The 144179-nt window shown below is 36.4% G+C and overlaps 5 protein-coding genes across 15 annotated transcripts in view; 2 read left to right on the top strand and 3 right to left on the bottom strand.

The window, feature by feature from the left end:
- LOC112665640 (uncharacterized) overlaps positions 1 to 6390 on the top strand; it is a 17413-nt gene extending 11023 nt beyond the window's left edge. Inside the window, exons 6-7 of the mRNA XM_025455643.3 lie at positions 2226 to 2334; positions 3059 to 6390. Coding sequence (XP_025311428.3) covers positions 2226 to 2334; positions 3059 to 3072 — 123 coding nt within the window. The 3' untranslated portion in view covers positions 3073 to 6390. The remainder of the gene's footprint in view (positions 1 to 2225; positions 2335 to 3058) is intronic.
- A 21924-nt stretch (positions 6391 to 28314) lies between these two features.
- On the top strand, positions 28315 to 73211 carry LOC112665374 (C-type lectin domain family 9 member A). Of its 4 annotated transcripts, XM_035707108.2 has the most exons (14): positions 28315 to 28425; positions 28551 to 28685; positions 33519 to 33691; positions 47152 to 47451; positions 48060 to 48158; positions 49393 to 49512; positions 49666 to 49817; positions 52452 to 52558; positions 58655 to 58755; positions 60222 to 60302; positions 68160 to 68306; positions 70305 to 70456; positions 71876 to 71997; positions 72650 to 73211. In XM_035707108.2, exons 4-14 carry the CDS (start codon positions 47250 to 47252, stop codon positions 72780 to 72782), a joined length of 1416 nt encoding a protein of 471 aa, XP_035563001.1. In that variant the 5' UTR covers positions 28315 to 28425; positions 28551 to 28685; positions 33519 to 33691; positions 47152 to 47249; the 3' UTR covers positions 72783 to 73211. The 4 variants fall into 4 exon arrangements, with proteins under 4 accessions (XP_035563001.1, XP_035563000.1, XP_035563004.1 ...); XM_035707107.2 differs by having other exon boundaries at positions 28329 to 28685; XM_025455044.3 differs by lacking the exons at positions 28315 to 28425; positions 28551 to 28685; positions 33519 to 33691 and adding an exon at positions 38681 to 39043.
- On the bottom strand, positions 31105 to 38715 carry CLEC12B (C-type lectin domain family 12 member B). Of its 2 annotated transcripts, none has more exons than XM_025455047.3 (6): positions 38534 to 38715; positions 36907 to 37005; positions 34728 to 34946; positions 34042 to 34196; positions 33531 to 33646; positions 31105 to 31328 (listed from the first exon to the last, which is right to left on the bottom strand). In XM_025455047.3, exons 1-6 carry the CDS (start codon positions 38625 to 38627, stop codon positions 31265 to 31267), a joined length of 747 nt encoding a protein of 248 aa, XP_025310832.3. In that variant the 5' UTR covers positions 38628 to 38715; the 3' UTR covers positions 31105 to 31264. The 2 variants fall into 2 exon arrangements, with proteins under 2 accessions (XP_025310832.3, XP_025310831.3); XM_025455046.3 differs by having other exon boundaries at positions 31105 to 31415; positions 38534 to 38712.
- Positions 72043 to 96258, bottom strand: CLEC1A (C-type lectin domain family 1 member A). 3 transcript variants are annotated; one of them, XR_004809706.2, is made up of 8 exons: positions 95944 to 96258; positions 85607 to 85705; positions 83899 to 84075; positions 82045 to 82196; positions 79760 to 79878; positions 78184 to 78425; positions 77357 to 77523; positions 72650 to 74617 (listed from the first exon to the last, which is right to left on the bottom strand). XR_004809706.2 is itself a non-coding variant. In XM_049102662.1 (6 exons), the coding sequence occupies exons 1-6, from the start codon at positions 96056 to 96058 to the stop codon at positions 73461 to 73463; spliced, it is 789 nt and encodes a 262-aa protein (XP_048958619.1). In that variant the 5' UTR covers positions 96059 to 96258; the 3' UTR covers positions 72043 to 73460. The 3 variants fall into 3 exon arrangements, 2 of the variants coding, with proteins under 2 accessions (XP_048958619.1, XP_025310833.1); XM_049102662.1 differs by lacking the exons at positions 77357 to 77523; positions 78184 to 78425 and having other exon boundaries at positions 72043 to 73587; XM_025455048.3 differs by lacking the exon at positions 72650 to 74617 and having other exon boundaries at positions 76490 to 78425.
- Positions 96259 to 107043: 10785 nt separating this feature from the next.
- On the bottom strand, positions 107044 to 140126 carry CLEC7A (C-type lectin domain containing 7A). Of its 5 annotated transcripts, none has more exons than XM_035707115.2 (7): positions 139989 to 140126; positions 128400 to 128572; positions 126588 to 126686; positions 124563 to 124679; positions 123322 to 123473; positions 121869 to 121987; positions 107044 to 108486 (listed from the first exon to the last, which is right to left on the bottom strand). In XM_035707115.2, exons 2-7 carry the CDS (start codon positions 128500 to 128502, stop codon positions 108357 to 108359), a joined length of 720 nt encoding a protein of 239 aa, XP_035563008.1. In that variant the 5' UTR covers positions 128503 to 128572; positions 139989 to 140126; the 3' UTR covers positions 107044 to 108356. The 5 variants fall into 5 exon arrangements, with proteins under 5 accessions (XP_035563008.1, XP_048958620.1, XP_048958621.1 ...); XM_049102663.1 differs by having other exon boundaries at positions 124563 to 124700; positions 139989 to 140125; XM_049102664.1 differs by lacking the exon at positions 139989 to 140126 and adding an exon at positions 135412 to 135503 and having other exon boundaries at positions 124563 to 124700.
- Positions 140127 to 144179: the final 4053 nt, after the last annotated feature.

Raw genomic sequence — 144179 nt, 5'->3', positions numbered from 1 at the left:
ATGCCTTTCGAGTTGGAGCTGAATGGGAGATGGCTTTATGGAAGAATTTAAAAAATTGCCCACATGCAATTTTCTTAAACAGTAATTATCAACTATTTATTCATAATTACTATGTCCTTTGACTTTGTGCAAGGGGAATTTAAGCCTGGTAGCTTTTGATCAATAAAAATAAAATCTATAGGTTAGGTGATAATATCCAAAATAAATTAGTAGATGAAGAAAAGAAGACAAAGGATGGAATCCTACATATCCACACATAAATGGAGCAGGAAAATAGGAAAACTAGCACAATGGTTTAAGAATAAGCGATTCAAGAAGTAAGGGGGGAAAAGCAGGTGTGATGCCATGGAAGCTAATGGAGAGAAGAGTTTCAAGAATAATGTAATCAGCAGTGAGAATACCTCAAAGAGGCTAAATAATGTATACAAGTAATGACAAATACTATTTATTACATGCTTACTCTAAGTCACAAACCAAAAAAGATGTTTTATTTAGCACAAATCAATGTGTAATATAAGTTGCATCATACCTAAATTTCATATTAGGAAACTAGAGTTCATAGAGGATAAGCAAATTTCTTAAGGTCACCTGAATAAGTAGCCAAACAAAGACTCAAAGCCTAGTCTGCTTATCTTTAGAGCCCAATATATGTTTAAAAGTAAAAGCTAGGGATCCCTGGGTGGCGCAGCAGTTTAGCGCCTGCCTTTGGCCCAGGGCGCGATCCCGGAGATCCGGGATCGAGTCCCACGTCGGGCTCCCGGTGCGTGGAGCCTTCTTCTCCCTCTGCCTGTGTCTCTGCCTCTCTTTCTCTCTCTCTCTCTCTCTCTCTCTCTCTCTCTCTCTCTCTCTCTCTCACTGTGTACCTATCATGAATAAATAAAATAAAATAAAATAAAAAAATAAAAAATAAAAAAAATAAAAGTAAAAGCTAGTTGACAATTAAAAGATGACTCTGGCAAGAGTATTACCAATGAAGTAATATGGGGCACATATTGATAACATTTTATTATTCTTCCAAAAAAATATTTCTTTTTTTTTAATTTTTTTTTATTATTTATTTATGATAGGCACACAGTGAGAGAGAGAGGCAGAGACACAGGCAGAGGGAGAAGCAGGCTCCATGCACCGGGAGCCCGACGTGGGATTCGATCCTGGGTCTCCAGGATCACGCCCTGGGCCAAAGGCAGGCGCTAAACCACTGCGCCACCCAGGGATCCCCAAAAAAATATTTCTTAAGTGTTTACTAAGGTCTGCAGTATGGACTACATGCTGAGGATATAACAATAAGCCCTACCCATATAAATTTAAGAGATGCTATAATCTAAGGTGAATCAAAATAATACATCAGTAATTAGCAAATTATTACTTAACTATGGTTGAGATATTACATACATAGAAAAAAAAAGACAAATATAGTGCTCAAAAAGGATATTTAGAAATGGCATGAGGGGCATCTGGGCAGCTTAGTGGTTGAGCATCTGCCTTTGGCTCAGGTCATGATTCCGGGGTCCTGGGATTGATTCCCTCATCGGGCTCCCCATGGGAAACCTGCTTCTTTCTCCCTCTGCCTATGTCTCTGCCTCTTTCTCTGTCTCTCATGAATAAATAAAATCTTTTTAAAAAATAGAAATGACTTGAAATCCAAATAAAATGATATTTAAGGTTAAATTCCAGATTTTCCTTAAGCATCTTGAAGGTTAAGGAAGACAAGCTTCCTTTTTTATATTTCAAGAACAAATTGACAAAAAAAAAAAAAAAAAAAAAAAAAAGAACAAATTCACGGTACTAGGAAGAGTTTTAAAGACATATATGACTCACTTCAGGGTAGGGCTCAGCAAAGAGGGAAAGATTAAGAGAATAGGATATAGATGGGTAAATTGGAAAAGAGTGGAAGGTCTCTGAATGAATGGGAAAGCTCTCCACTGTAAATGCAGAACCTCTGCCAATGTAGGCATGGTGGCTTCTGGAGGAATGGGGACTTAGCTCATCTGATTACTTTTCTTCTTGCTTATCATCTGCCCAATGTTAAGAGTGCAGGGATGGTGCCATGAGGAAGCTTGAGAAGAATAAAGGTTTTAAAACTTCACTGAGGGAAAGGGGACAAGGAACCAAGAAATGAAATGATTATTGAGTGGAATTTTGATGATATGAATCTGATTCTGTGGCATTTGAATTAGCTCCCAGTGGTGGAAAGGAACAATACCTGACGTTTTCTTTGTTTATAGCTGTTCTTCAGATGTCTTACATCACCTATCTCCTGGATGAATCTGAATTGCACTCTCAAGAAGGCAAATCAGGCAGCAGGAAGTGTTCTAAAACTTTGCATTGTGACTTGTGAGTTAACCTGCCACTTTTTTCTTGTCAATGATAAAGGAAAGCTAATATGCTAATTTTGAGGATGTTTCTCTGACAGCCATCCATCCTCCATTTGTGGTCAAAATGTATCAAGAGAAGGTAAAAAATTTCCAGGAGCATTTGCCTGTAGCTCAGGCAATTCTTTTTCAGCAAAAAAATCTGTTCTATATTGAAGAAGCTCATGGAATTGAGAACACAGAAGGTAGAGATTCAGAAACTCTGCCATGCTTCCATACTTCCTTTTACAATCTGATTCTGTGCTTTCCTAAGGCCCTACGGAATGAAGCAGAAGTATAAAGACAAAGTCAAATCAGGGTCTAGTATATTACCCTGTGCAGGGTGACCACATGATTTATTGTCCAAACCAGAAGACTTTGAGAATACAAGGAAGCACTATTGATAATTACACAAGGCACCGGGCATAAATCAGAAGTGTCCTGGGCAACCCCGGATTTTCAGTGACCTCTTGGGTGAAATTGTTAATGAAAGGCCAAGAGATGACTTTGGGCCCTAGACAGTTGAGGGTTCTGGTGAATCCTTGAAGTAGTGTAAGAAATCACCAGAGTTGTTTTCACTTTGGTCTCTTTTAACTAATATAATCTGACAAGAAAAGAATAAGTTTCGGCAGTAATAGATTGGACTCATGAGGTAATTGTTTATTTTTCAAAATAAATCACACAATTCTTTTTTGTTTTTCGTATAGGTTTGACACCCTAATAAAGATTTCAAGTGTTGAAACCAGTGAAGCATGCAACATTCAAAGGAAATGAAATGATTGGAAAATCTAATGACTCTAATAGTTATCATATTTATAAAAATAAACTAACTATACCAAATTTTCAATTGTAGCAAAATGCAAACACTCCTAGTTTACTGTAATATTATACAAGATAAAAGTGACCATGTAAGCTGAAACCTTGAACAATTGATCTCAAAATCCAAAACAAAGAGTTTTGATTATTTGGGGACCCTTAAAACTTTTTTTGTCAAAACATTAAGAACTTCTTACTGTTGGTTATAAATGTGTAGGAAAATGACAAAAAGTAAAATTAACATTACTTAATACATTGTAACTTAAAATACTAAAAGCACTGAGGATTAAAGTGGTTTCTTTCACTTATCTGGAGCAGCAAGAAGAGTGGTACAACTCCTTTTTTGTGACACAACTTACTATACAGATTGAACATCTTTTCTATCCCTTGTCATGCTCCTTTCTAAGTTAGAATCAGCTTTTGACATTTTTTAGCCTTTGTGATGTCAAAGACATGAAAGATTTCCAACAGTTCCTTTAATGTGAAGGTTTTTTACTAACATCGCTTCTGTAGGCAGCTTCATCTCATCCAGCACATATCCTCTCCTCATCTATGCCAAGAAATTGTCTTCAGCAAGTTCCTCAGTTTTTCAGTAAGTTTGGAATCCTCTAAGTCTCTGAAATGATGGCAGTATCAATATTCTCATGGTCAGCTATTTCTTCTTTATTATTATTATTTTTTAAATATTTTAATTGAGGTACAGTTGACAGCTATTTTATCTTTAACTTTATTTTGATTTAATTCCCATTCTGCAAAGTCATTCACATGGTGTAGAAAAAGCTCTTGTCTATGATAAGGATATTCTCTTACCTCCAGCCAAGCCGTTTAAATATTTTCAGCTGCCTGCTTTCTATACTACTTCTTCTAAAACCCAGCTAGAGAAATTGCATGATCTCCAGGTGCAGTGTCAATAGTCTACAAGGTTTTAAAAGCTGAAATAACTCCTTAGATTAATGAAATTGTATTTGGTGGTAAAAAGCAAATTTTCATTTTCTCTCAAGACCTTACAAAAATCAGGTTGATCTAGTACATTATCTAGCAGTAGAAGTGTTTTAGAAGTTTAATTATCTTGCCTAAAGCATTTCTATGGCTGAGAAGCAAAGAGGGAAAACAACTATATGCCTTACCATCAATAGGTGAATGAACTAAGAGATTCTCAGTGACCAATCACAGACAGACTTTGAAAGAAGTGACAAGCGTGGTCACTTCTATCATAATGAGCATCTGTTACTTATGTAGCAGCAGTTACTCACAATATATTGTAGTAAATAGAAACTGAACTCTGTTGTTGGGGGACTGGTGTTATTTCAGTGAACCATGATCACTGAAAAATGTGTTATGGGAAATTTGCAAAGCAAGAACTATGTGTTTTTCCAATACAATCTGTTACTGTATAATTTGAGTACTTCCATTGAATCTTGAAATTATAGCAACTTTTAAATTCAATTAATATCTATCTTACTCTCACTAGTATGTTTGTATAGAATATTGGATATAGACATAATGACCTCTTCTCTCAAGCTCTCAGTGTGCACCTGTATTAGTAAAAAAATATTTACTTTTAACTCAGTATTTTACTTCTCTTTAGCCTTCCTTTTAGTAACATTCTTTGTGCTGCTGCAAACTTCCTAGAAATTTCATAAATTTATGTTCCTAGGAACTCAGGTAAACAATTCAGGACACTGAGGGCTTCTCACATTTTCTACAGAATCATACTTCTTCCTCATGTCTTACTGTATTAGCACCTATTCATTTCCTAAATGTGTCTTTCTGAATAATTATATCTGGTATGCTCATAAGTAAGGAAAAAAATTGATAGACGTAAATAACTACTCCTGATTTAAGAAGAAGCAAGAGAAGCTGGTGGAAGAAGAGAAAAAGGAGAACACTCTAAGTGAATTAGAATGGTAGAATATTTCCTTAATATGCTAATGATTGGATAATATATTAAATGATATCCATTTAAAATTAGTGCTAAAATGAAACAAAATAGTGATTATATATTTTGTAATCACCAAAATGAGTTTATCACCTTTATTTCTTAACATTGCCCCAAAAGTCTAGTAAGTGAAACAGACAATATTAAAAGATTAGTGACAACTGGGGATCCCTGGGTGGCTCAGCGGTTTAGCGCTGCCTTCGGCCCAGGGCGTGATCCTGGAGACCCAGAATCGAGTCTCATGTCGTCCTCCCTTCATGGAGCCTGCTTCTTCCTCTGCCTATGTCTCTGTCTGTGTCTCTCTATGTCTCTATGTCTCATGAATAAATAAATAAAATCTCTATGTCTCTATGTCTCATGAATAAATAAATAAAATCTTAAAAAGAAATTAGTGAAATCTGATTATCAAAGATAAAATATTAATTATGGCTTTGTAGAAAATGTGATGTTGAAAAAAATAGCTGAAAGATATGATATAAGATTATAACTTAGTAATCTTAGGCCAGTCTCATGACAAATGCCCATGACCTATTTTTTACTATATACAAGTAAAATCTGTTAGAATAGCAAATTGTTCAAATGAGAGAAAAGACATTGCCAAACATAACAACAAATATATAAAACTCATATGGAAAAATTAATAGTGAATATGAAATGATGAAGATTTAAAACTCTAGTAAAAAATACCAAGATGACTTGAACAAAAACAGTAATGTAACTCTTTTTTAGGTAGAAATTTCAAATTTCTAAAAGTATTACTCCTCTCAGATTCATCAATAAATGAAGTACAATCACAATATATATTTTGGAAAACATCCATAAAATTAACATTACTTTTCCAGTTTTTTACTGGACAAAGTACTTAAGAATCCACTAGGATGGAAAACATTTCATTCCTTTAAAAAAAGAAAAAAATTTTCTTCTTCCTGTTATTGATAGTTCTGAAGATTAGATATTTTTTTCCCATGGGGTCTAAAGGTACCTAAGTAAATGATTGCAGATGGAAATGTAGGTGACAGAAATCAAGTATTGGCAGTTTCTTCATTTTCATTTTTGTGTGAATTTTTAATATAAATGAGGAGACATAAAACATTAATGCAAGTCAAAATGCTTCTGTGAACACATTTCAGCAGTTCAACTTTATAACTAAGTTATAAATAAGCCTGTTACATAGAGGACTAGTTTTATTAACATCACATATATTTCCCACAATTTTCGAGAGTAAATGTGTTATTTCTTATATTTAAAAATAAGTTCAAATAATAAATAAAAGTTTACATCTGAGATGTGCTCTGTTTTGTGATCATGTCATTCTTTTTCTCCAGACCATTATATATTTCCATCCATGAGAAATCTATGTAGGCTTTCTCAAGATAATAAGATTGATACTTAAGGAATTTCTGATCTAGCCCTAACCCTTCTCCCTAATCCTCTCTCTTACTCTTATGGTGAAAACATCCTACTCATTCACTAAAATTAAGTTTTACATATGAGAAAATTCAGTTGCACAGCTAATAAGAAAAATGCATATAACAAATATTCTGAGTGTGACAAATATTCCCCTGGTGAGATCGTGGGGAAAACAGGAAACTCACACTTGACTGGGGGAACTGAAAGGTGATGAAATCTCCAGTGAGAATTTTGCAAATTGACATGTGCATTTACTCTTTGACCCCGAAATTCTACTTAGGAATCTGTACTCAAAGTACAGTGCCAAAAAATAAAAAATAAAAAAAGAACTGACACTTAACAGCACTGTTTGTTCTTTGCACTAAGAAAAGTAACAGTAACTCAAATGTGCATCAATAGATGACTAGTTGAATAAACTTTGTAAATTCATACAGTGAAGTAATATGCCACTTAAAAGCAATGAGGAAGAGCCCAATCCTTATGTGGTTATAGGTTAACTTCAAGAAATATTATAAATGAAAATAGCAGGAAGGAGAACAATGTTTATAGGATGCAACCTTTTGTTTAAGAAAGTGTGGGGAGGGCTACAATTTAGATACATACATACATATACAGATACATATCAGTACTTTTCTTACATATTTTTAAAAGAAATAAATATAGGATAAACCACAACTAATAAAAATGAAGGAAAGAGATAGGAGAATATCATGAAAGCTAGATTTGCATTATAGTTTTGATTTGGGGCCCATAAATATTTTTATATGAAAATTAAAAAGGCAATTCCTTAAAAAAAAGGACCTAACTGAAGTAAATAATCTTAAATATATACCAGTTTTGCTGATAAGCACCCAGACAAGAATTATTTTAAGTGATATTAAAATAGAGTATTTGAGTGTACCTCCCTGGTAAGATATAACAAAAAAATGAGAGAATTTTGAATTTACTGAATATTTGTCAATGAGAAGTAAGATAGTGAGAAAAGTCTAGTTATATTTTCATTTGTTTGGCAAATTGGAATGATTGAAATTTCTGGGTATTTTAGAGGAAAAAAGGCTTGAAAATTTAGTCAAATTATAGGAAGATATATTTTCACACATTTGATTTTTTTCATATGAAAATTTAATTCTGCTGCATTTGCAAATGCAATCCTTCAGAATCATAAAAGTTAAAGATATTGTTACCACATGTGTTTCATTCTAGTCCTGCTAGGATAATTTCTTATTAAGAAATATGTTCATAGAAATGATTCTACTACAAGACTTGTGATAGTTAAAACACTATTATCTTCAAGACTACTAAAGTGTCCTTCAGGATGATAACCACCCAAACTACAGCATATTTATTACAATTTTGCTCACCAATAATAACGTAGTGGGGTTTTTCCCCACACCAACAAGCAACTGTACAACAACTGGGTGTCCTACAATTCAACTCAATTCTTCCACTATCTGTCCTGAGATATTGTCAGGTCCCATTGGTTAAGGGCTCAGTCCCACAAGATTACTTCCACTTCAGATGCTAACTGCAGGCCCGGGTTGTTACCGATGCTTCTGATTAGCTTGCTGTAAATCAAAGGTTGCCTCAATCCCCTTCTTGGGTTCCATTAACTTGTTAGAGTGGTTCACAGAACTCAAGAAATCAGTTTATTCACTAGATTACTGGTTTATTACAAAGCATATTAAAGGATACAGGTCAACAGCTGGATGAAGAGATATGTAGGATGAGGTCCCTAACAAATGAGCTTCTGTTCCTGTGGCATTTGGTGTTTAGAACCAGGCAACAGTGGAAAATGGAAGCTTTCTGATTTACCAACCTGAAAGTTCTCGAACTCCTTCCTTTTGAGTTTTTACAGAGACCTCACTGCTTAGGCATACTTGATTAAATCATTGACCATTAAATCATTCCACCTCCAGCCTGTCACCCTGCCCAGAAATCATTTCACCAGTTGGTTCCTCTGGCAACCACCCGCGTTGGCCAGGGGATTTCCAAAAATCACCTCATTAACATAAACTGTGTCTTGCAAGTCCTGATTCTGACTTGTTATGAATGACAAGACACCCATTTCATCTTTATGGCTCTGAGGTGATTTGATTTCAGGAACTGAGGACAGGAGACCAAATGTTTTTTAAAAAGATGTTCTCATTGCATTTGTCACTTAGGAAATTCCAAGGAATTTAGGAGCTGTAAGCCAGAAACTGTAGATGGAAGACCAAAATATATATTTATTATAAACTGGAGTATCACACTTGAAAATTATATTCATGAAAAATGTACTTTAAAATTTTTTCTAAAGACATTTCCAGGTTCTAGTAATAACTGGCTATGTAGTCATAAAAATCTGAGAAATACTAAAAGCTAACTAAAAATTTTAAAATTCTTAAAAGTAAGATTAAGAGAAATTTGAAATTCAACATACTTAAGATCACCTTTGATCATAAAATTGCCAATTATTTAGGCAATTTTCAGTCCTAGAGCATTTCAAACTATAGAAATCTATAGATAACTCATATCTCTTTGAAATTCTCATCTTTAACCTCATTCATGGTGGTCATATTGCTTTACTGATGACTTTTTTTTATCTCCTTGGATCTCTCTCTCTCTCCAGTCTTTCCTTGAAGTTCTATTTTAGACTTTCTTTTTACAAATGCTATTTTCTTCAAATGCCAAATACATGAACATTTATTTAAATGTGGGTGAAGCTCACATCATTATCTCAAGCAGTTCTCTCTCCCAACAGCCAGAGCAAGTTTTTACCTACCCAATTGAACAATTGCTTCATTAATCCAAAGGAACACCAGACTAAATAAAGACAAGTTTATTATACCAGCTCCTATTTTTCAGTGTAAAAATATGAGAAGCGTTGTTTCCTACTTCAATTTTACCCTCTCCTCTAGCAATCCAGATGGTATCTAATTTAGGAACTTTACTCTATTCTTGTGTATCTTAATCACATTCCCCATTTTACTTTATTCTAGGCCCTAATCATGACTCACCACTAATAATGCAGTTTTTCATGTCTCCTCCATCCTAACTCCCATTTATTAATTTTTCTTTTAAAAATCAGAAAATCCCTAATGCATTTCATTGGATATAGGTTAATTTTTAGTATGTTTTATACAGACTTTAAAGTGTACCATGACATCAATACGTGGAAGGAACTCTGCCCAAGCATATTAAATTATGTAAATGCCCATGATCAGTACACAAGATCCTCTTACTCTTAATGTCTTTATGCTGTTGGCATAATAAACCATCAGTCTGAGCTATCTCACACCTCTGTAACTTTTTTTAGCTATTCCCTATTTTCCATTCTACATACAACTCTAGTGTAAAATAGTTTTGATTTCTGGGGTGCTTGGCTGACACATTTGAAGAGCATATGACTCTTGATCTCAGGGTGTGAATTTGAAAACCCCATTGGTTGTAGAGATTTTTAAAAAGATTTTATTTATTTATTTGAGAGAGAGAGAGCACAAATAGGGGAGGAGTAGAGGGAGAAGGAGGAGCTGCTGCTTTTTGAGCAGTCAGGCTGATGCAGAGCTCATCCCAGGACCCTGAGATTATGACCTGATCCCAAGGCAGGTGCTAAACCAACTGAGCCACCCAAGTGCCTGGGTGTAGAGATTATTAAAAAAATAAACTTAAAAAATAGTATTGTTGTCTTCCACTCTTTTGTCTCCTCTTCCAGAACATTGGGCACATATAGTATATAAAGCTCTCAATCATATGAGAAAGAAACAAATCTCCAAAGCTATTAGATACCACACTGTTTCATAAAATAAGTTCTTATTGTGCTTACTTTCCTAAAGCCCACCAAAAAGATACCTTACATCCAAGCCTTTGCCTATGCTGCTCCTTGCAACTTTAATATTGTATTTGCCTGATTAATTCCTAATCATCCTTCCACATCTAGTGAAGGTGATTTAATATTAGTGGAACATATCAAAATAATGTAGCCAATCAAAATAAACTTAAATCACATTATTAATTAATGCTTGAGAAAAGATAGAGTGATGATCTCTTACAACAGCAACAACAAAAAAACTTTACTTCACTTTTAATTTCTAAATAAAGAAAGAAGATTTTTAAATATTTTAATTTTACATATCTACCTTCCAACTATCCTAATTCAGGCAAGCTGTTTGCTGATTATAAGCAAATAGCTAGATACAACTTTGTTGCTAATAGTTGAATTCTTAAAAATGGGAAATATAGAACATGTATTTAAGTTCAGTCCAGAAAATGTTTACTATATGTTTGCCTTACTCAGATCCAGTAGAGTCCTCTAGAAATACTTGTTTCTCAAAGAACCGTTTTGAAGACAGAAGAAAGACACTTACTCAAGGTATTATGAAATTTGGGGGAATTACCACAGATGATGCCTTTGATGACTCAATCTTTTTCTCACACCAAATATCTTTAGTTTGAGGAAATTCCTTTACGGTATGCATATAATTTAGAATAAATACAGAGATAAATATTTAAGGCTACATTAAAGAAGAATATGAAAACAAATTGTTGCAAATGACTTTGTATTGCTTTCAAATACAGTAAGTGAACAAAATAAATTTTCTTTGGGATATAAAAATACAAAATTTTAATATAAGAGATTGGAAAGAACAGTTTTTCTTTTTTTCTACAAATTAGAAATCTTTATAATAAGTTTTTTATTGAGCATCTCATTCTCAATAAGAGAATTGGATGGATATATTTTACATGGATATATTTTACAGGAAACTTTTGCACAGTTTTTCTCTGAAGGCTATATCTATGACTCTCATTTCTTTCTTTCCAACTATTGCAATTCATAGAGTTTACTCTACATTTCTTAAGTAGCATCTTCTGCTTTATACTCTTCAGTCCTATATGTTAAGAGTCATGAGATATAAAATCCAAGGATTCTATCATATTCATGATTGCTTTAGCAGAGCTTGGAAAAAATTTTCAGGATAATAAAAGATATTTTTTTCTAAGGAGTTGGGTGATAATAGAATTTTTTACTGATACTAAGTTTTAATGAAGTGAGAACAAAACTGATCTCAGAGAAAGTAGAAAATGTATTTGCCGTGATTAGCTTTGATTTTAGATCTTAGTCCTTTGTTCTTAAATAAAGACTGTCCTCCCTATTTTCATAAAGAATAGACTAAAAGAAAAAGGTGGAAGGAAACAAAGTGTGAAGAACTACTGATGAGAAAGGTGATTACAAGACCAACCTGAAATTTAAATCAGAACTAAGGATGGATGCATGGAAGTGAAACTTTTTTTTTTAAGATTTTATTTATTTATTCATGAGAGATACAGAGAGAGGCAGAGACACAGGCAGAGGGAGAAGCAGGCTCTCTGCAGGGAGGTTGATGAAGGACTCAGATCCTGAGTTCACACCCTGAGCAGAAGGCAGACACTCAACCACTGAGCCACTCAGGTAGGTGTCCCAAAAGTGAAGTTTCTGAACTTTGCTGAGGACCTGCAAAGATAAATAAGATCTGAAAAAATTTTGCAGTACAATAGTAAGTTAAACAGACAAAAATCCGCACCCTCTGTATCTTTAAACATTGAACATACATTCTCCCAGTTTATCAATCATGTAGTAATTATTTTCTATGGTGTTCTTTGACATGGAATGCTTAATGTTGCATTTTCTTCTCTAATATTTTAATTTTCTCATTTAGATTTGAATCTGTCTAAAGTTTAGCTTCATGTATAATGCAAAACCAGGAACTATTAGTCTAATTTTATATCTTTTTTGCTAGAATTTTACACATGTTGTAATTTTTAAGCACTACATCAAAGGGTGGAGTAGCAGGTGACATTAATGAAAAGAATGTGACATCAAAAATGGATTTTTAGGGGATTCCTGGGTGGCTCAGTGGTTTGGCACCTGCCTTTGGTCCAGGGTGTGATCCTGGAGTCCTGGGATCGAGTCCCACGTTGGGACACAGAGCCTGCTTCTCCCTCTGCCTGTGGCTCTCTCTGCCTCTCTCTCTCTCTCTATGTCTATCATGAATGAATAAGTAAAATCTTTTAAAAAATGGATTTTTAGATATTTTCTTCTTGTCTTACATGAACCTTATGATTTGCATAGATTATCTTAATCATTCTCACAGTTAAAGGGAAGAAATTGAGTTTCACAATTTAGGTTTTATGCCTAAAATTGTATTTAAGACACAATGAAGCCAAGATGTCTTATAATTCAATGTTCTGTCTTTACCACTTTACTAATTTACAGAATGGGAGTAACTGGAGCATTTAACTATGTATCCCTCCATGATTCCATTTAATCAATAGAAATGAAGATTATTATGAAAGAGGAAAAAAAAGTCTATTAAGAAAGTATTTATTTAGAAAGTTCTAGGATTCACTCAGTTGAAATCTGTACTCAGTAAAATGATCTTGCATCTCCTGGCTTTTTGTTATTGGTTACAAAATGTCTATAGTTAGTAAAAGAATAGAGGTTGACATAGACTAAAAACCTCAGTAATAACATAAGTGTATTACATGGGGATACAAGATTAGTTGCATGGGGATACAAGATTAGTTCAGATGAAACATAGGTTTCATAGGTTACAAAATGTCTATAGTTAGTAAAAGAATAGAGGTTGACATAGACTAAAAACCTCAGTAATAACATAAGTGTATTACATGGGGATACAAGATTAGTTGCATGGGGATACAAGATTAGTTCAGATGAAACATAGGTAAAGTCTTAGAGTCAAGAATCTGGAAAGCACCTTATTGCTTTCTCTACTTCTCAAAATTATTTTACTCATTTACATACCATATTTTGTATTCAGCCTTTATCACTAGACTGAAACTGTGCTTTCAAATGCATCAATGATTTCCAGATTGGCAAATCCATGTCTACTGGTGTCAGCAGTACATTTACCTAATTTCATAAAACATCATTGATCAAACAAGCTGTGACTCTCGCCTACCTTTTTTTTTCTTTATTATCACTCTTTACTGGTTTTCATCCATTTTCTTTCATTTCAATTATTTCGGCTTTTTTACAGTATTTTCCTTTTTTAGCCTTTCAAGTGGTGGTGTGGCTCAGAGTTTTAGCATATTCTTTGCTCTTTTTATTACATATTTTCTCTTGAAGTCCTCATCTTTGTATGTGACTATAAAAACAGAATACAGGGATCCCTGGGTGGCGCAGTGGTTTGGCGCCTGCCTTTGGCCCAAGGCGGGATCCTGGAGACCTGGAATCGAATCCCATATCGGGCTTCCGATGCATGGAGCCTGCTTCTCCCTCTGCCAGTGTCTCTGCCCCTCTCTCTCTCTCTGTGTGACTATCATAAATAAAAAATTAAAAAAACAAAAACAAAAACAAAAAAACAGAATACAGAAAATATTCAAATCTTTATTTTTAGCCAAAAATAAATGGACCAGAGCAACATACCTAAATGAGGAATACATTGCTTCCAAAATCCAAAGAAGCTCACTAGGTCCCCTGCCTCTTTTTTGGCTGTAAGAAAGCCCAGAGACAATAATTAATCTTATCTCAGAGAGATATTTTAATACGCCCTGCACTAATGGGCCCCTAGAAATTTCACTGAGGAAGAAGGCCCCTGAATTTTTGTCAAATTTTTTTTCTGAAATTTGTCAAACTCTCCGACATACAAATGTCTTAGCAATAGACCTTGAGTAATTGCTACCTTTTGCTCATTAGATCCAGTCCACAGAGTGTCATTAATGTAAAAGACCATGTGGAAAGGAAAGGTAATATTTCTACAAACTAAATTATCACATGAGCCTTGAGAATTGATATGCCCCTCAGGTAAAAGAATGAAAGTATATTACTGGCTTTGCCCACTGAAAGCAGATTGCTTGTGATTGGTCGTATTGACAGAAATGGAGAAAAGGCAATTGCCAGATCAATAGCTGCATAACAGATATTAGGAGATATACTGAATTTGCTGAAGCAATGAAACCACATCTGGCATAGCAACTGCAATTGGAATAGTCAACACCAGATGGTTACAATAACCTACAGTCTTTCTCTAAGATCCATCCATCTTCTTCTCAGGCCAAATAGGAAGAATGAGATGGGAATTACCACCCCTTCCCTTCTCCATTTCTTGATGATGGGTGGCACTAATCTCTACAATTCCTCCAGGCATGTGATATTGCTTTTGGTTTACTATTTCCCAGGTACAGACACTTCTAGTCATTTCCACTTGCACTTTCCCACTGTAATAGCACTTACTCCACAAGTCTGGAGTTGCTATGTGGGGATTCTGCTAGTTGCTGAGTATATCTATTCCGATTGTACATTCTAGAAAAGGAAAATTACCACAGGATGGGTTGGGAGGCCCACCAAGCCCACTGTGAGAGGGATCTGAGCTAAAACTCCATTGATCACCTGACCTCCATTAGCCACTTCTCTGATAGGTACATGACAGTGACATCTTGGTTCTCATGGAATTAGTTCTGAGCCAGTGTCCAATAGTCTTTGAAAGTTCTGATGGTTTCCTTTTATGCAATGCACAATTACCCTAGTAAAAGACTGTAGGTCTCATTGAGGAAGGTTGGAGTAAAGATTAACAGTATAAATGTTAGTCCATGTACCAAAATCCTTCTTCATGGGGACCCAGCCTTATCATTCAGGCTCTGTAAACTCCTTAAATATGGGAATTGATTGAAGAACCATGGCTCTATGTTTCAATGGTTCATGTTAGACTTTTATTCACTTAATCTAGAAGTTTTCTGCTTATACCAGTCAAATGAGGATGTAGTAGCCTTCCTATATATTTCACTTCTGGGAACACCATCATTAATTGGTCAATGCCACAGGTCCATGTTGAGTCAGAGTATTCTGATAACTGGTTTGGCATTGCTATCCATTATAGTAACCATACTCATCTTGTCTTTGCAATTGAACACTTCCTTGACACTGCGATCTAGGATCCAATCCTCCATTGTATCTAGATTTCCCAATTCAGTGACTATAGTTCCACAGAGAAGAGTGATCTCAGAGTTCTTAAGGATGTTGGGGGCTTCCCTCACAAATTTATTTCTCATGGTGAAAAGTATGTCTCTGGAGATCCCTGGGTGGCTCAGCAGTTTAGCACCTGCCTTCGGCCCAGGGCATAGTCCTGGAGTCCTGGGATCGAGTCCCACATCAGGCTCCCTGCATGGAGCCTGCTTCTCCCTCTGCCTGTGTCTCTGCTTCTCTCTCTCTCTCTCTCTCTCTCTCTCTCTCTCGCACACACACACACACACGAATAAATAAATAAAATATTTTTTAAAAGTATGTCCCTGAACCTTCCCAATGTGGGTGAGTAGGTTTTATTTTTTATTTTTTTTTTAATTTTCATTTATTATTGATGATAGTCACACACACACAGAGAGAGAGGCAGAGACACAGGCAGAGGGAGAAGCAGGCTCCATGCACCGGGAGCCCGACGTGGGATTTGATCCCGGGTCTCCAGGATCGTGCCCTGGGCCAAAGGCAGGCGCCAAACCACTGCGCCACCCAGGGATCCCGGTGAGTAGGTTTTAAATAACAAATCCGCTCTAACATTCCAATCTCTTCCAACTTCTGAATCTCGTTCTGTTCATTAAACCAAAACAGTTCTAGTATTTCCAACTTGTTCACAATGGGTCACATTTTGGTCCATATTTTAGTCAACCAACCAAACAAATTGTTACAGCTCTTTCCTCAAGCTGCAATATTAGATGCAGAATCTCTACTTAGTGAGCTCATATTAACAAATTTAGCCCGATCCAATTTCATTCCCACACACATTCCCCAGATTTCTGTCTGTATAAATTAGAAAACTCAAGTAGTTGTTTTGAAATATTGCTCACATTCTCATGGGTCACACTTTGTCCATTTATTTTTGGGGCCTTCTGGGACTTGAATCTTATTATAAGTTTAGTTGCAGAGCAACTGTCTCAGGAAGTCCATGCAATTTCTTCAGCATTGTAGGGTTAATCCTCTCAGAAGGGGCTAAGGAGGCTACTCCCACTGGGGATAAAAGACTGTTCCCTCTGGGGATGGGGAGATCCCTTCCAGTGGCAAAGAAGACTCATCAGAATTTAAAGGCTCAATATCCCCAGCTTCATCAGGATCTTCCCACATGTCCCCCTTTCCAACTGATAGGACCCCATTCTTCCCCAATCAATGCTCTCCTTTAACAGTAAATACTCTATGACACTGAGGGTTCAATTTCTATAGTAATTCAAACAATCATAGAATGAAATTCTAGGTTTGATTTTTAACAATCCCAAACCTGTAGTTAGAGAATATAAGGGTGTTCTTCATTGTATACATAAAGTTTTTAGATTATTTAGGCAGCACCTCAGCTGAGAGTTCAAATCCCTGAGCTCACTCTTTTCTTTCCCAACTATGTCCAGTAGAAACCACCAGCCAGTCTCACTATATCTGTTAGTTAGACCAAAATGTTTGAAAGTATCATAGTCACCCAGCTTCTTGCTTTTTTTTCTTTCAAGATTTCATTTAAATTCTAGTGAATTAACATATAGTGTAATATAGATTCAGGGGCAGAATTTAGTTATTCATCACTTGCCCATAATCCACTTACCCCATGCCCCCACTCACCTCCAGTAACCCTGTTTTTTCTCTATTGTTAAGAGTCTCTTAAGGTTATTGCTTTTTTAAGTGGTTGATTATGAGTATCCAGGAGTGATGTTTTGGATATCTATTGCCGGATCACACCACGGACCATTGGAAATAGCCATTAAATCTAATCCAGTTAGAAATCCAGTTAGAAAGCCAATTTCAGAAACTCTAGAACCAATTTAGAAACTTTACCCTTAATGCTCTATTTCTCTAGAACCAGTCTCAGTATCAAAATCTATATTAGACAGGGTTCTCTAGAGAAACAGAACCAATAAGTTATAAATTTATTATAAGAAATTAGTTCATATGACTATGAAGATTGAAAAATGTCCAGATATGCAGTTGGCTAGTTGGAGACCCAGGAGAGCCAATGTTGTAAGTTCTTGTCTAAGGGTGGGAAATGTCTGGTGTTCCAGCTAAGCAATCAGGCAGAAGAAATCCCTTTACTCGGCCTTTAAAAAAAAAAAAAGTCTGGTCAACCTGAAGGATATAAGGATACAGCCTTTTTGCTTCAAGAAGTACAACTTTAGGGCAACCCCGGTGGCACAGTGGTTTAGCACTGCCTGCAGCCCAGGGCGTGATCCTGGAGACACTGGATCGAGTCCCACTTGGGCTCTCTGCATGGAGCCTGCTTCTCCCTCTGCCTGTGTCTCTGCCTCTCTCTCTCTCTCTCTCTCTCTCTGTGTCTCTATGAATAAATAAATAAAATCTTAAAAAAAAAAAAAAGAAGTACAACTTTGAAAGACAAGCCTTGCTCCACAATTCCCCACGGAATCAGCTGAGGCCTCTATTGCAACTACGTTGTGTGGATGGAGAACTTCTCCCTTTACCCAATTTTGCTTCCCTAACCCTCAATACTCTCATTCTCAAGAGACATTAAAGTTTCTAGTGACATCTGGATGGCTCAGTCAGTTAAGCAACCTGCCTTTGGCTCAGGTCCTATGATTCCAGGGTCTGGCTCTAAGTCAGCCTCCTGCTCAATGAAGAGTCTGCTTCTTGCTCTGCCCCATTCTACTCTCCCCATCCCCACTTGTGCTCTCTTTCAAATAATTAAAGAATATCTTTAAAAAAAAGTTTCTACACAGATATCTCAGAGCTTCAGAGTCTATTTCCTAGGGAATCCTATATATATTTATACACACACACAGACACACAAAGAAGTTGCTTTATTAACTCATTTTATGTTGTTTTTAGAGGAATAAAAACATTTTGTCACATCATGACTTTAGTTGCTTCCTTTTTACTTAATTCCTACTGTATTTTCTCTTTTAGTTGTGCAGTATCCAGCCATTCAATAAATGAGGATACTCTAACTGCAGAAATGATTATGAATGAGATTACACAAGAAATAATGGACATTTGGTTTTGATCTGGCAGATAAGGAGCTTGACAATTATCACTTCCATCTATACAACAACAAAGAAAGCTAAATAAACTGAAAATAAACAACTCTTCTTAAATCCATGAGGGAACTGAAATCACAGGTCACTGCATTGTAAATTGAAGTGACAGGAAAGTGGATACAGAGAATCAAAGTTTACTGAAGCAGAAGCCCAGGAATAGAAAGTTCCATAAAAACTGGCACCAACATAGGAAAACCCAAACTATAATAGACAAGTTTATAGAAAGAGGATTAAAGGAAGACTCCACAAAGACAATGACAGTTCATCTGAACAAGATTAATGAATTGAGTAGTTTCTGCCATTCAAACATTTTCCAAAACCCAATTTTGCCATTAGATATTTTTTTCACCAAATATACTATGGTTAAAAATATTCCCTATCCCTTCTGAATTCTTTGTCAAGCAGTTTGGGTGTCTCTATTTCTTTAGAGTTGGTTACTGGTATTTTATTTTGTTTCTTTGGTGATATCATGTTTCCCTGATTCTTCACAATCCATATAGCCTTGACTTGGTGTCTATACATATGAAGAAGTAGTCTTTTCTTCCAGACTTCATAGATTGGCTCTGGCCGGCAAAGGCCTTCATCCATCAGCCATGACAGAGATTCTGGGTAGGTCTGGTGCTGGAACCAGGGGCAGGCAGGCCTGGAACCTGGGTCCTTGAGTGGGTTGACTTAATGCCTGGGTCCACAGACACTGGCCTGATACTAGTGTGGACCTGGAACCAGGATCTGTAAAGGTGGGCCTGGAGCCTATGTCCATAGTGGTTGATCAGAAGACTGGGTCTGGAGAGACTGACTTGATGCTAAAATGGGCTTGGAGCCTGAGGCTGTATGAGTAGGTTGGGAGTCTGCATCCATGAAGGCTGCACTGGAATGGAACCAGCCTGACACCAAAGCTCTTTTGTCTCCTTCCCCATGTGAGAGCTCCCAAGTGGAGAAGGTCTCTCTGGGTACTGCACTTCCTGAGCATCAGGAGGACTGATGTGTACAAAGTGAGACTATCCTTACTCCCATCGGTGCATTTCTTATTTCCATGCTTCCTCTAATTGCTATAATCTCTCACCTGGATTCTATAACTCTTGTGAGGATGTGTTGTTGCTGTTGGTGGTGGTGGTGAAGATGTTTTTACATGTGGATGGTTGTTAAATTAGTGTTTCTGTGAAGCGACAAAAAAACCTCTTATTCTGCCATCCTGCTGATGTCTCTTCCTCAATTAAACTCTTTTTGTCTTAGATTTATGTATTTATTTTGTGGGGGAGGAACAGGGGAAGAGAATCTTCAAGCAAACTCTGCTGCACTGAGCAAGAAGCCTGACACAAGGCTCGATCCCATCACCCATGAATTATGACCTGAGCCAAAACTAAGACTCACATGCTCAATCAACTGAGCCATTCAAGTGTCCTCTCAGCTAAATTCCTAAAGAAAGATTTTTTTTCTAAAATATTTTAAGCTCACAGGTCTGGTGGTTTAAGCAACACATTATATACATTAACCAGTACTGACATGAAGCTGAAACTAAAAGTTGCCTCCTATCTTGTTTCTCTTCCTTTTGTTCCTTATCTCAAATAAGGAAGTTGGTTAGGTGCCAAATGGGTTTAAAATGAAAGGTTCATGAGTTCTGAGGAAATCTTTTTCTTTTTCTGGAAATTCAAGTGTATAATGACTTTCTGATTGAATCACAAGCTGCTGTAGTGATATTTTATAAATGTACTGGTATTCTCTGGTGATGGATACATTTTGTCAGTATCCTGTTTCCTTTCTTAGTAGAAGGCCCACTTTTCAGCTGTTGAAGATTGATCGTATGTTCTAAATGCTAACCCTTCCCTCTAGTTGAATCAGGGTATAATAAAAATGTAAATGAAGATATTTTTGCAGCTTTTTGGATACTGTGGTGTTTACATAGGTCTGTGGGTTTGTTTTGATAGAGAAAGGAAGTTGATACTAAAATATGGTGTATCATCATATAATAAGTCATTACTGAAATGAGTTGAATCAAAATCTCATCTTCCTAACCATAATCCAAATAACTCTTTACGAATAAGTAAATTTCTCCATTTTAGTAACTTTAAGTGAGGGGAAGTCAGAAAGGCACAGATAATTTTGAAAGTGTGTGTGTTTGTGTGTTAATTCTAAGGGGAATAGAAATTTTCTGTTTTTATAGCTAATTTGTGGAAAAGTCAAAAAAGGCTATTCTACTAAACACGCAATGTTTTGACCTTGCTTGAATGATTTGCAAACATGTGTAATACATGTATGCCCTACTCTTGGGCCTATATTATGATCAAACCCAGAATATCCCGCTGTAGCAGTATTTTTCTGTTGCTTAACAATGTCTGGGAATGTGATCTACACAAGATTGAGGTTCTATAAATCAATCAAGTTTTATACTATGCAAAAAGGTGACATTATCTGTAGAAAAAGTAAGAACAATTGGTAGTGGAAGAGGGGCTATGGAAACAAAAGAGATTTTGATGAACAGGTGACTTGGGTCTAACTCCTAAGAAGACCATTGACTAGGTGATTAGGAGAGAAACTGGAAAAAGGAATCCTGAACTGGGGAGATTCTAAGCAAATCTAGAGTGATAGGAAAGTACAAGATGACATAGGCAACGAGGAGTGATGTAGTATGTGCAGAGAGACAGGACAGGGAGGAGCAAGTGGAGATGATGACAGGAGCTCTTGGAATGCAGGGAAGATAAACAATGTGAAAGACATGAAATTACTCTAAGGCTTGGTGCTGGGCCAGTGGATAGCCTCTGTAAATCATGCCATCATCCTTACTCTTCTCCATGTTGGCCTCTCAGTCCATAATGCTCTTCTACATGTTCTCTGATGGGTGGAGAGAGAAAAACAGAGTCAAAAAATAACCTTCAAGAGGCCCTCTTAGCCATTTCTTACTTCTCTGTTCATTTCCTGTCCCCTCTGAAATGTCCTTCACCTTGTAGGGTGTGACTGCCTTCTCTGTTGACACTGCCTGGTGCTACTCATTGTGTCAATTGCTCTGAGGATCCCCCAGGGGTAAGTGCTAGACATTTAGGGCAGGATTAATCTATACAACTAAAACTTCCCTAAGGGGCGCTTACCTGGCTCAGTGGCTCAGTCGGTTAAGCATCTGCCTTCAGTCAGATCACTGATCTTGGGGTCCTGGAATCAAGCCCCACATCAGGCACCCTGCTCAGTGGGGAGTATGCTTCTCCCTCTAACCTTTTACCCACCCCCCACCTCACTTATGCTCTCTCTCTCCCTCTCTCAAATAAATAAAATCTTTTAAAAAATTAAACATCCCTAGGAAATAAAATATTGTAATTTTGTTCAAAAATTTATTATTGCTGGCTGTTAACAGCCCTGGTCCAAAGAGATTGAAGACAGGAACTATATTTTGTAGTTTGAAATAAAGATTTCCAGTAATCAAAAGTTTACCCCCAAAAAACAAATATTACCACAACTTCAATAACTTTTCAGTGCATGCCCAAGAACTTATCCCAGCAGCTAGAAATCAACAGATACATTCATCAGAATTGGAAATTTGATATAAAGGATACCCCAGCCAGGACCCCAGCCCTTCTCTGGCCAAGCAGTTCTGTATTCTCCAGTACTGCTTTCATGGGGAATATGCACATTTTTGTAGGTTAAGGCTTGGAATTAGGTAGATGCCTTCGTCCCAAGCCTTTTGTGGCCAGACTTCTCTAGACCTTTGCCCTGTTACAGGTCCCTGGCTAAGCTAAAGTTTCCAGCCTGTGTGTGCATTAAGCACCCCTTTAGTAGTCCTTGAGCAGCCCAGCAGTGTTAGGTCAATAGAGCTAGTCCCCAGCACCAAAGGTACAGCCCCTAGGGCCCCTGACCCTCCACCATCACCACCCCTGCCCTGCGCCTTGAATATTGCTCCAGGCAGCAGCTGCAAATTGGCAACAGACTCAATTTGGTCTTACTGCCTGAAGGGGCTCCTGGGATTCTCCAGCAACGGCCCGGATATCTCTTTTTCTTGTTCTTGTTTATTTGTTTTGTTTTGTTTTTTGAAAGGTGACATAAAATGAAGTCGTTTGCATCCAGGTGTTTTAAAATTGAAGTGGCCCTGAAAGAGGTGGGCCTTATGCACATACTCTTCTCCTCAAGTGGAACCATGAACCTTTGAAATGGGCCATGCCGCCTGCCTTCAGCCCAAGGCATGATCCTGGAGTCCTGGGATCAAGTCCCACGTCAGGTTCCCGGCATGGAGCCTGCTTCTCCCTCTGCCTGTGTCTCTGCCTCTCTTTGTGTGTGTGTGTGTGTGTGTGTGTGTGTGTGTGTCTTTCATGAATAAAGAAATAAAACCTTTAAAAAAATGACAAATTTAAAAATGATTAAATGGGCCATGTGACAAATACTCCAAGAACTCTGCAAGAACTTGCTACAATAGTGGACTTTAGCTCAGTGAAAGCCTTAGCTACCAATTATGTTTAGTCAAGGTTAGTTTTCTGCTGCCAATACCAATCAAAATTCTTTGTGAACAATGTAAACAAGCATTACTTTTTTGACTTTAGAACCCCTGACTTTTGCTTCTTAGTGGACACTATTTGGGTTACTACCCAAACCTGTGTACCCTGAATTGCAATTCTTTGATCCTAAATAAATACTTTTGCTTCAATATTGCCTTCTGAAAATTTTAGATTGATAGGTGGTTATACCAGCCATCTCACCTGGCCCCTCTTTGACAAAAGAGTGGGGTAAGCTGGAGCTCTGCTTTCAGGGGGAACATTCACCATTGGGTAGATTAGGGTTTGGACTAGGTATGCACCTCATCTCTCAATAGCCCTCTCCTGCAATCCAGTCTTTCCTGACCATTGTCCTATTCCAGATCCCTGGCTACACTGACTAGCATTATACATAAGGCATAGGGGAGCATTGGCACTCCTTCAGTAGGCCTTGGATAGCAGAAGCCTCCTAGACCTGTGTAACTAGAGTTCAACCACAACCACTTGCATAGACTCCAGGGTAGAGGGAGCCTATCCCCTATCATTTTCAGGAGGCAACTGCAAATTGGCACCAATCTGCCCCTATCTGTACTTGCCACCTGATGGGATCTTATACTTCTCCAGCAACCAGGGCTCTTAGGTGTTCCTTATTGGAGACTATCCCAGGCCACTCCAACCTCTACTCTGGCAGACTGTCCAGCATCTCTGGCTCTGCCTGCAGAGATGTATGCCCATTTGTGTAGGATAGAGCTTGGAATAAAGCAGATGCCTGTTCTCCCAAGATCCTGCCTCTTCTGATACTTGCCCTGTTGAGAGTCCCTGGAGAAAGAAGAGGAGGAGAGAGAGAGAGAGAGGGAGAGAAATAATGCCCCTTTAAAATGGAAATATTTTAAAGGGACACAAGCTTCTTGGGAACTTCCAGCTGCACAAAATATTCTTCTCTAAATGAAAAAAGAACTTATACACATAATTGGGGGGGAGCTAAATATATAAATACTATTCTCAACTATGTATATATGTGTGGGAGTGTGTGAATGGCAAGTTCTGAGCCAATTGTATCACATATACATGTGTGTCATATATATATAATCATACACACAATTAGAATCTAAAGTATCTCCTAAAAGGTAGAAATTCTTCTAGACTGGGTAGCAAATACACTGTTCATTAAACTATTTTGTCAAAGTAGAACAAGTATATACTATTGATGCTTTGAAGCAAAACGTATAAATGTCTATCATACACCTTTGAAGTATTTATCCACATGCCAAATTATGATAAAATTTTACTTTAGAAAAAATATATAATTGTATTTCAAGAACATCCTATTTCACACTGTTGTATTAAAATTGATAATATTTAAAATCGTTTGACAGCTGTTTTAAAGTAGACAAATAATGCAAAATGCCAGTGTTTACATTGATTAGGAAACCTAACTTTATCCATTCAGCAAACTTCTATTTTGTCCAGAATGTCCAATGACACTCATTCCTATTGCATAATAGTGATGTATGCTAGCCACTTTTCCTAAAGATTATTTTATATTAACTTGTTTAATTTTAAAAACAAGCTTGTAAAATAAAGACTATTATCATCTCTGCTTTGGATATGAAAACAAATTAGTCAAACAGATGTTAAGTATCTTTCTCAAGATCACAGAGCTAGTAAGCCATGGAGCTGGGATTTAAACTAGAGTCTCTGCTCTAACCATTATGGTTTGTTGCCATAAAATAGATTTGCCATTCAGTACTCTGAATAAATAGAAGTTACCTTGTACAGAGTATATTTTATGAAAATATTGGGAATACTAAGATTATTTTGGCCATGATTAGTATGACACTAGTTTACATCTCTTCTTATAAAGTACCTAAGACTGAGTTTTTAAAGTTCTGATCTATTCAATTTCAAATACTGGGAAAACACAGAATGTGAAGTATGCTTTACTGTAAACATTTTTGGAGATGAAATTGGGGCTGTTAGAATTCCTATAACTAAGAGATTTACACATCCCTGAGAAGACTTTTTTTTGTGATCTGTTTCATTCATTTCATGATTAAGCATGTAATGTCATGATTATTCTGATATATAATTATCTCCTAAGGCCTGCTTTCTCTTCTAGCATGGAAACCAGAAGAAAAGCTATATTCATACTTTACTTGATATCAAATTGCCAAAGTCAGAGCACAGACTTAAGATCTACAGTATGCTGGATTTCTGCCGATTGAATTACAACCCTATTGTCATCTAACAGGAATACAGGACAGAAAGCTACATATATCTTAACACTGTAATATAACCATGTTATATAACCAAAATAATTTTTCCTAGGCTTTAGAATGTAGTAAAATATTTGAAGGACAATAATGTTTAAATATCTCTGAAGGATAATGTAGATTTGGACTAAACGTTGCTTCAATAGGATTCAGAAAACAGTTTTGAATTAGTCACTTCTCTTTAGTTATGGTTAATAGAAATTTGAGTCCGTTTAAATGGCTTAGACTAATGAAGGTGTTTATTATGTTACAGAGGGGAAGCTGAATAGGGTGGTACACAAAATTGAAGAAAAAGCTACCAAATTCAGGGCACCATGGATGAAATTGCATTGTGCTAGTCTCTGCTTCTCTTTAAATTGATAAGGCAACAAGTATCTTAGCAAACCCAACTGAAAAATCCAACTTAAAAAAAAAATCTATCTCTGAGCTTCCATTCATCAATTCATGAACTCAGATTTGTCTTGCTTGGGTCACAGATCTGCTCCTACAGACCTTAAACCATAGGTCTACCCCTTAAACTACCCCTTTGTGTTTTACCAAAACAGAAAGTTCAGATCCGGATCTGTGGTTGTCTCTTTTGCTATGAGGAAAGGGATTCAGGGTGCCTGGAAAATAGAGTAGAGTCTTTCAAAGAAAAGAGAACATAATTTCCAAAAAAAAAAAAAAAAAAAAAAAGTGACAAGAAGGAACTTAAACCTAGATATTGAGAGGATATAATCAATACTTGTCCATTAGGTTGATTCTGTATTCAAACACAAACCATACTAAAAGATGAAAAAAATAATGCAGCAAACCACATTTATATGTAAAATTTAGGTATTTTCTTTTAAGGCTGAGAAAAAATTCTGAGGTATAGATGTCAAAATTTGCCTCCAGTTTTCCTTCAATACAAAGAATTTTAAAAATTTATTTTCTTTCAAAAAGATCTTTTATTTTAGTATAGTTTCAGTTTTTGCTACATTTGTTGCAGGGTTACTGGTTCTTGTCTCAAGGAATTGAAGAATGAATCTCATGGACACAAAAGCGTGAAATGAAATGAAAGCTTATTAAGGGAAGGTGAAAGCAGAAAGGAATGAAAAAAAGCTTTCTAGAGAGAGGAAGTTCCCAAATAGTTTGACACTGAGGGCTATTGGCAGTCTTTTATTGAGAACTGACTGGGAAGCTTGTGGTTTTGAGATTCTTGTGCCATCTTGGTTTAAGCAAAGATGATTGATAACATCTTTCATGGCTCACTTTTCTGAGGTCTGGTCATTTTCTGTGATTACAACGTAGCTGCCAAAAAAAAAAAAAAAATACTCCCTAACATCCAGGGCAGGTGGTCTAGTTTGTTCCCTTATCTCTGGTTTTGTCGGCCTCAGCATTTCTCCACATTTGGGATTTCTATGAGCCTGGTCACATAGGCCCCTGTGTGAGCCTAGTCAGGGGAGTCAGGGGCCTCCTATCTCACCCTACCTATACCGTAACCCTTTCCATACCCACAGTTATTACTTAGAAATGAACAAAATAAAACATTGTGACATTTCCAAATTATCAACCAAGTTTATAAAATGAGTTCATGAATTCAAGTATTTAAATTCTATTTTCTGAATTAAAATTACAAAATATCATGCAAGAATGAAGTCAAAGTCATGTCCCTATGTTTTCAAAGGAGCTATTGGTCTCCTTTGAAACTACCTAAATTTGGGGTGGGGGGAACACCTGGATGGCTCAGCAGTTAAGTGTCTGCCTTTGGCCCAGGGCATGATCCTAGAGTCCTGGGATTAAGTCCCACATTGAGCTCCCTGCATAGAGCTTATGTCTCTGCCACCCCCCATCTCTCTCATGAATAAATAAATAAAATATTTTTTAAAAAAGTATCTACATTTTTTGTATATATGGAGAATTATCTGATTTAATGAAGATAGGTTATTTTGATTATTCCACTATAAACTATTTGACTGAATGATAAAGCCAATCTTTTAAGGAAAAATCAAACTTGGAATATTACTCCTCTAATAAAAACAAATATAAAAGACTTGAGAATCTTGGAAATAGACCAGAAACTTATGACTTGTCATCATTACCAAATTAATGCAATTGTTTAGATGTTCTTTCTATCTACCAATATAATTTGCCTTTGCTCAGTACTGTAAAAATTCGAGGACTGAGATTAAAAGCAGTGAATAGTGTCTACAGGTTTCTCCCTTGGCTGTTAGTTTAATAGTCCAGAGATGGTTATTTTTGCTATAACCTTGGCTTACGCTGGAGATAAAAATCTCACAATCTCTTCCTTTCTCTCATTATGAGGTAATTCATTAAAAGTAGAGCAAACAACCAAAATATAGAACAACAAAATTTCAAATTCCTTATTTCAATTTCCTAGTCTACTGCCTCCTGCTGGTGCAGCCTACAAGCCTCCTCCGGTCTTTCAGGATTTGTATTTCTTCCCCTAAAAACCAAGTACCAGCAGCTGCAATGCATAATCATAGAGGTTCTGGATGGAAAGCCACCGAGACATCTATCTCCCCAAGCTAGAAACAGAAGACATTCTCTCCAGGCATAGTTTTTAAAAAATAGGTGTTTGGCCTTCAAGAAACGACTTGGCCCTTAAGATGGAGATTTACCTTGTCAGCTCACTGCTTTATTAAGGGACCCTTTCCAGTTCCCAGGAACTGGGGCAGAGAAGCTGTGAGCTTATGTCCACCAGTGCTGTGGACTGTTCTACCCTCCAGCACTGTGCCCAAAACTACTGGGACATTAAACTCAATCCTCTCGTCCTCTCTTAGAATGTGTCCCCTGAATTTACAGATGGCCTTTTCCTTAGAGTAACTTGAATTTTTAAATTTATTATTAAAGTTAATTATGTCCTCTTCCTGTCCAATTTTACTACCATCATACCTGCCCAGAGGAAAATAGCATTAATAATAAGTCCTTCACCTCTTTATCTATACATAAGCAAATGTGTACAAGCATGATTACATAAACTGGTCAGTATACAGCCTCGATTACAACCTTGACCTTAGCTTTGGGTAACAGTCATAATGCCCATTGTCCCAACACCATGGAATCCTCAGCAGTGGAACTAACTCACTTGCTCTTTTAATATATGATGGAAGGTTGGCTGTTTTACCAACGCAGTAGCCCCACACCAACGTTAATAGTCTCTAGAATGATTTCAGTGCAGTTGTTTTCAACCTTAGCTGAAAATTAGAATTGTAAGAGTAGCTTAAATTTTTTTTCAATAACCTAACCACACCTTTGATCTATTAACTCAGAGTCTTAAGAGGTGAGATAATCTCAGGCCTCAGCATTTCTTCAAAGCTCCTCTGTATAATTTCAGTGTCCAGCTGATTTGAGAACTATTTCCACAAGGCCAGAGAGATCACATTGTGTGACACCTGTCTACCCTGACCACCCCAACCAATCTCCGCATTAAGGACTTGTTGGACAAGGTTACAAAAATGAAATAGCTGAGGTTTGTAATTACCTTTGTCCGAATTTGGCCTACACGAACCGAACTAATTTTGCTAACATTGCAGAAAGAGCCATCCACTGAGGTGATGGATGTGTTAACTAAACTGATAGCGGACATCAGTTCACTCTACAGACATACATCAAATCATTGGGTTGTACATCTTAAACTTATACGGTGTTACATGTCAGTTATAACTCAAGGAAGCTGGAAAAAATAAAATAAAAAATATATAAATGTTTTTAAGACAGAAATGAAAGAGCCTTCAATGCTCAAGGATGATTCCACTACCTTTGCCTCTGAACATACTTACTCAAGGAAGGTAGTATTGAAGTCATTTATCCAAACATTGTCAAATACCCAGGCTGAGTTAAGCATCAGCAGTGGACTTTGTGAAACTTACAGTTTCTGCAGTCCTGCCTTCCAGTCATTGAGTCTATAGCTGTAAGAAGTGGCCCAGGAATCTGTCCTTTTATGGGGGATTATCTGTATAAATCTTACATGAAGACAAGTTTGGAAATCATGTAACTCTTCAATGAAGGAAGGACAGTTACCCAAAATAAGTACAAAACGTGGCCTTTCCCCAGGAATTATGACAGTACATGTGTGTGAGTGTGTGTGTGCGTGTGTGTGTATGTGTGTGTGTGATATCTCCTAGGTATTTTGCATAAGAGGGAGAGAGATAGAGAGACATTTTTGTCATATGCCATGTCTCATAAACCAAGGCACCAGAAAGCAATGAGGGCTAAATTACTCTGACGAAGAGGTTAGTGAATCCTCAAGAAGAGCTTTAGGTTTACTCATCCATTGTAAAGGCTGTCAGAGATGACATCATGGTGGCAGAAAAGCAGGGAGATATTTATGAGCAGTAGGATCTAATTGAACTCCAGAGCCCCTCTGAAGTCAGAGACAGAAATGTTCTCTTTTAGTCAGTGTGAAAGCCAGAGTATGCATGAGAGAAGAATGAAGAGATAAAAGATACCAGGGGGAAAAAAAAAAAAAAATGTAACCTCTTTATAGGAACAAAATAACCAACAAAGATATTTTAACTATTAATAGCAGATCTTTTTATGGTTAGAAATAGAAGAATAAAGAAGAAATTATCTTTCCCATGGGAATAAAGAAAAACCCAAATGTGTGGGAGTCAAGTACAGTTGTTGACCTTTAATGAATAATTTTATCTTTGTGAGAATGACAATGACAGTAAGCTACTAAAGAAATGAAAGAGTAAAGTTGCTTTTTAAAAATATCTGTGTTTATGTAAGTTGTATTTTGGTCCTATATGATAATTAGTAAAGCCTGTTCGCTGGAACTATGATGAAATATTTATCTAGGTTTTAATATTTGTACTTAAATATATTTTGCTTATAATTTTCACATTAAACTTTAATTCTTTTGTTCCAGAGTTTCTCTTAGTGCATATGTAAAATGTCCATGAGTTCACAATTTTAAAAGTTTAAGAGTAACACACTACCAGATGTCCATATGATGATGTTCTTTTAAAGAAGTGTCAAAATATTCTGAAATGCACCTCACTTAGAACTCAGATAATACCAGTTTTTCCAAATTCTAGATCTCTGATTTAAACAAATCAGTACTGCAGGTTGGTTTACTGTTTCCTTTGGCCTATACATAGCTATGCAATTATATGATAAGCAAAAGAAAACTACCTCCTTCACTGATATTCTTAAATCAGCAATTTTGTCCCAGAAAAACTCGCAAGCTCTAGATTTACAAGGCTTGACATCTTAAGTTCAGGGATGCTGACCAACTATGTTAAAAAAAAAAAGTTCTTTAAAATAAAATATAATGGTCCTACTATCTTCAAGCAATTTTTAGGACTTTTCTTAAGGCAATAACATTTCAATGGAAAGATTATAAACTTCTGTTAATAATATCCAGATTACCAAAATAATAACTTCAACATGACTTTATCTAAATAAATGAGGATATAAATACTAAATGGTGTAATACTTCACCTATATTACAAAGCTGGTACACTTGGTACACTTATATTACAAAGCTGGTACACTAGGTACACACACATACACTTGGTACTGGTACACTTGGTACACACTTGGTACCATTTGCTAAGATGTTAAGATATTTCTGAAATATTTGGCATAGTGCTGCTGCTCTAGTCATCAGGACCCCTACCCAGGAATCCCTCAGACCACTATCACAGCAGGGTCTCCTGAATGCCCTTCCAGTGCTGTGGCTTGTGTCAGTACTGGCTGCTAAATATATACATGTCACCCCTGCGCACTTGTGCATATGTAATAACAAAGCAGGAAAAGAATCCTTTATTCGAGAAAAGGAATTCTGTGAAATGATGCTGAGATAGAATAATAGAGCCATAGAGGAGTTTTTCCCCAGGGTCTCCAGCAATAACCAGAACACCATACCAGAAGGCATCAGACAATGAAGTGGAAAATGTTCTGTGAAGTTTATTTGCCTGGTAGTTTAAATACACAGTCATTTTTTTTTTCATTTGTTTTTGGCTCTAGTAGAGTAGCTTTCTCTTTCTTCACATGAATTTAACCACAAGTCCCTTACATCTTGGTGAATTTGGAAGAAGTATATTAATCCAAATCTTCAATTTTCACTAACGCAGCCATCTTTTCACAAATCCAAGATATCTCAGCACTGCAGCGAGAAATATAAATATTTCCTTTTTGAAAATAGGCACAACCTTTGGATCCATTGATCTGGGCATACTCTTTAGTGCTGAATCTGAAAATTAATCCACTTAAAATTAATTACAAATTTCATATTTGAAATTTAATCACAATTCAGTGTTCTCAGTTTCCAAAGACTATCTATCTGAACTTTGAGAGACTTCTATATCCATAACATATCAAAGTTCTTAAAACTGGCAAATCTGAATGCTTCATTTCAAGTCAATGTCATTATAGACTGCTGGGTGATTTAGCCAGTTAAGCATCTGACTCTTGATTTCGGCTCAGGTCATGATCTCAGGGTGATGGGATCAAACCTATGTCTGACTCCCTTGGCTCCATGCTCAGCAGGGAGTCTGCTTGAGATTCTCTCTCTCTCTCTCAAATAAAGAAATCTTTAAAAAAATCATTATAAAATTACACTTATCAGGTGTAAATACCCTATGTGCCTTTTTATTCAACTGATCTGCAATATTCTTTTCTTACTTCATAGCTGGGCCTATTAAATCTTCCTCTTGGAGTATGCACTTGCCAGAAGCAGCCTTAATCAGTAGGGAACATGATTCTTTTTGGGGAGGGTGCCGGGGGGGAACATGATTCTAAAGCTTAGTCCCACCACCCTGAGTGTGACACCCATAGCCTCAGGGTGTCAGTATCCACAGATTCCTAACCTTGATGCAGGGGGCCACCTCCTCCATATTTTCACTAGGAGTGAGTGGAGGGATGATGAAAACTCCTTTGGGAGAGGGGATCCATCTTCTTAAAGCCCAAAGTGGAAACAATTGCACTTACAGGTATCTCAGTCCTGTTCTGTAAATCTGCAGTCCAGCAGAACACCTCAGATTAGTTTTTAATCATCTCATGCCCAGTGTTGCTCCATTTACAAAGAAGCAACTGTCATTTTTGATTGTGTGTTTATGACTTTGGACATGTTTGTCACCATGATTTTTTGCGTGAAACTAGACTCATCAATTTAACATGACTAGTAGTGGTGGTAGTTAGAGAGTGAGAAATTGGTGTGAGTAGAAAAAGCCATGACAAAATTGTGGGAAATGGGTGAAGATAAAATATATCTAGGGAGAAAAGTCTAGACATATCATTGTTATTCAGGGAATTTGAAGAGTCACAGCTGTAGCCCAGAATCCTTGAAGTAAATGAATGGTTATAACTCAATTTAAGGAAACTTTGACAGCATGCACTGAGTAAATCAGGAGGGATGTGTATGGGGGAATAACTTGATGGGAAGGGAGATGGAGAAAAACTTAACACACCCAGAAAGATGACAATGCTCTTGTATTTCATGTGATAGGCAAATACTATATATTATATTATATTATATTATATTATATTATATTATATTATATTATATTATATTATTATATTATATTAAAAATACAAATATAATTGAATCATTTTAATATAGTTGTGATGAACTGTGTTCCTCAAGATATGTAGTTTGTAGTTGCTTGGAGAATATTATAAACTATGTGTTCCTTTCCATATTTTTAAGATGGTATCTATTTTTTTTATAACTTTAGTCACAAAAACTGTAATTTTCAAAGTTTCATATATTCTATATGTACTTTAAATATTTCTTAAAATTATTCTATCAATTCAGACTTACTTGCTACTAGAAAATGGCTGACAATTATTGAATTTAAATAAACATGTTAATGTATGTTCTTAGGATAAACGTCACCCTTGTGACCATAGTATTGGAGAGCCAGGATAGCTAAGAGCCCAAACTTATGGTCATAAAAGCATTCAAGTTCTGATTTGGCCACTGGAGTTTAGTGACCTTGGGCATGTTATTTAATCTCTCTATGACAACTGTTTCATCCATAAAATAGGAATATAACAGTGTTTTTACCATAGGGCTAATATTTATATACTACTTTGAGCAAAGTAAGTGTATTTTTTTTTGTTAAATAAAAAAGTAAATTTAATCTAATTGATAAGCTTCAGTGTCTTGCCATGAGTTTGTCACATACACGAAATTAGGTACTCTTGCTTTCATGATTTCTTACTGAAGCACTCTTTTCTTTGTATGTTGTGGTCTTTTTTTGTATCTAGATTTATATTTCTTACAATTAACATTGATTTTCTTAGTATTCCAATTTTTAGTATTCTTAGCTTCTTTTGTTTCTCCCCCTAACAGTTACAGACTTACAAGGATGGAGAGGGGACAGAGCCATCCTCCCATAGCCAGTTCCTTCCAGATGGATCCCATGATAAGCCCAACCAGAAGAAAGAGAGTGTGGGTAATGGCTGTGACTTCAGAAAATCCTGAGAGAGACAACAGGAACAGTGTTATGTGAGAGCCACATTCGGGTATGCAGTTGTAAGATGTTAATTCTCACTCAAAAAGCACTGAATGCCTACTATGTGAGTCTGAAATTCCACCTATTTTACTTTCTATGCTAGGAATAATTTTCATAACCAGGAAATGGGCGCCCGGGTGGCGCAGTCAGTTAAGCATCTGACTCTTGGTTCTCAGGGTCCGGAGATCGAGTCCCACCTTCTACTCCATGCTCAGTGAGGAGTCTGCTTGGGGTTCTTTCTCTCCCTCTGCCCTTCCTGCTCATCCTCTCTCTCTCTCTCTCTCTCTCTTTCTAATAAATAAGAAAATCTTAAAAAAAAAAAAAGAATATCTATAACCAATGAAGGAGATTCAACCAGACCTTTTCCTCCAAACTATCTATCTTCATCAAGGTGGAGTTCTTGTCCATGCAGTATTTTCTACTGTTAGTCCAGGTATTCTCCTCATTTGTTGCAAAATAATAGCAGCTGTGTTGGTACCATTGCCACATTTTAGGACAAGGATTACATTTGTGGTCTGAAAAAGAAATGACACCCATTAGTACAAGTTAAATAACACTGGAGTGCCTGGGAGCGTTTTAAAAACGAAATAACTAAAAAAAAAACAAAAAACGAAATAACTGAACCTGAGGAGGGATCTGAGACCCAGCATTCTGGAACCATACTGCTTTAGGAGACTGTGAGAATGAAATCACTTCCAATCCTGGGTTGGGACAACAGTGATTGAAATTCTCACTCCAGGGCTCGGTCTCCTGGGTCAGAATTACCAGCTCTAGTTTTAGCTTCTTAAAACTTAAGGTCACCTAAAAATAGCCCACAAAATAAGAAGCCGAAGTATCCAGGTTGGTAACATTCCAAGACACTTCCCAAATTCACCTCTGTGTTTTTAAAAATATGAAATAAATTGATATATTCTCTTGTCTTCTGTAGATTTAGTGTGATATCATTAGAGGTCATTGGAGAACACAATTTCTCATGCTACGAGGTAACTCACATGATCAATGCAAACTGGGGCAACAGATTTGACTGGCAAGTAGGTGCTAAATACCTGAAGTGTGAATGATCAGCTCTTGGCAGAGTTTGATGGCCATTTGTTCCTGTCTCCTCAATAGACTGGAAATCTGTGATTTGAGAAATTTCTCCTCTGTGGGAAAGCTTCTATAGTTGCTCAGCTGCTGGGATAAGTTATTCTGCTGGTAGTGGATGATTTTTTGAAGTTGACTTAATTTCTCTGAATCTGAGTTAATTTCATTAGATGTCTGCAAAACTCCAAGACATAACAGGAGACAACTTCGTATATCCTCCCATTCTCATTATAGCCACAGCTAATTCTCTTTACACAGAAATATTTCTCACATTATTTAATATTCATGAGTAGCTCTCAATAATTGAAGTATTGGGAGAAACACACCAGATGCCTTTTGACTGCAAACTGGAGCTCATCCTTATAATTTTTAATATTTTAAATATGATTATACTTGTATTAAAATAATGAATTATAATCCTATATCTTTGACATTTAACCTAAGGCAGTGCCAGGCATTTTGCCATTCTTTTAGTGGAAATATTTTCCTTTTATCTATTTAGATTTGGTTCATGTAATTGTTATTTTAATAGGAACAGAATCCTTTAAGGAAATGGGTATCTCAAAATATGGTGTGCAGACTACTTTTATCTGAATCACACACATATTTGGTTTTGTTTTAAATATAGGTTTTGATGCCATACTAGAATGTTTCTAGTTCTGGAGCCATAAAATCTGTCTTTTTTAAAAATTATATTTATTTATTGGAAAGAGAGAGTAAGCAGAGGTAGGGGCAGAGGGAGAAAGAGAGAGAGAGAGAGAGAGAGAATCTCAGGCAGACTCCACACTAAGCATGGAGCCTGACGTGGGGCTCGATATAATAACCGTGAGATCATGACCTGAGCTAAAATCTACAGTTGGACACAACCAACTGAGCCACCCAGGCACCCCAAAATCTGCCTTTTTAATTAGCACTTTGGGTAATTCATCATCGCGGTAAATATAAGAGTCATTGCACTAAAAGCACTGCACTTCATAAAAGTCTTCACCTTTCCATGGTGAACCAATGACTATGTATCATTGTATCTTCATTTTTTTTCTTTTTAAGATTTTTGGACACTAGGGTGACTCAGTCGGTTAAGTGTCTGCCTCTGGCTTATGTCATGATCCCAGGGTCCTGGGATCAAGCCCTGCATTGGGCTCTCTACTCAGGAAGGAGCCTGCTTCTCCTCCTTCCCTGCCCCTCCCCCACTCGTGCTCTCTTTCTCTGTCAAATTAAATAAATTAAATCTTTTTTTAAAAAGAGAAAGCATGAGCAGGGTGAAGGGGCAAAGGGTGAAGCAGACTCTACATCATTAGCCCCTATTTATACATCCAAATTGGTATGTCTAAATTCTAATTATTCATGAAATCCTACATATGTAAAATAAATGAAAGTAGCATGGAAAATGCCAGTATCATTCAGTAAATAAACTTTCTTAACTGCACATCCCCTCAAAGGGAAAATTGCACCAACTCACTACTCTGACCATCATATACTTAACAATATCCTACAGAGTATGGATTCTCAGGACGTTCTTCCATTTATTGTTAGTTCAGGGCTCCCTATCCTGTCCAACCCTGATGTCTCAATGATGGGTCTAAAGCAAGGGAATACCCTTTTTTGGCTACTGTGCTTGGGAGTGGAGTTTCCATTGTTACATGGAAGTGGTTCCACTTTCTGTATAGAGGGTGAGGTATCTCAAGCACTATTCCTCCTTGCTTGTATCTCTTATTCATTTATAGCAAGTAATATATTTCTATACTAGAACAATCTTGAGTGAGTAAATTAAGCCAGTCTTGTGCTAAGTCTTCAGGGTGAATAAAACAGCATGCTCTTCCTTGAGTCCACCTCTCTTGGTTCCCTGTTTCTTACCATTGGGGTAATAAGTGGATGTGTGTCTATGCAGAATAGAAGCTCCTTATTCCAACCAATAAAAAAAAATTAAAGTTGTCTTCATGACCCAGTCTAGTTTATAAAGAAAAAACAATAGATCTAGGGCAAAATCCTCATAATAATAAAATCAGTCCTCTGCTTGTTTATCTTAGAGCCTTGGGAGAATGCAGGAGAACATGATCACATAGTATAATCAAACTCAAATTTACGTAGTTTACAAATGTGTTCCCTAATCACTTTTCTTGGGTTTGATGAAAATGTACTTACACATAATACCTAAGGTCACTAGCCCAATCAGCAGCAGCAGACAAAGAGTAAGCAGACTCAGGGCAGCCTGACGCCATATGGGGGAAGGAGCTGGATACTCTGAAGAAAGCCAACAGAGAAACTGTGGTTACAGATGAGTTGTTGATTTTTCTCTTACTTCTTCAATGTTCCATCTAGAAAATACCTAAGATGATATGCAATAAGGGCCCCATCATCAGTTCTCCTCCATTTCTCTTCCCACATTCTCCTATCCTTTAAGAGTGGCTCTTAATTTTTAGGTTTTTGTTTTACATCATCACACACCCTTCTTTAAATTCACTAAATGCATGTATGAGATGTTGTGGAAATTGCTTCTCTGGATGATCCTGACAATAGAAGAGATCTCATGCTTTTGAGATTACAAACCTCCATAAGGCAAGTATTACTGTGTATTCTACTTTTATCTATTATCCAGTCTATTTATCATCTAGCAGATAATAAATGAGTAGAGAATGAAAGACGAAATGAATGTGCAGTCTAATCTACAATATTTCTTAATTCAGGATCTAATGGCATCTAGCCCAGTATTTCAGACAGATTGATTGCAAATCTCCAGGTGTGCTATCACATACATCACACCCACAACTTTTTTCTCTCAAGGATTACAGCTATAATTTAAACGAACAAAGAATAATGTATAACCACTGTTATTAGACCCATGACAAGCCTATTCTCATTCCCTTTGTATATACAATCTTGAGTGAGTAAATTAAGCCCACAAACCACACTTGTAAAAAATAAATCCAAGAGAAGGAGAAAGTAGTTCCAATATTTTAGATGACTTGGGGAAACAGCCTGAACTGTCAACAGATTCTTGAAAATAAGGGATATAGTCTGGTATATCAAATTTGATTCTTGACCATAGAGATCAATATTTCTTCCAATAGGGTATAAAGGAACAAGCTAAAAGACTAGCACTGAGTTTGGACTTTTACCAGTTGTAGGAATTTGATTACATCATTTGATTTTTTTTCAGACTCAATTTTGCTAATATTATTCCATCCACTTCACAATTATATTTTGATAAAAATATATATAATGCATATAAAGTACTACATGGATATTGTTATTATTGATTCAACACTACTAATTATACTAGGAATTTCCACTCACTAAAAGTTTTTTTTTTTTAAACAGAAACTGTCTCTTGTCTAATTCTGAGTCTCTCATCCTCCCATTTCTCTCTTCAGCTGTTTGTACCTCTAAAAGAAAAATTCCCTCTACATTCTCTATTTTAGAAACCTCCAACCTGGCTACTAAAAGAATATTCACCTGACATCTCAGAAATTATAAATACCAACGACTTAATTTGTAAAAAGAATTCTATTAACTCCAATTCAATTTCTCCTACATCCAACGTTTCACAATAACACAGAACTTTAGGAAATATAGCAACATCACACAATTTCAAGTGGTCTTGGAAGTCGCATGTTTTCTCACCAAAATTGGGAACATTCATTCTACTATATATTCCACAACTCTGCTCTATTTTGGAGATTCCACAGCATATCACTTTCTAGCATTGGAACTGAAACTTTACCACCTTTCATTCCCCCAAGGTCACATCTTGCTGTCTCTGAACTCCTACCTCTATTCCTTAGGTAATTTCTATCGCGGTTATTTCTCTCTCCAACAGAATCCTGAAACATGAGTGTCGCGTAAGTCACTTCTTCAGACATCATAGAAGAAAGCACTACTATAAATTATGTAATTAATGTTTCAAAAATCTTCAGGCCCAGGAACAGAGTGCTCTTCTCAAGGCTGGGAGCTTTTATAAACATACTCTACTGACCCAAGACACTCCCCACTGCCCCTTTGTTAGGACAGAATGACAATCAGCCTTTTTGCAGAGAAAGTTAGAGAAGTCAAATATTCTCTTTAAAAATCAGAATATCATAGATCTCAGTCTGTTCTTTCAGCATTGTTTCTTGTGAAGACTCTTAAAGGACTGCATTTACTTCTAATCCCAGCATCACTTCTTGCAAAATTTACTAATTTCTATAAGAAAATTCATCGTTGTTGAGAACCTGCAGAAGGCAGAATAACAGCTCCCTCACCAAAATTGTGCGTGTTCTAATCCCCAGAACCTCTCAATATGGTAAGTTTACATGGCAAGGGGGTTTGCAGAAGTGAAAAAGACTGCAGACCTTGAGATGAAGAAATTATCCTGCGTTATCTGATGGGCCCAATTGAATCCTTTAAAAATGGAAACCTTTCCTAGATTCGGTCAGAGAGATACAGTTTTGCTGGCTGAAGGTGGAGGAAGATGGCCTAGAACCAAGAAATGTGGGCCAGAAGGTAGGGGAATGCGGGCTCCCATAGAGCGCTCAGAAAGGAACACAAGCCCCGCCCACAGCCTTGATTGAGCCCCCCCTCCCCCGCATCGTGTCAGACTTCTAACCCACAGCCCTGTGAAACCATAGATTTGTGTCGTTTAAGCTGCTGTATTTGTGGATTTGGCTAATGGAGCAATAGCAAACTAACAGAACTCAGAAAATATTTGAGGGCCATACCTGAACAAGAGAATGAATGAATCTTTCCTAAAGTTTCCTTTGGGGGAAGAAGAAGATTACATGCCTATTCTGGGGATGATTTGGTGCAGGTTTTTATTTTCAGATGGCTGGAGGACTGATCCCAAACCTCCCAAGATCCACCTCTGTATGAAGATTATCTTAGCCAAGGGTGCCTGAGTGGCTTGATGGGTTAAGCATCTGCCTTTGGACCCTAGGATCCAGCCCTCATCTGGCTCCCTGCTCAGAATAATAAACAATCTCAAAAAAAAAAAAAAAAAAAAAAGATTATCTTGCTCAAGATGGAATGAATTGTGCTCTTTCTCTCTGCCAAATAAATAAATAAATAAATGATCTTTTAAAAAAGATTATCTTGGTTAAAGTAGAATAAATTGCACCTATTTCAGGAGTGTGAATGAATATCCAATAGGTTGTAGAAAGAAAATGTAAAAATAATAATTCTTTACTAACATTTATGTATAATCTCTATATACATAATTATGCATGTATTTCTCTTTCCTATTCTTTTTTCTCCCAAACTGATGCATCAAAAAAATGTCTGGAGGCTCTGAGTCATAATCAGTTAAACTCCACTGCCAAAGATGTGGAATTAATTAAATCTATGTTTATATTTTCTATTCTACATAACCTGAGTAAACACAGAGACCATCAACATGAGGAAAATTAAATTGAATATGTGATTATGAAAATGAGAATACAGGATGTTTTTCTATCTTCTCTTTCACTTTCACCAAATTTGCAAAGACTGAGTTTTCATTTTCATTGCCCTGATTCTTTCTTACTTTCAAGTTCCCTAAGAAAACATTTAACCTCTTACAATCTTATACGAAATCATATTTGGGTGAAACAGTGATGAAGAATCTCACCTCATTGCTAATAATTTCTATAAGAGAAAGGATTGGTCATACTTTCTACATACTTACTGTTATTATGGTTCTAAAAGACTTTATTATCTATTATTAGCTTATAATTTTATTAATTTAGAAATCACCGCTTATCCTTGTCTCCCTATAAAACTTCCATCATATCTTAGCTCATTCTATCAGATTACACTAGCAAATATCACACTTTGTTGCAGTCATCTACCAAATTCTAGGACATTTCTCCTAAATCACATTAACCTTCACATTGACACATCCCATGGCTCTTTCTCCAGATTCATTTTACTCAGCCTATAAGCAGGATCTGATATAATTATTTCCTTTAACTTTAAATTCTTTTCCAAAATATACTATTCTTTTTTTAAATATTTTATTTATGTATTCATGAGACACACATGGAGAGAAGCAGAGACATAGGCAGAAGGAGAAGCAGGCTACCTGTGGAGAACCTGATGTGGGACTCAATCCAGAGACCCCAGCCCCAGGATCAGGATCACGCCCTGAGCCGAAGGCAGACACTCAACTGCTGAGCCACTCAGGTGTCTTCCAAAATACACTGTTCTACAAAACACCATTATCTTCTTCTTTCCGTTTCATTACCTAATCCTCCCTCAGATTTGCTGTTTCCCCTTTATCTGACTTCAAAATACTGTTGTGGTCCAGAGTTCAGTTCCTGGCCCTCTGTCCCATTTCTGCTCATCTATGGATGAGATGTTCCAGATCCATGGCTTGGAGTGACAGCCATACATAGGAGATCTCCAAATGTATATCTTCATGCCAGGGTTTGATCACTAGGCCCAAATATCTGCTGAAGACTTGGCATATTATTTACATATGCTATAGGATTTTTTAGGATTTTTATGTAACACATCCAAAAAATAAAATAAAATATAAAATAAAATAAAAAAAATAAAAAACAACTCTTTCCTAGTGGTTTCTCTTTTTCTCCATTTTAGTAAATGAAAACTTTACACAGTTCCTAAGCCCAAAACTCAGAATCAGCTTTGACTTTCATGCTGCTCTCATATGAATTAAATCCACCTGAAAATACTGTTTATTGTGGAAAACAAGGGAATTCAGGTATTAAATATGGAAGTATTGTTGATTTGGGGTACATTAAAAGTAATACTGAGTTTATACAATAAGAAATTATACTCTAACTCCATTCTTCCATGATCATTCCATTCTCACGTATTATAGGACTATTTCAGAGAACACCTTTAAAGAGGAGTCTCTATTGGATAGAGATTTGGCAGAATGGAAGTTAATTCAAAACTATTTACAACAAAGAATGGAGAAAATAAAGATTAAATCCAGAGGGATCAAAGCCCTAAAGATAAAAGCAGAACAACAACAAAAAATGACCACAAGGAGGAGCTAGAGGATAAATACAAGATAGAATTTATTTGTGGGATTCTTTTTTAAAATTTATGTTGAAATATATATTCATCCAATCAGGATAATCAAATATCCTGGTTAAAATAAAGGGCTATACAGGCAGATTGATTACCTTAAATATCAGATCAACATTTATGTGTCCAGTGAAATGAACACAACCAGGGCCTCCCCCAAGTTTCACTAATAAAGAGCTATTATATGATTTTTTCATAACACTTATCATGATCTGAAATTATCTTGCTGTTTTATTTCTTTGTTTCTTTGCTATTTATGTTCACCACCCTCCACTAGAATATAAGTTCAATAAGAACACAACTTTTATGTTTTGTTTACCATGTTATATCAGAAAATAGAATAGTGCTTGAGACACACACAAAGTGATCAATAAATGTGTGTTCAAATAATAGATCAATTAATGATCCCTGCAGTGTATGTTTTATACTGACTTTAGCGGGGTATCTTATATCCCAATATTGTGACATGAATCCTCAGTTCACTATACTTGATCACTTTGCTTTCCTTGATTGCACCATACTCACTCATACTTCCACAACTTTGGATGTGTGCCCTGCCTGATAAAATAAAAAAGTACTCCTTTCCTCTCTCTTTTTATGTAACCTTTGCCTTTCCTTCAAATCTTAACTCAAGGCTTATATATTCCATTTGATTACTATTTAACTTTACAGATATTGTGTGCATATAAACTTCTCAGTGTGGTAGATGCTATCTGGCACATTTTTCCCTTTTCTCAACTCTGTAACAAAATGCTCTGCCACAGTTGTTATCTGATAGCTATTCATTGCTTAGCTCATTAACTTTTTTTTTCTTTTAGGTTTTATTTATTTACTTGAGAGAGAGTGAGAGCCAGAGAGATAACAGATGGAAAAGGAGAAGCAGATTCCCTGCTGAGCAGAGGGCCCAATGTGGGGCTTGATCCTAGGACCTTGAGATCACGACCTTAGCTGAAGGCAGACACTTCACTGACTGAGCCACCTGGGGCCCCTAGCTCATTAACTTTTAGTAAAACATTCCACTTTTCAGCCCATATGTTTAAGCTTTCTGAAAATGAAAGAGAAAATATTAATTTTGCTTTTTTTTCCTGACAGGAAATTCTAGCTTTTTTCAAAGATAAACAGTACTTGGTATGTATGTAGAAAGCTAGTAAGTCAAATGTGAACTAACAATTTTAATGCAGAGGACTGAGAGGCAACAGGAAATCACTGATAAATGCACCTAAGGGTTAGTATAAAGGTGATGTGCCTTAAAACGCTGAAACTCTTAACTCTAGGAAACAGAGGGTTACTGGAGGGGAGGTGGGTGGGGGGATGGGGTAACTGAATGATAAGCCCTAAGGAGAGTACGTGATGTAATGAGCACTGGGTGTTGTATGCAACTGATGAATCATCAAATTCTGTCTCTGAAACAAACAAAAAATTGAAAAAGATTATCACCAGCTGCAAAATTCTCCCTTCCTTTATATATTTTTTTTCAGTTTAGAGACATATCATAGCATTCATAATAGTCAACATCATTTTTCTTTGGTCTTTCTCTTTTGTACATCCACTAGTCCTCATTATATATTGAACAATCTTACCACAATATTATGAATTCCACTAATTTCTCATTGAGTCTATACATTGTCATTGTGATTCTAGTATCTTTTACTCATTCTTCAGCTATAAACATAGATAATGGAGTCTGGGCAATACTTATATTTGAAAGACTTTATAATGTAGTGGAAAGAACTTGGAAACTAGGTATATGGTACTGCTTTTTACAAGAAATATGATCATAGAAATGTCCCCACATTCCTTAACATTCCCTTTCTACCTGGTATTATCAGGATGGCAATGCACTTTGTACATATGTTCATTCATTTGCCAAATATGTACTGGATGGTAACTGTATGCCAGCCACTATCTTAAAGCATAGAATACATTCTTTGGGGATACATGACAAAAATACCTCTATGTGTGTGTGTGTGTGTGTGTGTGTGTGTGTGTGTGTGTGTGTGTGACAGAGAGAGAGAAAGAGAGAGAGAGAGAGAGGTAATGGAAAAGAGTGAAACAAGTAAAAGAGACAGGAGAGGCACCTGGGTCGCTCAGTTGATTAAGCATTGGCCTCTTGATTTGGCTCAGGTCATGATCTCAGGGTCATGATATTGAGCCCTGCATTAGGCTCTGCACTCAGGGCAGAGTCTGCTTGGGATTCTTGCTCCTTCTCCCTCCCTTTTTACCTCCTCCCTCCTCCTTGCCCTACTTCTGTTCAAGGCTCCCTCTCTCTGAAAAAAAGAAAGAAAGAAAAAGGAAAGAGAAAGATGAAAGAAAGAAAGAGAAAGAAGAAAGAAAAAGAAAGAAAAAGAAAAAGAAAGAAAGAAAGAAAGAAAGAGAAAGAAAGAAAGAAGAAAGAAAGAAAGAAAGAAAGAAAGAAAGAAAGAGAAAGAAAGAAAGAAAGAAAGAAAGAAAGAAAGAAAGAAAGAAAGAAAGAAAGAAGAAAGGAAAGAAAGAAAGAAAAGAAAGAAAGAAAGAAAGAAAGAAAGAAAGAAAGAAAGAAAGAAAGAAAGAAAGAAAGAAAGAGAGATAGGAATGTAGGCTGGCATATGGTGGGGTTAAGGAAGTTAATCTAAACACTAAATAAAAAAAAGATTAGATTGCTAAAATCTAAGACTGCTCCATAAAGACTAGTACCATGACTTTCTCCATGAATATTCAATGCCAATTTCAGTGTCTGAAATAGTTAAATTAATAGAATATTTGCTTTAAAATTAAAGAGATAACTTATGTAAAAAAGCCTATTAATCTCTAAAATATTAAACAAAGATTTTTTATTCCAAATTAAAACTTATCAGAATATTTTCAATAAAGGACTTTTTTAGTTATACTTTACTAAGCCAAGAAAAGAGGGGCAATAAAATATATAAACAGAAATAACATACCGATGACAGACTTTGTAGGGTGTTTAAAGACTTTGTAGGGAGATAACTAACAAAGGGAAACCTGGCTGGCTTAGTTGGTAGAGTATGCAACTCTTGATCTTGAGGTTGTGAGTTTGAGCCCCCACTGGGGGTAAAGCTTTCTTTTAAAAAAATGATATCTAGCAAAGCTTCTGGATTTTAGAAAAGGAAAAAGAATAGTTGGTAATCTTTATCTCTTTTTCCTGCAGTTCTCTGCTTAATTTTTGCTGAGTAATTCAGCTTGTATTTATAGAATGTGTAGAAGAAGAAAATAGATTGAAGACTAATGTTATGAGGGGCTGCTTTGACCCTGAGAGACTCAGTATTCACCCAGCATATTTCCTAACAACTCCAAGCCATGTTTGGAAGATACAAATAAGAGCAAATATATTTTTATGGAACATAGATCTGGACATAAGAACCTCAACCTGTGCCTAGTGTTATCAAAGATCCAAAAACCAATGATGCACTGTAATCATTAAAAGGGGAAAAAACAAAAAGAAGAAAGTCCAGAGGCTGAACTATAGGAAGAATATCATCTAAGTCTTAGGTTTCAGCTTTACCTACATCTGGTATTAAACATATAGTTTTAAGCATTCATGAATCAAGTAAGCCCGGTATATTTCTGGTGATTTGCAAGAATAAATGGGATTACTTTTTATAACTCAACCAATTAGCCAAGACCTAGAGAATGTGGAAACCACAACAAAGCAAGCTGTTATGTTTCATACTTCCTGAGAGTTTCTGTAAAGTTTCATGTAAACATGAAAATGTTTACAATAGCTGTAAAAGCTTCCAAATGTCCATGGATCTTGAATTTACATATTTGATTTAATTCAACTATAAATTTTCAGAAGTTACATATTTGGTTACTAAGAGAACAGAGTAAAGGTTTATTGAAAAAGTATCGCTTGAACTAAACCCTCCACATTCTTTCCTGTCACTAAGTCACATTTTTTCAGGATTTCTGTATATTTTAGGGGGGAAAAACTGGTGTAAGACAGAATATGGAACAGAGGAATAAAGGTGGAAGGGAAGCCTCAGAATTTGGAGTCTGAATAAAAGTGGACAGAGAGGAGAAGGAGGGTTAGAATAGTTCCCAGGCTGTGCTAGGAGATAGAAGTTAGCATGTACTGCTAGGAGGAGCGAACAATCCACCTTGATTGAATCAGAAATGACATGGACAGAAGCATAAATAAATTAATGGTAGAAAAACTATCTGAATTTACCCTTCTTATGTTTGAGAATCACCAACTAGTCTACCTGAAATATAAAACCCAGTGACAAAAAAAAAAAAAAAAAAAAAAATGGGTGTGGAGTTTAAGTTTGGTTATTTGATTTTTAGTACTTTTATGAGATTTGACAAATATATATCTATATATATAGATATCGATATATATAGATATATCTATCTAGATATATATATAGATATATATGCTATAAAACTATATAAAAGCTATCCTAATAACAAAATAGACAAAACATCCTCACTAATATTATTACATTAGTACAGAAGTTAGACTTCTCTGGCTATTATTATAACTCTTTTCAATGTGAGCTACAATAACAATTTGAAAACCCATTTTATAGTTAAATGTGTGGAATACATACTACATTCTGATGTGAAGGGCACTAGGAACCTATCCCTTCCACAAATAGCTCTTCATCAAAGCACCACTATACCTGAAATTACACAATTTCACTTAATGAAGATTTTTCCCTTCCTGGAAATTCACTTTATTTTTCTTTTAAGATTTTATTTATTTATGTATTTATTCATGAGAGACACAGAGAGAAGCTGAGACATAGGCAGAAGGAGAAGCAGACTCCCTGTGGGGTGCACAATGTGGGACTCGATCCCAGGACCCTGGGATCACGACCTGAGCTGAAGGTAGATGCTTAACCACTGAGCCATCCAGGCATTGCTGGAAATTCACTTTAAAGTGAAAATATTACTAAAAGGCAATAATCAATAACTCCCTATTATTTCACTTTATTAGATTGTTTTTCTCTCATGCCTAAGCCCAAGCAATATGAAACCTGTCTCCTGTGGAGTCCTCCAATTTTTGAAAAATATAATTTGTGAAAGATGCAAAAATTTGAACTAATTCTATGTCATAATTAGGAATGGCACCTTTTAACAAAACCCTGAAACACCTACTCTAGCTCATATCAGATCAAATTATATTAGACTTGCTCCTCACAATGGAATAGACTATGTATCTGCCCATGTTTTATCCATGAATTTTCATCAGAAAGCAGTTCATTGAAACAATATGCTTTACACTCCACTAAGGTTAAGATGAAGAATGAACTTTTGTTCTTCGAAAGGACATAATAAAGAGATATTCCTTTATTCAGAGTTGAAGATAAGAAAACAGGAAACAAATACCATATTTACTCCTTTACTGCAAGTTATTATTTTTATGTTTTTATGTTCAAGGTCCATGTATCTCACAACAGTTATGAAAGGGCTTCCTGGAAGAGCAAAAATCCAAAAAACAAAAACAAAAACAAACAAAATGAAACAAAACAAAAAACATGTGCCCCAACTCACACGGCCCCACCTTACCAGAGAGAGAGGATCACAGACTGACAGACACTAACATCTATAAAAGTGGACACCACAATTTTGCAAAGTCATTGAACCCTGAGCTCACTTACAGTCCAAAGGAAGCCATGCTGGACGAAGATGGATACATCACTTTAAATATTAAAACCCGAAAATCAGCTCTCACCTCAGGTAAGAATATCCAGAGCCAGCAATTTGGAAGTTAATTATTGAAATAAGTCAACTCTACTTCCCTTTCTCTACTAGCAATAGCACGTATAGTTTTATTTTATTTTCCTGATGACCATCCTGCACTACAGAATTTGAGTAACAGCTGCATTGGCTTAGGCAGACTTATTTAGAATATCAGCACAAAAGATAAAAACAGGGTACGTTACATTAAGGCTTATACAGTTTACTCCTAGAAGGGTTAGAAACCAACAGCAGAAGAGGAAAGAATGTTTTATAACCTCATTTTCTAAGCTGTCAGCAAATGGATATGATTCTTCAATCTTGCTTATAAGAGCAAGTATTTTGTCAGGGTTGGCACAAAACAAAGCAAAGACATACAAAGCCTTAACAGTTGTATTTTGACTCAGGGATTAGTCCATTAGAAAAGGATGGATGTGTGGAATGGGAATGGGTTATACTTGATGATCACCAAAGGAACATCAGCAAGATCTGGCAATGAGGCAGTTTATATCACTCAGAAAGTCTTGAGAGGGCAGGGGTAAGGGTGATGCTGCCCCATAGCTGTGCCGTACTGCCTGCCCCTTAACATCTTTATTGTATGCCTACAGTTGACTCTGATAACTCATCTCTGTGGCGTGTGATGGCTTTGATTCTGCTGATCTTGTGCGTGGGGTTAATTGTTGGGCTGGTGACTCTGGGGATAATGTGTAAGTATTGACTCACTGCAAAAGATTTGTTCTGAGGAAAGAAATACCTGAGGATCCTGGTGTATACCACTAAGCTTAATTGTCCTTACATATCTATTTGTTGCTACTTCAATCACCTTATACATGGCTGCCAAGACATTCCCAATAAAGGAGAACTCTGACTTTTCCCTTCTGATTCAAATCACTTTTTTGATGTATCAATTTAAATTATTTTCAAGAATTTTAAACTGGTCTTCAAGATTCCCCTCAGCCTAGATCCACACAATCTTTTCAAATTTTTTTCTCCCTATCCTGTGTATCTTCAGTTCCAGCCAATGTGGACTTTTCTATTTCACAAACACATCCTCTTTCCTGTCTTAAATTTCGCTCATTCTATTCCCTCTTCCCACAATGTCCTCCTTCCCACTTTATTTAATGAATGCATTTACTTTCACTCAGAAGCAGTTTATATCCCACCTACTGTATCTATTTTTTTCTTTGTATAAATCTAAAAGCCCTCCAATGTCACATTACCATCTATGTAGCTGTTGCTTGTGTGCTTGCTTATTTTCTCACAAGATATTGTAGAATCTTTTGTTTGCCATCTTTTTTATTCTTCTGAATATCACAGTATTTTGAGTGCAACAAGAAATCAATATGTATTTTTAAAATAAATGGATATTTTCATATTATGTGAAAAAATTGGGACACCTGGGTGGCTCAGCGGTTGAGCATCTGCCTTTGGCTCAGGTCATAATCCTGGAGTTGGCAGATCGAGTCCCACGTTGGGGGTCCCCACAGGGAGCCTGTTTCTTCCTCTGCCTCTATCTCTGCTTCTCTCTGTGTCTCTCATAAATAAATAAATAAATAAATAAATAAATAAATAAATAATAAATAAGTAAGTAAATCTTAAAAACAATAACAGAGGTCATTCACTTCTGAAATATCAAAACAAAGATATATCAAAACATCTGCTTTGGGCATGTAATTTGATCATGGCATTTTCTTATTTGTGATTGTCTCCTTCACATAGTTTACCTCTTCTTTTGGATTACCATCAGGTGTCAGTTTTGCACAGTTCTTAATTTGTTCTTTATACCGCCCACTACCCAGACCCCTTTGCAGTACTCATTTACTTGTGTGTATCTAGGAAACACTTCACAGATTGACAATTCTACAATTAAAGTTCATTGAAAAGTCTGCACATCACCATTATTATCCGGATTATAAATTATTATCTAACTTTTTCGTCTAGCTGTTACAGAGCAAAACTACCAACAAGTGGAGAATAAAAATGTCTCAGGAACACTGAACCAATTAGCAAAGCAATTCTGCCAATATTTAATAAAACAATCGGAACAAAAGAGCAATGTCCGTAAGTATGGTTTTGTAACCTTTTCATCTCCCCTCCCCCTGGAGTATTTCTGTGATATTATCTGTAGGGAACCTGGAAATCTACAGGAAACACCGACATGTGGGAAAAGCAAAAGTAAAAAGTATGGACTCCTATGCTTGGTTTCATCTTAAGGCCATAAATGCAGCCCATGTGACAGAAACTGGAGATACTATGGAGATAGTTGCTATGGATTCTTCAAGCACAACTTGACATGGGAGGAGAGTAAGCAGTACTGTATTAACGTGAATGCTACTTTGCTGAAGATCACCAGCCAGAAGGTTCTGGTAAGGAGATTCCTGTGTCAAATATTTTGGAGTCATAAGGAGAAGAATCTTAAGTGAAACATTTGACTTTAAAATATATGCATACTTTTTTCCCTCATTTCTTCCAGTCTCTGCTAATCTGAGAACCTCATCAAGCCCAGTAGAAATGACCACATTTAAGAGTAAAAAAGAGTAAAATGAACTAATGAGACTTAGAGTTCTGGTGTTATCTCTGTGACAAGCCATTTCACTTTTCTCCACTCCTTTAATTGCATTTACTAACTCATAAAAGAATCTGAAAGTATAAAGAAATTCAATACCATTGTAAAATATAAATAGAAATGTCATCCAAATATCACGTGAGTCCTCAGTTTCTGCTAAATTGTTCAACAGTTGAACTTGAACAAACCATGACTCAGACTCCACCTTTTCATAGGCTTTTCCATAGTTTTGGGAACAATTTTATTTGTTAAATACACAGGATTTCGGTTGAAATTTTTCTACTAAATATGTCTCTTTTTCCACATTTTTCCTCTTGGACAGCTCTAACAAAGGTTCTGTTTTGAAGTGAAATATGTTCACATTCACTCATGCATTCTCCCTTTATTATTTAAGGTAGCTTTTCTCTTTTTTGTGAATCCTGGAGCAAATCAGAAACCAAGCCTTGGAGTCTCCCTCCTGCCAAATAATAGATTTATTAAAACATTTTTTGAAAGGCAGAAATTGTTTATAGTACTTAACCGATAGCTTCCAATGTGGTAATTATTCACATTCTGTATATTAAAAATGAAAGCAAGTAGAAGATCTGAATTTGGGTTGTGTGCAGAGATTAAAATGAACTCAAATAGTCAAGCCAGTCATATTCTTCAGAACTGCTGTAATTGATCAACAAAATTGACTTATACGGGGATCCCTGGGTGGCTCAGCAGTTTAGTGCCACCCTTCGGCCCAGGGCATGATCCTGGAGTCCCAGGATTGAGACCCACATCAGGCTCCCTGCATGGAGCCTGCTTCTCCCTCTGTCTGTGTCTCTGCCCCCCGCCCCTCTCTCATGAATAAATAAATAAAATCTTTTTTTAAAAAATTGACTTATACATTCCTGAGCCAAAGTAATGGACCAGACATGAGGAGATCATTCCAGTGACACTCATGATCATTTGTGCTCCTTGTTAGTCTAACTGCTGTACCACCCACTAACTCTTTTTGTGAACTCAAATTCATAGAGAAGATATTCAGGTAAATAAATTGACTTTCTTCCTGATCAAGCAAAATGAGAGTACCCTAAAATCTCAACTTCAATAAGAGATTAATTGAAGACGTACAAACAAGTCTTGAATCTTGCTGTTCTAAGCTGATGGCAGGTTGGAAGTTTATAAATGAAAGAGGAAGTGATGTCATTTTTGAGAAACAATAGGTGAATTTCAAGTAGAATATACTTCTTATGGTGAAGTATATAATGTGGGTATATTTTAAAGAAAGAACAAGAGTTAATAGAAAGATGAGGGGTAGCTCAACCTTTAAAAAATAAGCAGTCAGGGTCCCTAGGTGGGTTAGTTAGTTAAGCATCTGACTCTTGGTTTTGGCTTATGTCATGATTTCAGGGTCATGGGATCGAAACCCATGAAAAGGGAGACTGCTTGAGATTCTTTCCTTCTTCCTCTACCCCTTCCTCTGCTGTCTCTCTCTCTAAAACAGATAGATAAATCTCTTAAAAATAAGCAAATAAATAAAAATCAAGCAGTCAAAAGTGACTTTCTTATGGAATGCCATTCTGTGCCTCACTTTTGTCAAGAAGCTCAAGTCATTTTTTACTTGCTAAGAATGCATTCTCACCTACCTGTTTTTCTAGGAGGTTTGAGAGTACATTTGACTCTTTCTAATTTTGTTACCCATAGATTGATTGATTGACTAATTGATTGGTTTATTTATTAATTCAACAAATATGCACTGGAACTATTCCAGTAGCTGAACCAATGCACTTCATAAAACATACAGAAGTCTCTAGATTCAGGGAACTTATAGTCTAGTTGAAGCAATAGGCAATGAATAGAGAAGTAAGTACAGTGTACCCTATAGTAGGTAGTGATAATTCCTAAGTAGAAAAAGGTATAAATTAGAAAAAGCAAATGCTGTTTGTAATCCTTTTGAGAAAGACATCATATAATTTCTTTTATTCAATCAACTAAAACAAATTAATACTTCCAATGTAAATATTGTAGGCTACTACAAACTGAACTAAGCAATGAAATCAAAGTAAGTAGAACTTAAATCTAGGGAATAATAAAGTTTCACCAACAATATATTTCTTTTTTCATTTTCCTTCTCTAGTTGTTTACTACTATGTTATTTAAGAGCGATATTTGGCACACTATTTGAAACTCTTGTCTTCAATTGATGGAAGATAAGCGTGTAGAAAGGTTAGAATATCTGCTTTCTGTGAACATTTTTTCTGTATTCAACAAGCAATTTTTTATTCTAAAACAAATAAACTTGGCACAATTCTAAATATCAAATATAATTAATGAGCATTAACATAGACATATAATCTAACTTGTTTCTGTTGTTCAGGATCTTATCACAAAGTTTTGTTTTTACACCGTTACAAGAACTGTGGAAGCAGGCTGACCATTATATATATATCTGTGTTTGCAATAGAAATACATAAAGTCCAGGACTGGATTTATTCGTTGGGTTGGATTATCCCGCAAGAACCCTAATGAGATCTGGATGTGGGAAGATGGCTCTGTGCCCTCCAAAGATGTGTAAGTCACTGGACATTCAGAATTCAAGGCACAACTAGAAAACTTTATTCTTGAGATCCTCTACCCTCTTGAGGACAAGTTACTTAAAAGTTAGTAGGTGGCTCTCTGCCCTACTGTGTGCTATATATGCAGCAGGACACTCACTGGCATGGTACTTCTAATAAGACAGTTCTACTTAACTTACTCTCCCATTCCTCTACTCTTAATCTAAGTTACAATCCATTTCTATTCCTGATGTTTTCCCCATTCATTTCTACCCTCAAATTTACCATTGAAACATTTGTGTGTGTGTGTGTGTGTGTGTGTGTTTAGGTTTATCTGATTCTCTTCACATATTTTTCAAACAAAATGATCATTTTTGTTTTTGATGGTTGAAAGTGATTACTTCTAGGATTCTTTTGACTTTCCAGTATCATTTTGCATACTCTTCCACCCCAGAGGTCTCCACAAATCAGGCAACCACCGTTCACAAGGTGGTTCTAATGTTCATATCATAAGGCTCCATCCTTCTACAGACAGTCCAAGCAAAGGAGGCATTTACACTGAGTATTTAATATGCTTTCCAATATCCAATCTCAAGACCTTTGCTCATCATGTATATCAAAACTGTAATGTCTCTTCAGTTAAAATTTACACTGATAACCACAACTTGTACAATCTGATCATTACTTAAATTTTCAATTAATTTATTCAACAGATATTAAGTATTTACTATGGGTAGGAGCAAAGGATAATGCAACTATAAGCAAACATCTTAGATCTTGAGCTTTATTTCCTATCATTTGCTGACTCATTCACCATATTGAAGGCAAACTGGTGAACCCTCTGTGCTTTCAATGAACTAAACTTGTTTCGCTGTCTTAGGGCTTTTGTACTTACTGTTTTCCTCCTGAATGCTCCACTTCCAGAACTCCATGATGAGCTAGCTCCTCCTTGTGATTTATGTGTCTGTTTAAATATCACTTCTTCAATGAGGTCAACTTAAATTGCACAAACTGAATTAACCTCCTTCCACCTACATCCACTTGAGTCCGTAATCACAACCATTTCATTTCTCTTGCCATTCTCTGAAATTTTCCATTTGTTGGCTTCTTACCAATATCCTCTTACCATGATGTAACTTCCCTAGTAGAACTGGCTGTGTCCTTGTTTACTCTATCAATATCAGCACACACACACAAACTTAGGCACATACTAGGTATCCCATAGGTATTTGGTGAATAAATTAAATATATACATTTTTTTTTGTTCTCTTGTTATAATCAGCACAGCAGAGAACATAGACAAGTTAACAGGCAACTACAATAGAGTGTGCTGCCTTATCTCTGCTACCTTGTAGCATAAATCCTCATTTCAAAAGTATTTAATCAACTTACTTTTCCTTAAGCGCAGTCCCACTTGGTGCAGCTACTTGACCTATAGGGTCTCTCACCTCTTCTCTGTTGATCTAAATCCTACCCTTCCTTCAAGGCAGAACTAAAGCATTATCTTCCATGAAAAGATGAAAAAGTAAAGCTTTTCCTATCATTTCACATCCCATCCATCTCTTTCTCTGGACACCTATTTGCCTACTGCTCACTTGTTGCTTAATCACTGCTATAGTAAATTGCTATTGAGTTACTCAGATGTACATACTTTATACTCCGAAGCAGATTGAAAATTCATCAATGATCTGAATGTGTCTTTTTGCTTTAATCCCCCTACTTTTTGTTTCCACTTTGTGCAACAAAATACTTTCACACAGAGTTTAATTGTTGACTGTTTATATAGCTTTCGAAGGAACTCATTCTATCTTTTCCATTCACAGGTTTGAGCTTTCTGGAAACGAAAGAGAAAATATGAATTGTGCTTATTTTTATAATGGGAAAATTTACCCTACCGTCTGTAAGAACAAACATTATTTAATATGTGAGAGAAAGGCAGGCATGGTGAATGTGGACGCACTACTTTAATGCAAAGAGATTTCATAGACAAGTGCTCAATTTTACAATGAAAGATCTGGATGCAGAACTCGCTAGCCATAAAATTTTCCCTTTATTTCCCTTGGAGTCACCTTTGCATTATCTTTTCTAACAATACCACTTCAATATATATATATCCCTTTATAACAAGGGATAAGATAACTTTGTTTCTTCTTTATACATCCAGAAGCCTATGATCATTGGTTCTCAATTGTTCTGTTTCCATGGATTTTCTTTCTTCTTCTCTTCCATTCCTAATCATCTCAACATGGTATGATTTGGCGCATTTTCAGACATAAACATATACATTTTAAATTGAAATAAGAAAAGTTAGAACTTAATTGGCTTAAGCTGTGCAAAATACCTAAATCTGAAAGACAGCATAAGGTAATGGAAAGGATACTAAACTTGGAGTAAGTAGAATAATCTAGATTGTATGATTACTTAATGTACAACCGTGGACCAATTAGTCATGTAGTCACTTTAACGTTCATTTTCTCACATTTCAGATAGAATCGCACCCATTATTTTACAGTTGTACAATCTAATAAAACATCAGAGTCCCATGAAGGCCAACACCATGACTTTCCCATTTGCTGTTGTATGCCTGGCACCAAACACGGTTCCCGGCTCAGCAAAAACAGAAAGACAGCTGCTTCCAATTGTGTGAGATGATTGATCTGTAAAACATTACACAATTGTGATTTGGAATCCACCTTCAGTCAGATTCAACAGCACAGAAAATAAAGTTTCCTTCTGCACAAGGAAAACAAAATTTCTATGCAAAAAACTTGATGGTGCTTAAAAATAAGAAAAATACTTCTTAACAAGGTCTATAGGCAAGTTAACAAAACAGCAAGTACAAATGTTTTATCTTTTCCTGACAGTTCTATGCTTGGTTTTTGCTGAGTAATTCATGAAGAATTTATAGATATGTGGAGAGGCACTCTTTCATAGGATAATAGGCAAAAATTGCATTTCTTTCCCACAGCTTCCCTGAAGTACTCTTTCTTCTTACATTGGTGGTAACAAAATTTATAAATAAGATTCTGAAACATCTCACTTGAGATGTTTGTTAAAGCATACAGATGTTCAAATACAAATGCATAAGGTTCTCAGTGGAAGGCTGAGACAAAGCTACAAATTGGTTTTAATATATTTTGAGAAAAATTACATTAGAACTTGCTCCCTGTGCGGCTTTTGCTAAATTACTCTGTTTCCTCACTTATGAAATGGGCTTGATATTATTACTTTACTCACAGGTAATAGTGAGGATCATTTAGTACAATATATAAAATATTAAATACAGTACCAAGCATGTAATATATATTCAATAAGTCTGTATTACTTACCTTCGTGCTCTAACACTCAAAGACACTTGAATCTTTATCTTGATGTAGATTATCAATATCAACAAGCAGATTTTGGGGGGACTAAGGAAAAATAATGCAAATGCTTCAGATTCTGTTTCTACTTCAAATGTCTTGAGATCTTGGCTTTTGAGGTATAGTATCATTATTTTACTGTTTTTACTTATTGACTTAGAGAAATGGAATAGGAACTAATAATTCAGAAAACCATCCAAAAACAACCAACCGTATCTCTGGACTTTAGTGTTTTATTGCCCACAAACGGAAAAACATGTTTATATGTTACTATGGCACCAGTAAATTTCAAAGAATAATATCTTCATTCGTGGCAAAAAAACATAATTAAAAAATGTAAACCTTAGGGATGCCTGGGTGGCTCAGCGATTGAGCGTCTACCTTCAGCTCAGGGCATGATCCCAGGATCCACGATCGAGTCCCACATTGGACTCTCTGCATTGGAGTCTGCTTCTCCTTCTGCCTGTGTCTCTGCCTCTCTCTGTGTGTGTCTTTCATGAATAAATAAACAAAATCTTTAAAAAATATATAAACCAATCAAACCATGCCTACAAAAATTCTTTTCTCTGGTACTCAGATCAAAAGCATCTTATACATGAAATTGGAATAGTACAGATTTTAATAGCACAGGTTCTGTGATAAGACCACCTAGTTTCAAATATTAACTCTTCCACTTACTACCCAAGTGAACTTCAGTAAATAATTTGATCTATCTGTGCTTCAATTTACAATTAAGTTACAATGTACTAATAATAGTGTTTCTATCAGAGAGCTATTTTGAGAATCAAAATAATTCACATAAAAGCCCATTGAAACAATGCTTGGAATGTAATAAATAATAGCAAGTAGTTCAATTAAAAACAAGAGCAATACAAGTAACATATTAATCCTTTATTGGGAGAGCCCAATGTTTCCCCCAAAGAAACTTATCAGAGAATGTATTGTATTAGAGAAAACTAGATCTTCCTGAGCTTTATATTTGGTACTGATAAAATTTGAGAGCACCTGGGAGTTAATGACAATTCACTGAATTTCCTTTCCTGTACTCCCAACATTAGTCTTATGCATGTTTGGTATACTTATGGTTTCTTCCTCTTTTTCTCCTCAGGATAGAAATCATTACATGATAAAGGCTACAGAGAGTTAAGTCACATTATTTTTCAGGTTAGAATCTCAGGTCGCAGGAAAATCATTTGAAATGTATGGAGAATTTGCTTGGGTTTACCTCCTAAGATCCTCTCAGGCCCACCCTGTGCCTTGGGAGGTAGAGCTCAAATGAACAACACTTTTTGGAGCAACTTTCCTCTGGCTTACAGTTAATTTAGCTATTGGGAGGCACTCACAGTAATCAAAGGGTGAAAGGAGAGCAAGGTCAGGGTATTCATTCCCTTGGCTTTCTCCCTACCATGCCACATTTGACAAAGGCTGTGTGTTCTGTATCTTAGGCCATGGCCCCCATCAGACAGTCACAAGGTTCAAAGACCCTCCTCTTAACTCCTCAGGCCTAGGGGTGATAACATCATCCCAATGCATATTTCAGCACCTCTTTTTGTTCCCATTACCCCTTCCCCAAACTTTATAAACAATGTCTTTATCCAATGCCCTTAGATTACTCTTTGAGTATGCCATTTGTTTTGCTTTGTTATAGAGATCAATGATTGATCCAGGGAGATAGTGAAACAAAAAAGAACATTGCAATTTTGCAGATTGTTGAGATTTGCAAACTATAAATTATCAAGATATGATCCTTGGTCATAAGGACAAATGGCCAATATGTGAATGATGATTAAAATATCAAGTTTCTTAATACCAAGGCTATAATCACAAGATGTGGCAGAAATAGCCATCTATCCACTAAATAATTCATGCTTCTCATTTAGAGCAAAGTAGTCATCAAAAGTTTGCCAGCCAGGCAAAAATTACATTTATCAGACCCAGCCTTTTAGAGCTAAAACAGGCATTGCATTAGTTGATGTGGGTATGCTATATGTTACTTCTTGATTATGGCTTTCAAGAAGTAGACACGGATTTGCCATCTTCTCTTTTCCTTTCTAAGGGACTCCAAAGTCTCACAAGATAGAAGCCTGGGTCCCATTTGGAGGAAATCTTCCCACTAACCAGGATTACTGGAGCTAAATTGTCATGAGAGCAAGAAATAATCTTTATTGTGTTAAACAACTGATTTTTTTGAGATTTACTTGTCACAGAAACTGCATTACCCTAACTAATACAGTGGGTAAATTTATTTTAGGGGAGAAATTCCTTCCTAGCTTTTTTTTTTTAAGGATAAGGATACACAATGATCTATAGCTCCTTATACCCTGGTTTGTCCAATGTGAGCTAACCTCGGATCTTTGCTGTCTATGTCATCCACATTCTTCATGTTTTGTACCAAATAGAAGTGCATTTTTTTTTGCACCTCTATTCTTTTCATCTTGGTAATAATCCAGTGGTATAATCCACTTCAACAACTGCTGCACTTCAGAACCCAGAGCAATAACTTACTCTACCTTAGGCCCTTTCAATTCGGTTTCTTTTCTCACTTCCTACTTTAGCAAGTTATACTTTGGCTTAAACTTCATAAACTTCTGCTTTCCAGATGAAAATGCATCTATTCTATATATTAAACCCAAACATAGTTTCCCACTACTGTGAGAAGTAGCCAATTTCAGTTCTTTCACGAGCCTGTTCCTTCCGTAAGAGGAGTTATTTGTCTTAGCTTCTCATGTGGACTGCTTTACCTATCACAGCATCTCAGACATGCAGGAGGAAGAAACATACACCTCTCTTCGTTGGGATAGTCCAACACCAAGCTTTTACCAGAAACACCTATCTTCCACCAAATATTCAGGTAACCAGTTCTAATTATTCAATCCAAGACTTTGCAGTTTATGTTTTGTTTCCTGTTCTATGATGAGCCCAAGGTGATTTTTCTAATGAAATAACCCACATATGTATGCATATGATAATGTGCATGATATGCTAATATTAAAAAATGAAGTGATGTGGAAGAGTAACTAAAGGTGCAAAAGGAAGAGATCAATGGATTTGACAAATATATGGTAACTTTTTCCCCTGTCTCTTGCTGGAAGGACAAAGAATTCCTGGATTTGGAAGATAAATGAAAAAAATCATATATTTTTATTATTTTAGTTCCTGTATAAAATGCCCTGAAAATTACCTGACAAACACTAGGAAATAAAGAGAAAAAAAGAGGTTGAAAAACTGAAAATCCTACCAGCCTGAAGCTGTATGCTATGGTGATCAGTCCTGGTGTTCTGTAACATTTGTATTCGATTCCTATCATGTTGATAATTAATTACCACAGACCAAGAGGGTTAATACAACATAAATTTAGTATCTTAACAGTTCTAAAGATCAGAATTCCAGAATAGGTTTCATTGGGCAAAATGTTGACAGGGCTGCATTCCTTCGAGAGGCTCTAGCTAGGGGAGGTTCCATTTATTTGTGTTTTCCAGTTTCTAGAGCTGCATTTCTTGCTCCGCTTGGCTCATGGCCCCTTCCTCCATTTTCAAAGCCTGCAATTACGCCTTCAAATTTCTTTCTGCTTCCATCATCATGTAGCACCCTGACCACTAACCTCTCACTTATAAAGGCCCAGATAAAAAGGATAATGTCCCCATCTCAAGATCCTTAACTTAATACAGTGTAAAGTCTTTTTTTGCCACAAAAGGTAACATTTACAAGTTCTAGAGAGTAGGACATGGGCTTTTGGGACAGGGGCATTATTCAGCCTACCACATAATCCAAAGGTAAGTTTTATTTTTTCTCTGATTTGTGTTAAGAATATAACAAACCACACATTCTTCATTTTTCTTTCCTGGATAGATGCAAGATTACTTGGGGTGGAGGGGAGGTATTCCTCATCCAAAATTGTATGTTTAAAAGAAATATCTCAGAAATAGTCATGTTCAAGTGGCACTGAAAAGGGATGATGTGCCACAGCATTTCTACTTTCAAATATGAAAGCCTGCTACCTGGTTTGCTATAATCTCTAAAAGATTGTCAGAATAGAATATAGGTAACTAGTTAGTAAGATTGTAGCACCATAAGAGGTAAGAGGAGTATGTTACTTAACCTCTTGGATTTGACATCTTTCTAAATCAAAGGTGTTCTGAGTTTTAACTTGCATTTCAAAAAGTTGGAGTTCTTTTTTCCTGTTATCACAGTTCCCATGGCCTCAAGGATTCTCGAGTAAGAACACTAATTCTTTCTTTCATTCAGTCTAGTTTTAACCCAACCCATTTCTCTCATCTACTTTCTCTAACTCACTGTCATTGCCCCATCCTACTCCAGGAGCATGGTGTCTGGTGACGGTGATTACATGTATTCTCTGCGTGGGCTCAATAGCAACCTCTGTTTTCTTGGGCCTCAAGTGTAAGTACACAAGGATATCTTCAAAATAATCTATATACATATATTTCATATACTTTATACACAATTATACATTACAAACCTACATATATGCTGAATAAAGCTTTTTTTTTAAGGATTTAATTTATTTATTCATGAGAGACAGAGAGAGAGGCAGAAACACAGGCAAAGGGAGAAGTGGGCTCCACGCAGGGAGCCCAATGTGGGATTCGATCCTGGATCCCAGAATCACGCCCTGAGGTTAAGGCAGACTCTCAACTGCTGAGCCACCCAGGCATCCCTGCATATACCTTTATATACAATTTTATTTATGTATATCATTATAAATAAAATGTTATAATTTATAAATAGAGAAACAATTAGAAACATGTAAATGCATATAAGTGATCTAAAATAATGACTTACTAATTTTTTTAAGATTTTTTTTTTTTTATTCAAGAGAGAGAACATGAGAGTGGGGAGGGACAGAGGAAAAGGGAAAGGGAGAAGCAGACTCCCTGCTAAGCAGGGAGGCTGATAAGGGGTGTAATACCAGGACCATGAGATGATGACCTGAGCTGAAGTCAGATGCTTAACCGACTGAGCCACCCAGACCCCCCAAGTGTTCCTAATTTAAATTATGGGACATTTATATAACTCACAAAGCACTAGTATGTCACTTTTAATAACATTTAATGTTCATTTGCATGTTTTTTAGCCCAATTCTAATGCTGTAGGTCTCTTTGGGGAAAATAATGCAAATAATTACCTATTGTTATGATTCAATTTGTGAATCATATTAGTATGCTAAAGGAGGCAATTTGCAGGATTAAGTATAAAGCTTTCTTTTCTAAAACTGTATGTATTCTAAACTTATTTTTATGCAGATTATTTTAGTAAGTCTTTCACTTTACATTAGGCAAAGTACAAATTAATAAGTTTAATGCAAACCTAAGCATTTTATGTGGGCCATATTTAATCACATTTATTTCCTTTAGTCTAAATTTAAGACATGTTTTCATATCTGGCAAGTGAAACTTCTATAAAATATAATTACAGGGCTATGATTCTAAAAAATAAACAAAAAAAACAACTAATAACTGCATTATCACTCATGCTACTACTAAGAAGGTTAGAAAGACAGAGATAAAAATTATAGTTCAGATAATTCTTCCTTTTCATATGCTCTGGCAAAGCATTTCTTTATGTAGAAGACTTTAGCAATGAGGGAGAATTATGAGTTCTACAATGAGAAAGAGATGGGTTCAGGTTTACTTTCACAAAATACAAGAAACCTAATCTTGTTCATATTAGCTGTGAGTTTATTTTCCTGATTCTTCTTAGAAAATTGATTTAAGAATTACTAGAAGCTCAATAAAGAATTGTTACCCTGTCTATCATCTCAAAAGAAATTGTACTGCTCACAGCAAATGTTAGCACTTCCAGAAAGCTTTCCTTATCTCACCCTACTCTCTCTTTGTGCTTCATATAAAAATGCATTATTTAAACCAAATCCAAGTCTTTTTTTTTTTAAGGAACTCACATTTAAATATATATTTATCAAACAGACACACTGGAAATAGATTCCAGAGTTGAAAGAGAACTAACTGATAAATCAATTAACATCTAATGATTCAGTTTCTTTTCTAAAACCTGGACACTTTGAACAGAATATTGTTGAACTTCATTCTAATGACAGTACAAGAATTCATATTTTTTAAAAGATTTTATTTATTCATTTATGATAGACATAGAAAGAGGGGGTGGGGGCAGAGACGCAGGCAGAAGGAGAAGCAGGCTCCATGCTGGGAACCCTACGTGGGACTCGATCCTGGGGCTCCAGGATCAGGACCCCCTGCCAAAGGCAGGCACTAAACCACTGAGCCACCCAGGGATCCCCCAAGAATTCATATTTAACTGGCATTGCAAATATCAAAAGATATGGTTTAAATATCACACCGATATAATAAATTTCAATGCTGCTTTATAAATATGAACTACCTGGGGTTAGAAGATAAAACAAATGAAGTTTATAAAGAACATTTTCAATTAAAAACAAGATTATCTAAAGATGCAATACTTCAAGTAATATTATTAAGTAATTGGGATATAGAATTTGTCTTTATATAAAAATGAACCTATAGTCTCCAATCACCAATTATTACATAGCCAAAAAACACACATAGTACATACTAAGGGTGTTTGTAAAAGCATACTCTACATTTTCCATGTCCTCAAGAAACTTGCTGTCAATATAATTTTAATTTTGTTTTTCTCTCTGTATAGTTCATGAAATCTGTTTAGATAAATCATGACAATCATGTTCCTGACAAACTCTGGGTTATTTTAAACTATACTAATTATTTTTGACCCAGAAATCCCACTTTTGGAAACTTTTCCTATAGATAAACCTACACATATAGCAACGGGATATAAAAAAAAATTGTAAGAACTTCAATGCCTATCATTTAAGGGATCATTTAAATTAACAATAGTACAATATTACATCCACACCATGGAATACCATGAAACAAAGAGGAGAAAAAGAAGGAAAAGAAAGAGAAACAGAAGGAGGAAAAGAAAAGAAAGGAGGAGAAGAGAAAGAAGAGGAAATAGAGAAGGAGGAGGAAGAAGGGGAGAGAAGAGGGGAGGGGAGAAGGAGGGAGAGGAGAGAGATGGGTTTTAAAGGGGGGAGGGTGGAAAAGCAACAGCAGTAAAAAGCAGGTGCTCTCTATGGACTGATACATAAATGTCTTCCCGATACATCCTTAAGTGAAAAAAGCAACTTCTAAAGTCATGTATGCAGTACACCACAATTTGATTGAGAACCAATATTTTCTTCATATGCCAGTTAATACCAGAAGGATATATAAGAAGTAACTAAAAATGGGATCAGGAGAAGGAGATATATGGTGACAATATCAGTGTTTACTTTTTGTTGTTTTTTAATGTCGTAATCCCATGGAATGTATTAAACAATATTTTTAACTTCCAGAACAAAAGTTGGGTGAAGAAAATATTTCAATGAAGATAAAGAAAAGCTAGCCAGAAAATAAAGTATTTAAAACTTGGGACGCCTGGGTGGCTCAGTGGTTGAGCATCTGCCTTTGGCTCAGGACATGAACCCGGGGTCCTGGGATCAAGTCCCATTCAGGTTCCCCTCGAGGAACTGCTTCTCCCTCTGCCTATGTCTCTGCCTCTCTCTGTATCTCTCATGAATAAATAAGTAAAATCTTTTTTAAAAATAAAACTTTCAGTTATTTCTGGGACATACTTACAAATAAAAGTTTTGGCTTTCTTTTGTTGTGTGTTAATAAGCATAAATACTTTTTAAACTTTTATTTTTTTTATTTTTTTTATTATTTATTTATGATAGTCACAGAGAGAGAGAGAGAGGCAGAGACACAGGCAGAGGGAGAAGCAGGCTCCATGCACCGGGAGCCCGACGTGGGATTCGATCCTGGGTCTCCAGGATCGCGCCCTGGGCCAAAGGCAGGCGCCAAACCGCTGCGCCATCCAGGGATCCCTCAAACTTTTAAATATCACTATACCAATGTAAAATACTTTTACCATTGGCTTTTGTTCAAGTATAGTGACTTTCATTTTTGTGCTATCGATACTGTCATTTTTTTTTTAAAGATTTCATTTATTTATCTGAGAGAGTGGAGAGAATGAGCAGAGAGAAGGCAGTGAGGTAGAGACAAGCAAACTTCCCACTGGGAAGGGAGCTCGTGGTGGGTTCCCCCCAAAAATTGTCATTTACCAAGGTCATCTTATACATTCTCAAAATATTCTTAGGACTTTTGTTAAATAAAACTAGTTATAGAAACAAAAAGGTTGTGTTAAACAAGAAACAATTTGTGTACTTCAAACATTCCTAACTGCTTGTCCTTCCTAGTTATAGATTATGTTATAGCCAGTAGATTTTGAGCTATAAAAATCATGTTTAATTTTTAATAATTATTTTATCTTAATCATCATTCCATTTTAACAAAGAATGTGAAATGTTTTTTCCATGAAAATTTTCACTGTAAAAGTCAATACTAATATTTAAATTATATATATAATAATGTACTATATACATTATAACACATATAATGTATGTAATTTAATATGCATAGTAGAAAAGAGGACATGTTTCTCACAAAGAGCAATGAATGGAAATCTATATCCTGTTTAAAGTATCATGGTAATAAAGTAATGAATGAATTAATTATAAATTATTCCTATATACCATCAAAAGTGCATACATAGATATCTGAAAATAAAATAACTGGTAAAAATTAATCATGTTACATTGATATAAAAGGATACACTGCAGTAATTTAAAGAAGTCTTTTAGAACTATTGTTATTAACATGGAGATATGGTTATGCAATATTTTGCCATGAAATAAGATGATTAATAAGTCAGAAATGAAATACAGTTTCATAAACATTATATGTAAAATAGATGTGTTTTTTACATACACATATGGAAAAAGTTTCAATAGATATAAACTATTAGCAACTGTTATTTGAATGGTAGGTTTCAATGTAAGTAGGAGTAATTTCTTATTTTCTTCCTACTATTTTATATTTTCTATTTGTCCTACCATATGACTTATACTAATTACTTTCTATTTTAAAAACTCTATTGTGCAAAATATTTTCTAAAAAGTCATATTTTTCCATTTATTTTTACTGTTCTTTTTCATTTTCTTAATTCATCAATTAGATATATCATATAACATGATATAAAAAATACTCTTATTTTGAGGGCTTTAAAAACATTTGTTTTATATTCTCCTAAGTAAATACACTGTTGAATCTTTGTTCTTCATTTGTTGCAAATTGATTACAAGCAGAACACCAGTAAAGATACAATACCTTGCTTCCCATTTAGGGGGAATCTAAAGAGAAGTCTCCTTTCCCTTTCTCCAATTTTATTACAGCTTTATGTAGTACAACCTTTTCAGGTAGTAATAAACAAAACAGAAATAGACTCAAGAATATAATTAATCTAGAAAACATCAAAATTCAAAATTTTGGAACAATACTTCAAATTCCTAAAAGGGAATTTCCAAACATACCAGATTATAAATAGAATAAATAAATAACATCACCCTCTTACTCCCCACTCTGGTTACATTCAACCTTTCGCTAAGAAGAAGGAACATAATCCAAGCCACTAGCAACCAGGATTACTGATAGATAAGGCATATTCATCCATTGTCCATAGCTCTTGAGCAAAACATAGAAGAGGATGAGAGTCCTAGAGTATATTGAGAAATATTAGCATATGTGTAATAGTAGACCCAAGTGTAGAAGACAGAGAGAGTTAGACAAAAGTAATATTATTTTAAGACTTATTACATGAATATTTTCCCACACTGATTAAAAATATAAAGCAACAGATTCAAGGAATTCTATAAAAGCCAAACAGCATAAAGAAAGTTAATATCTATGTTAAAAAATATTTAATAAAATAGGAATTGATACTTTATAATATGATTTTTAAAAAGAACTGATTTGGGGTGCCTGGATGACTCAGTCGGTTAAGTGTCTGTCTTCAGCTCAGGTCATGATCCCTGGGTCCTGGGATCCAGCCCTGCATTGGGTTTCCTGTGTAACAAGGAGTCTGCTTCTCCTTCTCCCTTTGTCCCTCTCCCTGCTTGTATTCCTGTTCTCTCTCTTTGCCAAATAAATAATTTTAAAAAAAATATTAAAAAAAAAGAACTGACTTAAAAAGCTATTCAGATTTATAGGTAAAGAACTACAAAAAAATGTAAAAATAATATGAAAACGAGAGGACTGCCCTTGCCAAATATAGAAATAAATTATAAATCTAAAATAATGAAGCCTATGTGGTATTGACATATGAGTAGATAAGCAAGTAGATTGAATATAATTAAAATAATATAAATATATCAAAGTAGTTTATTGAAAATTACAGTAAGCTAAAGATGGCAGTTAAAAGAGGATGAGGAGAGGGTTGTTCAGTAAATGATATGAGAGCACAATTTAGCCATCTAGGGAAATAATTTGGAAGTCATATCTTATGCATTCCAATAAAATAAATTGCAGCTACATCAAAATACAAAAGTGAAATATATTTATAAAAATATAATCTCAGGTGTAAGACTTTTGCTAAAAATGACTCAAAAAGCATCTGATGTATGTGGGGTGAACTACCAAAAAGCAAAATCAAAAGACACTGGGAGATTCATGGCTCATATCATGCATTACCAACATGTTAAGTGCGGTAACAGAATCAGTTAAATAGGAATGGAGAAGATTCACAGGACTTGAAATGACAGTGTTGACAAATCTACATTTTATTACAAGAAAAGGATACAGTTTAAGAACCACATTAAGGTAAGGATATGGTCTGAAGAGCCCGGGTGCAAATAAGCACTTTGTCTTCCCTCTGTAACTGTCCTCTCAGGATGTGAATTCTCTCTTGAGTCAGGAACACAGAGCACTTTGGTAGCAGGGAACCCAAGATGAGTCTTGCTTGGGTATTTTTATATTATGCTGACCACATAGCCATATTTCTGCCAGGTAATCAGCTTCAACAGCAGAGCCTACTCAGAATCTCCTTGTGACCAGGGGCAAATCATCATTCATATGGCATCAGTAAACAATGCTGACAAGCCAGGATCATCTGACCAAAAAATCCTCAGACTGATGATTACAAAGTTATATACTATTATTCAGTATGTCTCATACTTTGTCCAGACGACAGTGCCAGGCAGGAACTTTAGAAACACTGTTCAAGCTGATCCCGGACCTGTGTGGAATGAATTCTCATAGCACAATAAGGACCTCATATAAAACAATAACGAAAAGACTAGAAACCCAATGAAAAAAATTACAGCATGTGATTATATAAGCCATATATAATTATACACTTCATAGAAAAAGAAATGTAACTACCCTTATATGTATGAAATAAAGTTTCAACACCAAGAGTAAAAATGGAAATGCAAATTCAAATGATATTGAAATACCACTTGCAACAACCTACACGAAGGTAATTTGAAAATATCTATATACAATTTAAATGCACATAAACTTTGACCTAGCAACTTCTCTTAAAAATATACTTGCATATGTGTGAAATTATGTATGATTAAGGTCCTTTATTACAGTATTTATTTCCAGAATACCAAAAGATTACAAATAGTCTAAAAGTTAGTAGAGAATGACTAACATAAATCATGATTTACCCTTATAATGGAATCTGATAATGTTAAAATAAAAGAACGAGAAAGCTCTTTGTATACTGATACAGAATTATGCCCAAAATATATTTTAAGTGGTAAGATAAAAGATGAAAAACCATATAAGTAGATTGTTACTATTTGTTTAAAGAGAAGAGGAAGCATTTTATATTCATTGGTTGATAAAATTCGAAATATGTATGGAAGAATAAAAAAGAAATTCATAAGCCTGACTGCTCTGGGGAGTGGAGTTGGGTACATCCATCCATGTGGCAAAGGGGATTTTTCCTCTGTATCCTTTGAAGTTTTTGATTCTTGAACAGTGTCAACTTTATTTTTTTATATTTTTTAAAAGATTTTTATTTATTTATTCATAAGAGACACAGAGAGAGAGAGAGGCAGAGACATAGGCAGAGGGAGAAACAGGCTTCAATGCAGGAAGCCTGATGCAGGACTCGATCCTGGGACTCCAGGATCACACCCTGGGCCAAAGGCAGGCGCTAAACCGCTGAGCCACCCAGGGATCCCTGAACAGTGTAAACTTTAAACAAAAACTTGGTGCAAACTAAAGTCACAAAATAATCAGTAATCTATAGTTGTCCTTACTCTGTATGGAAGAACCATTGTGTTGTAATTTGTCAGTATTTTTAATTAAGAATTATTGTTATTGTCTGAAGTGTTCCAGGTATCTACCATTGCAATGAAACAGCGAGAAAAGCTCATCCTTCAGGACAGAGCACTGTTGAATTTCACACAATGGGAGAGAAACCATAACCTTCAGATGAAATATTGCCAAACCTTGATGCAAAACTCTTTCAGTTCAGGTAATTGATACAAAATCAGTTTCCATGGTGCAGATACAAATATGGGCACCAATTCCTCAAAAGAAACAGTGGCACTCATCTTACTGTCTACAAAATTGCAGACAGAATTTTAAATTAGGAGAGTCATCTTTTCATCCACACTCCAGTTCAATGTTATTTATATGTTTATATACTTCAATAGTATGTGGAGAATACTGAGATCTCAAGAAATGCAGATTTAAAAAACATACAGTTAAATTGCAAAGGGAAATGTGTAGCATTAGTAGATCAGATTTTTTTAAAGTAGCATTTTGTTTTATCCAATCATTCAAATTTAGAAGTATATCTTTACAGCTTTAAATTCTTCAATATATTTAGTTTAAACAATGCTTTAGATTCAAATTTAGATATCTCTTTCAGCAGAAAAATAATTTTAAAAATCAGAGTATCTATCATGAAATTATAACAAAGCAGAGTTTAACTCTTTTTAAAAATTCTATGAAATTACTTCAAATTTATCTTTTACATTTTTTACTAGAATTTTAAACCTAAAACAGCCTTATTTCTATGTGTTGCATAGAAATACTTTGTCAAGTATTTTATGGTTGCTTAATTGATATTAATCATCCCTGTAGGATACCATTTAAATAATTACCAATGAAAGAGGTTGAAAACCTACCTTCTAGTTGAAATTTAGCCAAAAAAAAAAAAAAAAAAAAAGTTTACAGAATCAATGTGTGCCCAACAGTGTTTTTAAATATAATAGATTTTTGCAAGCATAAGTTAGGCCCACCTCTGAGCCATTAACCTTGAGACACTGGCAATAATCCATTTTGGAGATCTACAAATAATATATCTCCAATCTTTCAGCTGCTTTTGTCAACACCACTCTTGCTATAATTTTAACAATAGTTAAGACACTAATTAGCATAGATTCCAAACAAAATAAATTGAAAAGCTTTGGAAAAGGACAAACATTATATGGTCTCATTCATTTGGGGGAATATAAAAATCAGTGAAAGGGAATAAAGGGAAAGGAGAGAAAATGAGCGAAAATATCAGTGAGGGTGAAGTGGGCAGGGGGTTGGGGTGACTGGGTGATGGGCATTGAGGGAGGCACTTGGTGGGATGAGCACTGGGTGTTATGCTATATGTTGGCAAATTGAACTCCAATAAAAAAAAAAAGTTTAAAAAAAAGAAATTGAAGAGCTTTAAATAACTCAACAGCCAACCCTGAACACCGATAATGAACTATTTGTGACCTTAGATAGAAGGCCTCTCTCTAGAAATTAGGATTCTGGAAATTTCATTGTCTTTCCCTCTGTGCAAGAAACACTTGGTCAAATTCTTGCTTTTTGGTTCCCCTTTTATACTCTTGAGCACAATTCTTTTGTGAATACATTCTTTCTTAAGACAGATTTCATAGAACTGATTAAACAATATGGCTTACAAATAAGTTATACCTGAGTCCTGAAATAAGCTTATTGGTCACTTATGTTTTTCTTCAGTTTTCTTCATCCACATATTTCAAATCACTTCTCAAAGTGCACTGTTTGTTCTATGCATCCTATAGGAAACATTTTCATATTTAACTCTCAGAATGTATACATCAACTTGAAACTTATTATTATCTTGCCTGATGGCCCAGTATATATTCCAACTAAAGTGGGCCAGTAAGATTTACAGATATGGAACAATAAGCTAACAATAAAGACTATATGTGTTGTAAACTTAAAAAGATGAAGAGTTATAAAAATAGAGTAATCAGTTCCACTATTATAGAAAAGGAACAGTTTGGGGAAAATATTCTGAAATTAATTCTGTCTTAAACTAATTCTTACAGACCTAGTGCATTTGGAAATAATTATATAATTCTTATTGTGGTAAGTATTGCCTCATCTGAACCATTTGGTTGCAATGTTCAGCTTCGCTGGGGGTGAGACAAGGGTTTCTTTTGAGGAAATGTGCTGCTGATATTATTATAATAACTTTAACAAAGTAAAATGTTTATATTCAAAGCCCACAACTGCAGCCCTTGTCCTGACAACTGGATTCAGAATGGAGAAAGTTGTTACCATGTCTTTGAAAACTGGAAAATTTGGCACACCAGTAAGGAGGACTGTTTGAAGGAGGGCTCTAATCTTCTACAAATAGACAGCAAAGAAGAAATGGTAAACACCATCTCATAGTTTCATATCATTCTGAAAATACCCTGATACCGATTAAAAGAAAGGACTGATTCTAATTAGATAGGATTTCTTAATATTTTATAACAGTAGTATATTTATTGTATATAATAAGGGTTTAAAAGAGACAAAGTAGGAATGACCGAGGTTTGTTTTCCTTTTAATTGAACAAACAATAACAACAAGAAAACCAAGACGTGATCCAGAAATCCAGGGGAATATGTTAGTGATATGTCCTTTGTTTATCAGAAAGGAGAGGGAATAAAGGAAATATCCTTTTGTCACTTGTTAATCCATCCCTAGATATACATCCATTATAATTGTATATTTGTTACAAATTTGTTATTTTCAATGATGTAAGGAAGTAAACTGCCAATAGCAATTTTGTAATTAAAAGAGAAAGCAGTATAAAAAGGGAGATGGTGTAATGAAATGGCGAGGTCTATAAAAATAAGCATTTGCTAAATGAAATGTTTAGTTGACATTAAGCTTAGTTTACTAATATCCTAACAAACGGTGCTTTCCTGAAATCATTTTTACCCATAAATATGTATGAAGTAGAATACAGTTACACATTTCTGACCTTATTAAAATGTACACTTGTTATACTCAATAATTAGTTAAAGTTCATTTTTCCAAAAATAATGAGAGAACAATTTAAGGATATGTTAAAGATATGGAGTAAATAAACTAAGGCAACTTGGACTTATAGCAATGATAGGTTTACACTATTCTGTGCAAATTTGGTGACAAAAGTTAAATGTTTTTTTCTGACAAAATATGCCTGTAGTTAAGTTGCCTCTGGAATCTCCCAAACTATTTCTCATATTGAAGACTACTGGGAAAGAGTGATCTACATGGTCTATGATGTCAAGGATATTTTTATTTTTCCTGGTAATGAAGGTTCAGTATAACATCCTGTTTTGACATATATTATCTGCCCAACTCTGGATCTGTTAGGTTTATTTTAATACCAGACACCTATTTTCCCCATAGTCCTTAACACACCATCTATCATATGGCAATAAAAAAAATATATAAGATATATTCCTTCTTTAAAACCCTCCCTCTTGAGACACCTGGGTGGCTCGGTGGTTGAGCATTTGCCTTTGGCTCAGGGCATGATCCCTGGGGTCCTGGGATCGAGTCCTGCATTGGGCTCCCTGCAGGGAGCCTGCTTCTCCCTCTGCTTGTGTCTCTACCTCTCACTCTGTGTCTCTCATAAATAAATAAATAAATTTAAATAAATAAAATCTTTAAGAAATAAATAAATAAAACCCTTTCTCCTATTCTTTAGCTCTCAAGTCCCCATTAATGTCTGTCTAGGCAAAATGCCAAACTTTGTATTTCATGATAGTTTATTGTTTTCCCCTCAGCTCACTGTTGAGGTCTTGTTTCTTCTAGGACTTTATCACTGGCAGCCTGAAGAAGGTCAAAAGTGGCTTTGATTACTGGGTGGGACTGTCTCAAGACGGACTCAGCAAACCTTGGCTTTGGCAAGATGGTTCCTCTCCCTCCCCTGACCTGTAAGTGTCTGAGGGAAATGTGACAAGAAAAATTAGGAACATGAGGGGATTCCAAAGTTCATTTTATTTTACACCTCAAATATTCTCCAGAAGACATAGCCAGCATGATCATTCCACAGGCTTTTGATTGGAATCAAAACTGAGGTAATTTAAGAGTAGCTTCATGGTTTCCAAATCTTCCTCCTTTCGGTCCTGCTGCCATGATGCTCTAGCACATTCACAACAAAATTTGAGATGCTGAATGAACAATATAATTTTCACGTATATCATTTAATGGCTAGAGAATGCTAGGAGAAAAAAGTTATAGGAACTATTAAGAGATTTCCCTGTTAAACTTTTTACTTTGATTTATTTTTCCCTATTAATTTTTTTAGATAGAACTAGGAAGATTGGTGAACAGGATTAGGTGCTTTAGTATTCTGAGAATTAAGAGTCAGGAAAGAGATCCTACATTACAGCTTATTTTTGTGTATTTGTTTTTATAAGGTTTTTTGATATTATGTTAACATATTTTTTATTGAGAGAAAACAGTTCTATTACTGAAGAAAGAGAGTGCTACAGGAGGGTACCATATTAAAACAAAGCAAAACATAAAAGCTACCCACCTCTCACCAGTTACCCTAACGTCAAATCCACTGACTTGCTTCTCCAGGTCGCCAGTACAGACATTGCAATCAACTAACCAGCTCTGTGGATATCTAAAGGACAAGTTCCTTTCTTCTGCTAACTGCAGCATTTGGAAATATTTTATCTGTGAGAAGTATGCATTGAGATCCTCTAACTGAAAAAAAATTGTACTTGAAGAGATCTATTATGATAGTATGTTGAATAGGCCATTGGAAAACCTGCCACAAAATTCTAAGAGCAAGTGCAGAAGTAAACTTATGTGTGGGCTACTAAACTCACTACCTGGGACTCAAAACCTATCTCTACATTTACACTTGGTAGTTTTCTTCAATACTTTCCAGGCCTTTATTTGATATTGTTTAATTTGCCAAGAATAAAATCAATTTATAGCCTATAGAGGACAAAATCCTGAAAGGGGAGAACAAAATGAAGAAAAATAATTTCTTTGTACTTTTTAAATTTTATAGCCTATAGTGACTATAAACTCCACTCAAAAATCTATAAGCCACTGGGGAGATGATACATTTCTAGCCATTTTTTTAAACAAATAAACAAATAAATAAATGTGGCCTTTTATTTAAAGTCTCTACCTGCCAGATTTCTATGCATTTTCTCTTTTAAACCAGTAGGATGGTAGGACAGAGAGATGGATTTTCAAATTAAAAGGAAGACAGGCAGCTATACTGTTTTCCACATGGCTGCACTAGTGTGCCTTTCCAACAATAATACACACAGGGATTCCTTTTTCTCCACATCCTCACTAATGCTTGTTGTTTCTTGAGTTTTTTATTTTAGCCATTCTGACAGGTATGAGAGGATATCTCACTGTGGTTCGGTTACATTTCCCTGACGATAAGTGGTGTTGAGCATCCTTTCAGGTGTCTGTTGGCCATCTGGATGCCTTTTTTGAAGAAGTAACACTCAGGCACTTTCAAGTGCATCTCCTGTTCTCCAATTTCTTCACTGTAAAATAATTATAGGACTTATGTCAAATTATTATTTGAAGATTAAATTATGAATGTATGTTAGTGCCTTTCCTAGAGTTTGACACTTTATCAATACCATTATCTGGAGTAAATCACCAGTCATCTCTAGGCATCAACCTTATTTGTGTAATCCAGATAAAAATGACTCTTTTCCCTACTCATATTATAGGAATATTGAGAAGATAAAGTTTATATGTGAAATGTTAGCAGCTGTCAGGACAGAGTATCTGTTTTAAAGTTAATGAATCTCCTCAGACAAATCCATAGATGATCTATATCCTAGGTCAGCAGGCTCCTTGGACATAGATTAGCTTGCTCCCAAGAGATAGGAGATACGAAAGTGTCTTGCAATTTATAGGAAGGAAAAAATCACTAATTATTACTGTATTACTTTTCTACCACTTACCATCCTTAGAATAACTTACTACACAGTAAATTCTCATCAAATAGCAGCTAAATTCAATATAATTTTAAGTAATCTCATTTTTCACAAGGAGTAGTTAAGCTACATTAGATTCTCATCTTTCTTTACAATAAGGATACTGTTAAAATAAAGTAAAACAAAACCTAATTCACTGAGGCAGTGGAAATCATTTAAATGAACCTAGAAGTCTATTGTAAAGGGTGACCTCTAAAGGCTAAGGTCCTTTATGGAAGGGAAAGGCATGATTTTTTTTCTTTTTCTTTTTAAATTCTTTTTTTTTTTTTCGGGATCCCTGGGTGGCGCAGTGGTTTAGCGCCTGCCTTTGGCCCAGGGCGCGATCCTGGAGACCTGGGATCGAATCCCACGTCAGGCTCCTGGTGTATGGAGCCTGCTTCTCTCTCTGCCTATGTCTCTGCCTCTCTCTCTCTCTCTCTCTCTGTGTGTGTGTGTGTGTGACTATCATAAATTTTTAAAAAAAAATTCTTTTTTTCTTTTCTTTTTTCTTTTTTAATTCATCCTTGACCTGGAGTTGAAATGGTGGACCTTTCAGTAAAAGGGATTCTTCTCTAATTTTCTGCTGAACCTAGGAAAAGAAAATAGCACAGAAAACACAGTATAAGTTGAGTCTTGTGTTTGGCTTTCACAGCTGACAGCTGGCAGCTGAATATAATAACTTGGAATGAAGGAGAAACAATAAAAATTTTTAGTAGTAGAAACTGTTTGTCTTCAAGATCCTTCAGAGCATTGTCATGGGAGTATGTTTAGAGAAAGGATAGGAAGCATTTAATAACTCTTTTAAGAAAAAGTACAATGAAGCAAAAGGCAAACATCCTTTGGCTGATGTCATCCCAGCAATATATGATGCAGTATTCTCAAGTCAGAATCTTATCAACAGCGCAGCTGGCATAAACTCCTACAAATTTCCTCAGTGGCAATGCTGCTTTTCATATAGCGAATATGGATGGAAGATTTTTTTCTTACAAGTTACTTGGGTCCAAACTATCAGGTTCTTTTTCCAGGCGCTGGTAAGAGTTTGGGCCTTGGCACTGGGCTAACATGTTTTAGATCTTGGTCTCACTAAGAATTAATTGGATATCTTTGATCCATCTCATTGAGATCAAAGTTAACTTTTAAAAAAGGGGGTGGGAAGGAAACAGAAAAATCTATTCTACAAATGTAAAGAAGCTGTGTTATATGCTATGGCCAAAGTGCATTAAGTGTGTAAAAAAGAAAACAAATTAGAATAGTATTATTGATAGAATAATAAAATTACTAGATCCTAAAAATTTATTCATCCAATGAACCTTGTAAAAATGTATGCTTTAAATCAGATTATGATTTTTTTGTATTCTTCAAAAAGGACAAGAATTCCTTTGCAAAGTATTTGACCCCCTCAATATTAAGGCCAAAACTGAGGCAATCTGCTAGACTCTTCCACTTATTTCATAATTGCTTCTGTCCCCAAAGAAAAAGCTCCCCTTATTCTTCACACTCTTCCTGCTATTAAAGAACTCATGACCTGTTTCCTGTTGATAAGTTTTAAGAGCTGGTTCAGTATCCTCAGGAAAAGAAATAGCTCACTGTGTACCGTAGGGAACTCCGATCTACCAGGAAAGCCTCATTTGACTTTTCCTGAAATTTCTTCAGAATTACCTAAACACACAAGAGCCTGGAAGAGAAAAATTCTTCTCAAGCCAAAAATTAATTCATGGGACACTACTCTCTGATTCTCCATGGAAAAATATTCTCAGCAAATCACGTCATGATTATTTCCTATTCTTAAATTTAAAAAAGTTTGTGGAGAAAATGTGCCATACTATTCTTCTGCACCTTGAGATATTTGCTCATATTGTAATTAGTGTTGTGAGTTTTGTTATACAGATGATGGGATTGAGGGTAAAGATGGAGAGAAATAAGGTCAAGAATAGCAAAAATGTCAAATAAATGCTATTTTTTTCCTCTTCACTATCTAAAGTGACACTTCCTCAGGTGGCAGATTTGTGGGAATACTTTAAATACTATACAACATCCACTCTCCTGGCACCTAGACTCTTTAAAGCAATGGCATTTAAAGAGAAACTTGTCATCCAAACCTGAACTAGACTGCAGTTATGTAGGTTGCCAGGAGTCAACAAATGTGCCTTGTCCCTATTTACAACTTAGTCCACAAAGTCATTTGACTTTGCTTATGTGAACCACATTTTCTTCCTGTAGTAACAAGACTTAAATTACACTTAATTTCTTAGCTGAAGTCCTAATCCACCTTTCTTGTTACATGCTTATTATATAAACTGCATTCATTAAATATCTGCTCTCATCATAGAAAATATTTGACAATATCCACAGCTTCCCAATGTAAGTGACTTTCTATAATTAACTGAAGAATACAGGTCTCCAAAAAGGGTTATTTATGTTTGTGTGTGCTCCTCTATATAAAAAAAAAATTACTAAATCCTTTATTTTACGTATTTTTAATATTTTTACATTATATATTTCAATTTGGATTATAAAACTAATTTCATATTTGCTTCATTTCAGCTAACAATAGCACCATGAGAAAATTATAAACATTTCCACTATTTTATACTTAATGAAATAAGCTTCATGAAGTAAAGTGATTTGCCCAATAATAGATCAGATTATGGGACCTAAAACTCTCATTTTATGACCACAATTCTTTTTTGCATGACACAATAAATCAATACAAAATTTGTTCAACACTGAAGAAATTTCATAATTAATCAACAGAAAATTGAAAGGAAAATTCATAAGGAAGAAATCCACAAGCAGTGATTGCTACATAATGCAGTCTTATGAAAATGAATACAGAAATGTTCTCTTTATCATGTTTGCTAATTTAATGTCATTTCACCATGTGATGGATGTTTTCTGAAAATAAAACTGAAGCACCCTAGTTTTCATTGCTGAAAAATAAAGGTTTATGGTAGATTATCATCACTAGCATTAAACCTCTAAAATTGATTTCTCTATAAATCAACAAAGTCACTGGTTGTGATGGTGTTATTTGCAGTGAGTGCCCCCTGTGATGACTGTGCATATGGGTATCCTGAGAAAGGAGGTACCTATAAAAAGGAGCCAGTGATGTGCGCAGGTATCACAGTCTCTCTTCCACTTTCCATGACCTGATTGGATAACTCATCCTATTAAAATTTTATTTACTCATCTTTCGGTATGTGCTGATGACAAACTTGCCTTTTGAAGAACATCTCTACACAGAAATTTTCCCAGAATCTATTCTCAAATCACACACATTTCACATTATTTACATTTATTATTATTATTATTATTAAATCTTTAGTACCTGGAAGGCATAAACATGAATCAGATGGAATAGGAGCTGAAACTTATTATAGACCTTCATGAAGAGACTGACTTTTGCTCTCGTCTTCAGTCTTTCTGAAGGAGCATCGAGGACAGTAATTTGGATATGGAACTGAGCTGAGAATATTTCTTTCCTGGAAGAAATTCCTAGAGAGAGGACACAATCATTGGAGTTTCTTTGAGAGAAAGAGAGAGAGAGATTGAGGTTGTGAGTTGGAGGAAGGTGGATAGAGGAGGGGATAGATAGAATCTTAAGCAGGCTCCACTCAGCAGAAAGCTCAATGCAGGGCTCAATTCCAGGACCCTAAGATCATGACCTGAGCTGAAATCAAGAGTCAGATGCTAAACTGACTGAGCCACAAAGGATGTCACACACATTTATTTCCTCTATTTCAGTAAGTTTCTCACTTCCTTCAATATGAAGGAAGACATGGAAATAGGGAGATGATATTAGATGCTAAGAAGGAAAAACACTGGAAAGTTATCTCTGAGTCAAGAAGGTGGATGACAACTTTATGAGATTCTGGGACTGGTTGGTACATAGATAGGACTTCTCTGTGACTGGTAAATATATGCATGAAGCTCAGAAATGCTGGTGATCCTGAACAAGAAACATGAAAATCCTTCCTCCACCAGTCAGAAAAATTGCCTTTCCTATTTTTCTCCCATCTTCCAATGGCTTAAATATCCTTTGCATTGACTTTGCTTGGCTCAACCTTTTTGCTCAATTTTTGTATAAACATGGATCATATGAGAGAAGATAGGAACTGAAACCAAACTAGTACAGGTACACATAAATAGACTAACTTCTGTTCTGATCTTCAATCTCCCTGAAGAGAGCTTGATATTGTAATTATGATGGGAGAGTCAATCACTTCCATGTAATGGTGCAGGGAAACTAATGGAGGCTCTCAGGCTTCACTGTGGCCGCCCTTCTTTCACATGCACACCGCCTCAACTCTTTGCAGTCCTTTGAGAAAGCTTTTCCATTGAGGATGGTCACACAGTCCCTGTTTCTCAGACTGGTAAAATCTATTATAATCTCAAACCTTAAGGAAAAAAAAAAAAAGAAAGTTTAATCAGATCACTGGTAACTTCTAAAATGAAATGTTAAATATCCAGAAAGTACATTGGGAGTACTCCTAGATTGATAAAATTATAGAATAGATATGCAGAATGAATTTACTGGAGAGATGGGGTCACCACGCTCTTCCTTTTCAACCCCTTAATGTCCATACTTTTCCCTAGAAGCAAGCATCAGTTCATCTAAAACAACAAAAATTGTTTCTAAATAAAACTAAGATGCATGCTATAATATAAATTTATCATATGATTTGCCATCATTTGAAAGGTCATCTACTTTCTCTGTGATTCAGTTTAATTAAATATAAAATAAAAAGGATTACATTAAGAATGTCGCATCTGCTGGGATAATAAATCCCGTATGATATATAGGGAAGAAAGGTATCTGGCCAAACATGGCTTCAAATTGTAATATATTTAAGTATACATTTAGCTATTTGAAAAGATATCACACACAATCTTATCTAGTGCTCAGATAAGTAAACGCTCACATAAGTTGGATGCTTAACTGCCTACACCACCCCAGGGTCCCTCAGAAACTATATTCTGAAAAATGTGTGCCCTATCATACTGCTCAGAAAGCCAAGAAATCTGAGGTTTGTTTTTGTTTTTTGTTTTTAGATTTTATCTATTGATTCATGGGAGACACACAGAGAGAGGCAGAGACATAGGCAGCGGGAGAATCCGGCTCCCTGTGGGAAGCCTGATATAAACTCAATCCCAGGACCCCGGGATCACTCCCTGAGCCAAAAGCAGATGCTCAACCACTGAGCCACCCAGGTGTCTTGAAATCTGAGGTCTTATATTACCTCTGGGTATTGATAAGTTGTGAAGTTATGTGGTCTTAGGTCAGTTACCATCCCGATCTAGGTTTCAGTTTATTCATCCATAAAACATCTCTTCCCTCATCTTTCTCCTCCTCCTCTTCCTCTTCCTTCTTCTTCTCTCTCTCTCTTTATCTCTGTCTCTGTCATCCTCCCTCAGCAGAGCCCAGACACTTAATTACTAATGCTCTAAAGGACTTCAGACCCTGAAATAAAAACTCTGAAAGCACCCAGACAGAGAACTGCCCCTACTATTTTACTAACATTTTGTATGTCTCCTTCACTGGTTCACAAGCCATTCAAAAGCAAGCACTGTGTTTTATTTTTATACACCTTTGTACATCCTCTTATAAACACAGTATCCAATACAAAGCAGATGTTTGATTAATGCTTATTGAAGCAAATTGCTGAACTCAGTCCCTCAAGTGAAAGCTCTCTGTTAAATGCCTTTCTCATCAAATGTTCTGAAGGCTTACAGTTCAGAGGAGTAAGGGGCTCCATCCATCCACAGCCAGGCCTTGCCACTGCCGTTGCGGGATAGCCCTGTCCAATAAGAGTAGAAAAACTCAGAGTAGCTCTGAGGCATGGCAAAGTCCTGTGAAAGGCACACAAGAAGATCTTTAGCTTTAGAGATGTTATACTATATATACACAGAGATGTGTAGGGCCAGCCAGCACTTTTACTTTGAGAACAACACATGAGTCCTGCCCCATATAGGTCATAGTACACTTGAGAGAAAAAGTGTGTGTGCGGAGGTCAGTTTGTCCAAGTTAAAGAATTTATCTTGTAAGTATGGAAGATATACTGATATTCTAAAACCAAAATCACATCAATCAAAATATATAAATAACCCATTATTTTCAAGTCACAGAGTAAACACTAAGATTTATATTAAAAACATGGGGGCAGATTTACTCATGGGGTGAATGGAAGAATATGGAAAGAAGAGGGTAAAAATGGGGAAAGTATTCTTTATAAACATATGCAAAAGGGACTGGCCAGAAAGGGGGAAAGAATAATGAATTATACTTTAATGTAAAAAGAGGTAAGAGAAAATTTGGAAAGATGATTTATGTCTCAGAAAAGGAAAGGGAGAAAGGGAAATTTTTCATATATATATATGTGTGTGTGCATTTATATTTTTGTATAGTATTCATATATACATTTATACTCATATATATCTATCCTGAATTTTTTAAAAGATTTTATTTATTTATTCGATGTGAGGGGAGCAACAGAGGGAGAGGGACAAGCAGACTCCATGCTCAGGGGAGTGCCTGACTTGGGTCTTGATCTCATGACCCTGAGATCATGACCTGAGCTGAAATCAAGAGTCGAATGCTTAACAGACTGAGCCATCCAAGCACCCCTCTATATTGAATATTTTTTAAGTTACCTTCTTCCTTCTATCCAGCCTTACCCTTTAACATAGAAATTATTTAAATTTATTATAATTATCAATTTTAATGTCCTTCCTTTCCATTATACTATGAGTTCCTTAAGGATACATACTTTGTTTTATGTCCTCAACCCTTTAGATAATTAATGACATATGACATATGGTTCAATAAAAGATTATTGGAAATAGATATGAAACTATCACTTAGCAACAGTCATCTAGTAGGTATATCAAAAAAAAGTATAGTTGAAAATATTTCCAATTGTATGGTAGACACTTCAAATTAAAAGTTTTTAAAAATAAATCATATGAAAATTACTTAAATATATACAAATCTTTGAAGTGCATGAGACAAAACCACTGTATAACTTTCACAATATTTCCTACCATTATATGTAATACAATTCAGTTATATATCTGAGTCCTCTTTTACGCTAAAAGTGGAGGAAACAAAGAGAATAAGAAAAACTAGGTGGGCTTATGGTAGGGACACATTGTCTTAAATAAATTACCTCCTTTTCTGCCTAAATTGAGCCATTAAGAAAGTATAAAGAATGTTATTTTAGTAGATGAGAAATATTGCAGAGTTGCATTCATCACAGATTTCAGAAAAGTGGGTAGGAATTAAGAGTAACTAGAAGGATGTTAAGAATTTACATAGTGAGTTGGGCACTTACTTCGATTAAATAATCCCTTATTGATAAACTACTTTGTGCCAAGACTTCTGCTAAAACAATGATAAATAAATAACAGTTACACTGCTTAAGAGATTAAATTCAAAGGAATAATAAATATTTTTTAAAAGGGTGAGAACAATGACATGATTTTAGAAGTTTATCTTAATTACGTATACTTAATACATGCCAATTTATAATTTTACTTTCACATTTGCCTCGACTAGTCTATGTTAGGTTTAAACTTCTGAAGGACAATATGTTTATTTGCAGGTTATAGTAATGATTTAATTAAATTTTTTTCAATTAAAAACTTGTCCTTTTATAATGGAAGAATAGGAAATGTTATTTTCATCTTTCTGACATTACCTCAGTATTGGGCCCTTCTTTCCCAAACTAAAAGAGGTAAGAAATTAGGGAATTTTTTTTTTTTTTTCATTTCTGACTGATGGGGATTTTGGAGAGTTTCCTCTCATGTTTCTAAGGTATGGAGAGAACGCCTTTTGTAGTGAGGAGAACTCCTTTTACGTACGTACCTCAGGGAATCACTCAAAACAATAAGAATAAGGCTTAGGTCTTGATTGCAGTAAGTACAAAAGTCTAGGGACATTGACTCCTTTGACTCTTTTGTACAGGTCTTTTAAGAATCTCTTTTTGAGAAAAATTCAAACACTGATCAGCATCTTACCAACACTTCTTGTGTGTTTATCTTCAGCATGGTCGCGTTCTCAGCAATGCAGAAATATTCACAGCCTTGCCAACTCTTGCTTTCTCTATAGAACCGGTAGCATTTGTCCCCATGCCACTTCCATTCTTCTGGACAAGGGCTGCATCTGTTTTCTTGGAAAGAAACCAATTTTAGTGTTATTTTTTATCCAGGTGTGCGATCTTTCCTCTCCTGAAATTATATGGTACTTGATGACTCAAAAAAGAATCAATTTCCTTTCTCTTAGATATTTAATTGCCCACAAATGATAACTACAAATGTTTACTAAACACTCTATATGCCAGAAACTAATTGGTACTGAGTATATGGTGAAAGTTAAAGCAGACACTACAGCTTTCATGGAATTTGGAATCTAGCAATGAATGATTGGAACTTCCTTGTTTCTTGCCCTATATAATTCAGCACACAGAGCATATTCAATTTCATAAAGAACTTTCATATGTTCAAAAACTCATTATGTCTTTTCTTTAAAAAACAATTGAAGCTTCCACAATTTTCTTCATCAAAATCTTCTTATATAATTGCAAAGGATTTTTAAAATGCAGTATATGTATACCAATAAGATATGGACTCTTTTCTCATTCTAAAGACAAGTAAATAAAATTTGAGAAAAAAAGACATAAATGCTAAGTAAAGTATGATTTAGAATGGTAAATTTCCATGTGTCAGAAATTAAGATGGGCACCAAAGTCAGAGAAGTAAGTGCACAGGTGAAGGGTGAGGTAGACTACATGAATAGAGGCTGTAAGTATAGGAACTAGTCCCTGAGAGCCATGGTCTTTACACTGATGAGGATACACAGCATTGGGCCTTTGAGATTTGTGACTTGTTATCAAGTCCCTTATGGTCAGATGGGAACTCAATCATTTCATAAAAATGTCTATATTTTAAAAACAATCCAGTGTATAATCACTGTATAATGTATGGGTATATCAAATCATCGTGTTGTACACTTTAAATATATACAACTCCATGCGTCAATTATTCCTCAATAAATTAAAAAAAAAGAAAAGAAAGAAAATTGTAACAAGTGAGATCACTAGTCATGTGGAAAAGAATCACTTAGAGAAGTGGAAGTGTGCCTGCGGGTGTTATTTTACTGGGTAACCACACAATCTGGCTGTCTGGTTAGTGTGGGAAGTGGAAGAGGAAGACTTTATCCTAATTTAAAGTCCTGGAAAGAAAAATAAAAAGTGGCAACTTAGAATGAATGTTGCTTCCTCTCCATGCAAGATGACCAGAACAGAAGAGAAAGGCTAACTTGAATAGAGTTAGACATTATGAAACCCAAAACCGACGGGAGGAAAAGGCACAGGAATGAGATGATGTTTTCAGCCTTGTCCAGCTGTGGTTACCAAAGCATGGTTCATCTCCCCCTGGAGCATTTTTAACCTGATCCCTGTATGATTCTTAAAATGTGAGAACTATAGTTATGAGCTCATTAACTTCTTAAGGGGAAAAGATTTATGAACACATTATGAAATGTATACTACTGTTAGGTCTTTATGTGCCAAGATAAATTGAGAAATAACCCTGTATTTTATTCACTTGCGGTGTTATTTTGGTTATTTGCAGTTAGTTGTTTTTATTATTTAAAATGTCTGAATTTGAAGAATCCTTTTATGTATTACAACACAGACATATCCGAACTAAACAGTTCCAATAACTGGGGATGACCTAAGTGTCCAAATTCTTCATGAAGTTTGCCAGACAACTAACTAAATGACATGTGATGCCCAGGCACACAGATGGGAAAGTCAGCTCTACAATGACAGCTAGCCAGAGGGCAGAAAGAGGTGATCACACACGACTCACCTCCACTTTTGTTATAGAGTTCACGACACAGTTTTTCAGCCACACGCTGCAGGATTTCTGCAAGCTTCCTGTTCTTGGTTTGGAGGGATTGCAGCTGTCGGGAGAGATTCCCCAATCTTTCTTCCTTGTGAGAAATGCTGTCTTGCTGAGTATTGGAAAGCTGGTAGATCTGAAAAACTAACCCAGGTTACCAAGTCAGACTGGACAGCTGATTTCTTCATTTGTCTTTCTACTTTTCACATATAGAGAAGACAAAACCTCATATTGTTTAAGATCTCATACTCTGAGATTTCATATTGTCTGTGTTCAAGTTTCAACTGTAGCACATAGTAAATTGCATTGTCTCAGGCAAATTAATGTTTTACATCTGTCTTTTTATCGGAATATGTAGAATCATAGTAATGCTTTCTAACTTCAGGACTAAATTCCTTAACCATATTTACTGCTCAATAAATATTTTGTGTGCGCTCTTAAACTGCTGCTTAACCTAAAACCACAAATCCATTGATCTATTAACATATTATTGACAATGTACTATATATTGTTATTCATTCATTAAAATAGTCATATTATCATTTCCATGGTTTTATAGCTTCCAATTTGGCTCAGTGAGAACAAGCAATTTCCTTAATATCACTTGACTGGAAAATTTCAACATTTAGGTTTAAATTCCAGATTTCTAAATCTAAGTTGAGAAATCCTTTATGAAAGTTGCTTTATAGTTGCTTTATGTACCATAAAAATGGTGGTTATAAAACAATTTATATCAAAATGAAGTAAAAATTGGGGGGCCATGGTAGAAACACTAAGAAATATATTTTTTAATTAAAAAATTATAATAACAAAGGAAAATTTCTAACATTTCCTAGAGAAAACAAATGACCTGCTCTTCAATGTAACCTTTTACCTTAAGCCACCTTTTTCACCTGCTCAGGCAATATTACTGTAGTGTCAATGCCATGAGGCAAATCCACCCACTTCCTTTTTTAGTTTTTGAACTTGTCTTTACTGGTGTGAAATTTAAAGACTTTTTCACATGCATTTTTCCTTGTTTGGTTTTCACAAGATTTTGCAAAATGATTCTATTATTTCCTGGACTTTTTGGAAAAATACTGTAGAAATTAAGGACCTAATCTGTTCTTATATTGAGGGAGTAGATATAAATGAAATCTCTTCCCTTTGTATGAGCTGCTGGGTCATGCATACTAAGAGCAAAAACCATTTCCTGTACTCTTTTGTAGAATGAAAGAGGGCTAAATTCATAAAAATTGCTGATTTTAGGGTCTCAGTCCTTTGAGCATCTGACTCTTGATTTCAGCTTAGGTCAGGAATCTCAGAGTTTTCAGATGGACAACCTAGTGCGATTAACATGGAACTTGCTTAAGATTCTCTCCCACACCCCATGCCACTCCCTCACCATAGACCTTCCCTCTGCCCTCCTCAAAAAAATTGCTGATTTTAAATACCAACATGTAAACAAACAGACAAAACCTGCCTATCTCAAACACAATGTAAAAGTCTAGCTGGCAAGTGATTGCTGTATTTTAATGCTTCTTTCACTACTCATTTCAATGAGTGCTTTAGAATAAGGTACATTGAATTATTCACAGGCTCCAGAATTAAAGTTTAAAAAATCCGTAACAAATATTCTTCATCCTAGATACAACTTAGAACCAGAATTCTCCCCCAAGTCAGAGTGCAGACTTACACACAAGCCCCAGGGCTAACAGGCCAATCAGCAGCACCAAACACAAAGACAGCAAGGTCAGGGCCACTGGACGCCACACTGAAGAGGGAGACCGGTGCCCTGCAGGGAACAAAGGAAACGGCAAGATTTCACTTTTTTTCTTTCTCTTGGATCTATGCCACCAGTAAGCCAGAAGACCTGGTTCTGGGAAAGAACAACAGCAACCAGGGGCTAGATAACACTCCCTCTGGCCTCAGAAGCACTATCAAAAGGTCCAATGGCCATCCTCACTTCCACAGCCGTATTCCCTCACAAGCCCTGCCCATTGCCGGAGCCCCACAAGCCTCAGTTCTACTTCACATGGAATCAAGTTATGCATTGCGCTTATCTTTATAAAGTTGCTTGCATAACCATCTTTTTGTCAAAATTTAAGTTATAAAAGACGTGGAAATCCCTGAACGGGGAACAATTTTTCACATCATCAAAGAGATGAAATGAGTTCGTTGTTAGTTTTGCAAAACACCTCCCCAATGAGTTCCGTATGTGCTGTCAGTAAGAAAATTGCATGTCAGTAAAGAGAAATGATCATTTTACTGTTTCCTTTTTTTGGGATTTCTTTGTTGAAAGTTCCTCTTTTGTGAGGATTTTATTCACTCATTTGATTTATATCTCAGCAAAAATGGATTATAGAGAGACATGATCATCAATTTCTCAAGGGTGGAATTAAGCTATCTCAATTTTGAAGTTAAATAATAAATGCCACACCCCCACGAGTTTGCCTTGTGCTAATTGCGGAGGCTCTACTGAGTCAACAATGAACCCATCACCTAGTGCGTTTAGCTGTCAATCTAAATGACAATGAGGAAAGGGAGAACCTTCCACCCTCATCCTCTCAGGTACTTGTTGCATCTAGCATTGTGATTAAAATGAAACAAAGGAGAGCAACACCCTAAAAAAAATTTTGATGTCTCCAAGACCTGCGTTTTACTTCCTTGGGAATTGAAGTCATGTTCTAAAACAAAAAGATTAAAAACATATAAATTCATCTCCTCTTTAGCAAAGTCCTCTACATAATGTATTCTAGGTATAGAGATTTGTGTTACATATTATTTCCCAATGGGGAATGATAAGTGGGAAAGGTAGTATGGAAACGGAGAATGTGATTACTATCCTTTGGAATTTACAATCCAGCAGGAAAATAAGGAAAAATCATGGAGACATTGAGATTGATAAATTTTAAAATTTGAATCTTAATTTCTCTTAATAATCATCACCGTTAAAAACTTTCAGTGGATTGCATTAAAGATAGAATAAAATTCAAACCACTTTTCATGGAGACTCAGATTTCTCTCTTTAACAAAATTAAAATTTGATTATTTCTCAATTTAAAAACTTCAAATAGCTTTTTTTGCACTTAAAATTCTATGAGTCTTTTTCTTCTGGACCCTACCTAGTTCTTTCATCCTTTTTTTGAACTATTCTCCCCTCACTCAAATGCTCTACACACAGTGGCCTCTGTTTATCCTTGAAACAAACAAGCTTGTCCCAGTCCTAGTACCTTTCCATTAGCTCTGCCTCTGCCCTGCATTAATTAATCCTCAGAGCAGCTGTTGGTAGGTTACACTCTGCTACTCAGTTTTCCATTTAAATGTCCATCCTTGGGAGTGCTCCATGAGTTCATTTCTAATATATAAGCCACTACATATGTTTTGTAAAAATAAGATTATTAATATTTTCATGGCTTTCATTTGTTTCTTTCATCTCTATCCTCCCCCTCCTTGAAGGTACATTCCATGAAAACAGTGATCTTGTCTGTCTTGTTCACCAGTATATTTCCAGTACGGAAAGTAGTGCCTGGCACATGAGGGCCAAATACATATTTGAATGCAGATATGAATGAAGAATGAAATTGTGAAAAGTTAATATTACTTAAATTATATAATTTTTACAGAGGCACAGAGGATTATCTAAACTGTTGATTTTTATAAAAATCTTTTGATCTTTCAGCAGTATTTCCGACAGCAGAAGGGGGACTCAACTAAATTCATCTTCTAACCATACTGGTCTCTATTCACTGACTTGTGTAAGATTCTGAACCATGAACAGATATTGGAGAGATTTGCTTTCTCCCTTCAATTAGCTGACCTATATGGTTTGGTCTAAATTTTTCCTGGAAACTGTTGGTTTCTCAAGGATACTTAAGAGTATCTCAAATCAGAAGCACAGAAAAGAACAAGAATATAGCTTAAGCTGAACATCCCTTCTAAATCCCCAGTCTCCTGAGAGTTCTGTATAGCCCAAGAAACTTAAGTAGGTGGATGGCTCTAGATTCCAGAAGTACAAGTGCATATGTGGACCAACCACCAAGATGGCTTTATTTTTCTCCATATATCTTATTACTATCAAATATATTATATATCTTATTCATTTCTTTTGGTTTATAGCTGTCTTAATTATTATAGTCTGCTTAGTCACTAGAAGAATATCAATTCTAGCACCTAGAACATCAGATGAAAAAAACTCAATTAATGTTGAATGAATGTGTTGCCTATATATAAATATCTGTTATATGCCTATCTACTCCTGCGCAAACCTATTTATATTATTACACATCTGAAAGGCATAAACTATTTTTTAAGATTTTATTTATTTATTTATTTATTTATTTATTTATTTATTTATTTATTTGAAAGAGAGAACAAATCCTCTCTTTAGGGCAGAGGGGAGAGAAAAATCTCTAGCAGACTCTGTGCTGAGCAGAGCTGGAAACAGGGCATGATTTCATGACTCTGAGATCATGACCTGAGCAGAAACCAAGAGTTGGGCACTTACCCAACTAAGCCACCCAGGTGCCCCAGGCATAAACTATTTTTAAAATATTGTTCGTTTTTATAATTGATATTTCCCTTCCCAAAGTTATAAATAATAAGAGGAAAAAGAAAAAGAACAGCTGTAGAAATCAACCAAATTATCCCTTAAGAAACCTGCTTTTCCTTGTGTAATACTGGGGCAAGAGAAGTGCTGATCTTCTGCCCAGAGAATCAAAAAGAATAATCGTAAAACCTTACTGTGAAGTGAGGGTACAGATTTAAGGAATTAGAATATTATTTAATAATAATTCTATCCATGTAAAGAATAAATACATTATCCTTCCTAAGGTTATCTCTAGGACAGGAGATGAAAAAAGTATACGATATCTTCTGCTAAGAAACAAAGTTTTAAAAATTCCATTCTAGTGAATCATCTTTCCCTGGTCATTTGGAAATTTTTCTATTTTGACTCTCTTCTCTCTCTCCCTTCCTCCCTTCTTCCTTTTTTTCCCTCCCTGCCTCCCTCTCTCAATATTCACAATCTCTTTCTATCTCAAAACCCAGAAAAACACAACCCTAAGGAATTTCTATAGCAGATATGGTCATTTCCTAGGAAATCCAGCTTCTATGTTGGAAAGACTATGAAGTTGAAAGTTTCATTTAAAAAAAAAAAAAAGAAGAAGAAAGAAAAAAACAGAGAACAAATTGAGGATTGCTCTAGGAGAGGTAGGAGGGGGAATGGGTTAAGTAGGTGTTAGGGATTAAGGAGGGCACTTGAAATAATGAGCATTGTGTGGTGTTGTATGGCAGTGATGAATCACTAAATTCTATATCTGAAGCTACAAAACCCCCCAAAAATGTTTCACGTCTTTTTTTTTTTTTTGATGATGATACTATTTTTTAACTATAGATTTAATATCCCTAAGCTTTATTCCAAGTGCCTTGATCATAATGAGGTCTCTCTCTAGGGACCATCCCCACCCTAAAATAAGAAAAAATAAGCTGCCTGGGAGGTGCTTCAGTTTGGCTTGGCTTTATTGTGGTTTTAGTGTTTAGAAGAGAACCCCTATGCTGTCTCCTGAGGCATGTTTAGAAAAAGGTGTGGACAGGGCAAGGAATGATATAAACATCCTTAGGAATAATAAGATATATATAGAAAAAAAATTCCTGTATCCTTTTACTATAACTATTCTATAAAAGGCTACAGTGCTAAGGTTAAGTTTTGAACACAAATTCCTTTGTAAGAATAAGAAACTTTGTAGATGAAGAGTTGTCATACACGAGCAGTTAGTCTTCATCAGGCATCAGAGAGAGGAAATTTTATAGACTTCCATTCCCAGGGCCTATGAGAAATGAAGCATGTATTACCAGACGTGGTCTGTTAGTATGACTTTGAAATAGAAAGCATAATAAAAGCTGGAAAAGCAAGAAAATTTAAATAATTTGCAGAAAGCCACATCAAAAACTAGGGGCAGAACCAGGATTAAACTGTCATGCTTAACACCACACTTTGTATTTTTCCTCTTGACCAGAACTCACAGACAAATCAGGACTAGACTGGTGATGAAGTTCATAATATTTCGGAAATTACTTTTAATATTTTTTAATCATGAGATATTGCAGATTGCATATCTGACTTTGGGATATATTTTAAATTTTTAAATGTTGTCTGTTTAGCAACTTCTCTTTATTTCCGTGATCCTCACTTATGGCACATAATAAATCTCATGGGAGAATATTCAAGGTTCCATGAGTTGAGGGTATTTTCTGGTGTTCGTGAAAATATAGGTATGTAGTCAAATATATATGTAGAGAGAGAGAAAAAGAGTAAAATTTAGGTGAGTCAATTTTATATTCCAATTAAGGAGTTTCATTTATGAAAGATTCAAAAATAACATGACTATTAATAACAATTGCTAACACTCCTTGAGTTACTAAGATAAATGATTTATATGCATTATCTCATATCTTACAACACCCCATGAATAGATACCACTATGATCACCATTTTACAGGTAGTTAACCAAGTCTTAGGGGGCTGAGCTTACCCAAGGACACACAGATCCTGATAACAACTCCTGAGTGTTATGGATGCAGTAGTGTTTCATTGGGTTCATCCAAAAAATATTTAAGAGAGCCCTATTTTTCACTTTTGTTTGGATTTTTGAAAACTACTGTACCTAGGAGTTGCTTAGTCTCCTTTGGTTTGCACACCTGGTAAATGATGGAGCCAGAAGTACTAATTCTGTCCTTCCAGATCTGAATATTTTAAATAATTTTCCCATCCTCCCAACAAATCCCACATTAATATTTGCCCTTACATGCCAGTTCCTTATGAAATTGTAGAAAGACTCTGGTGTTTTAACTGCTTACTACTTTTCACTTCTTTATTGTGAAATATCTCAGGAATAGCCACCTACAATTATACATTCTCCACTCTATCCCCAAGGTGAACTTTCTAGGGTGTAAATTTAATTTCTTCCTTAAGGAAAAAATGTTTCTTAGCATGCTATAAAAGAGCCTGCATAGTAGGATTAAGTCCCACTTTTTAGCCTCATCTGCCCACATGCCCCCTCGTATACCCCTTCCTTTGATGGCTAACCATTCTTTCTGCCAATAATCTACCTTGCCATTGTGTTTGAATCATCTGCTAATGATTCACCAAATGATCTTATCCTGTTCTAAATTCGCACCTCATTTTTTCCCTCTGAACTCTTGTCTTTCTTAATTTTACCAATAAATACATTGCACCAAGCTAGCTCCTACCTATCTACCTTTATCTCTGTACATATAGGCCTGATAACTAGTGCCCATCTTGCTCTGCCTGAAAAACTTGGACTCAGGCTTACCGACAAGAGCGAATGTCATTTCATTCAAAGATACCCACATGAGTAAAACACAGTCGGTAACTTATTCATCTCTACTTGCTTCTTGGTCTCCTACATATATTCAATAACATTAAATGCATTTTCTTAGAACTAATTCAAATTATTCCTTCCATTTCTCCAAACACCTAAAAGTAGGATCTTCCCATAAATACAGAAGGCAAATGGATGATTGCAAGAGAGGGAGCAGGTGGGAGGATGGACAAAATGAATGAAGGGTAGTAGGAGGTATAGGTTTCAAGCCATGGAATGAATAAGTCAGGGATAGAAGGTACAGCATAGGAAATATAATGGATGGTATTGTAATAGCGCTGTATGGTGATAGATGGTAGCTACACCTGTGGTGTCAAATCACTATGTTGCACGTCTGAAACTAATTTAACATCTCGTGTCAACTATACTTCAATAAAAGAGAAGGATCTCCTATGCCTGCAGTACCACTTGATATTAAGTAGGCATACATTAAAGATTTGTTGAATCAATTAGATGTGATTTATGCCATGACACTTCAAAGAAGAGTTAATGCTTTAGTTGGGGAAATGAAGCTAGAAAAATTTGAGAATATTATAATTAATATAGGTAGAGAAAAATAGAACTTGAATTTATCATTAAAAGGTTTTAATTTTTTTTGTAAACCCAAATAGATTTTCATATTCTTTTGATAGGTCTATATTTAGTCTTCAGTAGAAATTTTAGCCTATCAGTGATTTTATTCTCTGTCTCCCTAGTACATTATTACTGTGACATGCTCTTGCTGCACTTCTTTTCAATTGAGTTAGAATCTCACATCTTAAAAAATAATTTGGGCAGCCCCGGTGGCTCAGCAGTTTAGTGCTGCCTTCGGCCCAGGGTGTGATCCTGGAGACCTGGGGTCAAGTCCCACATTGGGCTCCCTGCATGGAGACTGTGTCTCTGCCTCTCTCTCTCTCTCTCTCTCTCTCTCTCTCTGTGACTTTCATGAATAAATAAATAAAATCTTTAAAAATAATAATAATAATAATTTTAGGTACACCTGGGTGGCTCAGTTGGTTAAGCATCTGCCTTCGGCTCAGGTCATGATCCCAAGGTCCTAGGATTGAGTCTCATATTAGGCTCTCTGCTCCGCAGGAAGCCTGCTTCTCCCTCTCCCTCTCTTATGCTCTAGCTCTCTCTGTGTCAAATAAAGAAAGAAATAATCTAAAATGCGCTCACAAAAACTCATTCTACCTCAGATTTAACACTTTATATTTTCTTTTTATAGCTGGTTCCTCAAAGAGAGATTTTTTTAAAAAAGAAAATGACAAATTATTTATTTTCCTATTTGACTATGTTCCTTTCAAACCCTTGCTATTAAGAATTACCAATAATCCATTTTCTCCTTATTGCTAAAACAAAAAATTGTTTTTAGCCTTTCTTTTACTTGAAATTTCTGCAGTATTTACTGTTTATTATTTTTAAAATTCACCATTTATTATCATTGACTTTTCTGTTTCTCATGAAGTTATTATTTCTTGGCTTCCTTAATGTCTCTCTCTCCTGGTCGGCTTCTATCACTACCAATCATTCTTTGTAGCTTTTCTTGGAATCTCTCACTCATCCTTCCCTTCATTTGGTAGATTCTCTCCTAGGTACTCTATTCCTTTGGGGTTTTTTGTCTTTTTGTTTTACACTGTCATCTTCAGTGATCTTGCTCATTCTCAGAAAGTGTAATTCTTACCAAAATATCAACTCCACCTCCTTGGCATCTGATTCCTCCTCTTCATTCCTATACTACTTCAGTTCAGATTCCTCTAATCTCATGCTTAGACTAATGTAAAATACCTAGCTATTAGCTCATCCAGTTTCCTACTCCTTCAACTCATCCTCCTCATTACAGCCTAGATGGTCTTCTAAAAACACAAAAGTCATTATGTTACTCCCTGCTTAAATCCCTACATGAGTTAATTTTACTGAATTAGAATCAAAATACCTGAGTATAACATAATAGGCCCTTCATAACTTCCCATACTTCCTTCTTGCCAGCTTCCTCTCTCTCCAATTCTACACCCCCGCCAAAACACATTGCTTATAGTTCTCCAAAAATACAGAATTAGGTATGAGGACATTGTCATTCACTTTTCCTTTTATCTTCTAAATTGTTTAGCATTTTTAAAGATGAACATAACTTTTATATTTAAAAAATGAAAATCTAGAAGACAAATGAGTGTACATAATTTGTTTTTACTAATTCTAAAGAAAAAAAAATTTCCATTCATGAGGTTATTATAAGTTATTCAACAATATTATGTTGAATTTAAATCCTATGCATTGCCAAAATATTCCTGCAGTGATTTTTGCTCAGTTATTTTAAACAGCAAAATTATATCAAATCATTTTCCTAAAAAATAATTAAACTTCTGTGGCATTCCTCTACATATTTGCATTATTACAAGATAAAAACAAGGTATCATACGTGTAAGGGAAGATAACTATTTTCAGAGGCTGGCCTTCAAGACACTTCTTTGTAACCTCTACTCCTACTGTTTCTTCAGTTTTGACTTCTTATGGAAAGATTGCCAGATCTTTCAGCAAGTGTTTTATCCTGCCCCACCTACTTCTTCACCCTTGAGCTCAGTAGAACTTATTTGTACACCCTGTTCCTTATTATGCTAATCACCAATCCTTGTGAGAGTTCCTGGCTCTAGTCAAAGGTGAAATATGAAGTTATACACAAGCCACTTAAAACCACAGCCCTGAGAGCTGATTCTTCACAGGATTTGCTGGAGGAAAACATATCTTATTACACGTATCTGGTGCCTACAGAAACTGATATCCCAAAATTGTCATTTTGCTTCACATCAAGGAAGCTGGAAATCTCCAGTATCTTCTTACAACTGAGTACATAGTTTAGGAAAAAGCAAAAAATAAAATAAAATCATATCAGTGAGTCTCAGGTGGTGATCATTCAATGAATAGAATGGGAATGGAAAGGTTTAACAGGGGAAAATGAAGAAAACCTAAAAGCTATGTGATAAAGAAGTGGAAGAGAACAATGAAAAGATATGTGCCCAGATTTATACAGGTGAAGAACACCTGAATGTGGTCAAAAGAGAAAGGACATACAGTCACTGAACAGGCATCTCTATGATGCCAACTGACACAGAACACTTAAGAATTCACGAGGAATGAAATATTGAAAGGTAATGCACATTTCTGGTGTGTCTGCAATATGCCAAGGACTTATCAACCTTTTACTCTAACCACCTTATAAGAGAGATATTTGAATTGAATTATAAAAATATTTAATTTGTGGACGGCCTGAGTGACTCAGTTGATTAAGCATCTGCTTTTGGCTCAGGTCATGATCTCAGAGTCGTGGGATGGAGCCTCATGTTGAACTCTCTGCTTGGCGAGATGTCTGCTTCTCCCTCTGCCTCTCCCCCAGCTTGTGCTCTCTTTCTCTTTCTCATAAATAAATAGATAAGTAAATAAAATATTTTAAAAATATATTCAATTTGTTACTTAGCTTGCAACTTATACTTTTATTTCTAGGAATTCACCTCTGACATAGTACTAAAAATATATTTTTCAGTCCCTAGACGAGAGAATTCATATACATGGAGAAGGATCTTATTTCCTGGGCAACTCAGTCAATGTAAGGCAGAAATGTCACTTGAGTTTTAATGTTATTATTATTTTTTTTAGATTTATTTATTTATGATAGACATAGGGGGAGAGAGAGAGAGAGAGAGGCAGAGACACAGGCAGAGGGAAAAGCAGGCTCCATGCCGGGAGCCCGACGCGGGACTCGATCCCGGGACTCCAGGATCGGGCCCTGGGCCAAAGGCAGCCGAGCCACCCAGGGATCCCCTGTCACTTGAGTTTTAATGGAAAAACCTCACAGTGGAACACAGACAGGACTAGGTTCTAATACCAGGTGTGCCGCTTACAAACTGATATCGGACTAGTTACTCAAGTATTTTGGGGCCTCGGTTTCTTTACTTATAAAATATAACTGATAGTAAACATGTATATACCGAGAATTATGTACCTGGAATTATTCTAAACACATATATATCAAACACTTTTCTTATAAATGGTTGGAGTATAAGGTTAATAAGTTATGTTTTACATATATATGCTGAGTTTCCCAGGAAATAAGATCTTTCTCTATATATGGGAATTCTCTCTTCTATGGACTGAAAAATAATAAAAGGGAGTGGGGTGGGATATAATTGCAGCTGAGACCACTATTTAGATCATCAAATCACAGAATTTTAGAGCTAAAGGGACACTTAAAAAGTGTTTACTTTAATCCTTCCCTCATTTCACAGATGATAAAGCCTAATATGACTCTCCTAAGGCCTTGCAACTTTAAGATGCAGAATTCTGACAACAAAATACCAGAGCTGATGTGTCTGCTTAGAAACCTTCCTCCAAAGCTATAAATTCAAAGCTAGTGAAAAGAAAACCACTGTGCCAGCAATTGAATCTTAGAAAAAACAAACATCTGTGTATATACTGAGTTTAAATTTTCAGATGTTCATACACAGGCACATGAGTTGTGCGAAGTCCACAGCTACACATAAATGTAAGTCATGAAAACACTTTCTCTTTCCCTCACTTCGCACATTCTTCAGAAAGATAGTTTATCTCACAGATTGCTCAAGAGTCCGACCAATTTGGACTCCCAGAGACAGAGTACCTGTGTGCCTGAGCTCTGGCTGCTGGGTTGTAGAAGAGGCTCGAGATTGCACACTCATGATGGTGTCCCCATCAGCATCCAGCATATCCCTCGTGCTGCTGTACTTGGCCTGCATCTGGATTCCTGCTGAGGTGAGGCTAAGCAGCAGTTTGATTGTCCCCAAGCTGCGTGGCTACTGTGAGACAGTACAGGAACTATGGCGTTGAAAGTCATTCCTAATGTTCTTCGCTCCCAGCGAGTAGCAGGGGGAGCCTCTGATTCCAGTTCCTGCCTGGAGAGGCCCAGCCCCTCTCCTGGGAACTTGTACTCTGAAGGCCAAATTGGTCAGGCAGAGGGGAAATAGCATGTGTTTTCTATTTGGGCGGTCTCTGTCTGAACAATTATTGAAGGGTTGCCCTTCTCAAATCTCCTTTGTTCATTTATTTGTAATTCCTGTGTAAGTACAGTGTAAAAAAGGCAAGCTCATATAATCACACAGAGATTCCTTGAGGCTCTGCAGAGCAATAATCAGACAAAATATATATATATCACCTAGTCTCTTATCTACCAGATATTCCTTCAGTCAAGTAGATGAGGTTTAACTTCTGTGCCTTCATGAAAAAAAGAAGAGATCATAGAACCAGTCTCTTCCTTTCTCCAAAGGCATAGTATAAAGCATCATATACATGGAATGTCAGCACATTCTTTTTGGGAATATCTATTGATTGTACTTTTTCTCATTTTACATAAAAAGGAGATTGAAATCCAGTTAGATGAAGAGGTTGTTTTAAAGTCACATAGCTGGTCAGTGGCAGTATTAGCTTTAAAAGTGTTCTCCTGTTGGACTTCCCCAGGAACAGAGTAGCTGGCAGGTGCCATTTTCCCTCAGCATAAAGAATGACCACCAGCAGGAACCAGTGTGGTGCCTAATTTGCTAATACACATACCCCTAACCCACAGCAATCCACCCATCCACACTGCTTCAGAAGATTTGCCCTTTCCAGGTAATCTTGTCTCAGTCTCAGCACCACAGGTGGCATCTCTGAGAAGACCAACACAAACCTGGCCAACATTCAGTCTTTTGCTCCCACACACTTTTAGGACCCTGGGCCAGCTTTGGTGGTGGCAGTGGGTCCCATAAAGACCAACACACACTTTGTTAAAATTTTGTGCCCTGCCCATATATGCTTTACAGATATGCCTTAGTTAAGACAGATCATTTTGCAAGGAGGCCAGTATGCACATTGCTAAAACTTTGGACTCCACTCTGGCCAGTGCCAGAACCAGTGGCATGTCTGCTCCAATACACTCTTGGGCAGAGTCCATTCAAACTGCAGCCACAAGGCTGGCAGTGTGCAAACAGCCCCAAATATAGGCCAATATCACTCTAAAATGATACCTGCCCTGGAATAAAAGGAGACAAGCACATATATCAGTCAGAGAGCTGCCCCAGCAGTGGCTGGGGGCAGACTGTGGGTTTGATTGTAGGCCCTTCTCACGAATGAAAACTTCTCAGGGGATAATACAGAGAAAGTACCCTGCAATTTTCTGCTATTGAATCTTGGCAAATGCCTGGTTTGACTCAAGTCAAACCCAAGGTGGACCCCTAATAACACCTCAAAGGCCAAACACTGTCCACAACAAAGAAAAAGAGCCAAATGACTGGACTGAAGGAAAAGCAGTCAAAACTCAAAAGCAAGGCCCACACAACACACATAGGAGACACCTCTGAAGCACTAGGCCATACTTTTAAGAGCAAGAGATGTAGCTGACTTCCTTAACACTGAGAAACAGACACGGAGAGTTAGAAAAAATGAGGAGACAGAGGAATATGTCCCAAAAATAAAGAACAGAACAAAACCATAACAAGAAACCTAGCCAAAACAGATATAAATAATATATCTTATAGAGAATTTAAAGTATTTATCATAACTTTACTCACAGAACTTGAGAAAAGAGTGGAAAACATCAGCAAGACCCTTAATAATGAGTTTAAAAAGAACCAATCAGAGATGAAGAACACAACAAATGAGATTAAGAATACACTAGATGGAATAAATAGCAGGCTAGAGGAAACAGAAAGATGAATTAGAGACCTAGAGTACTGAACAATGGAAAGTAATCAAGCTGAGCAGATGAGAGAGAAAAAAATATGCAAAATGAGAACAGACTTATGGAACTCAGCAATTCCATCAAATGTGATAACACTCACATTATAGGGAAAAAGAAAGAAAAGAAGAGAAAATTCAGTTGAAAACTTAATAGCTGAAAACTTTCTAAACCCGGGGAAGGAAAAAATATTCAGATCCAGGATACAGAGAGAACCTACAACAAAATCAACCCAAGGATGCATAGTAATTAAAATGGCAAAAAGTAGTGGAAAAGAGAATTTTAAGAACAGAAAGAGAAAAGAAGACACTTACATAAAGGGGAAACCCCATAAGGCTATAAGTGAAATTTTCATCAGAAACTTTGCAGGCCAGAAGAGAATGGCAAGATATATTCAAAGTGCTGAAAGGAAAGAAAAAATCTGCAGCCAAGAATATTCTATCCAGCAAGGCTATATTTCAGAACAGAAAGAGAGATAAAGAATTTCCCAAACAAAAAGCTAAAGGAGTCCATGACCACTAAATCAGCCCTATAGGGAATATTGATGAGGACTCTGAGTGGAAAAAACACCATAAGTAAGAGCAAGAAAAGTAGGAAGCACAGAGGTAGTAAAAATAAGTATATCTGTAAAACGCAGTCAAGGGACTCATAAAATAAAAGGACATAAAATATGACAATATATACCTAAAACGCAGGGAGGAGAGAAGTAAAGCATGGGTTCAAGGTCAATTGATCATCAATTTTATATAGACTGCCATAAAGCAGGAAGATGCTTTATACAAGCCTAATGACAACCACAAATTTAAAAACCAGCAATAGATCAGCAAAAAATAAAGGGAAAGGAATCTAAGTATATCACTGAGGTAAATGAGCAAACTGTGTGAGAAGAGAGCAAGAGTAGAAAAATAATTAGAAAAAAGCTACAAAAATAACCACAAAATGAGTAACAAAATTGCAATAAATCCCTGCTTATAATAATTGCTTTGAATGTAAATGGACTAAGTGCTCCAATCAAGAGACAAAGAGTGATGAAATGGATAAAAAACAAGACTTATCTATATGCTGCCTATAAGAGATTCATTTCAGACGTAAAGACAACATGCAGATTGAAAATGAGGGAATGGAGAAACATTGATCATGTAAATGGATGTATAAAGAAAGCTAGCAATATTTTTATCAGACAAAATAGACTTTAAAACAGAGACTGGGGCAGCCTGGTAGCTCAGCTGTTTAGCCCAGCCTTCCGCCCAGGGCATGATCCTGCAGACCCGGGATCAAGTCCCACGTCAGGCTCCCTACATGGAGCCTGCTTCTCCCTCTGCCTACGTCTCTGCCTCTCTCTCTCTCTCATGAATAAATAAATAAAATCTAAAAATAAAAATAAAACAGAGACTATAGCAAGAGATAAAGAAGAACACCAAATAATCATTGAGGCGGCAATCCAACAAGAAGAGATAACAACGGGATCCCTGGGTGGCGCAGCGGTTTGGCGCCTGCCTTTGGCCCAGGGCACGATCCTGGAGACCCGGGATCGAATCCCACGTCGGGCTCCTGGTGCATGGAGTCTGCTTCTCCCTCTGCCTGCTTCTCCCTCTGCCTGTGTCTCTGCCTCTCTCTCTCTCTGTGTGACTATCATAAAAAAAAAAAGAAGAGATAACAACTATAAATATTTATGCATCCAACATGGGAGCACCCAAACACATAAAACAGGTAATAAGAAACATAAAGCAATACAATAATACAATACAATAATAGTAGGAGACTTTAAGACCCCACTTACATCAATGGACAGATGTTTTAACAGAAAATCAACAGGAAACCTTGGATTTAAATAACGTACTGTACCAGATGGATTTAACTGATATATTCATAAGCATTCCATCATAAAACAGGAGAATACACATTCTTTGCAAGTGCACATAGAATATTCTCAGAATAGATCACATATTAGGCCACAAAACAAATCTCAGAAAATTCAAAAAGATCAAAGTCATACCATACATCTTTTCTTATCAGAAGGCAATGAAGCTAGAGATCAATCACCAGAAAAAATATGGAAAACCTACAAATACATGGAGGTTAAATAGTATGCTACTAAAAAATGAATAAGTCAATTTGGAAAAAAGAAATAGAAAATTACATGGAAAGAAACAACTGAAAACACAGCAATCCAAACTCTTTGGGGTGCAGCAAACATGATTTGAAGAGGGAAGTTTATAGTAATACAGGCCTTACCACAAGAAACAATAAAAATTTCAAACAACCTAAGATAAACTTATGCCTAAAGGAGCTAGAGAAGGAAGAACAAACAAAACCCCCAAACCAGTGGAAAGAAGAAAATAATAAAGATTAGACCAGAAATAAATGATATGGAAACTAAAAAACCACAATAGAATGGATCAATGAAACCAGGTGCTGGTTCTTTGAAAAGATAGACAAAATTGATAAACCTCTAGCCAGACTCAAAAAAAAAAAGAAAAAAGAAAAAAGAAAGGATAGAGAGATAGAAAGAGGCCTTGAATAAAATCAGAAATGAAGGAAGAGAAATAACAACTGACACCACAGAAATACAAAAGATTATAAGAGAACATTATGATAAATTGTGTGCCAACAGATTTGACAACCTAGAAGAAGTGGATAAATTCCTAGAAACATATAACCTTCCAAAACTGAAGCAGGAAGAAATACAGAATTTGAACAGACCAATTACCATCATTAAAATTGAATCAGTAATCAAAAAATACCCAACAAACAAAAGTCCAGGACTAGCTATCTTCACAGGTGAATTCTACTGAGCATTTTTTTTTATAGATTTTATTTATTTATTCATGAGACATAGAAAAAGAGAGAGAGAGAGAGAGAGGCAGAGACATAGGCAGAGGGAGAAGCAGGCTGCCACTGGGGAGCCTGATGTGGGACTGGACCCAGGACTCCAGGATCGTGCCCTAAGCTGAAGGCAGACACTCAGCCACTGAGCTCCCCGGGCATCCCTCTACTAAATATTTAAAGAATAGTTAATATCTATTCTTCTCAAACTTTTCCTAAAAATAGAAGAGGAATGAAAACTCCCAAATTCATTCTGCAAGGCCAGCATTCCCTGATACCAAAATCAGATGAAGACATCACTAAAAAAGAGAACTACAGGTCATTTTCTCTGATAAATATAAATACAAACATCTTCAACAAAATATTAGCAAACCAAATCCAACAATACATTTAAAAAATCATTCACCATGATAAAGTGGATTTATTCCTGGGATGCAAGGGTGGCTCTATATTTGCAAATTAATCAGCATTATACATCACCCCAATAAGAGAAAGGATAAAAAGCATACTATTTTTTTTTTGATAGATGTAGAAAAAGCATTTGACAAAGTACAGAATCCATTCATGATAAAAACCCTCAACAAGGGCACCTTAGTGGCTCAGTTGGCTAAGTGTCCAACTCTTGGTTTCATCTCCGGTCCAGATCTCATGGGTCATGGGATAGAGCTCTGCATCGGGCCCCATGCTCAGTGGGGAGTCAGCTTGAAAGATTCTTTCCCTGCCCAACTTCTGACTCTCTCTCTCTCTCTCTCTCTCTCTCTCTCATAGTTTCTCTCTATTTCAAAATAAATCTTAAAAAACAAAACAAACAAACAAAATACTCAACAAAGTTTAGAGGGAACATACATCAACATTATAAAGGTCTTATATGAAAAACCCATAGCAAACATCATAATCAGTGGTAAAAAACAGAATTTTTCTCCTAAGGTCAGGAACAAGACAAGGATGTTCGTTCTCTCTACTTTTATTCAACATAGTACTGGAAGTCCTAGCCACAGCAATCAAACAACAGAAAAAAATAAAAGGCATCAAAATAGGTGAGGAAGAAATAAAACTTTCACTATTTATACATGACATGATACTGTATATAGAAAACCCTGGGTTGCCTGGGTGGCTCAGTGGTTGAGCAACTGCCTTCAGCTCAGGTTGTGATCCCCGGGTCCTGGGATTGAGTCCCACCTTGGACTGCCCACAGGGAGCCTGCTTCTCCCTCTGCCTATGTCTCTGCTTCTCTCTCTCTCTCTCTCTCTCCCTCTCTCATGAATAAATAAATAAAATCTTTAAAAAACTTAAACTTAAAGTTTTTTAAAACTTAAAAAAAAGAAAATTCTAAAGACTCCACCAACATACTACTAGAACTGATAAATGAATTCAAGAGGTGCAAGATACAAAATGTACAGAAATTTTTTGCATTTCTATATAATAAATGAAGAAGTAGAAAGATAAATATTTTTTCAAAGATTTTATTTATTTGACAGAGAGAGACTGAGAACACAAGCAGGAGGAGCAGCAGGAAGAGGGAGAGGGAGAAGCAGGCTCCCTGCTGATCAGAGAGCCCAATGTGGGTTCAATCCCAGGACCCTGGGATCATGACCTGAGCTGAAGGCAGATGCTTAACCAACTAAGACACCTCGGCACCCCCAGAAAGATAATTAAAAAGAAATTCCATTTACAATTGCACCAAAAATAATAAAATACCTAGGAATAAAATTAACCAAAGAGGTGAAAGATATGTACTCTGAAAACTATAAACAAAAACAAATGGAAAGACATTCCATGTTCATGGATTAGAAGAACAAATATTGTTAAAATCTCTATACTATTCAAAGCAATCTATAGCTTTAATACAATCCCTATCAAAATCCCAATACCATTTTTCATAGAACTAGAAAAAACAATCTTAAAATTTGTATGGAACCACAAAAGCCCCTGAATAGTCAATGTAATATTGAAAAAGAACAACAAAACTAGAGGCATCACAATCCCAGACTTCAAGTTGCATTATAAAGCTGTGATCAAAACAGTATGATACTGGCACAAAAATACACATTGATCAATAGATTAGAATAGAAAACCCCAATGAACCCACAATGATATGATCAATTAATCTTTGACAAAGGAAGCAAGTATACACAATGGGAAAATGACAGTCTCTTCAATAAATGGTGCTGGGAAAACTAGACAGCTACATGCAAAAGAATGAAACTGGACCACTTTCTTACACCATACGCAAAAATAAACTCAAAATGGATGAAGGACCTAAATGTGAAACCTGGAACCACAAAAAGTCTAGAAAATATTATAGGCAGTAATTTCTCTGACACTGGCCATAACAATGTCTTTCTAAATACTTCTCTTTAGGGAAAAGAAACAAAAGTAAAAATAAACTATTGAGACTACATCAAAATAAAAAGCTTCTGCACAGAAAAGAAAAGAAACAATCAACAAAACTAAAAGACAACCTACTACATGGGAAAATATATCTGCAAATGACATATCCAACAAAGAGTTGTATCCAAAATATAGATCGAAATGATACACCTCAACAAACAACAACAAAAAAATAAGTAATCCAATTAAAAATTTGGCAGAAGACATAAACAGTCATTTATCCAAAGAAAACATTCAGAGGGCCAATAGATACATGAAAAAAATGCTCAATAACAATCATCGTCAGGGAAATGCAAATCAAAACAGCAATGAGATATCACCTCACACCTATCAAAATAGCTAAAATCAAAAACTCCAGAAACAAGTGTTGGCAAAGATGTGGAGAAAAAGGAACCTTCTTGCACTGTTAGTGGGAATGGAACTGTTGCAGCCACTATGGAAGACAATATGAAGCTTCTTCAAAAAATTAAAAATGAAACTAAATGAAAATGTCCTAGGATCCTGTAATCACACTACTAGGTATTTACCCAAAGAATACACAAACATGGGCAGCCCAAGTGGCTCAGCGGTTTAGCGCCGCCTTCAGCCCAGGGCCTGATCCTGGAGACCCAGGATCGAGTCCCACATCTGGCTCCCTGCTTGGGGCCTGCTTCTCCCTCTACCTGTGTCTCTGCCTCTCTATCTGTGTTTCTCATGAATGAATAAATAAAATCTTAAAAAAAAAAAAAGAATACAAAACTAATTCAAGGGGATACATGCACCCTTATATTTATTGTAGCTTTATTTACAATAGGCAAATTATGAAAGCAACCCAAGTACCCACCAAAAGATGAATCAATAAAGAAGTTAGGTGATTAGATATAGATAGATATAAGAATATTATTCAGCAATTCAAAAAGAATGAAATCTTGCATTTACAATGACATGAATAGAGCTAGAGAGTATAATGCTAAGTGAAATAAGCCAGTCAGAGAAAGACAAATACAAATAGGATTTCATTCATATGTGGAATTTAATGGGGAAAAAATGAACAGAGGAAAAAAGAGACAAACCAGAAACAGACTCTCAACTACAGAGAACAGATAAATGATTACCAGAGGGGGTGGGAGGGAAGATGGGGTATGGGTGAAGGAGATAAAGAGTACGCGGTTTGATAAGCCCTGAGTAATATATGGAAGTGTAGAATCACTGTATTGTAATCCTGAAAGTAATGTAATACTGTATGTTAACTACACTGATTTTATTAAAGTGTTCTCCTGTTGTCAATTCAATTATCTTTCTTCTTACAGTATATGAACTCAATTTAACATTTTATAGCACATTTGGTAGACCATAATCATGAACAATTACACATTTAACTGGAAGTCAGGACTTCTAGAATTATTGCTAACTGAGTGTGAAATTATTGCTCACTACTCCAGAAAGCCAGGTAATAATTTTACCTAAATTTCTAAGCTGAGAAGCAAATGGAAAGACTGTTTTAGTTAAAGTCCAAAAATTCTTCTTGAATCAATACAATTGTATTATTCTACCAATATTTTTCTATGTTTCAGTTATCAGCTTAGCTAAATCAAGCATACCAAATATAAAGGAATAGAGAAGATGCTTGGGTGGGAGCAGGCAGGCCCTACCTCCTGAGGGGTGGATTAGGAAGCACATATTGTAGATTTATTAGTGTCTCAAACTATGTATTGTTCATCAGCTTATTCTACATAAAACAAACTTAAAGAGACCTTTCTTTTGCATCATGCCTTGTAAAAAGTAGTAAATCAAAAAGTACTTAGTTATTTGCATTGGATTAATGTATTAGAAAATGTTACACGGGATAAGGCAGCAAAAAAACTGGAAGGAAGAAAGAAGTAAAACACATAGGAGAAAGGAGTATGAAGATCAAATATTAGAGATTGCAACAGTGGGGCCTGAAAAAAATACATTTAGAAGGTACTAATAATTTTGATTCTCATGAAATAGCAATTAAAACAATTTTCCAAATTTCACTGATTGAAATAGATCTTTGATGCTTTTCACCAAACAACCTATGTTAACATTTTTCCTACTTGTCCTTAAATACTTATTTTTTCAAAAATGACAAAAATATTTTTTGAATACCGGTATTCAAATAGCACGGTATTTCAGGTGCTATTCTCAGATTCTAGGATGCATCAGTGTAAACTCTATCCTTTAGAGCCTACGTTCTACAGAGGGAGGCAGATAATACAAAAGAAAGACAGTAAATATAGACTATGACAAAGCTTATGAAACTATGTGAAAGGTAAGGGAGTTTAAGAATATACAAAAAGGAAGACTGGGTGGCTCAGTCATTTTGGCAACCAACTCTTGATTTAGGCTTGGGTTCTGATCTCAGGGTTGTGAGATCAAGCCCCCCATGGGGCTACACATTCAAAGGGACGTTTGCTTGAGATTCTCTCTCCCTCTGCCCCTTCCTCCTCCCACCCTGTCACTCCTTAAAAATCAATCAATCATGGGATCCCTGGGTGACGCAGCGGTTTAGCGCCTGCCTTTGGCCCGGGGCGGGATCCCAGAGACCGGGATGGAGTCCCACGTCGGGCTCCTGGTGCATGGAGCCTGCTTCTCCCTCTGCCTGTGTCTCTGCCTCTCTCTCTCTCTCTCTCTCTCTGTGACTATCATAAATAAATAAAAATAAAAAAAAAAATCAATCAATCAGTCTTTAAAACAAAACAAACAAAAATAAGAGTATAGAAAAAGGAGGGTTGATAATTTTAAATATCAGAGTTAGCCTCATTTAGAAAGTGATGTTTGTGTAAAGACTTTAAGGAAGTGCAATAGTAGGTCCTGTAATATCTAGGCTAAGAATCATTCAGGTAAAGAGAACAGAAAGCTCAAAGGCCCTGAGGTAGGAGTATGACAGTTATTATGAAACAAGAGAAAAACCAGTGTCCTAAATGGAAATAGTGAAGAGGTGAAAAGTAGATTAGGTCAAAGAAGTAAAGTGGCCCACAGACAATTGAAAAGATCTTTTCTTTTTCATTTTGATTTATTTATATTTATTTTTACTCTGAGATACATAGGAAGTCAAGGGGATTTTTTAGTAGAGGGTTGACATGATTTGTTTTAAATTTAAAAGAATCACTCTGCTATGTTTGAAAAAGGAGCTTAGAAGGACAAATGTGGACACTGAGAGATTACCTTGAAAATTACTACAGTGACTCAGGTCAGAGAAAATGGTAGTCCTCCAGTAGGTAAGTGTTTCCTCTAGCATGATCATTACTCATCTCAAATTTACCCACTAGACAGAAGTGCAGGTAGTAGCTATTTTCCTTTTTCTGTCTCTTGGAAAATGGATGTTTCCTGTTCATTCCCACACACATGCCCATGTAAAGTGTGGTATAAACATGTATTAACAAGTTAGGCATAGTATGCTTGGACCACCTAGAGCATCTTACTTTATACCATCATTTTGTTATAGTCACACATTTATCTTTAAACCATAAATATTTAAACAATACATATTGTTGTCTGCTTTAAGTACAGATGGACATTCCACATCCAGAATTACTTTTGATTATTATTATTATTATTATTTTTTAATTTTTATTTATTTATGATAGGCACACAGTGAGAGAGAGAGAGGCAGAGACACAGGCAGAGGGAGAAGCAGGCTCCATGCACCGGGAGCCCGACGTGGGATTCGATCCCGGGTCTCCAGGATCGTGCCCTGGGCCAAAGGCAGGCGCCAAACCGCTGGGTCACCCAGGGATCCCGAGAGGGCATATTGTGATAACGTTTACAACACACAGCATTTAGAAGCCAAAGTTTCTTTGATCAGCGTTTTTTTTATTATTATTACAATAAAATTCAGATAACATATAGTTAACTATTTTAAAGTGAAAAATCCAGTAAACTTGACACAATTTCTGTCCACGTGTTAATAACCATGAGAAGACTGTAACTACCTCTCCAGTAATATGGAAGTCCCATTTGGAAATAAAAATAGCAGAAGGGAGGGAAATTTAAGAGGAACTGAGAAAGATACAAATCATCATATGAGGAAACAATGTTCCAATAACCTTTTAACAATAATTATTGAAAAATTGCTAAAAACTGCAAAACCTTAATCATAAAAAATAGCAAGTCATGGTTTGCCTTCCAGAATGTTAATACCTCAGTGATAAGAATGGGTTTTTTAAGATTTTATTTATTCATTTAGAGAGAGCAGATGTGAGCAGGGGGAGGGGCAGAGGGAGAGAGAAAGAGAGAGAGAAAGAATCCCAAGCAAACTCTGCACTGAGCATGGAGGCTCAATCTCAGGACCCTGAGATCACCACTCCAGCTGAAATCAAAAGTTGGATGCTCAACTGAGCCATCCAGGCCCCCCAGATTACTTTTTTTTTCTATATTCATTAGCAAATCTTTTTTGATTGACAGTATTTTAAAAGGACAACATTTTATTATAAGAGCAGCTACCATACAATTTCACATTATACAAGATCCTATTAGAGATGTGGTAGACATATTTTCTGCGCTATTTCACTTAGGTGGGAATAAAAAAGATGGAGTTGCTGCTTTTTCATGATGTTTTCTATTATAACCACATTGATGAACAAAATAATAAAATATCTCTGTAGTGAGGATATTTTTTCATTTCCTCATTTTGCTATTAGGAATACACTTTGCCTTCTACTTTTGTCTGATACACTGCTGGAAGTGGAAGAACACATCACGGAAACACATCTTGTGTACTTCAGGGGCACTTTTTAAGGACAAAAAAAAAAATCTCTAGTAGACCCAAAAATAAAGATCTTCTTGCAACACCAAGGATTTGTGGCTAATTCCACGTTAATATTAAGTTAGTGGTAGAATGAAGATTCAAGTTCAGCTGACCTGACTCCATTCCTAGGGCTCTATTAACCAGAACCTAATACTGGCCTGCTAATTCAGTTGGTAAGTGCAGAACCATAGCCTCTCCATACTGTCGTTTCTCATTTAAGATTAAAATTGGATGAGGTCTCTTGATATTTTCAGCAGTTGTCTTGACCTTAAATATCTCTCTTTTCTGTTTTGTTTTCTGCCCTTCTTACTGTTTTTACATACTTCTTTCTGCTCTTTCACACCGACACTTCATCATTTCATGACATTTTCTTCTCACAAATACTATATGAGGGCACACTACAAAGTTGGTCATAAATTATTGACAGGTGGATCCACACACAATTGTGAGATGAGTTTTCTTGGGTGTCTGTGCTTCTGATTTGAAATCTGTTAAAATACAATGAGGTAATTGGAACAAATGTAAGAAATACTGTCTACCATCTACACAATGCTGAAATAAACTGGCAAGAACATTGGTGAAAAGAGTTTCTGAAGTGGTTATGTTATGGAAAAGGAACCTTGAATTTCGATTGCATTAGTTCTCAGGTGGTAACAGAATAGCCTCCATTATTAGGGCATAAACATGACTCAAAGTTTTTTTTTAAGAAAAATACTACTGGTCTCATAAAACTAAACTCTTGAAAAATTAAAAAAATCATTTAGTATTCCATAGACCTTTCTTTACTTATCTTTCAACCTCTAACCTAGGAGTATAGTTATCAAATAAAACAACAGGCTAGTGAAATTACCTTTGGTGAGTAGGTCAAGCAGAGAGTTATTACTGAGAAGTATTAGAACTAAATAAGAATCATGGATATCAAGACCATTTAAAGGCAGGGAAAACAACATCATATATTTTAATGCATTCCAAAGGCAGAATTATATCACAATACAGTGATAGACAATTATGATCACTATCATGGGTAAGTTGGGAGTATGGGTCTGTTCTATTTGCTCTTTAGTCTGCTGAAGGAGCAGTATTAATTAGTCAACTTTAAAAGGCATCACTGAGCCTCATTGTAAAAGCTATGGACTGATACTCTTCATTTTGTGTATCTATCTCTTCTTGGCCCTGAGGCTGGATGATTGAGAGAATAGTTTCGTAGAAATGACTAGGTGAAAAGCATGAAACAACTTTGATTCAGGCCTCAGGGAGAATTCTGACTGGTGTTCTCCAAAAATTTTCCTTGATGTTCAAGAGTTTGGTTGTTTTTGTTTTTGTTTTTGTTTTTGTTTTTGTTTTTGAGGGGGGGTGGGGGATAGACAGACCTGCATTAAGTTACTGCCACCCAGGAAACCAAGGCATAGTAACATATCAAAATGTCAATTTGGGTCCACCATTGTGATTTTAGAAAGAGTTATATGTTTAAATAGCAAAAGAAAACTCAAGACATGGGGAATATAAGAAATAGGGAAAGGGATTATAAGGGAAAGGAGGGAAAATGAGTGGGAAAAATTAGAGAGGGTGACAAAACATGAGAGACTCCTAACTCTAGGAAATAAACAAGGGGTAGTGAAAGGGGAGGTGGGCAGAGGGATGGGGTAAATGGGGGACAGGCACTGAGGAGGGCACTTGATGGGATGACATATATAGTGTTATACTATTTGTTGGCCAATCAAACTTCAATAAAAAAATAAAAAAGAAAGCTCAAGACAAACAAGTGCTATAAAAAAGTAGGACATATATTTTGTCAAGATTGTTAACAAATTCACTGTGCTTGGGCTGGTGAAGTGAAATAGTTAAGTGATGTTAAAATCAAAATGTGATCATACTCAGCAGTTTGTATTGTTCATACCCAACAATGCCTGCCAGAAGCAAATAAAAAGCCATTCTGTAAATTTCAAATTAATTCTACGAACATTTAAGATGTAATGCTAAGCACACTATCAAAAATAATCAAGCATAAAAAAACAAAGAGTCCAATTAAAAGTTAGTCAGAAGACATGAACAGACATTTCTCCAAAGACAACATTCAGATGGCCAACAGATACATGAAAAAATGCTCAGTAACACTAATCATCATGGAAATGCAAATCAAAACCACAAGAGACATCCTCTCACACGTGTCAGAATGGATAAAATAAAAAAACTCAAGAAACAAGAATTAAAGATGTGGAGAGGGGATCCCTGGGTGGCTCAGCGGTTTGGCGCCTGCCTTTGGCCCAGGGCACGATCCTGGAGTCCCAGGATCGAGTCCCACGTCGGGCTCCCGTCATGGAGCCTGCTTCTCCCTCCGCCTGTGTCTCTGCCTCACTCTCTCTCTGTGTCTATCATAAATAAAAAATCTTAAAAAAATGATAAAGATGTGGAGAAAAAGATACCTTCTTGCACTGTTACTAGGAATGCAACTGGTGTGGCCACTGTGGAAAATAATATAAAAGTTCCTTAAAAAATTAAAAATAGAACTTCCCTAGGATCCGGTAATTGCACACTGGGTATTTACCCAAAGAATATGAAAGCACTAATTCAAAGGGACACATGCACTCCTATTTATTGCAGTTTTACTTATAGTAGCCATATTACAGAAGCAGCCTACATGGCAACTGACAAATGAATGGATAAAGAAGAGAGGGTATATGTTACAATAGAATATTATTCAGCCACAAAGAAAAATGAAATCTTGCCATTTGCAAAAACATGAATGGATCTAGAGGGTATAATGCTAAGAGAAATAAGCCAGTCAGAGAAAGACAAATATATGATTTCACTCATATGTGAAATTTAAGAGTAAGAAATGAACAAAGGAATAGAGAGACAAACCAAGAAACAGACTCTTAATTATAGAGAACAAACAAATGCTTACCAAAAAGACGTGGTGGAGGAATGGGTAAAATAGGTGATGGGGATTAAAGAGTACACTTATCATAAAGACCACTGAGTAATGCACTAAATTGATGAATATCACATTATCACTGAAACTGATATAATACTATATGTTCATTATAGTGAAATTAAAATTTTAAAACTGAATAACAAAATAATCAGACCAATAAGAAAAGTAAACATGAATGAAAAATAGGAGAAAAACATAATAGAAACAGACATATATGAATATAAAACACTGGAATTATCAAGCACAAATGTTAAAACACCTATATTCAGTGTATACTATGAGTTGAAAGATAAATTTGAGAATGTTGGAAGAAAGCTAGGAATTATAGTGACTGAGTAGATTTGACAAAGAACTGAAAAATTCACTAAAGAAAATTAAAAACTTAATGGAGGCTTTTAACTCCAGATTAGCCAGAGATGAGAAAAAAATAGTGAAGTGGAAGATATATTAGAAGTAAATTTATAAAGAAAAAAGGATGAAGGATAAAGCAAACAAGACATACAGAATGTGGGGGATCCCTGGGTGGCGCAGTGGTTTGGCGCCTGCCTTTGGCCCAGGGCGCGATCCTGGAGACCCGGGATCGAATCCCACATCGGGCTCCCGGTGCATGGAGCCTGCTTCTCCCTCTGCCTGTGTCTCTGCCTCTCTCTCTCTCTGTAACTATCATGAATAAATAAAAATTAAAAAAAAAAAAAAAAAAAAGACATACAGAATGTTTTGACTGGGTCCATAATGCATATAACTGAAATCCCAGAAGAAGGGAAGAAAGATAGGGTGGAAGCAACATTTGAAGCAAGTTCGATGAGAATTTTCCAAAGCTATATACAAAGATATTAGATTTAAAACATATATTACCTTCAAAGAGCTGACCATTCAAAAACAATAATAAAAAAATAGAAAAACATTATAACAATATCTTTGAATGGCTGAGGGAAACAAAGTACACATTTCTAGGTTTATACTAGTTGGTTTTATACCCAAAGGAAATATTTTTTAGAAAAGTTGGAATAAAAACAGTTTTAGACAAACACAGAGAATTAAACTCTAAAATTTCCACCCTACTGGGAATAGTAGAGAGTATTCTTCAGCTTTAAGTAAATGGTTGAAACGGAAGGTAGAAGAAGCAGAAATAAATAACAAGCAATGCAAACCACAAATATGTGGGAAAATCTAGATGAACTGTGTATAAATCTATACACCTAATGTTTTCTAGGGCTGTATTTTTCTTCTTTTTCTGTTTTAAAGATTTTACTTATTTATTCATGAGAGACACAGACAGAGAGAGAGGCAGAGACACAGGCAGAGGGAGAAGCAGGGTCCATGCAGGGAGCCTGATGCGGGACTCCATCTCGGGTCTCCAGGATCACGCCCTAGACTGAAGGCAGGCACTAAATCACTGAGCCACCCGGGGACCCCCTGTATTTTTTTTCTTTACTAAATGTGAGATGCCATCAATTGTTGAGAGACCATTTAATTTAACTAATACTGTGAAATAAATCCACGCAAGATGGGAATGTAGTAGAAAACCCAGCAGAAGCTGGAGAACAAAGGACTAGTCTGGTGTAGGAGTAAATGAAAACTAAAACTACAACCAGAAGAGTAACAGTGAGCAGTGCATGTCTCAATCTTGCCACCAAGTGGAAGATGGTAGGAAAAAATTATATTCCCTGAGAAGTTGAACCACAATGTGGTACTTAACACAGTTCTTCTATTTGAATCCATAATACTAGTGTATTTAGAAAAACAAAACAGGGATACGTGGGTGGCTCAGGTGATTCAGCAGCTGCCTTCAGGGCTCAGGTCGTGATCTCAGGGTCCTGGGATCATGACCTGCATCGGGCTCCCTGCTCAGTGGGGAGTCTGCTTCTCCCTCTCCCTCTGCCTCTCCCCCACCACACACACACACACACACACACACACACACACACACACACGCAATGGTATGCTATCTATCTCAAATGAATGAATAAAATCTTTTAAAAATAAAAATAACAAAACAAAAAACTAAGCAGAGTGTTTAAGTAATCTCAGATTTACGGTGCCTCACTTTGACCAGCAGAAATGAACATTCATCCTTCTTGACAGAGCTCAACTTCAGTTCAGACCTACAGTGATTATAAAAGGCCAGTAGTTGTAAGACAGGTGCCAGTTGTAGAGATTTAAAATGTCGGAAAAGAAAAGGGGCAGGATGGCGGAAGAGCAGGGACCCCAAATCACCTGTCTTGACCAAATTACCTAGACAACCTTCAAATCATCCTGAAAATCTACGAATTTGGCCTGAGATTTAAAGGGAGACCAGCTGGAACTCCACAGTGAGAAGAGTTCGTGCTTCTATCGAGGTAGGAAGACGGAAAAAAGAAATAAAGACACAAAAGGCCTCCAAGGGGGAGGGACCCCGCGAGGAGCCGGGCTGAGGCCGGGGCGAGTGTCCCCAGGACAGGAGAGCCCCGTCCCGGAGACGCAGGAGCTGCACCGACCTTCCCCGGGCGGAAAGGGGCTCGCAGGGAGGTGGAGCAGGACCCAGGAGGGCGGGGATGCGCTCGGGCTCCCGGGGACACTAACAGGCACCTGCGCCCCGGGAGAGTGCGCCGAGCTCCCTAAGGGCTGCAGCGCGCACGGCGGGGCCCGGAGCAGCTCAGGGTGCTCGGGGGCGGCTCCGCGGAGGGGGCTGCGGGGTGGGAGCAGCTCGGGGGGGCTCGGGGGCGGCTCCGCGGAGGGGGCTGCGGGGCGGGAGCAGCTGGGGGGGGCTCGGGGGCGGCTCCGGGGAGGGGGCTGCGGGGTGGGAGCAGCTCGGAGGGGCTCGGGGGGCTCGGGGGGCTCGGGGGCGGCTCCGCGGAGGGGGCTGCAGCGCGGGAGCAGCTCGAGGGGCTCGGGGGCGGCTCCGGGGAGGGGGCTGCGGGGCGGGAGCAGCTCGGAGGGGCTCGGGGGGCTCGGGGGCGACTCCACGGAGGGGGCTGCAGGCCGGGAGCGCGAATCCAATAGCGCAGGCCCCGGCAGGGCGCCGGGACACAGCCAGGATCTGGCCTCCCCCGGGACAGGCAGAGGCCGGGAGGGCCCAGGACAGCGAGGACGCTCCTGCCCCGAGCTGAGCAGATCAGCGGCCCTGCCCGGAGCCTCCAGGCCCTGCAGAGGGAGAGCTCTGGAGCTACTGCAGGAGCTGACTCCACGGCTCCAGAGCTGGCCTCGCCACTGCGGTTGTTCCTCGTGGGGCCTCACGGGGTAAACAACCCCCACTGAGCCCTGCACCAGGCAGGGAGCACAGCAGCTCCCCCAAGTGCTAACACCTGAAAATCAGCACAACAGGCCCCTCCCCCAGAAGACCAGCTAGACGGACAAGTTCCAGGGGAAGCCAAGAGACTTTAAGTACACAGAATCAGAAGATACTCCCCCGTGTTTTTTTGTTTGTTTTGTTTTGCTTTTTGATTTGTTTCCTTCCCCCACCCTTTATTTTCCTTTCTTTTTCTTTCTTTTCTTTTTCTCTTCCTTTTTTTTTCCTTTTCTCTTTCTTTCTCTCCTCTCTTTTTCCCAATACAACTTGCTTTTGGCCACTCTGCACTGAGCAAAATGACTAGAAGGAAAACCTCACCTCAAAACAGAGAATCAGAAACAGTCCTCTCTCCCACAGAGTTACAAAATCTGGATTACAATTCAATGTCAAAAAGCCAATTCAGAAGCACTATTATACAGCTACTGGTGGCTCTAGAAAAAAGTATAAAGGACTCAAGAGACTTCATGACTGCAGAATTTAGAGCTAATCAGGCAGAAATTAAAAATCAATTGAATGAGATGCAATCCAAACTAGAAGTCCTAACGACGAGGGTTAACGAGGTGGAAGAACGAGTGAGTGACATAGAAGACAAGTTGATGGCAAAGAGGAAAACTGAGGAAAAAAGAGACAATTAAAAGACCATGAAGATAGATTAAGGGAAATAAACGACAGCCTGAGGAAGAAAAACCTACATTTAAGTGGTGTTCCCAAGGGTGCCGAAAGGGACAGAGGGCCACAATATGTATTTGAACAAATCATAGCTGAAAACTTTCCTAATCTGGGAAGGGAAACAGGCATTCAGATCCAGGAAATAGAAAGATCCCCCCCTAAAATCAATAAAAACCGTTCAACACCTCGACATCTAATAGTGAAGCTTGCAAATTCCAAAGACAAAGAGAAGATCCTTAAAGCAGCAAGAGACAAGAAATCCCTGACTTTTATGGGGAGGAGTATTAGGGTAACAGCAGACCTCTCCCCAGAGACCTGGCAGGCCAGAAAGTGCTGGCAGGATATATTCAGGGTCCTAAATGAGAAGAACATGCAACCAAGAATACTTTATCCAACAAGGCTCTCATTCAAAATGGAAGGAGAGATAAAGAGCTTCCAAAACAGGCAGGAACTGAAAGAATATGTGACCTCCAAACCAGCTCTGCAAGAAATTTTAAGGGAGACTCTTAAAATTCACCTTTAAAAAGAAGTTCAGTGGAACAATCCACAAAAACAAGGACTGAATAGATATCATGATGACACTAAACTCAAATCTCTCAATAGTAACTCTGAACGTGAACGGGCTTAATGACCCCATCAAAAGGCGCAGGGTATCAGACTGAATAAAAAAGCAGGACCCATCTATTTGCTGTCTACAAAAGACTCATTTTAGACAGAAGGACACCTACAGCCTGAAAATAAAAGGTTGAAGAACCATTTACCATTCGAATGGTCCTCAAAAGAAAGCAGGGGTAGCCATCCTTATATCAGATAAACTAAAATTTACCCCGAAGACTGTAGTGAGAGATGAAGAGGGACACTATATCATACTTAAAGGATCTATCCAACAAGAGGACTTAACAATCCTCAATATATATGCCCCGAATGTGGGAGCTGCCAAATATATAAATCAATTAATAACCAAAGTGAAGAAATAGTTAGATAATAATACACTTATACTTGGTGACTTCACTCTAGCTTTTTTTTTTTTTTTTTTTACTCTAGCTCTTTCTACCCTCGATAGGTCTTCTAAGCACAACATCTCCAAGGAAACGAGAGCTTTAAATGATACACTGGACCAGATGGATTTCACAAATATCTACAGAACTTTACATCCAAACAACTGAATACACATACTTCTAAAGTGCACATGGAACTTTCTCCAGAATAGACCACATACTGGGTCACAAATTGGGTGTGAACCGATACCAAAAGATTGGGATCGTCCCCTGCATATTCTCAGACCATAATACCTTGAAATTAGAACTAAATCACAACAAGTAGTTTGGAAGGACCTCAAACACGTGGAGGTTAAGGACCATCCTGCTAAAAGATGAAAGGGTCAACCAGGAAATTAAGGAAGAATTAAAAACATTCATGGAAACTAATGAGAATGAAGATACAGCCATTCAAAATCTTTGGGACGCAGCAAAAGCAGTCCTAAGGGGGAAATACATCGCAATACAAGCATCCATTCAAAAACTGGAAAGAACTCAAATACAAAAGCTAACCTTACACATAAAGGAGCTAGAGAAAAAACAGCAGATAGATCCTACACCCAGGAGAAGACGAGAGTTAATAAAGATTCAAGCAGAACTCAACAAAATCGAGACCAGAAGAACTGTGGAACAGATCAACAGAACCAGGAGTTGGTTCTTTGAAAGAATTGATAAGATAGATAAACCATTAGCCAGCCTTATTAAGAAGAAGAGAGAGAAGACTCAAATTAATAAAATCATGAATGAGAAAGGAGAGATCACTACCAACACCAAGGAAATACAAACGATTTTAAAAACATATTATGAACAACTATACGCCAATAAATTAGGCAATCTAGAAGAAATGGACGCATTCCTGGAAAGCCACAAACTACCAAAACTGGAACAGGAAGAAATAGAAAACCTGAACAGGCCAATAACCAGGGAGGAAATTGAAGCAGTCATCAAAAACCTCCCAAGACACAAGAGTCCAAGGCCAGATGGCTTCCCAGGGGAATTCTATCAAACGTTTAAAGAATAAACCATACCTATTCTCCTAAAGCTGTTTGGAAAGATAGAAAGAGATGGAGTACTTCCAAATTCGTTCTATGAGGTCAACATCACCTTAATTCCAAAACCAGACAAAGACCCCACCAAAAAGGAGAATTACAGACCAATATCCCTGATGAACATGGATGCAAAAATTCTCAACAAGATACTGGCCAATAGGATCCAACAGTACATTAAGAAAATTATTCACCATGACCAAGTAGGATTTATCCCCGGGACACAAGGCTGGTTCAACACTCGTAAAACAATCAGTGTGATTCATCATATCAGCAAGAGAAAAAACAAGAACCATATGATCCTCTCATTAGATGCAGAGAAAGCATTTGACAAAATACAGCATCCATTCCTGATCAAAACTCTTCAGAGTGTAGGGATAGAGGGAACTTTCCTCGACATCTTAAAAGCCATCCACGAAAAGCCCACAGCAAATATCATTCTCAATGGGGAAGCACTGGGAGCCTTTCCCCTAAGATCAGGAACAAGACAGGGATGTCCACTCTCACCACAGCTATTCAACATAGTATTGGAAGTCCTAGCCTCAGCAATCAGACAACAAAAAGACATTAAAGGCATTCAAATTGGCAAAGAAGAAGTCAAATTCTCCCTCTTCACCGATGACATGATACTCTACATAGAAAACCCAAAAGCTTCCACCCCAAGATTGCTAGAACTCATACAGCAATTTGGTAGCGTGGCAGGATACAAAATCAATGCCCAGAAATCAATGGCATTTCTATACACTAACAATGAGACTGAAGAAAGAGAAATTAAGGAATCAATCCCATTTACAATTGCACCCAAAAGCATAAGATACCTAAGAATAAACCTAACTAAAGAGGTAAAGGATCTATACCCTAAAAACTATAGAACACTTCTGAAAGAAATTGAAGAAGACACGAAGAGATGGAAAAATATTCTATGCTCATGGATTGGCAGAATTAATATTGTGAAAATGTCAATGTTACCCAGGGCAATTTACACGTTTAATGCAATCGCTATCAAAATACCATGGACTTTCTTCAGAGAGTTAGAGCAAATTATTTTAAGATTTGTGTGGAAGCAGAAAAGACCCCGAATAGCCAGGGGAATTTTAAAAAAGAAAACCATAGCTGGGAGCATCACAATGCCAGATTTCAGGTTGTACTACAAAGCTGTGGTCATCAAGACAGTGTGGTACTGGCACAAAAACAGACACATAGATCAATGGAACAGAATAGAGAACCCAGAAGTGGACCCTTAACTTTATGGTCAACTAATATTCGATAAAGGAGGAAAGACTATCCATTGGAAGAAAGACAGTCTCTTCAATAGATGGTGCTGGGAAAATTGGACATCCACATGCAGAAGAATGAAACTAGACCACTCTCTTGCACCATACACAAAGATAAACTCAAAATGGATGAAAGATCTAAATGTGAGACAAGATTCCATCAAAATCCTAGAGGAGAACACAGGCAACACCCTTTTTGAACTCAGCCACAGTAACTTCTTGCAAGATACATCCACGAAGGCAAAAGAAACAAAAGCAAAAATGAACTATTGGGACTTCATCAAGATAAGAAGCTTTTGCACAGCAAGGAATACAGTCAACAAAACTAAAAGACAACCTACAGAATGGGAGAAGATATTTGCAAATGACGTATCAGTTAAAGGGCTAGTTTTCAAAATCTATAAAGAACTTCTTAAACTCAACACCAAAGAAACAAACAATCCAATCATGAAATGGGCAAAAGACATGAAGAGAAATCTCACAGAGGAAGACATAGACATGGCCAACATGCACATGAGAAAACGCTCTGCATCACTTGCCATCAGGGAAATACAAATCAAAACCACAATGAGATACCACCTCACACCAGTGAGAATGGGGAAAATTAACAAGGCAGGAAACAACAATTTTGGAGAGGATGCGGAGAAAAGGGAACCCTCTTACACTGTTGGTGGGAATGTGAACTCGTGCAGCCACTCTGGAAAACTGTGTGGAGGTTCCTCAAAGAGTTAAAAATAGACCTGCCCTATGACCCAGCAATTGCACTGTTGGGGATTTACCCCAAAGATACAGATGCAATGAAACGCCAGGACACCTGCACCCCGATGTTTCTAGCAGCAATTGCCACAATAGCCAAACTGTGGAAGGAGCCTCGGTGTCCATCGAAAGATGCATGGATAAAGAAGATGTGGTTTATGTATACAATGGAATATTACTCAGCCATTAGAAATGACAAACACCCACCATTTGCTTCAACGCGGATGGAACTGGAGGGTATTATGCTGAGTGAAGTAAGTCAATCGGAGAAGGACAAACAGTGTATGTTCTCATTCATTTGGGGAATATAAATAATAGTGAAAGGGAATATAAGGGAAGGGAGAAGAAATGTGTGGGAAATATCAGAAAGGGAGACAGAACATAAAGACTCCTAACTCTGGGAAACGAACTAGGGGTGGTGGGAGGGGAGGAGGGCGGGCGGTGGGGGTGAATGGCTGACGGGCACTGAGGGGGACACTTGTCGGGATGAGCACTGGGTGTTATTCTGTATGTTGGTAAATTGAACACCAATAAAACATTAATTTATAAAAAAATAAAATAAAATAAAATGTGGGAAAAGATGTGAGATCCTTAAAGTACACAAAAATAATAGCATATAAATCGAGGAGGGAGAGCACAGATTAAAGGAATATTCTAATGTGTTTATATTGCCCAGGAAGAACATTAAAAATTAATTACTATTGGACTTTGATAAGTGAAGAATAGGTGTTGTAATCTTTAGAGCAAGTACAAAAAAATTAGTAAAGAATAAATTTTAAATATAAGAAAAAATGGAGTAATAAAATCACTAACCAGTTCAAAAAGAAGAAAGACAGAAAAGAAAAAGTACTTTGAATGGGCTATACATCTGTAGATCATATAAATTCTAAATCTATATGTGCCTAATATGGCATCAGCACATCAAAATAGTTAGAATTGTTTTTTTTTTAAAGATTTTATTTATTTATTCATGAGAGACAAAGAGAGAAAGAGAGAGAGAGAAAGAGAGAGAGGCAGAGATACAGGCAGAGGCAGAAGCAGGCTCCATGCAGGAAGTCTGATGTGGGACTTGATCCCGGGACTCCAGGATCACGCCCTGGACCGAAGGCAGGCGCTAAACTGCTGAGCCACCCAGGGATCCCCTAGTTACAGAATTGTAACTAGAATCATATACTTCTTTCAGTAGGGGAAGAAGAAGCAGATAAATGTCAAAGAATTGCAATCACATGGAAGTATATTCTCCAACCACAATGGAATTAAGCTGAAACCTAAAGCAAAGGGATAAACATATAGATATTTATAAATTAAGAAATGCATTTCTAAATAACTCAGGTCAAAGAACAGCTCCCAATGGTAATTAAAAATATTTTGAACAGAATGACAATAAAAATACATTAAAGTTATAGTCTTAAATGAACATACTTGAGAAAAAGAAAGGGAGATTTCAAGAGTCAAGCATCCATACAAGAAATTAGAGAGAGAATAGCAAATTCAAAACAAAGAAATTGAAAGGAAAGAAGTAATAAAGATGAGAACTGGAATAAATAAAAGAGTTTTTTAAAGAAAAAAAAGACACAGAGGAAAGAGAATCAACAAAGCCAGAAATTGAATTGGAAAGCACACCTACTGAGAATAATGGGAAAACAATCCAACAAAAAAGAGGCACTTGCACGGATACACACACATTCATAATAGAAATTTTTTAAAAGAATTTAATTTCATATTCTTCAGATATAAAGAAGAAAATAAATGACAACTACAATGAGGAAAATCTCAATACTTTGTGACGGTTAATTTTATGTGTTAGCTTGACTAGCCATACCCAGATTAAACTTTATTACTAATTACGTCTGGAGGGTGTTTCTGGGTGAAACTAACATTTGAGTCAGTGGACACAGGAAACTAGATTGCTCAGCCCAACGTGGGTGAAGGCTTAAATAGAACAAAAAGGTCTCAGAAGGAAGAATTTGCCTTTTCCTGCCTCACTTTGTGAACTGAGACATCTCAGTGTAGTTCATCTTCTACCTGAACTCTGGGTTTTACATCATTAGCTCTCCTGATTCCCAGCCCTTCATATTTGAAGGCTTTCCTTGGGTCACCAGTTTGCAGATGGTAGATTGTGGGACCCCTTAGCCTCCATAATCATGCTAGCCAATTCCTCATAATAAATCTCCATGTGTCAATTATTCCTCATTGTGTATGGATCAGTCAGTGTCCTTTAGAACCAATAGGAGATCTATATATATCTTCTCTAACCCTAACTGATCCACATACAATAAGGGAGAATCTATAATTATGCAAATGAGAAATATGTTTAAAAGAACCTTATAAAATGTGAAATGTGGTTGCTTCCAAAATTAATAATAGCATGTATCACTTATGCTAAGGACACTATGCTAAGTGATTTGACTTTTATCTCCTTTATATCTTAAAATCCAAACAGATAAGTACTATTTTTATTCTCACTTACAAATGAAGGAAGAGGGGCTCAGATAAACAGTGTAACTTATCCAATTTCACACAGAGTAGACCAATCGTTGTCTCAAGCTGAGAACTGACTCCAAAGTCATTCTCCTCATCACAGTTTTATACTTACAGTGATGGCTCCCAACTGGACTACTTCAAATAGGTGCCAGATGCCCTCCTTGTAAGAAAGCTGAAGAACATTTGTGATGACAGCACTAGATCATCACTCAACTCGTTTTGACTATAAAGTTCTCCTCTACCTTCTTTTCTTCGCCACCCCCCCCCCATTCACTCTTTTTCTCTGTCACCATTTCTTTCTTCCTTTCTCATAAATGGCCCACAAATAAGATTCTTAACTTCTTGGCATTCTCTTAGCTTTCTGAGAAAGGGGATGAAGCTTTGTCTTCCCAGATACTTACAAGTTCGATGAGAACACTGAGCCATCCTCCCACAGCAATGGTCCTTCGGTCTGATGGCGAGAAAGTCCTATCCAGAATGAATTATCAGGTTGAGAAGACACTTGTCTTACTATAAATTCCTGTAGGAAAGCATAAATACAAATGCATGTCAAAGAGTGGCAGAGACAATGAGACAGACAGAGATGATAGAGATAAAAAGATAGAGATAAGAATTCTTACAGACATTGAGAAAGAAACAACAGGTTGAATTACCCTGGTGAAGAATGCATACATACCCTGGCATCAACCTAGGGAGAAGTGCCAATTATTGAATCCATTGAGTGTGTCAGAGTATATTTTATTTCTTCAGAATCACTATTGTTTAAATTTCCAATGAAGAATAGATCCATAATGTCAAAATTTTAATGCCTCCATGTAACCTGCCTGACAAGATCTAAGAGTAACAGAGTCCCTAAGCAATTTTCATGGACAACAGGCCACTATATTCTCAAATTGAATATATGAATTTATAACACTTTTGTCAAGGAATGCTTTGCAGTTAGATAAAAATATGAAAATAACTTAGTTCCAGTGCACGTTTTATAAATAAGTAGCCTGAGATTTAATGATGACATTTAAATTGCTGACAAATAACAGGAACACTGAAAAGCCAGACATACTTCTGATGTCATTCTCTTTCTTTGTCATAATCTACTTCCATTCATTTTCTTGCAAGCTACAACTGTTGGGTAACACATGACAGAAATACAAAATTTGAGAGGAAGCGAAAGTAAATATAGGAGTTTAGGTTTATAGTGTAGAGTGTTTCCTGACTATTAATCCCTTCTTATAGACCAACTGAGTTATACCCTTCATTTACAATGCGTGATAAGTCCCACTTTTTATGTAAAACTTTATATACCCACGGATCTTTCTCTGAATTCTTGTCATTATTGCCAATACCAGTTGTTAACTTTAGGCAACTGTTGAGTTGTTTCTTCCTACAAACTATATAAGCATTGAAATAGCAAGGTTCCTTTTTAAACCTCTTTGTCTTTCCCAGTATCTTAGAAGGAGTAAATGATTTATAAATGTATATGATTGTTGTTGCTATTTTCCCTGATAATAATGATGACAAGGAAGAGAATTTTCTATTTTCCTCCACAAATTTAAGAATTGAAATTCAAACCCACAAAAATGAGTAGTGGCCTGATTGTTATAGTCCTGAAAATTTGGAGTGTGTTTGAATAGATTTGTTTTAAAGTGAAACATATGGGGGCCCCTGGGTGGCACAATTGCTCAAGTATCTGCCTCTTGATTTTGGCTCAGATTGTGATCTCAGGGTCTTGAGATCGAGCCTTGCATCAGGCTCTGCACTCAGTGCAGAGTCTTCTTGAGATTCCATCTCTCCCTCTACCTCTATTTTTCTGCTTAACATAGATCACAGGTAATTATAACTGAAGGATACACTTACCAGTTCTTCTGCAGTGTCTATCTTCAGGAGATTAGAGTGCAGTTGAGAGCAGTGTCTTTTACTTCTATTCCAGGAAGCTAATGATGTGCTAAATAGGTAACAGTTGTTCTTATGTGTGATCCAATTAGGAGGACAAGAGCTGGAAAAAGCTCCTGGAAATCAAAAGTAAACAATGAGGTTCATATCATACCAATTTGCTCCTTCAGTTCAAGCACATTCATCCTGAGGATACTTAGTAATCAATGAATTGCCAGTAATACTTTCCATTTTCAGTTCAAATTATAGGGATATGATTTTTACAGAAGAGATCACATTGAAATGCCCTCATTCATTTAAAATATGAAAATAGAGTATATAAACACTGTTTAAGACCATCAACCCTCTTTCCTTCTTGGCCTGTCTTCCATTCTTTCACATTCAGTCCAGAATTCCCTTTCTTCATGATAATTCTTAAAATAAATCAATTCAAAATCAATCTTCAAGATAAACAGTAATTTCATGTTATTTTAGAGGTACGAGATCCATTTAAGAATGTAATTTTTCAAAAAAGAAATAAGAGCAGTTATTCACATGATAGAGTATCTCTGTTTTGTATCTTTAGCTACTTGATACAAATAGTGAGGACGTATGGGTTCAGAGATGAAAAACTGAAGTTAAAATATTGTCATAGTTATGATGCAATTAGGAATAAAGGTCAACTGTGTATAAAATTGAAATCAATTAATGAAATTATATAATTAAAGAAAAACAAATATAACCAGAGTTTTCAGGAATGTGTCTATTAGGTCTATATCTTTTGTATGTGTATAATTAACATACAATTCTTAATTCTTAGCACATTTCCCTTCTTTCCTTTTCTCTCCCTTTCTTCCTTTTTGACATCTAATTTCCTATCCTATCTGTGTTACTTTAAAATATCAGTTCTCAAAGGAGAGAGTACATTTCCTTTGCATCAAATTATACAATTTCCTATAGATCTAAAAAGGTGGAGAATGATAAATTAGTTACTGATTTGAAGAAAAAAATCCAATTTAGAAATGGCTGCCCAATGCCTGGGATATTTATATCACTTTATTGTATATATGACAGGGGCATACACATAATACTGATATGTGCTTTCCTTGAATGCACAATCCTTACATGTAAAAGCACTACCTGTACCCACCCTAACTCAGGCCTTCGCCCCAGTAATTGACCATCCTAGATCAAGGATTACATTCAGCTTTTAATCCTGCCCTTGCCTGTGGTTGTGAGAGCCTTGGTAGGAGCCACATGGTCTTCTAAAGATGACTGTGTGGGTTGACTGTGGTTCTCTTTATTTCTTGATGGAAAGTTGTCATTCTTCAATGGGTTGCTGCCTGAATTGAATCTCCAAAAAGCTTCATTTATCAACAACAATTATAGTGACAAAAAAAAAAAGTCATTCTACTATATTTGAAATGATAATTCCAAAATCCATATTTTTGTTGGAATACAGAGGGGTATACTTTTTTTTTTTTTTAATCTTCAAATTTTTTTTTTTTTTTTTTTTTATTTATGATAGTCACACAGAGAGAGAGAGAGAGAGGCGGAGACACAGGCAGAGGGAGAAGCAGGCTCCATGCACCAGGAGCCCAATGTGGGATTCGATCCCGGGTCTCCAGGATCGCGCCCTGGGCCAAAGGCAGGCACCAAACCGCTGCGCCACCCAGGGATCCCAGGGGTATACTTTTGATTATTGATAAATAGATAACAGTGCTGATTGAGAGGTAAAAATAGATGATATATAGATAAATGGATGGATGATAGAATAAATAATAGATAGATGGAAAGAAAAAATTACTTCCATGATGGTGAGTAAAAAAGAGAAAAATAAAGCAGATAGAGAAGAATGAGTATGAAAGAGAAAGTAAGAGGCATCAATTGGAGCCAAGATAGATTTGAAATAGTAATAAATCATTTATCTTTCTTCTGTTATTTAAAAATGAGAGCTCCTTGGGAAACCTGGGTGGCTTACTGGTTAAGCGTCTGCTTTCAGCCCAGGGCGTGATCCTAGAGACCCGGGATCAAGTCCCACATCAGGCTCCCTTCATGGAGTCTGCTTCTCCCTCTGCCTCTGCCTGTGTCTCTGCCTCTCTCTCTCTCTCTTTCTCTCTCATGAATAAATAAATAAATAAATAAATAAATAAATAAATAAATAAATAAATCTAAAAAAAAAACAAAAAGAAAGAGAGAGAGAGAGGGAGAGGTCCTTGAGAAGACTCCAAAGACACAATAATACTTTATTGACAATAGAATGTGTGATATAGAAAATCTAAAGGAGGGACGCCTGGGTGGCTCAGCAGTTGAGCACCTGCCTTCAGCCCAGGGTGTGATCCTGGAGTCCCAGGATCGAGTCCTACAACGGGCTCCCTTCATGGAGGCTGCTTCTCTCTCTGCCTATGTCTCTGCCTCTCTCTCCCTGTGTCTTTCATGAATAAATAAATAAAAATCTAAGAAAAAAAAAATCTAAAGGAATTCATTCACCCATCAAAAAATATCTATTTAGTAAGTACCTCAGGTAATTCCTGATATTATTTAGAGGAGTTTAGATTAAAGATCAAGTATAAAACTCTCTAAATCATAAGATTTATAAAAATAATTCATAGTCCCTTTAAAGAATTTATTTAATTAGGAAGATAAGCACTATAGTGTACTTCCTTCTTCACCTCCAATGGTTTCCTTCCATTAGTATATTTAGGAATTTCACAACTTTGAAACAACTGTTCAGGGAAGATAGTAAAGAAATATAGTTAAGAATGTGCATTTTTTTAGGGGCTCCTGAGTGGCTCAATTGGTTAAGCCTCCAAGTCTTGATTTTGGCTCAGACCGTAATCTCAGGGCCCTGAGACTGAGTCCGATTGTCAGGCTCTGTGCTGATGGTGGAGCAGGTTTGATTCTCTCTCTCTCACCCCTCCCGCATTGCATGCTGGCTCTCTCTCTCTCTCTCCTTTAAAATAAAAAAAAAAAAAAAGGAGCATGCATTTTTTTAGTCATATTGCCTAAATTTCTAGTTATGGTCTTACCATTAACTAGTTTATGACCCTAGAAAAGTAAAAGTAAAATACACCATACCCACTTCTACTTCTCTTACAAATAAAATGAGAATTAATAACACTGATTCAAACTTAACATAGATTCAATCAGATTATGACTGTTCAAGCTCTTAAATGAGTGCCTGGCACATAATAAATACTTACAAATATCTGTTGGTGGTAGTGGTGTTGTTGTTGAGTATCAATACTCACCTGTGGTACCCAGTATCACAGCTATCACTAGCATTAGCAAGCATAGAATTCCCAAAGTCACAGCAATGGGACGCCAACGAGGAGAGGTAGCACAAGTTACTAGGAAGCCAGAGGGAACAGAAATTAAAATGAAGAAATATGATAAATCACAAAGCACTTCAGTTCTCCAGTTTATCAAAATCTAGAAAATTCTAAAGTGAAATACTAATCACTGATAAACAGATAATCTAGTCATCTAGGATTATCTGAATTTTCCCTCATGTTTAGTATATCTCTTCAGATTCTGGAACTATAATTTCAGCACAGTGCCCTGATACCTGCACACTCCTAATTTCAGGTTCACATTGATGTCTAGAGGTCCTGACAGTACCAGAGTTTCTGAAATCCCACTCATTTTTATAAAAGGCAGCTTTATTTAGGAGAAATAGCACTGGACACTAAGGACAACCTTCTCTTTTCACTTATTTGTTGTATAACCTTGGGTGAGTTACTCTGTTTATTTCTTTTTGTAAAAAAAACTGAGGTAATAATACCTCAGAGGATCATTGTAGGAACTAAATGAGCTAACACATAAAGCACCTAGTCTGGAGACTACTAGTACATTATACTTAACTCATTGTTGGTCAACAAATATGCAGAAACATACATCTGCCTCCCTACCTCTTGCATCACCCAGTTTTTCTAGTCCTCCTCAGCTGGTTGAGCAAGAAAAGAATTGCATAAGTGGTAAAGGGCAAATAATTGTGCAATGCAGGTTACCATAAAGCAGAAGAAAGTAAATTCTCATGTCAAATCTTGTGAATAATCTTTCTCTTGATAACCAGAAACTCACTTTATGTTAATTCCGTGGTATCAAGGATACAGTTCTGTCTTTGAGAATAAGCAGTACAAGTATATCAGAGAATTGTCAAATAGGAGAACCATAGAGGAAACTACATGACTCATTCAATGAAGAGAGACATCTTGTAATGCCTTTCTCCATACTTTACTCTTTTTTTTTCAAACATTTTATTTATTTATTCATGAGAGACACACAGAGAGGCAGAGACACAGACAGGGGAGAAGTAGGTTCCTCACAAAGAGCCCGATGTGGGACCCAGAATCACGCCCTGAGCTGAAGGCGGACAGACTCTCAACCGCCGAGCTACCCAGGCATCCCTATTTTACTCCTTTTCTATTGTGTTTAAGAGTCATGTTCTACAAATGAATCTTGTCATTTAGCACATATGTTTTCCTTCACTAGTATACAAAGGATTCCCATTTGATTAAAAAAAAAATCCAAATCAACATCTTATGCCAAAGAACACATCAGATTCATGATTCCAAACCCTATGACTTCTGAAGTCTCTTTACTACAAAATCACCATTTTTTTCCCTCACTTATCTTCTTTCTTTTCATTCTTCTCTTTCTTATCTCACATATCCTGATGTTGTTCATATATATTTCTTTAAGTTTCCATGACTTCCATTCTATGATTTACTCCTTTCTAACAAACAAGTAACAAGTCATTCCTGTTGAAATTCTTTCATCTTTGCATTTCATCAAACTTATTTATAGTTCCTTACTGCTGAGGGGTCTATTCCTATGGGACAGAGAAATTGTATTTTCTGCCATCTTAATAATTAATTTAAATTCTAATAATTAGTCACCAAATGCTTGCCATGAGGAAAGATATTTCAAAATATCTTCAGTGACTTCTGAAAATCTTTTAAAAGGGTTTCAGCCTACAAGTCATAAGTGTCTCAAATTTCCTCCAGATAAGTATTTTAGTTAATGAGAACAAGAATGTTGAAGGCAGAAAGAAAAGATACCTTTTTCTAAGACCACAGGTCGCCCAGTGATGCCTTGAGAGTGGAAGTTTAATTGAGTATAACCATCTTCATCCAAATTTTCTACCCCAGAATGGTATTCCATTGTTCTACTGAGTTCCTGAATTGACACAGCATTTGAGAACTCTTCCCTCTCTTTTTTTTAAGACAACTGCCTGTGGACAAAAGAGGATGTATGAGTCAAATCATGTGGAGTAGTCATTTACTGAGTTTTAACAGGTTGAGCTTAAGTAAGCAGTCCAATCAGATATAGCCAAAGGCAGGAAATGAAAACTATGCTATAAGTTCCCATTTGTATCTTTAGATCCTGTTTCTAAGACGGATGATTCTTAAGAAAATTGTAAGACGGCACAACACATAAATCTTTGTTTCAGACCAAACATAAGAAAAATGAAGCATGAATTCACACATGCATTAATTTATTCATGTACTCATTCATTCACCAAACATTTATCAAAAGCCCATCCTTTCAACTGGCAGGAGCCGGTGATATAAGGATAACATATCTATAAAGAATCTCATTGCCTAAGAGAGGAAACCTACAGATAGGTATTGAAGGATGCTATAAGGAGACATTGTAACAACAGAGAGGAGAAACAAATCTCTTTAGGATTTGCCAGGGATTGATAATTCAAAGTAGTAATTACTTATTGAACAATTACTATGAGCCAGATAGTACACATTGCACATGTTTTTTTCATTCAGTCTCAATTTTCCAACAAGTCTAATGGTATATATATATTTTTATTTTCAAATGAAGAAAATAAGATGTAGAAATTTTAGTCCCTTACCCAGTGTTGAGACACTAATAAAAATATTGAAGCAAAGAATCAAACCAAGGCATATTCTGGCTGCAAAATACGTGATCTTTTCATACATTCATATAACAAATACATACCCCCCCTCCTTTATCTGCGGTTTTGCTTTCCATGATTTCAGTTATCCCCAGGCAACTGCTGTCAGGAAGCTGATGATCCTCCTGATGTATTGTCAGAAAGTCGAATAGTAGCCTAACCCTATGTCACAAGGCCTATTTCATAGGTATGTATGTATAGAAAAAGAAAAGAAAACAAAACAGTATATATAAGGTTCAGTACTATCTGTGGACAGGCATCCACTGGGATCTTGGAAGATAACTCCCAAAGACAAAAAGAAACTAGTGTGTCAGCTTATGAAGAATTCTGGGACAGAAATACTATGCAAAATAACCAAATTAATCGATATGGAAAACATCATTACTGGAAACTAGAAAGGTACCCAACCCACTTACAAGACTATAAAGCAAGCAGAATGAAGGAGGTATCTGAAATGAAGCCAGACACTTATTAAAGCAACAAGGACAGATTTCAACCAGTGATAATGTTACAATAGAAAAGTATTTCATGATAGCGTTACAGGTACCATCATGAAATACTATTATAATAGAAAAGAGAGACCACTTCCCCAAAACAAAATACTAAAAACTTTTAAAAGGTATGGTAAGGGAAAGACACTGAGTGGTATTAAGGGGTGTTAATCCATGTGAAGATTTGTTAGTTTGTACTTATCTAGGAGAGAAATAAATTTCTCCTATATTTATGACCGCGGCAATGACCATGGCAGAGGTGTATATTGAAACCAGGAGATGCCCCACTGAAGTTAGAGCCTCATCCCCTCACAGGGACTGGGATAGTGAGAGTTATCTCAACTTCCTGAATGTTTGCATTTCAGAGATATGGCTCTGAGGTTCTTGAAGAAATAGTTTCAGGTGGTAGATTTACTTTTCAAAGGTCAGAGAAAGGGCTTATAATTGCAAGTTTTCTAAGGTAACTGCTCTTGGAGGGGATTTAGAGACCTGTCTAGCACCAAGTTTTGATTGGAATAAACAGTAAATTTTCCTGGCAGCACTGAGCTTTCTCAGGCAGGCATTTCACAGAGTTCAATATCATTCTAGGGACACTAAAGTGCTAGAAGCCATGGTAGATGATGTCATCTCTTTGTGCAGAAGTTTGGATGGAGATGTTATAGACCAAGAGCTCTGCAGTTCTTACTAACACATACCAAAATAAAAAGGTTCAATGGAGAGTAAATGAGTTTCTCCCCCTTACTTGGGCCTGTCACGAAAGTTTTGCTAACTTTTTATAAACATATTGCAAAGTAGTCACGTGGATTGTAATCTCAATTGTCCATCAGCCTCTTGGTTCTCTAATGAAGTTTTTGGAAAACTAGGGATTTTTCACAGATTACATATCTGGTTTAAGGAAGAAAGGTCAGCCTACTAACAGAACAGTAATGAGGTGAGCACCTTCCAGGCAGTAAGAAGAAGCTGGCTTTATAGTGTCAATCCAGGCCCCCCACTGGGAGAATTATGTGTAACAAGTTTTATTTTCTATGCACCTCTTCCTTTATTTAATCACAATTGTACAAAAAGAATTGGCTCACTATGTTGTCAAAGAGATGTTCAATAAATACAAACCTTAGTCTTCTCTTTTTTTTCTGGGATTAAAACAATTGAAGAGTAATTACACAAATCATTGATGAACTAGAAAAAAAAATCAGTATTTCAAGGGACAGGAGGCAGTGGGGAGAGCAATCTATACATTCAGAAAAATACCTGTTGTTAAATATTAATGTAAGAAAAAGGTGGAAAACAAATCAATCTAACCCAAACAAACAAATAACAGCAAAAACAAAAAACAACAAATATCTAATTCATATTGTCAGTGAAATTAAATTTGATGAAAAATTGCATTGATACAGCAAGTTTTTCTTGAAAGAAAAATGAAGAATCTGGGCAGCCCTGGTGGTGTGGCGGTTTAGCGCCGCCTGCCGCCTGGGGTGCAATGCTGGAGACCCTGGATGGAGTCCCACGTCCGGCTTCCTGTATGGAGTCTGCTCCTCCCTCTGCCTGTGTCTCTGTCCCCCTCTCTCTCTGTCTCTATGAATAAATAAAAAATCTTTTTAAAAAAAAAGGAAAAAAAAGAAAAATGAAGAATCTGAAAAGAATTCTTAAAAATGAAAAACATTTTATAAACTAAAATTATAATTAGTTGAATCAAGAGTCAGATTAAATGTTACATCAATAAGGCACCACATTCAGAATAGCTGAATCAGCCTGGTCATCTTTTCATTTCTACATATATTTAGCTGTTGTCAAAAGTAGTGTTTGATCCCAGAATTAAAGCTCAAAAACAATATCTTTCCTAAACAAATATCTATTTTGTTAGGTTTACTAGAATGACTGTTAAACCAGCAAAATGAAACACAGGAGAGCCTGAGACATATGTTTAGTGTGACTTTTTGGAAAATTTATATAAATAAGTGAATAAAAATAGACATAAATAGATGAATAAATGAATTAAACAGAAAACAAGATTATTAAAAACAAATTAGCATTCACTTAAAACTGTTGTAGAAAAAAAATATTGTCTTTAGGAAATAACAGTATCTCAAAGTACCTTCCCCATAATGTTCACAATGTAAAAAAAAAAAAAAAATTCCTCAAATTTCATCTCTAATTTGAATGCTAACTTGGGTCTCCTTCTTCCTACCCTCTTTTCCTCCCTCTTTCTATCCTTCTGCCACTCCCTCCCTTTCTATCCATTAAGCAATTAAACATCTATTAAACATTTACCATATTCTCAGAAGCCTAGATACAAAGAAGCATGAGACCCAATCCCATTCTACTCAATTTCACATTATATTTGGAGAACAAGGAGACAAAAAATTACTTAAATTGTTTAATTACCTCTGGCTTGGGTGGACCATAAAAATTCCTTTGCTTTATTCACACTACTCTTTCCAGTTTTAATGCTTATTATAAGTGAGGTACAAAGCTCTCCTTACAATCAGTAAATCTTTCAGGTTAAAATGTGCCTTCAACTCTTTTTCCCAATCCACTTTCTCTTTTCTGAATCTATGCTCTCGCTACCCTTCTGCTCCAGTAGCTTCATGGTTTCAGTATATATACATCACTCTCTTATGACACATGTATTTGAAATGTCCAATTTCCCTAAGAAAGAGATGAATTTATGTGTCATTTTCTTATTGTTAGATCCTTGTAAGTGTTTTCCTCACTAATTCTTGAGTTCTTGAGCAGCAGTGTACCTAACATATTTAAGACCCAGACTGTTATTTTTGTTTTGTTTTATTTTTGTTTTTTACTTTCCTCTCCTTTACACAACAAAGTAGTTTTCAGCAATAATTATGAAATAGAATGAATGAAAAAAAAAAGAAATAGAATGAATGATAATAAAGGTCAGAAAACAAATGTACATAGTGAATATTTTTTGTTGATAGTTGGATATAAAATAGAGGTGCCTGAGTGGCTCAGTCGTTAGATGACTTAGTTTCCACTCAGATCATGATCTCATGGTCATGTAATAAAGCCCAGTGTGAGGCTCCACCTTTGCATGGAGTCTGCTTGGGATTCTCTGCCTCTACCCCTCCTCCAGTTTGTGTGCATGCTCTTTCTCTTTCTCAAATAAATTAAATTAAATCTAATCTTCTTTTAAAAAGTTGTATATAAAATAATGTCAAAAGAAATTAAAATGTGTGTATAAATATGTATAGTAAAGTAAAAATAAATATTGTACAAACCACTCTTAAATCAATGGATAAAATCTTATCAATTATGTTAATGCCTTTTTTGAAAGGGAGGGGAATTTATACCTATATATAGGTATGTCACAGTAATAAATAATATTACAATTTCTGTTTGAGCTCCTTAACCTTTTCCAAATTTGTTAATGATATTGTCAAAATTAATCTTTTTTACAAGTTTGTGTTAAGTATTGACTATGTATCCAGACACACCAATTCATCTTTGCTCAAAATTGATTTAAGATAATTTTTTCTTCACTTAATTTTTAAAATTCTTTAACCGAAGCCACAGATATGTAAAGAGAAAAAGACTTATACATAGTATATATGTGGCAAAGATTTACAAAAATCCTATTTCACAGTGATTCCAGAAATTACAATATTGTCCATGTCCTTATTTTCTCAGGATCAATTTTAGTAATTTTCAGATTTCTCTGCAGTTGAAATATTGTATAAGGACAAATAAAAATTGCAAACTGTCACATAGAATGAAGAGAAAGTAGCTCAAATTTTGTCTTTTTGATTTGATAATCACTGTGCAATGCTATCGATATTGATTTCAAATCTACACTTTAAACACAGAAATTACTCATTCTATAATGCAAGCAATGCAAACCAAGTGGTACTGAGTGAATTTCAGTAATTCCAAACCATTCCAAATTGTTCCACAACAACTAGGAGTTCTGTGAATGAACTTCCATGTAGAATACAGTACTTACAAAAGGAAAAAAGACATAAACCTGATAATTTGAAGAACATATAGATATATTGATATACACAGAGATAACTCCATCCTCATTATTCATGGATTCCAGGATTGCAAATTTGCTTAAGTGCTAAAATTTAATCATAATCCCAAATCAATCAGGGCTCTTTCATGATCATTCACAGGCATGCGCAGAACGGTGAAAAGTTGGAGACCCACTGTCAGAAAGGAAGATCTTCTTCCTGCCTAAGGTTCTTCTAGCTGGACTTAGAATCAAACTGACAGGAGATGAACTAACAGGAGGAAATCAAATGTAATAGGTGTACAGAGGGGACAGGAGATTCTAAAGGAGACAACAAGAAGCTGATGTGGGATGGTGAGGGAGACAGGTCCTAGGACACCAAGGGAAGGAAGGGCTTTAGCAGGAAGGGGAAAGGAGATGTTTGGGAAAACAAGGTTGCCTTATTAAGTAGATAAATTCCTTTAGTAAAGGGAGCGTTGGTCTCTATTAATACTCCCCTGCCTGTGGCAGGCTCTCCTTTCCAATGTAAATTTAAACAGCTGTGGGAGAGGCAGAGTTTTTCCTGAGTCTGCTGGGCTTTGATGACTTTTAATTGGGAATAATCTCTATGCCAGAGTGGTCAATCCGAGAGTAACTTACTCTGGCCCCTACAACCTAACATGCCTGATTTCAGAGGAGTTTGAACAAAGTGACACTGCCCTCTTGTTCCAGCTCTCCTAACTGAAGAAGAAATGTCCTTTTCACTGTCTTTGTAGTGCTTTTTGTTTGTGTGTGTGTGTGCTTTGACTTTTTGTTGGTTACTTCACTGCCTAAAATGCCCTCAAACATAGTGCTGAAGTACAGTCTGGTGTTCCTAAGCTCAAGAAGACTGATGTGCCTTACAAAGAAAATATGTGTATTAGGTAAGCTTTATTCAGGCATGAGTTATAGTGCTGTTGGCTGAGATCAATGTTAATGAATCAACATATATTTGCTAATGGGCATTGAAACAGAAACGTATATAAAACAAGGTTATGTAATAATCTGTTGACAGAAATTGTTGTCATCAGACATTACAGAAACCTAACCCTGTAGTTCCCACAGAAGCAATAATTATTTGGTGTTCTCTGACACTTCACAGACTGTAACTACCATGAATAACAAGAATTTATTGTATAGAGAAATGGATAAACAGAGTTCTAAAACTAAATAATAACCATAAAAATTTAAAACTAAACAAAAAAAATCACAAAAGATATTTTCCGGGAATATTTTATCATTGGCATTGTTAAGGATTATGGGTGATAATAAAAAGTAGACTGACTCTTAATAAATTTTGTTATATTTTTAATTTTCTGCAGATAGTTCACTACTCCCCACATCACCTGCTTGGCTATATTTTCCGGCCCTGTGAGGATCTAAATAATCAGATGCCAGACTATCTTTCTAGTTTTATTTCCTAACCATCTCCCTGTCTCTGTTCAGGTCCTTAAACACTGGCCTTCTCTTTTATCACGCAAATACACCAATTTGCTTCTGTCTACACTTTGACTACATGCTTTTCTTTCAGAACTCTGAATGAGAGACTTTTCTGGATAATCAGTTCTCTGTTCAAACATCATTCTCTCTGGGCAGTCTTTCCGGGTTGATTCTAGTCCAGCTACTTCTACCCAGGCAGAAGTAGTGTTGTGCCCAAGATTACGTACCTGAAAAACCACCAAGGAACCGACACCGATGCAAACACACGAGGGTTTATTTACAAGTTCGAGCTTGGGTCCAAGTATACCCGACACAGCAGAGCAGGGACTTGGACCCCGAGATAGGTTCCAGCTTAGTTTTATGGGCTGGTCTAGGGGACCTCCAGAAGGGGTGGAGGAATTTCTCAAGTTCTGTTTACATGCTGATATGGGGCTTTCAAGGGCATTGAGCCCTGTTCTCATTCTAATATGGGGCTTAACTGAAGTTAGGTAAAGTTCAGCTCCTATTCACAGGGGCCTGGGATGGCTGTACTTGTGCTAACACTGAACTTAAGGTGGAATGGCCTTAATTTTCTCGGCCTCCACAGTAGAATACAACTAGGGTGCTTTAAATTATTCTGAATTACATCATATAGGTTTTTTTGTTTTTTTGTTTTTTTGTTTTTTTTATTTTTTGTTTTTATCTTCAAAGTGATAAAGTTTTGGAATATAGGTGAGGTCCAGAGCCAACGACCAAGAAGAATTCTTGAGACATCTTTGGTGCAAGATGATTTTATTAAAGCACAAGGATTGGACCCATGGACAGGAAGAGCTGCTGCCCCGGGCCTGTGAGGGGTGGCTCATTATATACCTGGGAGTTGGGAGGGGTTTGAGGATAGCATACTCTCTAAGGGATTTTGGAAACCAGGTTTGCAGGACCTTGAGGGGGCTAGCTATTGATGGGAAAAGGGCACTTACTACTGTCTAATAAAACTTGAGTCATGAGACCCTTCAGATGTATATCAGTGGGCCTTGTGCTTGGGGGATGATTGCCAGCACATATCTTGGGGAGGGGGAAGAGGGGGTTTCAGAGATAAAGGAAATTTCTAAAGGAATTTTTATATGTTAAAAAGTAGACTCACAGGGGCCTAGGGGTCAGGCTAAGATTGCCTTCTGCCCTTAGCAAAGTATGAACATCAAGGCAGTTGAGTCTGTAGAAGAATGTCCCTCTGCTTGTTTCAATGACTTGTCAATATGCTTTGTCCTCAGCTAGTCCTCTGTTCCCTCATCAAAAGCACTTCACACTATTTGAATATCACTCATCTTTATAATTAGACTCCTCCTGTTCACGTTTGTAAGCTCCATGAGTTCAGAATTTTGTTTGTCTTGTTCATTGAAACAGTTCAAAAACTTACACTAGCTTCTTCTTTTTTTCCTTTCACTAGGTTCTGATTCATTGCATGTTACCAATAAATATATTTAGGTCAATGTATAAATTACTTAAAAACTTTTAAAAGTAATAATATATGTGTAAAATGTATATATGCACCTTCACATGTAGCCTAAAATTATCCAAATCTATTGTCCAGCTTGTTTATAAATTCCAAAAATACAAGAATTCTGTCTTTATAGGCATTCTTTGTCCAATGTCTAGTATGGTGTTTCCAGAGTTATGTCTAATTAAGGGGAAAAAAGAAAACAAGCAATTATATACCTTCTGAAAGAACCCAAGTATTGGCAATCCTAATTTCTAGTCCCAAATCACGACCAAGTTGTCTTTAAATTTTCCGTGGAGAACAAAGGAAAACAAGGGACAGTTGGTGTCATTTTCAAGTGGGAGACATTTTTTGTATGTTTATTTGTTTATTTGCATTAGGTTACTGATGGGGGAACAGAGGACTAGCTGAGGACAAAGCATATTGACAAGTCCTTGAAACAGGCAGAGTGATATTCCTCTATGGACTCAACTGTCTCAATGTTCATACTTTGCTAAGGGCAGAAGGCAATCTTAGCCCAACCCCAGGACCCTGTACGTCTACTTTTTAACATAAAAATTCCTTTAGAAATTTCCTTTATCTCTGAACCCGCCCCCCCCCCCCAAGATACGTGCTGGCAATCATCCCCCCATGTACATGGCCCACTGATATACATCTGAAGGCTCTCATGACTCAGGTTTTATTAGACGGTAATAAGTGACCTTTTCCCATCATGGTGCCTGGCTGCTCCTGTTCTGTCACTGATTGACTTTAGATATGTCGTTTAATTTTTTTTCCTGCTTATTTCCTCACCAGTAATATGGGGATGATGGGTCTTAAATCTCTGTTGGGAACCTTGGATGGCGAATGAGAGCGGTATAGGATAACTAAAAATTAAAAGCAGATTCCCTGGGGTGTGTGATCTGAGTAGTCAGTGTAAATTAAAAACATTTAGCAAAATTAGGCCGGAATGAACGAGGTGATGGTGCCATCTGCTGGTTTCAATAGGAATTTCAAGACAAGTTAGAGAAAGTTAATCTATTTTATTCACTCATGAGTAAAACTGAAGAATTTCTGCAGGCTTTACTTGATTCATAATAAAAATACGACTTTCATTCTGCTTAAAGGCATATATATTATTGCCATATATGTTTATTTAATTTTTGAAAAAGATTTATTTATTTTTTAGAGAGTAAGCAGAGAGCACAAGTTGAGGGGGAGGGCAGAGATAGACAATATTCAAGTGGACTCCCAGCTGAGCACGGAGCCCAGCTCTCATGACCCATGAGATCATGACCTGAGCTGAAACAGAGTGGGACATTTAACTAACTGAGCCACCCAGACACCACTAAATTTTAATTTTTGGCCATCATAAGTTTCCAGAGGGCAGGGACCTTGTCTTGCTCACTACTAATTCCTAAAGTCCAAAGTTGTACTCGCACATGTTAAATAAATGAATAAAATTTTATACATGTAGTTATTTTTTATTTAATTGTTGACTTTCTTCCTCCACACTAGATTGTAAGCATCATGAAAATAGGCTCTGTGTATATCCATTAGTATTTATGCTGTTAGTATTAAGGAAAGAAGGCACTCAAGAGAGATGTTGAATGAATGAATAACCAAAAAAAGAAAAAAAGAAAAAAGTAATGAGAAGAAGATTTAAACCACATTTCTCTGTGAAAGTAAATTAGAATAACTTGGAGAAAACAAAATATCCCAATACTGTTATTTTGATAATTAAGTTACTGAAATATATAATTAGCTATTTTAAAATTATATATTAAGTAGGTATCCTACATTATTTCCAAAATGTAATACACATGCTTAATATTATGGTCATATTTTTTTAAAAATACTCATTTAAATTTTTTTGTTAAAGTTCAAGATTTGTTATAAAGAAATAAAAGACTTGGTCCTATATGTCTCAGAAAAAAGAGCTTAGCAAAGGCAGATCATTTGACATTTATGAAAATATCCAGGTAGATTTCTGCAATCAGTCTTAAAGGCTGCTTTACTGAACTTAAATAATTTATACTACTATTGGATTGTCTACTCTCTAATGGTAGAGTTATATATTATCTGACAGCTGTGCTCTTAATGGAATAAAAGAACCAGGGAAGAGTTGAAGCATGTAACTATTCACTGACATATAACATGGACCATTAAGTTTAAATATGTTCTAACCAAGAGCCAATTTAATAATTTAGATTTTCTTATGGTCCAGGTACAAGCCAAATGGCTAATACTTCTACTTAGAATTCTGAGTTTCCCAACTGTGCAAATGCTCAGAACCACTTATTTTTCTCTCATTTAAAAAATTTGCTCCCAGGAAACTAGTGGTCCATCAATTTTCTGGTCCATGGAATCCTTGACAGGTTAATACCATACATACTTTGAGGATGAGAATAAATGGTCATGGAGAGGCAGAGGTTGGAAGTAAATGTAGGTGCAAAGAAAGCACATATGAAGATTGGACATTTAAAATTTGCTCATTTTACTTGCGAAAATGTAAAAACTTAAATGATACATTTAGGAAAGCATGCAGACTCTGCTCATGTTTCCAAACCAGCACAGCTTAACTGAAATATTCTAAGGTAACCCAGTATTTGAAATAATATTCACTTAAATACCATCTATTCTCATACTGATCCAAATGCCTTGCAGAGCCCTTCTCTCAGAAGAATCTCTACAAAGTAGAAATGAAGAAACTTTGAACGGTAATTTTTGTTATGGATAAGAAAACAAGTGCCAAGTCAGGGTACATTCCACAGCAACTATTTCAACAACAACAAAAAGTTCTAAATAATACTTACAAACACATTAAATGTAGGTTAAGAAAGTCTTGTTATTTGGCCAATTTGTTGTAATAGGTTGAGACCTACTCTTAAAACAGAAACACTTGTAGGACTTTATAAAGACAGGAAGAAAATGAACTAATACTATAAATAGCTAACATTTATTGATCTCTTAACAAATCTTAGGCACTATATGAAGAATTGTATAAACATTATCCCATTAAATTATCTATCTATGAGCTACTAGATGTGATATGAGGATCTATGAGTTACTAGCATGATTCATATCTTTCTATAAAGAAAATCAAGGTAATAAGATATCCAATTAAAGAGTTCAGTTAAGGAAATCAAGATAATAAGATATTAAAAACTTGCTTTTGACAACAGAGATAGTAATAGACTAGGATTTGACCTTAGGTAGTCCAATTTCAGGGGCCTTGTGCACTTTTTTGATGAGAAATAAACATGGCATAAATAATAAGTTATTTACATTAGGATTCAACAAACTTTTTTGCAAAGAACGAGAGTAAATATTAGACTCTAAATCACTTACAGGGGGATCCCTGGGTGGCTCAGCGGTTTGGCGCCTGCCTTTGGGCCAGGGAGCGATCCTGGAGTCCGAGGATCGAGTCCCGTGTTGGGCTCCCGCATGGAGCCTGCTTCTCCCTTCTGTGTCTCTGCCTCTCTCTCTCTCTCTCTGTCTATCATGGATAAAAATAAATAAATAAATCTTTAAATCACTTACGGTCTCTGCTGCATATTTTTTTAAATAAAGTTTTAAAAATGTAAAAACCAGCCTTTGCTTTCAGGTTATACATAAATAGGCTACAGACCAAAAGCTGTAGTGGTTTAACAATAACTTTATTGTTTAAATTGATTTAAACAATAACTAGGATAAGAATGTGTTTTTGATGACTGGGATCAAGAAACAGTAATGTAAACTAAGTAAAAGAGAGAGATCCCCAAAATTGATAAGATTAGGTCAATTGCCTCTAAATCTAAGGTTCAGGAAAACAAACCACCGATGCCTGTAAGAACTAGAGACAGAAATAGCAAGTGTGACTGGACGGTGACTCATAGGCACTGTCGGCTTGGCATACAGGGACAGCTCTGTCATCAGCTTTGAAATGGAAACTGCTAGAAACAGAGGCAAGAAATTCATGTTCTGGTCTTGAACTAGAATTTTTTTTTTCCAGAGATCCATTCAGCTCAACCTATGTTTGTTCGGAGATATCAGTAGCTCCAACAGAAGGAAAAACATAAGTACTTAATTATGAAACCCACCTTTATCCTGAAACAAACAGAGGCACCTAGGGGGCTTAGTTGGTTAAGTGTCTGACTTTGGCTCAGGTCATAATATCAGGGTCCTGGGATGGAGCCCTGAGTCTGGCTCCCAGCTCAATGGAGAGCCTGCTTTTCCCTCTTCTCCCTCTACCTCTGCTACTCCCCCTTCTTATGCTCTCTCTCTCTCTGTCAAATAAATAAAATCGTAAAAAAAAAAAAAAAAAAGAAAGAAAGCCTGAAACAAACAAAGCAGGCAAATAATAAAGCAGCAATTTTTAAAACATCGCTTATCAGACAACAAGGGGCCATGATTCATGGGAGATGGAAAACAAACAAGGTGAGTTCTGTGATTGCCCCAGCCTGTCATGTTTACAGTTTGCAGGCCACACACAAGGAAGAGGAACTGAGGACAACACTAGAAAAAACCTGAATTGAGAAAGACAAAGGCAGCAGGAGTTCAGGGAAGAGCACAAGAAAACAGCAGTGATGCAGTTTTGGAATATAGGTGAGGTCCGATGGGCTGAGGTCCGGAGCCAATGACCAAGAAAGAATTCTTGAGACATCTTTGGTGTAAATGGTGGTTTCTTTAAAGTATAGGGATAGGACCCATGCACAGGAAGAGCTGCTGACCCAGGACTGTGAGGGGTGGCTGATTATATACCTGGGAGTTGGGAGGGGTTTGAGAATACTGTACTCTCTAAGGAATTTTGGAAGCCAGGTTTGCAAGACCTTGAGGGGGCTAGCTATTATTGGGAAAAGGTCACTTATTACCATCTAATAAAACTTGAGTCATGAGAGCCTTCAGATGTATATCAGTGGGCCATGTGCATGGGGGGATGATTGCCAGCGTGTATCTTGGGGGGGCGGGGGGTTCAGAGATAAAGGAAACTTCTAAAGCAATTTTTATATGTTTTTTTTTTTAATTTTTATATGTTAAAGTAGACGTACAGGGTCCTGGGGTTGGGCTAAGATTGCCTTCTGCCCTTAGCAAAGTATGAACATCAAGGCAGTTGAGTCTGTAGAGGAATGTCCCTCTGTTTATTTCAAGGACTTCTCAATATGCTGCCCCAGGATTGTGCTTTGTCCTCAGCTAGCCCTGTGTTCCCCCATCAGCTGCACAGAGAGAGAACCCAAGACATTTGCAGAGAGTCCTCCATGAGCAATCAGCAGGGGACAAATCAGAGCATGCATGTAAGGAATTGCTGGAGAACTGGGAAAAAGAATCCTCCAAAAAGAACAGGGGAAGTAATACGCAGTGTTCACCTAGGCTAAGCAATAGTGCCCTTTCTCAACAGCACCCTGGGAAAGAGCACAGTTCATAGATCACTAAGAAGAATCCTTAGAAAATCTCCCCTTGATTATGGAGAACGGTTAACTCCAGGATGAAAACTTCCTTGGCACTGCCCAACAGTCATAAAAGGAATAACCAGAAGTATAACACTGTTTCTATATAATTAAATGCATTTCACAATAAAATTTAGGAATATTTCTAGCATACAAAAATATCTACCATTGACTTGGGTAAAATTAACAATGTCTGGCTTTCAGATGAAGATTAACTGTAATACCAAGGGTCAGAAAATCATGACTCCCTAGGGATGCCTGGGTGGCTCAATGGTTGAGCATCTGCCTTCAGATCAGGGCATGATCCTGAGATCTCAGAATCAAGTCCAAAATTGGGCCCCCCTCTGTCGATGTCTCTGCCTCTCTCTTTGGGTCTCTCATGAATAAATAAATAAAATCTTTAAGAAAAAAAAATGAAATGAAAAAAAAAAAAGAAAAACATGACCCTCATGGGAGATGAGATTGTGAGGAAAAAAATAACCAAAACCAATCCAGAGGTTAGAACTAAAAGGTACAGACTTAAAATAGTTAGAATTAAAAGGTGCACAAATGAAAATAGCTAATATGTTCTTAATACATTCATATATTTAAAAAGCTGCATAAAGACATGGAAAATATTTTTAAAAGCAATAAGGGCATCTGGCTGGTTCAGTCGATAGAGCATATGACTCTTGATCTCTGAGTTGTGAGTTTGAGCACCACCTTGTGTATAGAGATTATGTAAAAATAAAATCTTTAAAAACAACAACAACAAAGCACCCTTCTGGAAATGAAAACTATTAAGTGTAAGATGAAAACCACACTGGAAGATATTAATGACTGATAGCAGAAAAGATAAATGGACTTGAAGATATAACAATAGAAACTATCAAATGTGAAACATGGGAGAAAAGAACTTTAAAAGGCAAGGAAAGAAAGAAGGAAAGGAAAGGGGGAAGGAGGGAAGGAAAAAAGGAAAGAAAGAAGCATTAGGGTACTGTGGGATAACTTCTGGTCACCTAATATACATGTCATTGGAGTCCCTGAACAGTGTGTGGGGGGTCCAGGGTGAGAGAGGGGTCCAGGGTGAAGCAGAATACATATTTGAATAGTTAATAACTTAATAGCTTAAATTTTGCCAATATTGAGCAAAAAGCAAAAAAGAATTCGTCACAAGCAGATCTTTGAAACAGAAAATGACAAAGGAAATCTTTCAAGACAAATGAAAATATCACATGATGATAATGTCGATCTAGAAAAAAAAATGAAGAGCATCAGAAATAGTAATTACATGGGTAAGTGCATAGTTTTTTTTTATTATTATTTAAATGTCTCTAAAAGCTGATTTACTCTTGGGGTGCCTGGGTAGCTCAGTCCCTTGAGCAGCCAACTCTTGGTTTTGGCTTAGGTCATGATCCCAGAGTTGTGGGATTAAGCCCTGTGCCTGCTGGAGATTCTCTCTCCCTCTCCCCAACCTTCCCCTGAACATACAAACTCTCTCTCATAAAGAAATAAAATATTTTTTAAAAAAAATATGGTTTACTCCTTAAGCAAAAACAATAACTATGTATTTTGGTTTATAACAAATACAAAAACAAAATGTATGATAACATCAGCATGACAGATAGGAGAAGAGAAATGGAAGTATACTGCTGTAAGGTTCTATTCCTAAACATCAAATTATATAATATCACTTCGAGGTAAACTATAATAAGTTATCATGTGTATAATAAATACTGAAACAACTATAGAAGTTACAAAATGAAGAGAAAAATCTGATAAGAGAATAGGGAGATAAAAATGGTGTAGTTAATACAAAAGGGGGTAGGGAAGGATGGCTGGGTGGCTCATCTGCTAGGCATTTAATTTCAACTCACGTCATGATCTCAGGATCTTTGGATTGAGCTTCGCATCAGGCTTTGTTCTCCTCATTCTGAGTTCAGCAGGGAGTCTGCGTCTTGCCCTCTCCCTCTCCTTCTGCCCTTTCCCCCACCTGTGTGCATACGTGCTCTCTCTCTCTCTCTCTTTCAACTAAATGAATAAAATCTTAAAAAACAAAAAAGGAGACAGGAAAAGGAAAAGGGAACAAAGGTAAGTTGAGACAGATGGAAAACAAATATTAGAAAGATTTAAATCT

This window comes from Canis lupus, chromosome 27 (genome assembly GCF_003254725.2).
Source record: "Canis lupus dingo isolate Sandy chromosome 27, ASM325472v2, whole genome shotgun sequence".
In the NCBI taxonomy this organism is placed as follows: domain Eukaryota; kingdom Metazoa; phylum Chordata; class Mammalia; order Carnivora; family Canidae; genus Canis; species Canis lupus.
This window is presented reverse-complemented; position numbering and strand designations above follow the sequence as displayed.

Bases quoted from the DNA above. Each gene is read 5' to 3' on its own strand.
- CLEC12B (XM_025455046.3), bottom strand. From the start codon at position 38,627: ATGATGTCTGAAGAAGTGACTTACGCGACACTCATGTTTCAGGATTCT. The intron at 37,006-38,533 runs GTAGGAGTTCAG...GGCTTTCTTCAG, and splicing joins AAATTACCTAAGGAATAGAG to AGTATCCAGCTCCTTCCCCC. The intron at 31,416-33,530 runs GTAAGTCTGTAA...ATTAATTTTCAG, and splicing joins TCTGTCCCCTCTCCATCCTT to ATTCAGCACTAAAGAGTATG.
- LOC112665374 (XM_035707108.2), top strand. From the start codon at position 47,250: ATGTGCCCCAACTCACACGGCCCCACCTTACCAGAGAGAGAGGATCAC. The intron at 49,513-49,665 runs GTAAGTATGGTT...TTTCATCTTAAG, and splicing joins GGAACAAAAGAGCAATGTCC to GCCATAAATGCAGCCCATGT. The intron at 71,998-72,649 runs GTAAGTGTCTGA...TTGCTTCTCCAG, and splicing joins TCCTCTCCCTCCCCTGACCT to GTCGCCAGTACAGACATTGC.
- CLEC1A (XM_025455048.3), bottom strand. From the start codon at position 96,058: ATGCAGGCCAAGTACAGCAGCACGAGGGATATGCTGGATGCTGATGGG. The intron at 82,197-83,898 runs GTGAGTCGTGTG...TTTCTTTCCAAG, and splicing joins ACTCTATAACAAAAGTGGAG to AAAACAGATGCAGCCCTTGT. The intron at 79,879-82,044 runs GTAAGATGCTGA...TGCCTTTCACAG, and splicing joins TAAACACACAAGAAGTGTTG to GACTTTGCCATGCCTCAGAG.
- CLEC7A (XM_049102663.1), bottom strand. From the start codon at position 128,502: ATGGAATACCATTCTGGGGTAGAAAATTTGGATGAAGATGGTTATACT. The intron at 123,474-124,562 runs GCAAGGGCAGGA...TTTGATTTCCAG, and splicing joins CAAGGCTCTCACAACCACAG to GAGCTTTTTCCAGCTCTTGT. The intron at 108,487-121,868 runs GTAAGTATCTGG...GTATTTTAACAG, and splicing joins TCAGTGTTCTCATCGAACTT to ATTTCAAATCAGAAGCACAG.